General features: G+C 38.2%; 1 pseudogene; it reads right to left on the reverse strand.

Annotated features, from left to right (window-relative positions):
- Positions 1 to 23,441: 23,441 nt before the first annotated feature.
- On the reverse strand, positions 23,442 to 66,874 carry LOC127677644 (vomeronasal type-2 receptor 26-like; annotated as a pseudogene).
- Positions 66,875 to 142,919: the final 76,045 nt, after the last annotated feature.

The following is a 142,919-nucleotide window of genomic DNA, read 5'->3' on the forward strand; positions in this document are numbered from 1 at the left end:
AGTTGAGCATTTTTTAAGATGTTTCTCCGCCATCCGAAGTTCTTCAGGTGAGAATTCTTTGTTTAACTCTGTACCCCATTTTTTAATAGGGTTGTTTGGTTTTCTGGAGTCTAACTTCTTGAGTTCTTTATATATATTGGATATTAGCCCTCTATCTGATGTAGGATTGGTGAAGATCTTTTCCCAATTTGTTGGTTGTCGATTTGTCCTCTTGATGGTGTCCTTTGCCTTACAGAAACTTTGAAATTTTATGAGGTCCCATTTGTCAATTCTTGCTCTTAGAGCATACGCTATTGGTGTTCTGTTCAGAATCACAGCAGAATTTTCACCTGAGACTATGAAGGCTAGAAGGTCCTGGGCAGAACTCATGCAGACTCTAAGAGAACACAAATGCCAACCAAAACTACTATATCCAGCAAAACTCTCAATCACCATAGATGGAGAAATTAAGATATTTCATGACAAAACCAAGTTTACCCAATATCTATCCACAAACCCGGCCCTAAAAAGGATAATAGGAGGACAACACCAATACAAGGAGGGAAACTTCACCCTGGAAAAAGCAAGATAGTAACCTTTCATCAAACCCAAAAGAAGTTAAGCATTAAAATTTAAAAAATAACGTCAAAAATGATAGGAAGTAACAATCACTATTCCTTAATATCTCTTAACATCAATGGACTTAATGCCCCAATAAAAAGACACAGACTAACTGAATGGATACGTAAACAGGACCCTACATTTTGCTGCTTACAGGAAACACACCTCAGGGTCAAAGACAAACACTACCTTAGAGTAAAAGGCTGGAAGACAATTTTACGAGAAAACCATTTCTTGAGGAAGAACTTTCTAATGAAATTATTTTATTGTTTTTTTTTTTTAAGTTAGCTTATGCTCTTTTAAAGTTTGAAGTAAATGCTTTTATAATTATCAGGATCCACAAAGTAAAAAACCACCCTTTAAATCTGTAATAGTTTTGTATGTAGAAGGCAAGCCAAATTTTAATGTCTTCATAATTTCTACATAGCCCTAATAACCTTTCACAGATCTAAGTTTGAACTGTATTTTGAACCACATCTGTATGAATCTGTTAAAAATGTTCTCTTGGCCAGAAACTCTCTAGGAGAGGCCTGCAAGAAGAAAGCTGTATCTCTCAAGCCTCTGCTGAGGCAACTCTGAGCTTTTCATTAACTCAGATGTAAGTCTTCTGATCTGAGTCTATTATCTCTAAGGCCGGACCTACACCCACTGTTCCTGCAAGGAGTAGCCTGTAACCAGATCCCAGTGTTTGAAGGTCAAATAACAAAAGGAACCTGTGATATCAAAGCATAACTACAATTTTTGAAAGCAAAACCCAGTTTTAAACAATCTTTTCTCCTTAAAATTAATGGAAAACACATTACTTTCACATTGCAAAGTTTGTCCAAAATCTTGTATATTTGCATGCATGACAGTCTAATTTACTGAAGAGACATTATTTTAAATCTTATTTTTTATAAGTCTAATTTTTAGGATAAGAAAAACATAAAACATTATGCCAAATTAGAAATATCTTAGAGGTCTGTTTTTCTTGGGTTGTGTCATGTCACATGTTGCTTAAGATAGCTCTTGCCCTGAATTATCATTTTGAAACTGACCTTTTGTTACCACTATTGTATTTTATAAAATATGTCCAATAACTTGCGAGCCAATACGCTATAGTCAAGACATGTAAAATATTTATACCTTTAATACCAACTAGAAATAAAGATGAAGCGATCACATGAATCTCATAAATTTGAACCAAATACATTTTTCACCCAAGGGAGGAAAGCATTTTGAACCCAATCTTCACCATTGTAGAAAAAAATTTTCGGAGAAATATTTGTTAGTCCATTTATCTCAGAACTGCTGGCCCTTAAAAAAAGAGTTTTTTTCTCCAGCTGTGTTTGACTCCTAATTAAGAATGTGAGACACCTTAAATCAGCCCCCTCTGTCTAAACTGTGACTGGCAGGACTGCCAGCAGATAACATAATTTTTTTTTTACCATTTTTTACTTTTCAACATAAAAACATAAAAACAATAATTATTCAGCCAATGAAAACAATAGACAAACATAAATTGACACACATATGGACAGGTTTTGGTGCACCAAAGACAGACAACAGACAGAGAGGGAACTTGATATCCCAAAGAGATCCTAATATCTTAACCAGAACTAAGGATATCTCCAGTAGGATTCAGAGAGGAAACAGGATGTCTCTGTTTTCCTCTCCTCCCTGGGAGAGTATTGAAATAGCTTTTAACCATTTTTTCTTTTCTTGATACAAAGTCCTGCACATGGAAAAACTGCTTTTCTGAAATCTGCTTTTCTCTTGTTTAAGGTTTAACTCCTTATCTTCTTTTCCTTCTGGGAATTCTGCCAGAGAAGGGAGGGGAGGCACAGTGGCATCCAATGGTAGGTACTGATAGTTACTCCCCAGCGACCTGCTTTTTTAACGACTGTTGGGTTCATAAAAAGAAAAAGGTTTAGAGAATGTGAGGAAGGGGTTGCCTTGGTGGACACACACAGACATGGTATAGAATAAAGCTGGATAACTTCCTATTGTGTGATCCAGGTGGAAGATTTTAAGTGCCAAAGTAAAGGTAGCAGTCTGCCCATAGGCTGTGACTGTGGACTTTAATTTTTCTAAAATTTTAAAGTCAAAGGGCTTGTTTTGGCTCTGGCTTTTTCTAGGTATTTGTCTTTGAAATAAACCCTGAAGTTAGAGTGAGCATTTGTCCCTCTAAGTCTCATAGCTCCTTTAAGAGGGCTACTTGCTTCCTGTAGCAATCATTGGGCAAAGAGAAGAATTTTTTCAGTGGCTCTCCTGCTGGCAGCTTTCTCCTCCAAGTTGACCTTCTCCCCGGTCGATAGTGTCAGCACCTGAATTATGACTAGATTTCAGAGTTTGTAAAGAAGGTCTTTTTGAGAAATTAGGGAAACAGTCTTAAATTAGGGAGACCATTTTAAATGTCCCGCTTCGATAACTCTCAGAGGCAGGATGGATACGAGAGCACAGAGACAGTGTCCAGACAAGCACTTTTTCAGAGAACTAGATCCTGGAAGCAGGAAGAATTCTGAATAATGTCATTAATCAGAGACCAGTAGTTAAAGACAGTAATTGGAACTTTTTTCCCCGGACCAAAAGTTGCATAGTAATCTCTAAAACAATTACTTAATCTAGCCCATATTTTCTTATCTATGGCTCCTTACTCTGGGAACCAGGACAGTTTGTCTGACATAATACTTAAGACCCTAAGTAATTCTCAAAGAAGTACTTAAGATCTCATTTTCTTAACCCAGTCCCTTGTGTCTTGAGCCTTAAAACATGTCCCATGGAGTCTCAACTTCCAAGAGACATTGTTGCCATGGAGATTTTCCCCTGTCAAAGCGCATCATCAGATCAACCATGCTTCCAACAAATCTGCTCGTGGAACTGTACTCGAAGGGCCTTCTTTCCTACGGCATCCTTCTTAACTGTTCCATAGGTACTTCACTGTTGGACACCAGATTGTACCGACCCACAAGACAGTCAACAGGGTTTCTGGAACTATCTAAGAAAAAGGCGAGGGGGCAAGAGACATGAGACAATGAACAGCAAGTCTGATTCCGATCAAGCTGTCAATTTTTTTTTTTTTTTACACAAGCCAATATAAAGGGAAGCTTACATGGTTTGGTAAGGGGGGACAAGCTCAAGAGATTGGCATCATGTCTAAGAAACAGTTTCTTATCATTTCTGCATAAAGTTAGGTATTGCTGCTGGAATTTTGGCATGATAAGAGGGAGTCATGAGAAGGTGAAGTGGAAAGGGGTTGCTATAGTAATCTATCCAAAGATGAGCTTCAAAAGGAGGGGGTTTTGAGATCTATATAAGAATGGTTCCTGGCAAGAGGATATAAGTGAGGATGACTCCTGGAATCAAGATCTCCTGGCATTGAGATCTAGGTGAGGATGGCTCCTTGTATGGAGAGTTCTTGGCATTGAGATCAAAGTGAAGATGGTTCCTGGCAGTAGTCTTTTTCTTTAATACTGAGGGACTTTTCTTGTATGCAGGAAAATGGTAGAACCTGTTTATGTATCCAGTCTATGTTAGTCTATGACTTTTGTGTTAGTCTATGACTTTTTATTGAGGGACTGATTCCGTTGATGTTAAGACATATTAAGGAATAGTGATTTTTGCCTCTTGTTCGTTTAGAGCACTGTTATTTGGTTTTGTTTTTCTTTAGTTCCCTGGGCCATCTAGTCTCAGAAATTTGGTCACACAAGCAGTGTTAGGTATGGATTTCATCTTGGAGTGGAGACCTTAAATCAAATCTTTCTTAGTTAGTCACACCAACAAGTTTTGTTCCAATATTGCCCTTGCATATCTTACATGTAAGACACCACTGTAGAGTAAATGGGTTTGTGGCAAGTTTGGTTTCCCTTTGAGAATTTGACAAATAAGGTACTGCTTCCTGTAGGCACCTGATCATCTTCTCTGTGCTCAGTGAGTAGTGTGAGTGTGGTATGCTGTCAATGTTTGTGGAGAACAACCTACTGTCTGGGCAATAACAAAGGTTGTTTGGGAATTTGAGCTGCACCCTACACTGTAAACATGAAATGTTCTGTAACAAACACTCCAGAAAATATTCCTTAACTGCTTTGTAAAATACTAACTGCCTGGTCTTGCTTCTGTAAGTGGACTTACATGAAAGGATCTCCAACGATGTGGTATTGTCCAGTATAAAGGGAATAGAAAATGGCTCAAGGTTGGTCTCATGAATCATTCCTTGGGAGAGACAGCTCTGATGTGTACACAAATAAAGATTCTTTTTATTATCTATTTTATTTATTTACATTGCAAATATGGTCCCCCTTTATAGTTTCTCCCATTCATGAGCCCTACCACCTCATCCCTTGTACTTTTTGCCTCAAAGAGGATGTTTCCCCACCCATAATCCTACCTCATCCCTCTACCATTAATTTCTCTGGAGGCATCAAGCCTCTACAGGACTAGGTATATCCTGTCTCAGTGAGGCCTTACAAGTTAGTCCTTTGTTACATATGCTTCTGGAACAACAAACCTGACCAGGTAAAGCTTGGTTGGTGGCTTAGTCCCTGCCAGCTCTCAGCAGTCCAATTAGTTGACACTGTTGTTCTTCCTACACAATTGCAATCCCATTCAACCCCTTCAGTCCCTCCTCTAACTCATCTATTGGAATAATTGGGTTCAGTCCAATGGTTGGCTGTAAGTGTCTGTTTGTGTCTTAGGCAGCTGCTGTTAGAGCCCCTCACAGGACAGAAACACCAGGCTCAGACTACAAGCACATTTTGGCATCAGCAATAGTGTCTGGGTTTGGTGTCTGTGCTGGGATGGAACCCAGGGGAGAGTTGTGTCTAGTAGGTCTTTCCTCGGTCTCCTCCATTTTTTGTCCCTGCATTTCATGTAGAAAAAGAACAATTCTGGGTTAAAAATCTTGAAGATGGGTGGGTAGCCCCATCCCTCAACTGGTAACCATGTCTATCTATTGGAAGTAGTCTCTACAGGTACTCTTTCTGCTGTTGGGCATTTTGACTAAGGAAATCTCTATTGGGTCCTGGGAGCTTCCCTCATTTCTGGTGTCTGGTCTGTTCTAGTGTTTTCTCTCATTCCTCAGTCCATAATCCTACATATTTCTATTCAATCTCTTAGTGGTCTCGGATTCTCTACTGTCCCCCAACACACTCCATACCTGATCTGTCCTGTTCTGTTGCTTCTTCCTCTCCCTCCCACTAAGGTCCTTCCCTCCCTCTTCCTCTTGTGATTATTTGGTTCCCCCTTGAAAAATGGCATTGAAGCATCCAGACTTGTGTCTTCCTTCCTGTCAAGTTTCATGTGGTCTTTGATTTGTATCATGGGTATTCTGTACTTTTTGCCTAATACCCACTTATCAGAAAGTACATACTATGTATGTTCTATAAGCTATGGGTTACCTTACTCAGGTCTATTTTTTAAAGTTCCACCTATCGGCCTGCAAATTTTGTGATGTTCTCGTTTTTTAATAGCCAATTTATATTTAATTGTGTCAATGTACAATATTTTCTGTATCCAATCTTCTTTTGAGGAACATCTGGGTTGTGTCTAGCTTCTGCTTATTATAAATATTGCTAAGAATATAGAGGACCATGTGTCCTTGTCATATGTTATAGCACCTTTAGGGTATAAGCTCAGGTGTTACATTCCTAGATCTTCAGATTGAACTATTTTCGACTTTCTGAGAAACTGTCAGGTTGATTTACAAAATGGTTCTACCAGGTTTCAAACCTACCAGAAAAGGAAGAGTGTTTCTCTTGATCCACATACTCACTAGCATGAGGTTTTGATCTTAGAAATTATGATTGGTGTAAAATTGGATCTCAGCTTTGTTTTGATTTGAATTCACCTGATGACTAAAGGATGTTGAACATTGCTTTAGATGCTACTCAGCCATTCACAATTCATCAGTAGAAATTTTTCTATTTAGCTCTGTACCCCATTGTTAATTGGGTTATTTGGTTTTCTGAAGTCTAACATCTTGAGTTCTTGTATATTTTGCATATTACCCCTCTATCAGATGTAGGGTTAGTAAAGATCTTTGCCCAGTCTGTAGTTAGCATTTTGGTACTATTGACAGTGTCCTTTGCCTTAGAGATGCTTTTCAGATTCAAGAGGTCCCCTTTGTCATTTGTTGATCTTAGAGTCTGAGCCATTGGTGTTCTGTTCAGGAAAATTTCCCCTGCGGCTGTGTTTTTGAGGCTCTTACCCATCTTTTTCTATTAGTTTCAGTATATTTGTTTTTATGTGGCGGCCTTTGATCCACTTGGACTTGATCTTTCTACAAGGGTATAAAACTGGATCAATTTCCATTCTTTTTATATGAATACTGCCAGTAACACCAGCACTGTACACAGAAGAGGGGAAGGGTAGCAATAGAATAGGGGAAGGGTAGCAGTAGAAGAGGGAGAGAGTGAATAAAGATGGTGGGAAGGAGGGAGAGTGGGAGGGAAGAAGGAGGAATGAAGAGAGAGAAACAGACAATTTTTTTAGACACTAATCACCCACAATTTAGGAAGCCATGTCTCTTAGAGAATAGCCTTGCTAGACTCTTCCCTGCTTGCAGAAAAATATATCATTAACAATGTCAGGGATTAGTCTTTGCCCATGGGTTGGGTGTAAATATGGAATGATTAATATTTGGTCATTCCCTCAGTCTTTGCTTCATTCCCCTTGCCTGAATTTAATGTAGACAAGCTAAATTAAAGGTTTTTTGTGGATGGTTGGTGTCTTTATTGTTTCATTTTAAATCCTGCCTGGCTACAATAGGTAGCCTCTTCAGTTTCCATATCCTCAGTGTTGTTAATCAAGCCACCTTCACTACCATTGATTCTTGGGCACCTTTCTTATACCAGGAAATTCCCACCACCACCTCATCCATATCAGTCACATATTTTCACACAATTTTGTGGCCATCTAACCTTCTCTCCTGTCACTCCCCATACCTGTTCCTAAACATCCTCATTGTCCACCACATCCTGCTCCTTCCCATGCTCCTTGATTATCTGTCTCTCATGGCTATATTATTCACATTTCTAAAAAAGACTCATGCATCTTTTCTTATACCTTCTTATCATTTTAACTTCTTCAGGTTTATGAAATATTTTTAGTTGGAACACCAGGCCAGCACAGTTCCCATTCTTTAATATAAGGGAGAGAAGCAAAGAAGAGTAAAAAGAGAGCAAGTCTCTGTGTTTTATCTGGGCTATGACAGAGATGCCAGGTATAGGTGCAGACTACCATGCACACATGATGGGGTTGAATAGTGCCCAGGAAATGTGTGGCAGTTGCCATGGTAACAGACACAAGCTGGTCGTTGTCAACTGATTCTGAGGCTAACTGTAAACAGCTCCTGATGCCAACAAGTATAGCATGGTACCTGAATTTTATAGCTAATATCTACTTATAACTGAATACACACTGTGCATGTCTCATCCCATGGTTATTTGTTCCCCCTCTAAGAAGGACCAAAGTGTCCATACTTTGTTCTTCCTTCTTCTTGAGCCTCATTTGTTCTGTGATTTGTATCTTGGGAATTCTGAACTCCTGGGCTAATGTCCACTTATAAGTGAGTGTATACCATGTGTGCTATTTTGTCATTGGGTTACCTCACTCAGGATGATATTTCTATTTCCATCCATTTGCCTAAGAATTTCATGGATTCTATGTTTTTAATGAGTGAGTAGTATTTCATTGTGAATTAATTGTTTTTAATAGCTGAGTAGTTTTCCATTGTGTAAATGTACTACAGTTTCTGTATCTATTTCTCTGTTGAGGGACATCTGGGTTCTTTCCAGCTTCTGATTATTATAAATAAAGCTGCTATGAACATAGAAATTGGCAAAGAGCTTTGAACACATAGGAAGAGGGGAAAATTTCTTGAACAGAATATCAATAGCTTGTGCTCTAAAATCAAGAACTAGCAAATGGGACCTCAAAAACTCACAAAGCTTCTGTAAGGCAAATGACACTGTCAATAGGGCAAAAGAGCAACCAACATATCAAGAAAAGATCTGTACCAATGCTAACTCGGATCAAGGCCTAATATTCAGTATATATAAAGAATCCAAGAAGTTAGACTCCAGAGAACAAACTTACCCTATTAAAAATGGGGTAACAAAGAATTCTCAACTGAGAAATTAGGAATGGCTAAAAATTACCTAATGAAATGTTTAACATCATCTGGGAAATGCAAATCAAAACAACCCTGATATTCTAACTCACACGAGTCAGAATGACTAAGATCAAAAACTCAGGTGAAAGCAAGTGCTGGTAAGGATGTGGACAAAGAGGAACACTCCTCCATTCCTGCTGGGATTGCAAGCCAGAAAAACTGCTCTGGAAATCAGTTAGGTAATTGCCCCCAAAATTAAACAAAGTACTACCCAAACACCCAGCTATACCACTTCTGGGCATATACCCAGAATACACTGCAACAGGTAATAAGGACACATGTTCCACTATGTTCATAGCAACCTTCTTTATAATAATCATTTGGTGATTTTGAGTGAAAGCCATTACTGTTCTACTCAGATAACTGTCTACTATACCATTGCTTTAAGAGTATGTCACTTCTATCAAATTTCATTTACCCAGTTGTATGTGAAGATCCTTCATTCACTTGGGCTTGAGTTTTCTGAAGCATGATAAACCTGGATCTATTTTCATCCTCAACATGGAAACATTAAGTTAGAGCATTTGTTGAAGATGCCTTTTTTCCATTGTATGGTTTTGACTTTTTTTTTTATCAAAATTCATGTGTCCATATTTGTGTGGGTTTATTTCTTTTTTTTATTTTTATGTATTTTTTATTATAATTTTTTATTTTCTATATTCTATGTTCCAAATGATTTTCCCTTTCCTGGTTCCCCTCTCCCAATAAGTTCCCTAAGCCCTCTTCCTTTTCCCCATTCTCCCATCAGCCCCCTCATACTTCTCTGTCCTGGTACTTCCCTACAATGCTGGAACAAGCCTTTTCATGATATGGGACTTCTCCTTCCTTCTTCCTGGGCTTCATTTGACACGTGAATTGTGTCTTGTATATTCAGAGTTTCTGAGGTAATATCCACTTATCCGTGACTGTATTCCATTTGTTCTTTTCTGATTGGGTTACCTCACTTAAGATGATTTTTTCCAGATCCAACCATTTGCCTAAGAATTTCATGAATTCATTGTTTTTTATTGCTGAGTAGTAATCCATTGTGTAAATATACCACATTTTCTGAATCCATACCTCCACTGAGGGACATCTGGGTTCTTTCCAGCTTCTGGCTAATATAATCAGGGCTGCTATGAACATAGTGGAGCATGTGTACATATTACATGCCAGGGAATCCACTGGGTATATGCCCAGGAGTGGTATTGCAGGGTCCTCTGGAGGTGTTATGCCAAGTTGTCAGATGGATTTCCAGAGTGGTTGTACCAAATTTCATTGCCAACAGCAGTGGAGGAGTGTTCCCCTTTCTCCACATCCTGGCCAATACTTACTGTCTCCTGAATTTTTAATCTTAGCCATTCTAACTGGTGTAAGGTGAAATCTCTGGGTTGTTTTGATTTGCATTTCCCTAATGACTAATGATGTTGAACATTTTTTAAGGTACTTCTCATCCATTTGAAGTTCTTCATGTGAAAATTCTTTGTTTAGCTCTGTACCCCATTTTTAATAGGATTATTTGGTTCTCTGGCATCTAACTTCTTCAGTTCTTTGTATATATTGGATATTAGCCCTCTGTCAGATGTAGGGTTGGTGAAGATCCTTTCCCAATTTGTTGTTTGCTGTTTTGTCTACTTGACATTGTTATTCACCTTACAGAATCTTTGTAATTTTATGAGGTCCCATTTGTCAATTCTTAATCTTAGAGCATAACTCTTGGTGTTCTATTCAGGAAATTTTCCCCTGTGCCCATGTCCCCAATGGTCTTCCCCAGTTTCTTTTCTATTAATTTCAGTGTATCTTATTTTATGTGGAGGTCCTTGATCCACTTGGAGTTGAGCTTAGTACAAGGAGATAAGAATGGATCAATTCGCATTCTTCTGCAAGCTGACATCCAATTGAGCCAGCACCATCTGTTGAAAAGGCTATCTTTTTTCCACTGGAAAGTTTCAGGTCCTTTGTCAAAGATCAAGTGACCATAGGTGTGTGGGTTCATTTCTGGGTCTTCAATCCTATGCCAATGATCTACCTGCCTGTCACCGTACCAATACCATGCAGTTTTTAACACTATTGCTCTATAGTACTGCTTGAGGTCCTGTATCCTGAATCCCTGGGAAGTTCTTTTACTGTTGAGAATATTTTTTGCTCTCTTGGGTTTTTTGTTATTCCAGATGAATTTGGGAATTGCTCTTTTTAACTCGATGAAGAAATTAGTTGGGATTTTGATGGGGATTGCATTGAATCTGTAGATCTGTAGATTGGCCAAAAAAAGATGGCCATTTTTACTCGATTAATGTGCCAATTTCCTGCCAGGAGAATGGAAGATTTGTCCATTTTCTAGGTCTTCAATTTCCTTCTTCACAGACATGAAGTTCATCTCATACAGGTCTTTCACTTGCTTTGTTAGAGTCACCCCAAAATACTTTATATTGTTTGTGGCTATTGTGAAGGGTGTCATTTCCCTAATTTCTTTCTTAGCCTGCTTATCCTTTGAGTATAGGAAGCTACTGATTTGCTTGAGTTGATTTTATAACCAGCCACTTTGCTGAACTTATCAGCTATAGGAGTTCTCTGGTGCAGTTTTTTGGGTTGCATAAGTATACTGTCATATCATCTGCAAATAGTGATGGTTTGACTTCTTCCTTTCAAATTTGTATTCCTTTAACCTCCTTATGTTGTCTAAGTGCTCCAGCTAGAACTTCAAATGCTCTATTAAAAAGAAATGGAGAGGGGGGCAGCCTTGTCTAGTCCCTGATTTTAGTGGGATTGCTTCAATTTTCTCTCCATTTAGTTTGATGTTGGCTACCTGTTTGCTGTTTATTGCTTTTACTATGTTTAGATATGGGCCTTGAGTTCCTCTCCTTTCCAAGACTTTTAGCATGAAAGGATGCTGAATTTTGTCAAATGCTTTTTCAGCATCTAATGAAATGACCATGTATTTTTATCTTTGAGTTTGTTTATGTGGTGGATCACATTGATGGATTTCCGTATATTGAACCATCCCTGCATCCCTGGGATGAAGCCTACTTGATCATAGTGAATAATCGTTTTGATGTGTTCTTGGATTTGGTTGGCAAGAATTTTATTGAGTGTTTTTGCATCGATATTCATAAGGGATATTGGCCTGTAGTTTTCCTTCTTTGTTGGATCTTTGTGTGGTTTTGAGATTAACTTAATTTTGGCTTCATAGAACAAGTTGGGTAGTATTCTTTCTGTTTCTATTTTGTGGAATAATTTGAAGAGTATTGGTGTTATATCTTCTTTGAAGGTCTGATAGAATTCTACAATAAAGCCATCAGATCCTGTGCTTTTTTCATTGGAAGACTTTCTATGACCCCTTTTATTTATTTAGTGGTTATGGAACTGTTTTTAGTTGATGTATTTGATCCTGATTTAAGTTTGGTATTTGGTATCTGACTAGGAAATTAAGTACTTCCTCCAGATTTACCAGTTGTGTTGAGTATATACTTTTGAGGTAGGAACTGAAGATTTTTTGAATTTCCTCACTTTCTGTTGTTATATCCCCCTTTTCATTTCTAATTTTGTTAATTCGGATGCTGTCTCTGTGCCCTTTGGTTAGTCTGGCTAAGGGTTTATCTATCTTTTTGATTTTCTCAATGATCCAACTCCTGGTTTTGTTGATTCTTTGTGTGGTTCTTTTTGCTTCCACTTGATTGATTTCAGCCCTGAGTTTGATGATTTCCTGTCTTCTACTCGTCTTGGGTGAACTAGCTTCTTTTTGATTCAGGGCTTTCAGGTGTGCCGTTAAGCTGCTAGTGTATGCTTTCTCCAGTTTCTTTTTGCAGGCACTAAGAGCTATAAGTTTTCCTCTTAGCACTGCTTTCATTGTGTCCCATAAATGTGGGTATGTTGTACCTTCATTTTCATTAAATTATAAAAAGTTTTTGATTTCTTTCTTTATTTCTTCTTTGGTCAAGGTATCATTGAGTAGAGTGTTGGTCAGCCTCCATGGGTAAGTGGGTTTTCTCATGTTTTGTTGCTATTGAAGACTAGTCTTATTCCAGAGTGATCTGATAGGAGACATGGGATTATTTTGATCCTTTTATATTTGTTGACGTATGTCTTGTGACCAATTATATGGTCGATTTTGTATAAGGTATCATGAGGTGCTGAGAAAAAGGTATATTCTTTTGCTTTAGGTTGAAATTATATATATATGTTAAAGCTAATTGGTCCAATGCTTCAATTAGTTTCACTGTGTCCCTATTTAGTTTCTCTTTTCTTGCTCTATCCTTTGGGGAGTGTGGAGCATTGAAGTCACCCACAATTATTGTGGTAGAAGCAATGTGTGCTTTGAACTTTAGTAAAGTTCCTTTGACAAATGAGGGTACCCTGGCATTTGGAGCATAGATGTTCAGAATGGAGAGTTCTTCTTGGTGGATTTTTCCTTTGACCAGTAGAAAATGTCCTTCCCTGTCTGTTTTGATGACTTTAGGTTGAAAGTCAATTTTATCTAATATTAGAATGGCTACTCCGGCTTCTTTCCTGAGACCATTGGCTTGTAAAATTATTTTCCAGACTTTTACTCTAAGGTAGTGTTTGTCTTTGGCACTGAGGTGTGTTACATGTAAGCAGCAAAATGTAGGGTCCTGTTTATGTGTCCAGTCTATTAGTCTATGTCTTTTTATTGGGAAATTGAGTTCATTGATGTTAAGAGATATTAAAGAATAGTGATTATTACTTCCTGTTTTTTTTTAATGTTCTTTTTATATTTGAGTGGTCATCTTCTTTTGGCTTGATGAAAGAAGTTTACTATCTTGCTTTTTCCAGAGTGTAGTTTTCCTCCTTGTATTGGTGTTTTCCACCTTTTATCCTTTGGAGGGCTGGGTTTTTGGAAAGATGTTGTGTAAATTTGGTTTTATCATGGAATATCTTGTTTTCTCTATCTATGGTGATTGAGAGTTTTGCTGGGTATAGTAATCTTGGCTGGCATTTGTGTTCTCTTAGAGTCTGCATGAGATCTGCCCAGGATCTTCTAGCTTTCATGGGCTCTGGTAAGAAGTCTGGTATAATTCCAATCAATCTTACTTTATATGTTACTTGGCCGTTTTTTCTTACTTCTCTTCATATTCTTTCTTTGTTTAGTACATGTGGGGTTTTGATTATTATGTGACAGGAGACACTTCTGTTCTGGTTCATGCTGTTTGGAGTTCTGTAGGCTTCTTATATGTTCAGGGGCAACTCTCTCTTTAGATTGGGGAAGTTTTCTTCCATAATTTTGTTGAGGATAGTTGCTGGCCCTATTTGTAAATCTTCACTCTCATCTATAACTATAATCCTTAGGTTTGGCCTTCTCATTGTGTCCTGGATTTCCTGGAGTGTTTTGCGTTACAAGCTTTTTGCTTTTTGTATTTTCTTTCACAGTTGACTCAATGGTTTCTATGGTATCTTCCACATATGAGATTTTTCCATCTCTTGTATTCTGTTGATAATATTTGCATCTATGGCTCCTGATTTCTTCCCAAAGTTTTCTATCTCCAAAGTTGTCTCCCTTTATGATTTCTTAGTTGTTTCTACTTCTGTTTTTAGATCCTGCATGGCTTTGCTCAGTTCCTTCACTTGTTTGTGTTTTCCTGTAATTATTTAATATATTTTAGTGTTTCCCCTTTCATGACTTCTGCCTGTTGACTCAATTTCTCCTGAATTTCTTTAAGTGACTTTTGCATTTCCTCTATATTGGCTTCTGGCTGTTGAACCATATTCTTCTGAATTTCCTTAAGTGATTTTTGTGTTTCCATTGTAAGGGCTTCTAACTTATTCATGTTCCCCTGTATTTCTTTAAGAGATTTATTTATGTTCTCCTTGTGTTCCTCTAACATCATCATGATGAGTGATTTTAAATCCAAATCTTGTTTTTCTGGTGTGTTGGGGTATCTAGGACTTGCTGTTATTGAAGAATTGCATTCAGATGCTACCATATTACCTTGATTTATGTTAGTAACATTTCTGCATTTGCCTTTTGCCATCTGGATATCTCTGGTGTAAGTCCTGTTGTCACTGACTGGTGTTTGAACCTCCTGTGGGCCTGGTTGTGCTGCCTGCACCAAGATGGTAGCTAGAGACCTCAGAATGCAGGGCTCTGTCTAGCCACAGGAGTCCCTGCAGGTCAGGTGCTTCCCTGGCTGAGATCCTGGAGCCAAGATGGTGGCTAGTGTCCTTGGACAACGGGGCTCCATCAAACCACAGGACTTCCTGCAGGTCAGATGCTCCCTGCAGGATATGTGACCAGGCAGCTGTAGAGCTGCTCTGCTCCCTTGTGGGGAAGCAACCCAAGCAGGATGTGTCCTGGGCAATCCTTCACTCTGGTGCCCTCTGCATACCTGATTGAGCTGACTGTGCCAAGATGGTAGCTGGCAACTTCAGACCAGGAGTGCTCCTTCTAACCTCAGGACTCCCTGTAGGTCAGGCGCTTCCCTGGCTGAGCTCCTGTAGCCAAGATGGTGGCAGGCGACCTGCGGGTTTATTTCTTGAACTTTCATTCAATTCTATTGATCAACGTGTATTTTTCCATACCAATACCACTGTGGTTCTGTAGTACAACTTGAAATGACAGTTTGTAATTTCTCGTGAAAGTTTTTTCTTCCTCAGGATTGCTTCAGATTTAGTGAGTTTTTGATTGTTTCTTTCTCTCTTTCCTTGTATTGCTTTTGCATAAGAAATTGAGAATTCCTCCTTAAAGTTCTATAAAAAAAATTGTATTGGAATTTTAATAGGAGTTGTACTGAACCATTAGATGGCTTTGGTAAGATCGTCATTTCCACTATGTTATCCAACCTATACAGATGCACAAGAGATCTTTCTATCTTCTGATATATTCTCTGATTTTTTTCTAAAGGGATTGGAAGTTCTTGTCATACATATTTGTCACTTGCTTGGTTAGAGTTACAGAAGATATTTTATGTTATTTTTGACTGTTACAAATTGTTTTGTATTCCAGATTTTTTTCTCAACCAATTTATCATTTGTATAAAAAAAAGGCCAGCTATTTCTTAGACTTAACTTTTTTTCCACCCACTTTGCTGGAACTGTTTATCAGCTATATCTGTTCTCTCAGAGAATATTTGAAGACCCCATCTTATGGTATCACAACATGGAAATAGAGATATTTGACTTCTTTTACAATTTGCATCCCACTGTTGATTTTCTCATTACAGTTTATATTGGATTTTCCAGATGAGTATTTATATAATTTAATTACAGACATAATTCTGTATCTTCTTTCACAATTACTAGGCTTTTAGGTATTTTTATGATATTTTCATTTTATTTTTTGTATTAGATATTTAAAGAAGTATTTAAAGCTTCTAGGCATTTTCTTTCTTCATAATAAATGCCTTCAATCCCAACACTTGGCAGGCAGATGCAGGAAGGTATCTGTGAGTTTAAGGCCAGCTTGGTCTACATAGTGAGTTCCAGGCTAACCGAAGATACTCACTGTAGCAATACATTGTCTGAAAAATGTTTTTTCTCCTTTTAAAACTACACTGATGGGCTTTAAAGCAAGCAGTCTCCTCACTGGCATTGTTTGCTATGTAGCAGGGAATAAACTGAGAAAAATCTATGAGGAAAATGGAGGTGATTTCCAAATATTACACATTGAGTCATATGCAGCTTTAGCTGTCCTAGAACTCACTATGTAGACTAGGCTGGATACATATTCATAGAGATCCATGTATATCTTCTTCCCAAGTGCTGGGTTAAAACATATGTATCACTATGCCTTGATATTTTTTTCTTGATCTTAATTCAGTGTTTGTGTGTGTGTGTATGTGTGTGTGTGTGTGTGTGTGTGTGTGTGTGTGTGTGTGCATATGTTTTGCCTATCCCTTGTCCAGTTCCCACAGAGTTGAGAAGAGGGTGTCTGATCCCAAGGAACTGGAGTAAATGAACTCAAGCACAGAAATCCCACAATCAAATAATTAGATGAAAAAGGTTCTGATAAAATACAACATTCTTCAAACTTCAAAACATCTGAAGACACTCAAAAGAGAAGGAAAAAAATCTCAACAAAGAAAAGCGAAGAATAATGAACCCAAAGCCAGTCATCTATACATATTACTGAATGGGGGGAACTTCAAGCATTTCTTATAAAATAAAGAATAAAAAAAAGGGTGTCTGTCTTCTCTACTCCCACTGAATACAGAGCTTCATGAATAAGACAAGAGAAAGCAATAAAAAAAAATACAGATACATAAGTTAGAGGCCAGCATGTCTTTACTTTAAGCTGGCATGATTCTATTAATGCCAGATCCTAAAACTCTACCTCATAAATATTTTTGAAAAAGACTAGGAAAATAGAAGTAGAAAGAACACTAACCAACTCATTGAAGCCACAAGCACGCTGATACCAAAATCACCGAAACAGCCATCAACAAAAGATAACTCGAATTTCCCTCATGAATATTGATGCAAAATACTCAATAAAATTCTTGCCAACTGAATCCAAGAACACATTAAAATGATCATTAACCATAATCATGTAGGCTTCGTCTCAGGGATGCAGGGATGGTTCAATATATGGAAATCCATCAATGCAATCTACTACATAAAAAAAATTCAAAGAAAATAGCTCATGGTCATTTCATTCAATGCTGAAAAGGCTTTCGACAAAATTCAGCATCCTTTCATGCTAAAAGTCTTGGAAAGAACAGGAATTCAAGGCCCATATCTAAACATAGTAGAAGCAATGTACAACAAAGCAGTAGCCAACATCAAACTAAATGAAGAGAAGGTTGAAACAATCCCACTAAAATCAGTGACTAGACAAGGCTGACCCTGTCTCCATATCTTTTCAATAAAGTACTTCAAGTTCTAGCTAGAGCAATTAGAGAACATAAGGAGATCAAAGGGATAGAAATTGGAAAGGAAGAAGTGAAACTATCAGTATTCGCAGATGATATGATAGTATACTTAAGTGACCTAAAATGATTAAGCATTTAATATATTAGGCTATGGCTGGGGCTTTCTTTGTTTTTGTAGTTGCTTTTTTGTTTGTCTTTTGAGACAGAGTTTCTCTGTGTAGTCTTGGCTGTACTAGAATTCACTCCTTAGACCAGTCTGGCCTTGAACTCGGAGATTCACTTGCCTCTGCCTCCCAAATGCTGACATTAAAGGGGATTACCACCTCAGGCCAGCCAGCCATTCTTATTTAAACTACCACAGGCCACTCCTTGACTCCCACAGGCTTGTAGCTATATCTATATCATAATGAAAAAGTACATCCAGTCCAACTTCACAAGGTTCCATATGCTGTCCGCCAGAGAATTCTACCAGAGAACTCCTACATCTGATGAACAACTTCAGAAAAGCGGCTGGTAATAAAATCAACTCACGCAAATCCGTAGCCTTTCTAAAATCAAAAAATAAGCAGGCTGAGAAAGAAATTAGAGAAATGACACCTTTCAAAATAGCCAAGAACAATATAAAGTGTCTTGGTGCTACTCTAACAAAATAAGTGAAAGATCTGTATGAAGAGAACTTCAGGTCTCTGAAGAAGAAAAATTGGAGAACTCAGAAAATGGAAAAATCTTCTGTGCTCGTGGATTTGCAGGATTTATACAGTAAAAATGGTCAACTTGTCAAAAGCAATATACAGATTCAATGCAATCCCCATCAAAATTCCAGCTCATTTCTTTATAGATTTAGAAAGTGCAATTCTCTAATTCATCTGGAATAACAAAAAAACCCAGGACAGCTAAAACTATTCTCAACAGTAAAAGAATTTCTGGGGAAATCAGTATACAGGACCTCAAGCAGTACTACAGAGCAATAGTGTTAAAATCTGCATGGTATTGTTACAGTGACAGGCAGGTAGATCAATGGAATAGAATTGAAGACCCAGAAATGAACCCACAAACCTATGGTCGCTTGATCTTCAACAAAGGAGCTACAACCAGCCAGTGGAAAAAAAGATAGACTTTTCAACAAATGGTGCTGGTTCAACTGGAGATCAGCATGCAGAAGAATGCGAATGGATCCATCCTTAGCTCCTTGTACTAAGCTCAATTCCAAGTGGATAAAGGACCTCCATATAAAATCAGACACACTGAAACTAATAAAAAAGGAACTGTGGAAGACCCTTGAGGACATGGGCACAGGGGAAAAGTTCCTGAACAGAACACAAATAACTTATGCTCTAAGATCAAGAGTTGACAAATGGGACCTCATAAAATTACAAATGTTCTGTAAGGCAAAGAACACTGTGAAGCAGACAAAACAGCAACCAACAAATTAGAAAAAGATCTTCACAAACTCTATATCTGACAGAGGTCTAATATCCAACATATACAAAGAACTCAAGAAGTTAGACTCAAGAGACCAATTAAGCCTATTATAAAATGGGTACAAAGCTAAACAGAAAATTTTCACCTAAAGAATTTTGAATGGCTGAGAAGCACCTTAAGAAATGTTCAACATCATTAGTCATTAGGAAAAGGCAAATCAAAACAACCCTGAGATTTCACCTCACATCAGTCAGAATGGCTAAGATTACAAACTCAGGAGACAGCAGGTGTTGGAGAGGATGTGGTAAGAGGAAAACTCCTCCACTACTGGTGGGATTGCAAGCTGGTACAACCACTCTGTAAATCAGTCTGGTGGTTCCTCAGACAACTGAGCATGACATCTCTGGAATACCCTGTTATACCACTTCTGGGCATATACCCATCAGATTCCCCAGCATGCAATAAGGACACATGTTCCACTGTGGTCCTAGCAGCCTTATTTATAATAGCCAGAAGCTAGAAAGAAAAAAGATGTCCCTCAATGAAGGAATGGATATAGAAAATGTGGAATATTTACACAATGGAATACTACTCAACAATGAAAAACAATGAATTCATGAAATTTTTAGGCAAATGGTTTGAACTGGGAAATATCATCCTAAATGAGGTAACACAATCACAAAAGAATACACATGGAATGCAGTCACTGACAAGTGGATATTAGTTAGCCCAGAAGATCTAAATACTCAAGACACTATTAATATATCAAATGATTCCCAAAAAGAAGGAAGGAGAAGGCACTGGTCATAGCAAGGCTTGATGCAGCATTTTATGGGAGTATCACGACAGAAATGTGAGGGGGGTGATTGGGGAATGGGCAAAGGTAAGAGACCTTATGGGAATTATGGGGGTGGTGGTGGAACCAGGAAAAGGGAAATCATTGGGAATGTAGACAAAGAATATAGAAAAATAAGTCTAGAAAAGTGTCAAGATACAAACCTAATATTATAAGAATTGATATCATCTATAACCAATAACAAATACACTAAAATGTAAATCAGGAAAACATTCCTTAAAAATAAACTCCTAAAAACACATTTCTTGGAATGTACCTAGCCAAGAAAGTGGAAGAGTTCAATAATAAATACTTTAATGCATTGAAAAAATGAAATTAAAGAAGGCACCAGAATATGCAAAGACCTCTTATACTCATGTATTCAAGGAAACACTGTTGTAAAAAATTATTGTAGCAAAAGCAATCTACAGGGACAGAGTAACTCCATACAAATTCCAGTGGCATCCTGCTTACCATTAGAATAAGCATCATTAAAATTAAAGTATTATTAAAATACAGAAATTAGTATTGTATATAAATTAATAGTTTGGTAATCGTAAAACATAAATGGTGAAAGTAAAGTCATATCTGGCCAAAAAAAAAAAAAAAAACAACTAACGGACTGATGGGAGGAGAAAGTAAGATAGGATCAACATGGAGAAGGTACTTATTATATGTTGATGTAGGAAAAACAGAAGGGATGCAGTGGACCCTGTCTCTAATTCAGTGTTAAAAATCAATGGAAAGACAGAGCATATGTGCCCAGTACTTGAACTCTAACTGAAATTCATATGGCTTCCCACTAAAATAGAAGATGACATTTAAAAACACTATGTCATATTCTGCAAACACTTTTATTTGGACTCATTATACAAATGTATAAAGAAACTAGGAGGCTAACGTTATTCATAGAGATAATCATGCTCTTTCCCTCTAACAAAATATAAAGTATAATTTAAGAAACATTAAGCATTGAATAATACTATTTATTGTTATATCCTGTGAGGTAGGAGACAGAGAGAAAGGAAAAGAAAACATTGAAGGATGAAGTCAGAGAGCAGCCATGAAAAGAGAACACTATTTGAGATACTGAGGAAGCCCTGAAAATCATAGATGGGATGAATAAAGAAAACTATTTTTATATCATTGTGTACCTGTAGAATTTCCCAAAAAGTTATAAATTGCAATCTGATTGTTCACTGTTTCAGTATAAATTAAGACAAAATGCAACACCATTTTATAATCGCAATGTGAAGGAAGTTAACTATAACAATGACTAAGTAAGGATTACATCTTTTAAAGACTTTATTGAAGACTGAATTATTCAAATAAAATTTAGAAAACAATTTGGTAGGTGATGACAAATTAATATTTCCTAATTTAACAATGAATATAAAGTAAAATTCTAGATAATATGTATGGGTATATACCAATAGACTATTCCAGAAATAGAATAAACTTTACTTGTGATAGGAAAATGATAAAAGTTCCAATTTGTACCATAAAGAGTATCTGATGCTTATTGAAATAATTTTATGTACAGAGATTTAATACTCCTTAGTGGAAAAGACTGAATATAGCTACAATATAGATGATGACATGTGTAAACTCCTAAAGCTGTCTTAAGAAAAGCTGTAAATCAGAGAATACATGAAGTATGCCACATTTACATGAACTGAAAACTGACAATTGTACAATGTATAACATAGACATGAAAATAACTGGTAAAGGTACAACAAAGGAATCAACACAAATCTTACACTAAGACATCCCTCTAGAAAACTGCAAGTAAGGGAACATGCTTGAAGAAGGGAAAAAGTGGGCTCGAATCATTATAATATTTCTTATGGAAAGTGGTGCAAAATGATTGTTTATATAATGAAAATTCTCTAAAGAATTTATGAGATTTTAATCCATTATTCCTCCATGTACTTAAAAGTCAAAATCAAGCAGTAAATTTATATTGGTTTTAAGAATTTACTGGATGATGAGTAGTCTCCATTAACCATACAGTAATTGACACAATGTAACAATTTACAACATACTTGAATGTCTAAAGATTTAGTTAGCAACATATATTTGATGAAAAATTATATAATCTTTCAGATAACTTCAACCAGGATGTGAGATTCCTGCCATCCACTTGGAAATGTCCCTGGGCTGTGCTTGGCTTACAACACTATGGTACATGGATTCAAGAGAGGAAGTGGTTCTAGGAAACAGGGATTTCTTTACACTTATGGTGTCCATATGTCTAGCAGCTATTCAGAGTGGGATGTCTTCCTCTTTGAGGGAGTAAAACCCCATGAGTGAACAGTTTCAGACAATTTGAATCCAAGTATCTATGTCCATCAAGTAATATCTTGGAACAAATTTTACTATACCACTAACAAACAAGATTCCCATGGGATCTTCTGTATTGCTTTGATGGCCAAATAAAAGAAACTCAGTCTAGTATGACATAAGTTTGCCTAAGTTAAAGATAAGCAATAACTGAGAGAAAAGGTAGACTTGAAAGACCCTAAATGCTCCTTGATCTTAAGATCGTAATGTATCCAACATTACAGAGTAAAAACACACTCTTGATTTAAAAACTAAGGAAGACATAAATAAGCTTTGTTCCAAAACATAATGAAAACCACTTTGGCCAAGTAGTCTTTTCTGTGCTGGTTTTTGAGGAGGGTTGAGCAATAATCCCCTGCAGTGTTGCAAGGTACAACTTTAGTTTGAACTGGGCTTGGCCTGGTAATCATGTTTAAAACAAGTCCTTTGCTAGATAAAGGAAATTTCCTGAAAATTACATGGTCTAGGATATAAAATTCTATGAATCTCCAAGTCCTGTTGAATACCTGGCCTTATACCTCTTGTCCATGCCACCATGATATAGTCTATCCTTGATAGTAGATTCCAATGATTGTAAGTGATATCAGCTTTCACTCTGTGAAGACAATGTAAAACTCCTAACTCTGGAAGAGAAAATCACTTCCCATGGTGACTGTTAACTATCTCAGGAGACTCCATCCACTGATCTTTTGGATATCCTCATGATAAAACTCTCTGTGTTTCCACTGGGACTCTTCCTAATCGTGCATCGATGTTGTTTTACCTGAGCATAGAGAAGACATCAAAAACATCCCAAGATGGTGAAACTTACATGATAAACTGTGTTCTTTGTCAGGCCCTTCAGAACTGAGAAACAGCAACCATGAAATTTCTGTTATAGAACTCATGATTGCATTGAAATTAACCTCTATTGAATATAAAGAGTAAGCCTGCATGACTAACAGAGAAGAATAACATTTTAAAAAATCTGTTACTTTTATTCCACACAAATGATGTGCTCTCATTCTTAAAATTAACATTCCCAGTCCTGTTACATTGTTTAAAAAATTAAAAAAAAATGTGATATAAAGAAACATCTACTAAGCATACCTAAAGTCACCACTAGTAGGCAACTACCTAAACTTTGATGGCTGGCTTCATGGTGTCTAGTTGGCTCAAAGGATGGCAGGAACAGGTGAGTAAATTGGAGATGCCATTCTTTGATGAAATGCATGGGCTTCACACCACTCTTTGGATATTCTGACATGATTCATTTTACACAAATCACAATAAATTCCTTTGTGTAAAGAATTTATTTAAAGACCTTCTTTCTGAAATGGCTACCTGACCTCAGTAGGATCATATAGCATTTGGGAAGAAACATACATCCTAGTAAGCCAGCACTGGAGGCCAGAATTGAAAATATTTCCACAGCTACCATGGTTTTGCCTGTGGAGCTCAGGTAAGTAGGTATAAAAGAAATCCACACACTACAGAAAACCATCATGCTGAATGTGATTGTTTTTGCCTCATTGAAGGTGTCAGGTAGCCTTCTAGCCAGAAAAGCAATAAGCAAGCTGAGACTGGCCAGAAAGCCCAAGTACCCCAGAACACAATAGAAAGCAAGGGTGGAACCCTCATTACACAAGAGGATGATTTGCCCATACTCTGACTGCATGTCAACATCAGGGAAGGGAGGATATGTTCCCAGCCAGATTGCACAGATGCACACTTGAATGATGGAACCACAGCAGACTATAGCAGTTGAGACTCGGGTCACCATCCACATTTGTAAAGTGCTTCCTGGTTTGATGGTTTTGAAGGCCATTACCACAATGAAGGTCTTTGCCAAGATAGCAGAAACAGCAACAGAAAATACAACCCCAAAAATCATTTGTCTCAAGACACAAGTGACTGTTCTGGGTTGCCCAATGAATGTCAATGAGCAAAAGAAACAGAGCACTAAAGAAACAAGGAGGACATAACTGAGATTTCTGTTATTTGCTCTGAAAATGGGTGTGTCCCGATAGTGAATGAATAATCCTAAAATCATGGCTGAAAAGGCAGATAAACTAATGGCCACAGAGACCAAAACCACTCCCAGAGTATCTTCATGGGATAAAAATGCTATAATTTTAGGGAGACATTGATTCTTCTGCTTATTTGAATACTGATCTTCAGGACATTTGAAGCATTGATCCATACCTGAAAATGAGGCAGATTGTTTTATTACACTCAACCCTTAAATTTCCAAATATACCTTTAAGACCTATATTTTGCACAAAGAAATAGTTGAATTCTCTAGAAAATGTCTGTGTATATATTCACTGAAACATGATATTGAAAAACAATTAATGAATAAGTTATTTTTTTCTGAGAGAAAATACAGATATACTGTACACATAATATATTTAGAACATGAGTGGACATGAACAATATGAGAGAATGAGAAATGTTGAATTGATGTTGAGGGGAAATCAGACAATATGAAAATTATATTTGTTTATGAAAGAAAGTAAAAGTTGACTTTGAGAGTTTAATATTTTTCTCTTTGTTCCATTTGTTTAGTAAATATTGTTTATTACTTGAGAACATCATATATGCATATCATGTATTTTAATCAAATCTACCCCAATTACTTCCCCGGCAACTCCTCTCTGTCCCTCCAATAATGCTTTATCCTAACTTTATTTCTATTTTGTTTTTTTTCCCACTGAGCTTACTTCATGCTACCTGTATGCATATCAATATAGAGCCATCGACCATAACATGAGCAGGACCACATATTTGAAACAAACAAACAGCTGATGCTGATAGAGGATTTCAAGAAGGACATAAGTAACTCCATTAAAGAACTAGAGGAGAACATGAGTCAAATAACCCTATTAAAAATAGGGTACAAATCTAAACAAAGAATTTTCACCTGAAGAAATTCGAATGGCTGAGAAGCAACTTAAGAAATGTTCAAAATCATTAGTCTTCAGGGAAATGTAAATAAAAACAATCCTGAGATTTCACCTCACACCAGCCAGAATGGCTAAGGTTAAAAACTCAGGAGACAGCAGGTGTTGGCCAGGATGTGGAGAAAGAGGAACACTCCTCCACTGCTGATAGGATTGTAAGATGGTACAACCACTATGGAAATCAGTCTGGCGGTTCTTCAGAAAACTGGACATGACACTTCTGGAGCACCCTGCTACACCTCTCCTGGGCATATACCCAGAGAATTCCACAGCATGCAATAAGGACACATGCTCCATTATGTTCATAGCAGCCTTATTAATAATAGCCAGAAGCTGGAAAGAACCCAGGTGTCCCTCAGTGGAGGAATGGATACAGAAAATGTGATATATTTACACAATGAAATACTACTTAACAATTAAAAACAATGAATTCATGAAATTTTTATGCAAATGGTTGAAACTGGAAAATATTCTTCAGCATGCAATAAGGACACATGCTCCACTATGTTCATAGCAGCCCTATTTGTAGTAGCCAGAATCTGGAAAGAACCTAGGTGTCCTTCAACGGAGGAATGGATACAAAAAATGTGGTATTTTACACAATTGTGTACTATTCAGCCATTAGAAACAATGAATTCATGAAATTCTTAGACAAATGGATGGAGCTGGAGAACATCATACTAAGTGAGGTAACCCAGTCTCAAAAGATCAATCATGGTATGCACTCACTGATAAGTGGATATTAGCCTAGAAACTTTGAATACCCAGGACATAATCCACAAATTAAATGATGTCCAAAAAGAATGGAGGAGTGGCCCCTGAGAAAAGAAAAAAAAAAGGAAAGAAAAAACAAGAGAACATGAGTCAACAGGTAGAAGCCCTTTAAAAGGAAGCACAAAACCGCTTAAAGAAACACAAGAAAACATGGGTCAATAGCTAGAAGCCCATAAAGAGGAAATACAAAAATCACTTAAAGACATACAAGAGAACACAGGTCAACAGGCAGATGTCCTGATAGAGGAAACACAAAAATCCCTTAAAGAATTAGAGGAAAATGCAAACAAACAAATCAAGGAACTAAGAAAAACCATCCAGGATCTAAAAAGGAAGTAGAAACAACTAGAAAATGATAAAGGGAGACAACTTTAGAGATACAAAACCTTGGAAAAAATCAGGTATCATGGATGCAAACTTCAACAATAGAATACAAGAGAAAGAGGAAAGAATCTGAAGTGCTGAAGATCCCATAGAAAACATTGACTCCACAGTCAAAGAAAATGCAAAATGTAAAAAGCTTGTAACCCAAAACATCCAGGAAATCCAGGACACAATGAGAAGACAAAACCTAAGGATTATAGGTATAGAAGAGAGTGAGGATTTACAACTTTTTTTAATTTATTGATATATTTATTTACATTTCAAATGATTTAACCTTTTCTGGACCCCCACTCCCCGAAAGTCCCATCAGTCCCCTTCCCTCCCCCTGTTTTTCCACCCAACCCTTCCCACTTACCTGTTCTGATTTTGCTCTGTACTGCTTCACTGAGTCTTTTCAGAAAAAGGGGCCACTCCTCCGTTCTTCTTATACCTCATTTGGTTTGTGGATTATGTTATGGGTATTCCAGTTTTCTAGGTTAATATCCACTTATTAGTGAGTGCACACCATGATTCACCTTTTGAGTCTGGGTTACCTCACTTAGTATGATGCTCCCTAGCTCCATCCATTTGCCTAAGAATTTCATGAATTCATTGTTTCTAATGGCTGAATAGTACTCCATTGTGTAGATATACCACATTTTTTGCATCCACTCTTCTGTTGAGAGATACCTGGGTTCTTTCCAGCATCTGGCAATTATAAATAGGCTGCTATGAACATAGTAGAGCATGTATCCTTATTACATGGTGGGGAATCCTCTGGGTATAGGCCCAGGAGTGGTATAGCAGGATCTTCTGGAAGTGAGGTGCCCAGTTTTCGGAGGAACCGCCAGACTGATTTCCAGAGTGGTTGTACCAATTTGCAATCCCACCAGCAGTGGAGGAGTGTTCCTCTTTCTCCATATCCTCTCGAACACCTGCTATCTCGTGAATTTTTAATCTTAACCATTCTGACTGGTGTAAGGTGAAATCTCAGGGTTGTTTTGATTTGCATTTCCCTAATGACTAATGAAGTTGAACATTTTTTAAGGTGTTTCTCTGCCATCCGATGTTCTTCAGGTGAGAATTCTTTGTTTAACTCTGTACCCCATTTTTTAATAGGGTTGTTTGGTATTCTGGAGTCTAACTTCTTGAGTTCTTTAAATATATTGGATATTAGCCCTCTATCTGATGTAGGATTGGTGAAGATCTTTTCCCAATTTGTTGGTTGCCGATTTGTCCTTTTGATGGTGTCCTTTGCCGTACAGAAACTTTGAAATTTTATGAGGTCCCATTTGTCAATTCTTGCTCTTAGAGCATATGCTATTGGTGTTCTGTTCAGAAACTTTCTCCCTATACCGATGTCCTCAAGGGTCTTCCCCTATTTCTTTTCTATTAGCTTCAAAGTGTCTGGCTTTATGTGGAGGTCCTTGATCCATTTGGATTTGAGCTTAGTACAAGGAGACAAGGATGGATCAATTCCCATTCTTCTGCATGCTGACCTCCAGTTGAACCAGCTCCATTTGTTGAAAAGGCTATCTTTTTTCCATTGGATGTTTTCAGCCCCTTTGTCGAGGATCAAGTGGCCATAGGTGTGTGGGTTCATTTCTGGATCTTCAATCCTGTTCCAACTGATTTGCCTGCCAGTCACTGGACCAATACCATGCAGTTTTTAACACTATTGCTCTGTAGTATTGCTTGAGGTCAGGGATACTGATTGCCCCAGAATTTCTTTTGTTGCTGAGAATAGTTTTAGCTATCCTGGGTTTTTTGTTATTCCAGATGAATTTGAGAATTGCTCTTTCTAAAGGGTCAGTAAAAATCTTCAACAAAATTAAAGAACTCTTCCCTAATCTAAAGAAAGAGAAAACCATGGGCAGACAAGGAGCTTACAGAACTCAAAACAGTCTGCACCAGAACAGAAATACCTCCCATCACATAAAAATCAAAACCCCAAAAATGTACTAAACAAAGAAAGAATATTAAAAACAGTAAGAGAAAAAGGCCAAGTAGCATATAAAGGAAGACCTATTAGAATTACACCAGACTTCTCACCAGAGACCATGAAAACCAGAAGATCCTGAGCAGATCTCACACAGACTATAAAAGAACACAAATGCCAGCACAGACTACTACACCCAGCAAAACTCTCAATCACTATAGATGGAGAAACCAAGATATTCCATGATAAAACCAAATTTACACAATATCTTTCCACAAATCCAGCCCTAAAAAGGATAATAGATCAAAAATGCCCATACAAGGAGGCTAGCTAAACCCTACAAAAAGCAAGATAGTAATCTTCTTTCAACAAACCCTAAACAAGATAACCACACAAACATAAAAATAACATCAAAAATAACAGAAAGCAACAATCACTATTCCTTAATATCTCTTAAAAATCAATGGATTCAATTCCCCAATAAAAAGACATAGACTAAAAGACTGGGAAATTAAACAGGACCCCAAATTTTGTGGCATATAGAGAACCTAACATTTTGTCAAAGAAAAACACTACCTCAGAGTAGAAGGCTGGAAAATAATTTTCCAAGAAAATGGTCCAAGGAAATAAGCTTGAGTAGCCTTTCTAATACAAGATAAAATCAACTTTCAACCTAAAGTCATCATAAAAGACACTGAAGGACACTTTATATTCTTCAAAGAAAAAATCTAACAAGAAGAACTCTCAATTCTGAACATATATACTCAAAAGGGCACACTCACCCATAAAAGAAATTTTACTAAAGTCCAAAGCACATATTGCACCTCACACAATGATTGTGGGTGATTTTAACATTCCACTCTCCTCAATGGGCCAATCAGGGAACACAAACTAATCAGAGACACAGTGAAACAAATTGAAGTTTTGGACCAAATGGACTTAAGAGATATCTTTAGAACATTTCAACCTAAATCATAAGAATATATCTTCTTCTCACCACCTCATGGTATCTTCTTCAAAATCGATCATATAATTGGTCACAAAACAGACCTCAACAGATATGAGAAGATTGAAGTAGTTCCATGCCTCCTATCAGATAACTACAGATTAAGACTGGTCTTCAATAGCAACAAATATAACAGAAAGCCCATATAAACATGGAAGATGAACAATGCTCTACTCAATTATACCTTGGTCAATGAAGAAATAAGGTTAGATATTAAAGACTTTTCAGAATTTAATGAAAATGAAGGCACAATATTCCCAAACTTATGGGACACAATGAAAGCAGTGCTAAGAGGAAAACCTATAACCCTGAGTGCTTCCAAAAAGAAACTAGAGAATATACACTAGCTTCTTAATGGCACACCTGAAAACTCTGGAAAAGAAAGAAGCTAATACACTGAAGAAAGAGGAATAGAAGGCAGGAAATCATCAAACACAGGACCAAAATCAACCATGTTTAAACAAAAAGAACCATACAATGAATCAACAAATCTAGGAGCTGACTCTTTGAAAAAATCAGCAAAGATAGATAAATGGTAAGCCAGACTAATCAGAGGGCACAGAGACAGTATCCAAATTAACAAAGATCTTTACCAACCTTACATCAGACAGAGGGCTAATATCCAATATATACAAAGAACTCAAGATGTTAGTCCAGAGAACCAAATAATACTCATAAAAAATGGGGTAAAGAGATAAACAAAGAATTTTCAACTGAGGAATATTGTATGGCTGAGAAGCACCTAAATAAATGTTCAACATCCTTATTCATCAGGGAAATGCAAATCAAAACAGCATTGATATTTCACCTCACACTGGTCAGGATGGCTAAGATCAAAAACTAAGGGGACAGCAGATGCTGGAGAGGTTGTAGAGAAAAAGGAACACTCCTCCACTGCTGGTGGGATTGCAAGGTGGTATTACCACTCTGGAAATTAGTTTGGTGGTTACTCAATAAACTGGGCATAATACTACTGGCGTACTCTGCTATACCACTCTTGGGCATATACCCAGAGGATTCTACAGCATGTAATTAGAACACATGCTCCACTATGTTCATAGACGTCCTATTTATAATAGCCAGAAGCTGAAAAGAACAAAGCTGTCCCTCAACAGAGGAATGGATACAAAAAATGTGGTATATATACACAATGGAGTGCTACTCAGCCATTAAAAACAATGAATTCATGAAATTCTTAAACCAGTTGATGAAATTGGAAAATGTCATCCTTAGTGATGTAACCCAATCACAGAAGAATGCTCATGGTATGCATTCACTGATAAATGGATATTAGCCCAGAAGCTTGGAATACCCAAGACATATTTCACATATCAAATCATGCCCAAGAAGGAGGAAGAACAAAATATAGATTTCTGGGTTCTTTATAGAAAGAAGAAAACATACACACAGAAGGATATACAGAGACAAAAACTGGAGCAGAGTCTGAGGAAAAGACCATCCAGAGACTACCCCACCCAGGTATCCATCCTATATACACAACCAGACATTATTGTGGCTGCTCACAAGTGCTGGCTGAGGGAAAGACCATCTAGAGACTACCCCACCCAGGTATCCATCCTATATACACAACCGAAACATTATTGTGGCTGCCCACAAGTGCTGGCTGACCTGAGCAAGATATACCTATCACCTGGGAGGTTCTCCTAGTGCCTGACAAATGCAGAAAGGGAAACTCTCAGCCAGCCATTGAATTGAGCACAGGATCTACAAAGGGGGAGCTAGAGAAAGGACCCAAGACCTGAAGGTGTTTGTAGTGCCACAGGAGGAATAACAACATGAGTCATCCAGTATTCCCAGAGGAAACAGGGAGAAAACCATCAACCAAAGAATACAAATGGAGTTACCCACAACTCCAGATGTAGGCAGCAGAGGATGGTCTGGTTAGATACCAAAGGGAGGAGAGGCTCTTGGTCCTGGAAAGATTTAATGCAGTAGTGTAGAGGAATACCAGTACAAGGAAGCAGGGGAGGGTTGATTGGAGAAGAGGGCATGGTTTATGGGATTTTCAGGTGAGGGGGGAAACAGAAAAGGGGACAACATTTGAAATGAAAAGAATATATCTAATAAAAATTATGCATTTTAAATTTCAATGAACCTATAGTGCTAAAGACAGATAAAATATGGTGCATTTTAAAGGATACATATTTAAACAATCTCTCTTGTAAACTTCTTATTCAAAGGGAGATTTTTAATTTATGTTTGTACTTTAATGACCTTTTGTAAAAAAGGACTTGGTTGAAAAAATCATGTACTTTATTTGCCTAGAAATAGTGCAAAACTCTAGGAAGGACAATACTACATCAAAGCAGGAGGTGAGAACAGGATGGGAAGGAGAAGAGCACAGTAGAATAACTTAGAAATTATAAGTGAACTTAGAGATTAAAAAGGAATTTAGAAATGGGGAAGAAATGAGAGAGTTTTTGGAGTAGAGAATTATTTGGAGAGCTTGGAAATAAATATCAAAATCGCTTTTCAAAGTGTCCCTTTTTCTTCCAGAGACTTTCCTTAGCAGACTGTAAGTCTTAGCCTCCAAGTTCATGCAGAGACAAGAAGGAAGGCTACTTTACATAATCCCCAATTGTTTTATTATGAGGTAAGAAATGCCAGAGGCTATAGTTTCTGACCCCTAGAAGAACTGAGAGGCAGGCCAGGTACTATTGCAAAGTAACTTAAACTTAAGTCAGGTAAATATTTCATTATTGAAAAGCATCTATAAATATCTCACAAGACCAAGACTTGCTCTCCATCCACCACCACTCAACTCTTTACCACTTCAGCTACCTCCAAGAGATAATTAGACTGTCAAAGCAGGTCTCTAACAGGAACACCTAGAAAATAAAACTTTCTAGCATTTACTGACATCTATGTTTAGGAACAGTAATATTTTCTTTTGATTCTTTCATTTTGTTTATTATCCAAGGATGTATCATTGTTCAAGAAATAATGCTGAAGCCAATACATTTTAGGTGAATAGTTTTGCTTAGGGTAAAAAACTCTTGTTTTGGACAAGTTCCTTAATATCCTGGATTAAAATCTGATTAGAGATTATCAGGAGAAAAAATTTTATGGTGACAATGGCATGATCTCTGGATACAGTTGAGTCTAGGGCTGCATATAAGGCTTTAGGTTCTATTCCTAGCACAAAAATTTGTTAAAAATATGATGATGGTAGAAATATTATTCTCAGAAACTTTAGTAAACTAGAAACATATCACCCCATTAAAATCCTGGTTTTCAGTAAATGTATACTTGCAAATCACTCACAGTCCTCCCTGCACATCACTCACAGCCACACACATCACTCACAGCCCCACACATCACTCACAGCCCCACACATCATTCAGAGCCCCACACATCACTCACAACCCTGTACATCACTCACATCCCTGCACATCACTCAGGCCCCACACATCACTCACAGCCCTGCACATCACTCACAGCCCCACAAATCATTCATCCTCTGGGATCTCTCAGTGCTTGGTTACACTCTGGCCTGATAGTAGCTTACCATACCAAGGAATGCATAATAACAGCTCCCTCAAGAGTCAAAGTATTACAAAGGGAATTTTAGTTCATACAGGAAATACTTATTTAATCATAAACAAATAGTTATGGAGTTTCTACAATTCACCATAGGATGTAAACCCTCGGTCCCAGTTTCCCAGTATTCCAGTGTCCCAGGGTTCCAGAAAAGAACTGCTGTATCTGCCATCAATGTCACTCTGATGCATTCTTATTAGCAGTTGCTCTCATTTGACAAGTCTGTATTTTGTCTCAACCAACTCTAGGTTTTTTGAACTTATCACTTTATATGGTTTCTCGGAAGTCGTATTTCCATGTAAATAAAACATTGCTTATATTAATATTTATTGTAAGCATGACATAAGGTCATGCTCTATAATGTATCTCATACTTTAGGGTATACGGGGAGCACTAGCTGTTTATAGTATACACAGCACACTAACCTTACCCATTAATACTGATCTAGCTGTAATAGAACCAGTAGTGAAAAGCAGGGAAACAAAGAAATGAAACTTAAACACAAAGCAGATGTGCAGAAGACAAAGCTGGACCAGATACAGGAGAACACTCCTGTGGTCATAGTCACCCAGGAGGCTCAGCCTGGAGGATTGTTGGAACCCATGAGTTTGAGATCAATACACACAGCATAGCAAATAAAACAAACAGATAAATATATATCAGTAACAAAAATGACTAGGTTGAGATCAATGTTTTTGTTTTTTTGTTTTGTTTTGTTTTCCTTTTCTTTTTTTTATTTTTTTATTTGATATATTTTTTATTTGCATTTCAAATGATTTTCCCTTTTCTGGCCCTTACTCCCCGAAAGTCCCATAAGCCCTCTTCACTCTCCCTGTTCTCCCATCTACCCCATCCCACTTCCCTGTTCCGGTTTTGCCCTATACTGCTACACTGAGTGTTTCCAGAGGCAGGCCACTCCTGCGTTCTTCTTGTACATCATTTAATGTATGGATTATGTTTTGGGTATTCCAATTTTCCAGGCTAATATCCACTAATTAATGAGTGCATACCATGATTAATCTTTTGAGACTGGGTTACCTCACTTAGCATGATGTTCTCCAGCTCCAGCAATTTGTCTAAGAATTTCATGAATTCATTGCTTCTAATGGCTGAATAGTACTCCATTGTGTATATATACCACATTTCTTTGCATCCACTCTTCCATTGAGGGATACCTGGGTTCTTTCCAGGTTCTGGCTATTATAAATAGGGCTGCTATGAGCATAGTGGAGCACTTATCCTCATTACCTGCTGGGGAATCCTCTGGGTATATGTCCAGGAGTAGTATAGCAGGATCCTCTGGAAGTGATGTGCCCAGTTTTCTGAGGAACCACCAGACTGATTTCCAGAGTGGTTGTACCAATTTACAATGCCACCAGTAATGCACCAGCAAAATGGAACACCACCAGAGGATGTTCCTCTTTCTCCACATCCTTGCCAACACCTGCTATCTCCTGAATTTTTAATCTTAGCCATTCTGACTAGTATAAGGTGAAATCTCAGGGTTGTTTTGATTTGCATTTCCCTATGACTAATGAAGTTGAGCATTTTTTAGGATGCTTCTCAGATATCCGAAGTTCTTCCAGTGAAAATTCTTTGTTTAGCTCTGTACCCCATTTTTAATAGGGTTACTTGGCTTTTGGGGGACTAACTTCTTGAGTTCTTAGTATATATTGGATATTAACCCTCTATAAGATGTAGGGTTGGTGACGATCTTCTCCCAATTTATTGGTTCCTGATTTGTCCTTTTGACGCTGTCCTTTACCTTACAAAAACTGGAATTTCATGAGATCCCACTCAGGGATGAAATCAATCAAGTGGAAACATAGAGAACCATACAAAGAATCAATGAATCCAGGAGCTGGTTCTTTGAGAAAATCAACAAGATAGATCAACACTTAGCAAGATTGACCAAAGGGCACAGAGAAAGTATCCAAATTAACAAAATTAGAAATAAAAAGGGGGATGTAACAACAGAAACTGAGGAAATTAAAAAAAAATCATCAGATCCTACTACAAAAGCCTATACTCAACACAACTGGAGAATCTGGAGGAAATGGACAATTTCCTAGACAGATGCGAAATACCAAAATTAAATCAGGACCAAACAGGGTTAGTCCCATAACGCTTAAAGAAATAGAAGGGGTCATAGAAAGTCTTCTAACCAAAAAAAGCACAGGACCAGATGTTTTCAGTGCAGAATTCTATCAGACCTTCAAAGGAGACCTAACACCAATACTCTTCAAACTATTCCACAAAATAAAAATGGAAGAAACACTACCAAACTCCTTCTATGAAGCCACAATTATGCTGATACCGAAACCACACAAAGATCCAACAAAGAAAGAGAACCAATTTCCCTTATGAACATCGATGCAAAAATACTCACTAAAATTCTTGCCAACTGAATCCAAGAACACATAAAAAATGATCATCCACCATGATCAAGTAGGTTTTATCCCAGGGATGTAGGGATGGTTCAATATATGGAAATGCATCAATGCAATCTACTACATAAACAAACTCAAAGAAAAAAAACCACCTGGTCATTCCATTGGATGCTGAAAAAGCATTTGACAAAATTCAGAATCCTTTCATGCTTAAAGTCTTGGAATGAACAGGAATTCAAGGCCCGTACCTAAACAGTAAAAAGCAATATACAGCAAACTGGTAACCAACATCACACTAAATGAAGAGAAACTTAAACCAATTCCACTAAAATCAGGGACTAGACAAGGCTGCCCCCTCTCTCCTTATCTTTTCAATATTGTACTTGAGGTACTAGCTCGGGCAATTAGACAACATAAGAAGGTCAAGGGGATACAAATTGGAAAGGAAGAAGTCAAACTATCACCATTTGCAGATGATATGATAGTCTACCTAAGTGACTCAAAAAACTCCACTAGAGAATTCCTATAGCTGATAAACAACTTCAGCAAAGTGGCAGGTTATAAAATCAACTCAAGCAAATGAGTAGCCTTCCTATACTCAAAGGATAAGCAGGCTGAGAAAGAAATTGGGGAAATGACACCCTTCACAATAGCCACAAACAGTCTGAAGTACCTTGGTGTGACTTTGACCAAACAAGCGAAAGTTCTGTATCACAAGAACTTCAAGACTTTGAAGAAGGAAATGGAAGAAGACCACAGAAAATGGAAAAATCTCCAATGCTCATGTATTGGCAGGATTAATATAGCTAAAATGGCCATTTTGCCAAAAGCAATATACAGATTCAATGCAATATCCATCAAAATCACAACCCAGTTCTTCATAGAGCTAGTTAGAAAGAACAATTACCAAATTCACCTGGAATAACAAAAAACCCAGGATAGCTAAGACTATTCTCAACAACAAAAGAAATTCTAGGGGAATCAGTACCCCTGACCTCAACCAATACTACAGAGCAATAGTGTTAAAAACTACATGGTATTGGTACAGTGACAAGCAGGTGCATCAATGGAACAGGATTGAAGATCCAGAAATGAACCCACACACCTATGGTCACTTGATCCTCGACAAGGGAGCTGAAAACATACAGTGGAAAAAAGATAGCCTTTTCAACAAATGGTGCTGGTTCAACTGGAGGTCAGCATGCAGAAGAATATGAATTGATACATCCTTTTCTCCTTGTACTAAGCTCAACTCCAAATTGATCGAGGACCTCCACATAAAGCCAGACACTCTGAAGCTAATAGAAAAGAAACTGGGGAAGACCCTTGAGGACATTGGTACAGGGGGAAAGTTCCTGAACAGAACACCAATAGCTTATGCTCTAAGATCAAGACTTGTTTTGTTTTTCAAGACATGGTTTCTCTCTTCAGCGCTGGCTGTCATGGAACTCACTCTGTGGATCAGAATTGCCTTGAACTCAGATATCCACATACTGAGAGTTGGCATTTAGAACTTTGCCACCTCAACCCAGCATTAATTTGTTTTAAAGTATTAAAAGTCAGCTACATAAATATAACTCTGTCTTCAGGTGTTGTGTTTTCACCGCTATCTAGTGGTGCATTATTTCCACATTCAGAACCATTTCTAGAAATTTCCACATTGAGAATCATTTTATAAATACCTGTTTCATTTGCAATCTCTCCAGCTGGACATGGGACACAATGATAACAACAGAATGCATACAGACCATCTTGTGTTTTCCTAAATCCAAGAGGACAACTTTGTTTGCACAGAGAAAAAGGAATCAGTATAGGAGACATGAGAGGAGCAAAGGCAATCAGCTCATGACATTCAGTATTAGCATCGAGATGGTAAATTTCAGCAGGACATCTGTGTACTATAAGAAAGAAGTACCAGACTTTTAGAGAGTGTGAAGCCGAATTGCCTGTTTCTCCCTATCCCTAATTCTCTTTTTGAACTGTTGCTTTGTTTTATTTCATTGTTTGATTGATTTTCTTGCTTTCATTTATTTCATTTTATTTATTTCATATATTTTGATCATGTCCTTCCCTTCTCCCATCTCTGTTCAGGTCCTCCCCTTCTCTCAACCTGCCCAAATTTGAGTTCTTTCTCAAAAATCAGACTGAAGTCCCTAAAACTCAACTAAGCCTTCAACCTTGAAAATAAATACAACAGCACAAAAATCAAAAGAAATAAAAACAAAACTGTAACCAAATAAAAGATGGCTTCTGACTATTTAATTATCTCTATTCTGGTGGTAGGATCTGATGGCTTTGGACAATTAGCTTGGTTTTGTTTATCCTGGGCCAATAGCTGTTGTCTTCTTGCAGTTTACTCCTCCTGCAGCAGAAAAGAAAGAAAGAAAGAAAGAAAGAAAGAAAGAAAGAAAGAAAGAAAGAAAGAAAGAAAGAAAAAAGAAAGAAAGAAACAAAGAAAGAAACAAAGAAAGAAACAAAGAACAGACAGAGAGAGGGAAAGAGGGACTAAGGGAAGGAAGGAATGAAGGAAGAAAGGAAGGAAAAGGCAGGAAGGAAGGTAGGAAAGAATTGATGAAGGAAGGAAGAAAAGAATAGAAAAAAGGAAAGGAAGAAAAGAAAAGAAATTAAGAAAGTCAGAGTAAGTGCACAGAAAAACAAGTGCACATTGGGAGAAGCACAAAGAGGCTTCTCCAAGTCTTTATTATTGCTTTCAGTGTTTTTATAGGTTTTCTGTTACAAAAATCTATGTAAAAAGAAATTACCTCATACATAAAATGCTAAAAAAAGGAATTACAGCAGAAAGGATATAAATTCAAAGCAGTTTTTCTTTGTATCAGTTCATTATAAGTTGAAAGCAACAGTTTCATATGGCCTTGCCTTTCCACAGTGAACACCTATGGAATATTTCTTTAATCTATAATTGAATAAATGTTTTCTCATTGATCATTAATTTTTTCCAATCGTTTTTTTTTTCCGAGCACAATTAATTCAGGAAACATGACGTTATAAAGAGCTCTATTTGCAACTTTGATTTTATAGGGTGCTTGAGAATATTGTATGAATTTAGGAGCTCTTTAAAATCATGATCAGCAATTAGAAAATCATCAATTCATCAAAACAGCTTTATTACATCAAAGTATATCTTCATATTGATTCTGAAGGAAATGTGCCCAATAAAATGAATAAATATAGAGGAAATTAAGCTACATAATACTGTAAGGAAAGAGGAGCAATATCTAAGAAGGAGCCAAAAGATTAATACATATTGCCGAACTTAGTATGAAGCAAAGCAGATCAAATTCAGTCAGAAACTGAGAGAAGTCAGATTGAAGCAATCAGCTTGAAGAAGACATTGGGCCACAAAACCTGAGTTGAACCAGCCAGCCAGAACTCAGAAAGAGGTAGAGATGGGGAGCTTCTTCAGCTTTAAATCTCAAAGGTTGTAAATGTTCTAGAACTAGAATAGACCATAGGAGTCTAGAAGCATCCTGAAGTAGAATTAGGATAGCAGGTGGAGGCAGTAAGCCTCAGAGATGACAATTAACTTCATAAAATCAAAGTTATATTTATAAGTCCTTATTTGGGGAGACTGGTTTCATCCACATGTATTTATTTTATTTATTTACTGAAGACAGTTACTTCCACTAAAGCCTTGACCACTATGATCAATCCAAATGGCTGTCCAAGATTTTGTTTCTTTTTTCTTTTTTCTTATTTCATTCTAGGTAAGCCATGGGTGTATCTGATCATTACAAGAATGAAACCATCTGAAGAATTAATCCAAAATGAATCAGTAATTCTTACAATGACTCATAGGCAGAAAGTTGTGGTATTCACCATTATAAAGGACAAACTAAGGACACTTTCAGCCTGATGGCACTCGACATTCCCTTAACCCTGTTCTCTGAGGAATTCCACTCTGAGAACAACATACAGTGCTTGTGGGACAATGGTGTGTGTAGCTTGGTTGGGCAAGGCCACTCTGGAGACTCAACTCCATAATACTGTGGTCATCAGTCACATGTGGCATGCCCCACTCCCTAGTGTTCTGTTACCTGGCAAGGTAACCCTCCTTACTATAAATGGATACTTCCCACCCCCCTTAGTTCTCTTTTATCCTTCTCCTCTCTCTCTCTCTCTCTCTCTCTCTCTCTCTCTCTCTCATACACACACACACACACACACACACACACACACACACATCTCTCACACACACACACATCTCTCTCTCTCATTCTCTCTTTCACATGGTCATGTTTGTCCCTCATTACTCTTTCTTCTCTTCCTCATTTTCTCCTTTAAGTCTTTTAATAATAAAAGATAAAACTATGAACTGTCTCTTTTATTAAACCTGCTGTGTAAAAGCACAGAGCAAGCCTCAGCATTTCTAGCTGACATGGGAAAGGATCCAAGCCAGACTCCTCTCAGCCTGCTGAGCCCCATCACAGCTAAACAGCTTCACCTATAATAGGTATTCAAGGCTGTGCTAATGGCCCCACCGGTTAGGCCTGCAGCTCCAGTCCTGTGGGCCTTCAGTATGTTTGGTCCTGCTGGTGTTCCTATCCCCTCAGGATCTGCATTCCAGAGCTCTCCTATGAAGGACCTCCTGCCACCATCACAGGCACACTCTCCTCCTTTTTCCACACAAGTGCTGACTTTAAAGAAACTCACCTGATTGTTGTATACACCCAAATTTATGAGTTTGTCATTTAGGGAAAGATGCTGAACACCGTGAGATTCAAACAGAAACTCGCCAACTTTCACTTGAGCTTTGGTACCACTCTGCAGAGAATGGTAATTAAAGATGTCAATCTTGGTTGTTGAATCTTCCTGGGTCACAATGTTCTCCTCATTGATGTTTCTTCCATGTTTGCCCTTTTGTAAAAATGGATGGAGCTAAAAGAGAAAATAACTGTCAGAAATTGCAGTATAACTCACTAGGATGCAAATAAACCTGGTTACTATAATTGCCCTCTCTTTCACAAACTGTATGTTCCTGTGGCTTTAGCTTTTATTTCATTTATCAAATATTTATCATAAGGCTAGCACATGTATGACTATACCAAGACATTAACAAAGTTATATGCTTTTTAGCAAATCTATCACCACTATTCAGGTTTTATTTCTGAACTTTCCTCTGTCACTCAGTGATGACTCTGGCAGACAGATTCTAAATCTTGAGATTTACAATTTGAAAAATTATGAAAAATAAAAACGATTTGAATTAGGTTGTTTAAATTTGCATAAGAGGTTTTCAGAAAAGTCATAATTTTTCACCACCATACATAACTCAAGAAAGTTCAAATGAAATAAAATTTTCAGATTTTAAAATAAGGAATTTGCAAATAAGGAAGGACGCAAAATGTATAGGAACATTTGATGGAGACCTGCAAAGCTGGATCAGAGTCAGAGAGAATAGAGTAGGGTAAGTTAACCAAACCTGAAGATTATGAAGAAGTCATATATAGCTACAACTTTAAGCTAGTTACAAAGCAAAATGCAATTTAAAAAGAATTTAAACAGAGGTATTACAGTTTATTATATATAAAATATACTGGTGGCAGTTAAGAAGCCCCCAAAAGACCCCAAGATAATGAAGGTTACGATCCTTGCCTTTGGTTACACATACAAACCACATGGTCAGACCCTACTGCTCAAGACACCACACACTTTGCTTCAGGACACAGCAATGAGGCCAGAACTAATGAGAAAACTTTCACCCTGTTGTCTATTCTGCTTGTCTGTTTGGCACATTTCACTCTGGTAGAAGCTAAACTACAAACTGCTGAGGAAGTAAAGTCAGCAGAGGCTTTTCCCAACTGAAGACCTTGCATTCTATAATACCTACTTTCCAGGCATGATATGCATACTGGGGAAATACTGGTGCAACTGTTATGGGAATAAACAACTTCTTGCTCATGGTATTTGAGGATGTCCTTACAAGACAAACTCATTCCTGTTACAACAAACATATTTTAGATCAATATCTTGGGAGATCAGAAATCATATGGGTGTGCCTACTGCTTCTGTTTGGCTAAGAATATACATTATTGAATTTCCTCCTAAATATTTATATCCATAAAATCCTGCTATTGTGAGATTATATCAGATAATTTCTCTATGCCACGAATATTGATTGCTCATATTGAAACAGGACAGCCATGAGAGAATTTCCAAATCATAAAAACCATTGGGAAAGAGGGGATTGAGAGAATGAACAAATCAGATGCTGGTTAGGAGGTCCATGAACTAATTAATGTCTTTTATGTATGACATGGTCATGGCACTCAGGAGCTTATGATAGCAAAGTCTGCCTGTATAGAAACAGAACAAGATCGAGCCCATAAAAATGTTTAACTTCAGATGAGGGAGGAAGTTTATGGGGTCAAGCCCATCACATGAGCAATGTAAGAATTTAAAAGATTCTAAAGGAGAGGAAGTCATTGTCATTAGAAATACCAACATTTTTTAATTCCTTCTGCCTCATTGGATAACTGCATATTCATGCCCATATGGAAGGCCCTGTAAGTCATAAATCTAGTGGGTCATGAAAGAAAAAACAAATCAAAAGACATGAATATAGAATAGGGAGATAGTGGGAGACTGGAGGATCTGTGCGTATGCAGAGAACTAAGAAACTTAGAGAAATGGATGTGAAGAAAAGCATTTTCTATTTGTATGCTTGTTGTACCTGTCAAAGAATACATTATTTTAATAGACTATATAGTGTAGATACACAAATAATTATATCTGACCATATAATTTAAACTAAAAACAAACAAAAAACCCAATTCTCTGAAGAATTAAGTGAAAAATATCCCTTCCTTAGAGAGAAGAATGTTTTACTTTTAAGGTTGAATCAGAAAAATTCTTTCCTCTTAAAGTGAAGGGAAAATGAATATGATCTCATTTAAAAATACTCGGGAGTAAAATTTTATTCATGTTCCTGCCTTGTAGAAAAGTTAAAGGAAACTTTCACAGAAAAGGAAAATTTTGTTATCTAGAAAATGAAACTGACATACAGTCAAGAACAGCAAAGAAGCAGAATAACACAGTTAAATTGAGCATTGTATCTTCTTTATCTTTGTGCTAGGCTGTAATCTGCTCAAAACCACAAAGTGAATGCAATACCACCTGGGTATATCTTTAGATGAATGAAACACTTGACAAAACTGCTACAACAGATAGAAAAGAGAAATCAGAAGAGTTCCCAAATGTGTCAGCATTACTGATAAGCAGTACATGCTAATGTGTCTTGAACATGTTTGAAAACCACCAGAATAGTTTAAGTATAATTGATATTCTTAGAGAAAAATTCAAATGGAACATATTCAATTGAATCTACGAAGTCAGATAAAAAGATGAACAAAAGGGGTCAACTGCCCCATATAGAAAATTCTCACATGATAGACATTATTAAGAAGATTAATAGTGAATTTAAAGAAAGTACACTAAATGCATGAATTTAAAACAGAAACAAGACACAGCATCCTGTCTCCAGGCCTTGCAAGAGGCCAGCTGTGCACCAGGAGGCTGGGTGGGAAAAAGGAGTATGCTCTGGTGAGTCCGGCCCTGCAGAGCTGAGAATCCAGTCCTGAGGCCTCGGGCAGGAGCCTTCTGGTCTCTACCTTGGGATTGGGAACCACCTGGTCCACAGAACCCTGTCACCAGACCATGCCAGAGGCCAACTGTTCACCCAGAGGCGGGCTGGGAGGAAGCAGCATGCTCTGGTGTGTCTGCTCCTGCAGAGTAGTGGATCCAGTCCTGAGGACTCTGGCAGGATCCTTCCTGTCTCCACTTAGGGATCTGGAACAGCCTGGGCCACAGCACCCCATCTCTAGGCAATGCAGGGAGCAAGCTGTGCACTCAGAGGCCAGCTGGGAAGAGGAAGCTTGCACTAGTGAGTCCAGCATTGATAACAAGTCCAACTAACACCAGTGAGAACTAGATGGCAAAAGGCAAACGTAGAAATGTTCCTAACTGAAATCAAGGCAATATGGCAGCATCTGAAACCAACTCTCCATTAACAGCTTGTCCTGAATGCCCCAACACACCACAAAAACAGTATTTGGAATTAAAATCACTGGTCATGATGCTGTTACAGGATCCCATGAAGGACATAAATAAATCTCTTAAAGAAATTCAGGAGAAAATAGATCAAAAGTTAGAAGTCCTTACAAGGGAAACACAAAAATCATTGAAAGAAATTCAGGAGAATACAGAAGCCAATAAGGAGGAAATGCAAAAATCACTTAAAGAAATACAGGAGAACGTTGGTCAACAGGATGAGGTCATGAAAGAGGAAACATAAAAATCTCTTGAAGAATTACAGGAAAACACAGCCAAGCAAGTGAATGAGCTGAGCAAAACCATCCAGGATCTAAAAGCATAAGTAGAAACAACTAAGAAATCTCAAAGGGAGACAACGCTGGAGATAGAAAAGCTTGAGAAGAAATCAGAGGACATAGGTGAAAATATCAGCAACAGAATACAAGAGATAGAAGAAAGAATCTCAGATGCTGAAGATACCATAGAAACCATGGAATCAACAGTTAAAGAAAATGCAAAATGCAAAAAGCTGGTAACCCAAAACATACAGAAAATCCAGGACACAATGGGAAGACCAAACCTAAGGATTATGGGCATAGATGAGAGTGAAGATTTGCAACTTAAAGGACCAGGAAATATCTTCAATAAAATTATGGAAGAAAACTTCCCTAACCTAAAGAGAGAGATGCCCATGATTATACAAGAATCCTACAGAACTCCAAACAGACTGGACCAGAACAGAAATACCTCCTGTCACATAATAATCAAAACCCCAATGGTGCTAAACAAAGAAAGAATATTAAAAGCACTAAGAGAAAAAGGCCAAGTAACATATAAAGGAAGACCTATTAGAATCACACCAGACTTCTCATCAGAGACTATGAAAGCTAGAATATCCTGGGCAGATCTCATGCAGACTCCAAGAGAACACAAATGCCAGCCAAGATTACTACACCCAGCAAAACTCTCAATCACCATAGATGGAGAAACCAAGATATTCCATGATAAAACCAAGTTTACCCAATATCTTTCCACAAACCCAGCTCTACAAAGGATAATAGGAGGAAAACACCAATACAAGGAGGGAAACCTCATCCTGGAAAAAACAAGATAGTAACCTTCTTTCATCAAACACAAAAGAAGATAACCAATAAAATTTAATAAATAACAACAAAAAAGACAGGAAGTAAAAATCACTATTCCTTAATATCTCTTAACATCAATGGACTCAGTTCCCCAATAAAAAGACATAGACTAACAGAATGGATATGTAAAAAGGACCCTGCATTTTGCTGCATACAGGAAACACACCTCGGTGACAAAGACAAACACTACCTTAGAGTAAAAGGTTGGAAGACAATTTTACAAGCAAATGGTTTCAGGAAACAAGCCAGAGTAGCCATTCTAATATCAGATAAAATTGATTTTCAACCCGAAGACATCAAAAGAGACCCTTAGGGACACTTCTTGCTGGTCAAAGGAAAAATACACCAAGAATAACTCTCAAACCTGAACATCTATGCTCCAAATGCAAGGGCACCCTCCTTCATAAAGGAAACTTTACTAATGCTCAAAGCACATATTGCACCTAACACAATAATTGTGGGTGACTTCAACACTGCCATTTCCTCAATGGACCAATCAGGAAAACAAAAACTGAACAGGGACACAGTGAAACAAATTGAAGCTTTGGACCAATTAGACTTAACATATATATACATATATATATAACATTTTATCCTAAAGGTAAAGAATATACCTTTTTCTCAGTGCCTCATGGTACCGTCTCGAAAATCAATCATATAATTGTTCGCAAGACAGACCCCAACAAATATAAAAAGATCAAAATAATCCCATGCCTCCTATCAGATCACTATGGAGCAAAAGTGGTCTTCAATAGCAATTAAAAACAACAGAAAGCCCACATACACATGGAAACTGAACAGTATTCTACTCAATGATACCTTGGTGAAGGATGAAATAAAAAAAGAAATCAAAGACTTTTTAGAAGTTAATGAAAATGAGTATACAACATACCCAAATCTATGGGAAACAATGAAAGCTGTGGTGAGAGGAAAACTCATAGCCCTGAGTGCCTCCAAAAAAAAAAAAAAAAAATGGAGAGAGCATACACTAGCAGCTTAAGGACACACCTGAAAACCCTGGAACAAAAAGAAGCTATTTCACCAGGAGGAGTAGAAGGCAGGAAATCATCAAATTCAGGGCTGAAATCAACCAAGTAGAAACAAAGACAACCACACAAAGAATCAACAAAACCAGGTGCTGATTCTTTGAGAAAATCATCAAGATAAATAAACCCTTATCCAGACTAACCAAAGGGCACAGAGACAGTATCCAGATTAACAAAATTAGAAATGAAAAGGGAGATATAACAACAAAAACTGAAGAAATTAAAAAAAAATCATCAGATCTTACTACAAATGCCTATACTCAACACAACTGAAGAATCTGGAGGAAATGCACAGTTTCCTAGACAGATACCAAACACCAAAATTAAATCACGATGAAATAGATCATCTAAACAGTCCCATAACCCCTAAAGAAATAGAAGCAGTCATTGAAATTCTCCCAACCAAAAAAAAAGCACAGTACCAGATGGCTTCAGTACAGAATTCTATCAGACTTTCATAGAAGACCTAATCCCAATACTCTTCAAATTATTCCACAAAATAGAAAAAGAAGGAACACTACCCAATTCATTCTATGAAGCCACAATTACACTGATAACAAAACCACACAAAGATCCAACAAAAAAAGAAAACTTCAGGCCAATTTCCCTTATGAATATCGATGCAAAAATATTTAATGAAATTCTTGCCAACCGAATCCAAGAACCCTAAATCCAACAGAGGGCTAATATCTAATAGATACAAAGAACTCCAGAAGGTAGAACCTAGAGAACCAAATAACCCTATTAAAAAGTGGGGTACAGAGCTAAACAAAGAATTTTAACATGAAGAACTTCGGATGGCTGAGAAGCACCTTAAGAAATATTCAACATCATTAATCATTAGGGAAATGCAAATCAAAACAACCCTGAGATTTCACCTAACAACAGTCAGAATGGCTAAGGTCAAAAACTCAGGAGACAGCAGGTGTTGGCAAGGATGTGGAGAAAGAGGAACACTCCTCCACTCCTGGTGGGATTGCAAGATGGTGCAACCACTTTGGAAATCAGTCTGGTGGTGCCTCAGAAATCTGGGCATGACACTTCTGGAGGACCCTGCTATACCACTCCTGGGAATATACCCAGAGGATTCCCTGGCATGCACTAAGGACACATGCTCTATTATGTTCATAGCAGCCCTATTTGTAGTAGCCAGAAGCTTGAAAGAACCCAGTTGTCCCTCAAGGGAGTAATGGATACAAAAACTGTGGTATATTTACAAAATGGAATTCAGCCATTAGAAACAATGAATTCATGAAATTCTTAGACAAATGGATGGAGCTGGAGAACATCATACTAAGTGAGATAACCCAGTCTCAAAAGATCAATTCTGGTATTCACTCACTGATAAGTGGATGTTATCCTAGAAACTTTGAATACACAAGACATAATCCACATATTAAATTATGTCCAAGAAGAATGGAGGAGTGGACCCTGGTTGTGGAAAGACTCAGTGCAGCTGTATAGGGGAATACCAGAACAGGGAAGTGGGAAAGGGTAGACGGGGGGAGAGGGGGAGGGAAGAGGGCTTATGGGACTTTCGGGGAGTGGGGTGCCAGAAAATGGAAAATCATTTAAAATGTAAATAAAGGATATATCGAATAAAAAAAATAGTTAAAATGTCCACCTTGCCAAAAGCAATTACAGATTCAACGCAATCCCCATCAAAATCCCAATTCAGTTCTTCACAGAGTTAGAAAAAGGAATTCTCAAATTCACCTGGAATAACAAAAAACCCAGTATAGCTAAAACTATTTTCAACAGTAAAAGAACTTCTGGGGTATCAGTATCCCAGATCTCAAGCTATACTGTTAAAAACTGCATGGTATTGGCACAGTGACAGACAAGTAGACCAATGGAATAGAATTGAAGACCAAGAAATGAATCCACACACCTATGGTCACTTGTTCTTCGACAAAGGAGCAGAAAACATCTAGTGGAAAAAAGATAGCCTTTTCACCAAATGGTGCTGGTTCAACAGGAAGTCAGCATGCAGAAGAATGTGAATTGGTCCATTCTTATCTCCTTGTACTAAACTCAACTCCAAGTGGATCAGGGATCTCCACATAAAACCAGATGCACAGAAACTAATAGAAAAGAAACTGGGGAAACTCCTCAAGGACATGGGCACAGGGGAAATTTTCCTGAAGAGAACACCAAAAGCATATGCTCTAAGATCAAGAATTGACACATGGGACCTCATAAAATTACAAAGTTTCTGTTAGGTAAAGGACACTTTCAAAAGGACAAAATGACAACCAACAAATTGGAAAAAATTTTCACCCACCCTATATCTGATAGAGGGCTAATATCCAATATATACAAAGAACTCAAGAAGTTAGACCCCAGGGAACCAAATAACCCTATTAAAAATGGGGTACATATCTAAACAAAGAATTTTCACCTGAAGAAATTCAGATGGCTGAGAAGCACCTTAAGAAATGCTCAACATCACTAGTCATTAGGGAAATGCAAATCAAAACAACCCTGAGATTTCACCTCATACCAGTCAGAATGGCTAAGATTAAAAACTCAGGAGACAGCAGGTGTTGGCAAGGATGTAGAGAAAGAGGAACACTCCTCCACTGCTGGTGGTGTTGTAAGATGGTACAGCCAGTTTGGAAATCAGTCTGGCCTTTCCTCAGAAAACTGGGCATGACACTTTCTGGAGGACCCTGCTATACCTCTCCTAGGCATATACCAAAAAGATTCCCTAGCATGCAATAAAGACACATGCTCCATTATGTTTATAGCAGCCTTATTTATAATAGCCAGAAGCTGGAAAAAAACCAGATGTCTCTCAATGGAGGAATGGATACAGAAAATGTGGTATATTTATACAATGGAATACCACTCAGCAATTAAAAACAATGAATTAATGAAATTTTTAGGCAAATGGTTGAAACTGGAAAATATCATCCTAAATGAGGTAACCCAATCACAAAAGAATACACATGGAATGGAATCTCTGATAAGTGGATATTAATCAGTCCAGAAACTTTGAATACCCAAGGCACAATTAGCATATCAAATGACTCCCATGAAGAAGTTAGGAGAGGGCACTGTTACTGGAAAGGCTTTATCTAGCATTGGAGGGGAGTAGGAGGACAGAGAAAAAGGAGAGAGGTGATTTGACAAAGGGTGGAGAAAAGAAGGTTTATGGGACATATGGGGAGGGGGGAACTTGGAAAGGGGAAATCATTTGGAATGTAAACCAAGAATATAGAAAATAAAAATATATAATAAAAAAATCCTACAAAAAAAAAGAAACAAATTAGAGTAAAATACTACACTCAACCACACAAACCAAAAGCTGTCAAGACTTGACTGTGTGCTAGAAAAGAAATCCACAGGGAGAATAAGTGTCCCTGACACAGAACATGCAGGAATATGGGGCACTGAGAAAGAAGAAATTTAATAGAAATAAAAATCAAGATAATAGGAATAGAACAAGGAGAAGATCCTAGCTCGAAGACCGATATTTAATACACTCAAAAAAGAAAAATTACCTAACTCCTAAAAAAAAGAAAAAGGAAAAAAGAAAAATGCCTATAAATGTAGAAGAAGTATATAGAACATAAAATAGATTGGATCAGAAAATAAACTCACTTTTCTATACAATAATCAGAACACTGAACATATAGAAAATAGAATAATAAATGCTTCAAGGAGAAAAGGCCAAGTAACTTATACAGGCAGATGTATTCAAATTGCACAAACATCTCAGTGGAGACACTAAAACTAGAAACGCATAGGCAATTACATTGTAGACTCTAAGATACCACAGATGCCCAGATCGCTATACCCAGACAAACGTTCCATCACCATTGCTGGAGAAAACAATATTCTGTGATAAACACAAATTTAAACAATATCTGTCCACAAATTCATTGCTACAGATGGTGCTAAAATGAAAACTCCAACCCTAGAAGGTAAAGTATACCAATGAAAACATAAGAAATTCATAACCTCACAGCAGAAAAACCAAAAGAGGGAACTATGCAGAAAAACAAAGACACATACACTCATACTCAAACATATAACCACTTCTGGCACCCGATAAAAACAAGAAGCATCAATATCTCTCAATATCTCTCAATATCAATGGACTTAAATCCTCAATAAAAAGATATAGGCTAACAGAACGGATATGAAAACAAGATCCAACCTTTCAAAGCAAATATGAAACACATCTCAAAATCAGCATAGTAATTACATCAGATTAAAGTGTTGGGGAAAGGATTTCTAAGCAAATGGACCTAAAATTCAATGTACAATAGATATTCTAACATCTGATAAAATAGACTTCAAAACAAAATTACTCAAAAGAGAAGGGAAAGAACATTCATATTCATCAAAGTACAAATCTACCAATATGACATCCCAATTCTCAACAACTATACCACAAGCATAAAAACCCAAGGCTGTTAAAGGAACACCAGGAAATCTCAAAGCACACATCGATCTCACATATTGGTAGTGGAAGACTATAATACCCCACCCACTATCGATAATGCATGAGTCAATCTGATAAAAGCTCAATAAATAAGCTGAAGCTAAGAGATGTTATTAATAAATTGGACCTTACATAGTAAGTTAGCCAAAGAAGATCAAAGGATGCAGACAAGAAAATAAAAATTCAAGACATCATTATTATAAATAATGTGATAGTATACATAAGCAAACCCCAAAATTCTACAGGGAACTTATATGGCTGTGATCACTTTCAGCCGTATGCCTGGATACAAGACTAACTCAAAGAAATAATTGGTAGCCTTCCTATATACAAAGGACAGACTGAGATATAAATCAGGGAAACAACACTCTTCACAATAACCACAAAATATAAAGTTCTTTGGGGTAGCCAAATCAAGGAAGCAAAAGACTAGTATGAAAAAAGTTCAAGTCTTGGAAGGAAAACGAGGAACATATCAGAAGAAACAAAGAACTTCCAGGAAGAAAGGTGGCGGTGGCAGCGGCAGCAGCATCTTATCCAGCTGAAGGGCAATCAGCAGTGGAACCAAGGATACAGGGTCCTGGCAGGCCCTGTGTCCACTATCACTGACCATCACCAGAGAGAACCAAAAGCCCCGAGGTAAGTAGACTTAGCCTGAGGCCAACATCGCGGGAGTCTAAGTCCCACAGGTGTTGGCCTGCACCCAGGCTCTGGGCTATTCTGGGGCCATCGGTGAGCTAACCCAGCCATAAGGTTCTTTGCCTGGCAGTCTGTCCCGGCACATATGCTGCCATTTTGACTACAGGACACCAGAGAGTTCTAGGAGGCAAAGCCAGTTAACAGTCATAGCCCCAGGCTAACATAGCGGGCTATGCCCCTATGTCTGGGGTCTAAGCACCCCAGGCTTTGGATTGCACCCAGGCCCTGGGTTGTCTGGTGGGCCATCTGTGTGCCAACCCGGCCAGGAGGTTGTTTACTGGGCAGACTCTCCCAGGACTTTCAAGAAGCGCACATGCTGCCATCACGGCTACCAGACAGAACCAGTTCACAGTCATAGCCCAAGGCGAACATTGCTCAAGCCTAAGCCTGCCAGGCTTTTGCCTAGACTCAGGGCCTGAGCAACTAGGCTATTCTTGTGTGCACCACCCTGATTGGGGAGCGGCTGCCCAGCAATGATCAGCACTCTGCTGATTCCTGCAGAAAAGGTCCCCGAAGCATACACCATCAGCACTCCCTGAAGGAGTAAACAGGCACCACCTGGTTCACAGACACAATCTGGGGCAAGGCACATTAGGGTTCCAAGGGCACCCAAGAGGAGGGCAGCACATCAGCAATCTGTGACAGGAGAAACTCAGCCTCCCGTGTTGCTGAAATAGCCCTACAGCCTCACAGGAGGTTCAAACATCAGTCAGAGGCAAGACCAACTAACTTCAGAGATAACAAGATGGCAAAGGGCAAACGTAGGAACTCTACTAACAGAAATCTAGGCAATATGGCAGCGTCTGAACCAAACTCTCCAACATCAGCAAGTCATGGATACACCAACACTCCAGAAAAACAAGATTTGGATTTAAAATCACTGGTCATGATGCTCCGAGAAGAACACAAAAAGGACATTAATGAATCTCTTGAAGAAATACAGGGGAACATGAATAAGCTAGAAACCAGGATAATGGAAACACAAAAATCACTTAAAGAAATTCAGGAGAATAAGGCTCAAGAGATAGAAGGCAATAGAGAAGAAACACAAAAAAGACTTATAGAAATACAGGAGAAAGTGAGTCAAATGGCAGAAGTCATGAAAGAGGAAACACAAAAATCTCTTAAAGAATTAAAGGAAAACACAAACAAACAAATGAAGGAACTGAGCAAAACCATCCAGGATCTAAAAACAGAAGTAGAAACCACTAAGAAATCACAAAGGGAGACAACTTTGGACATAGAAAGCCTTGGGAAGAAATGAAAAGCTACAATATCCTGGGCAGATCTCATGCAGACTCTAAGAGAACACAAATGTCAGCCAAGACTACTATACACAGCAAAACTTTCAATCACCATAGATGGAGAACGCAAGATATTCCAGGACAAAACCAAATTTACACAATATCTTTCCACAAACCCAGCTCTACAAAGAATAATAAGAGGAAAACTCCAATACAAAGAGGGAAATAACACCCTGGAAAAAGCAAGATAGTAACCTTCTTTCATCAAACCCAAAAGAAGATAACTACTCAAATATAAAAATAACATAAAAAATGACAGGAATTAATAATCACTATTCCTTAATATCTCTTAACATCAATGGACTCAGTTCCCCAATAAAAAGACATAGACTAACAGACTGGACAAGGAAACAGGACCCTACATTTTGCTGCATACAGGAAACATCTCAGTGTCAAAGACAAAAACTACCTTAGAGTGAAAGCCTTGAAGACAATTTTACAAGCAAATGGTCTCAGGAAACAAGTCTGAATAGCCATTCCAATATCAGATAAAATTGACTTTCAACCTAAAGTCATCAAAAGAGAAACGGAAGGACACTTATTACTGGTCAAAGGAAAAATCCACCAAGAAGAACTTTGAATTCTGAACAACTATGTGCCAAATGCAAGAGCACCCTCATTCATAAAAGAAACTTTGCTAAAGATCAAAGCACACATTGCACCTAACACAATAATTGTGGGTGACTTCAACACTCCACTATCCTCAACAGAAGATTAGGAAAACAGAAACTAAGTAGGGACGCAGTAAAGCTAATTGAAGCTTTGGACTAATTGGATTTGACTGATATTTATAGAACATTTCACCCTAAAGCAAAAGAATATACCTTTTTTCTCAGCACTTCATGATACCTTCTCCAAAACTGACCATATAATTGGTCACAAGACAGACCTCAACAAATATAAGAAGATCGAACTAATCCCATGCCTCCTATCAGATCACTATGGAATAAGACTGGTCTTCAACAGCAACAAAAACAACAGAAATCACAGATACACATGGAGGCTGAACAATACTCTACTCAATGACAACTTGGCCAAAGAAGAAATAAGAAAGAAATCGGAGATTTTTTTTAGAATTTAATGAAAATGAAGGCACAACATACCCAAATCTTAGGGACACAAAGACAGCAGTGCTAAGAGGAAAACAAATAGCCATGAATGCCTCCAAAAAGAAATGGGAGAGAGCATACACTAGCAGCTTAATGGCACACGGAAAGCTCTGGAACAAAAAGAAGATACTTCACCCAGCAGGAGAAGAATACAGGAAATCATCAAACTCAGGGCTGAAATCAATCAAGTGGAAACAAAGAGATCCATACAAAAAAATCAACGAATCTAGGAACTGGTTCTTTGAGAAAAACAACAAGATAGATAAACACTTAGCCAGACTGACAAAGGGCACTGGGAATGTATTCAAATTAAGAAAATTAGAAATGAAAAGGGATATAACAACAGAAACTGAGGAAATTCAAAGAATCATGAGATCCTACTACAAAAGTCTATACTCAACACAACCGGAGAATCTGGAGGAAATGGACAATTTCCTAGACAGATACCAAATACCAAAATTAAATCAGGACCAAATAGATTATCTAAACACTCCCATAACTGCTAAAGTAATAGATGGAGTCATAGAAAGTCTTCCAACCAAAAAAAGCATAGGACCAGATGATTTCAGTGCAGAATTCTATCAGACCTTCAAAGAAGACGTAACATGAATACTCTTCAAACTATGCCATAAAATAGAAACAGAAGGAACACTACCCAACTCCTTCTATGAAGCCACATTTACGTTGATACCAAAATCACACAAAGATCCAACAAAGAAAGAGAACTTCAGACCAATTTCCCTTATGAACATCAATGCAAAAATACTCAATAAAATTCTTGCCAACCGAATCCAAGAACACATAAAAGCAATCATCCACCATGATCAAGTAGTTTATATCCCAGGGATGCAGGGATGGTTCAATATATAGAAATCCATCAATGCAATCCAGTACAAAAACAAACTCAAAGAAAAAAAAAAACACATGGTCATTCCGTTGGATGCTGAAAAAGCATTCGACAAAATTCAACATCCTTTCACGTTTAATGTCTCGGAATGAACAGGAATTCAAGGCCCATAGGTAAACATAGTAAAAGCTATATTCAGCAAACGGGTAGCCAACATCAAACTAAATGGAGAGAAACTTGAAACAATCCCACTAAAATCAGGGACTAGACAGGCTGCCCCCTTTCTCCTTATCTTTTCAATATTGTACTTGAGGTACTAGCTTGGGAAATTAGACAACATAAGGAGGTCAAGGGGATACAAATTGGAAAGGAAGAAGTCAAACTATCATTATTTGCAGATGATATGATAGTCTACCTAAGTGACCCAAAAACTCAATTAGAGAACTCCTACAGCTGATAAACAGCTTCAGCAAAGTGGCAGGAGAAAAAATCAACTCGTGCAAATCAGTAGCCTTCCTATACTCAAAGAATAAGCAGGCTGAGAAAGAAATTAGGGAAATGACACCCTTCACAATAGCCACAAGCAGTATAAAGTACCTTGGCATGACTCTGACCAATCATGTGAAAGATCTGTATGACAAGAACTTCAAGACTCTGAAGAAGGAAATGGAAAAAGACCTCAAAAAAATGGAAAAATCTCCCATGCTCATGGATCGGCAGGATTAATATAGTTAAAATGGCCATTTTACCAAAAGCAATATACAGATTCAACGCAATACCCATCAAGATCCCAACTCAGTTCTTCTTAGAGTTAGAAAGAGCAATTCTCAAATTCATCTGGAATAATAAAAAACCAAGGATAGCTAAATTTATTCTCAACAACAAAAGAAATTCTGGGGGAATCAGTATCCCTGACCTCAAGCAATACTACAGAGCAATAGTGTTAAAAACTGCATTGTTTTGGTACAGTGACCGGCAGGTGGATAAATGGAACAGGATTGAAGATCCAGAAATGAACCCACATACCTATCGCCACTTGATCCTCGACAAAAGAGCTGAAAACATCCAATGGAAAAAAGATATCCTTTTCAACAAATGGTGCTGGTTCAACTGGAGGTCAGCTTCCAGAAGAATGCGAAATGATCCATCCTTATCTCGTTGTACTAAGCTCAACTCCAAATGGATCAACGACCTCCTCATGAAGCCAGACACTCCGAAGCTAATAGAAAAGAAATTGGGGAAGACCCTTGAGGACATTGGTACAGGGGAAAATTCCTGAACAGAACACCAAGAGAGTATGCTCTAAGATCAAGAATTGACAAAAGGGACCTCATTAAATTACAAAGTTTCTGTAAGGCAAAGGACACCATCAAAAGGACAAATCGGCAACCAACAAATTGGGAAAAGATCTTCACCAGCCCTACATCAGATAGAGGGCTAATATCCAATATATACAAAGAATTCAAGAAGTTAGACCCCAGACAACTAAATAAACCTATTTAAAAATGGAGTACAGAGCTAAACAAAGAATTTTCACCTGAAGAACTTCGGATGGCTGAGAAGCATCTTAAAAAATGCTCAACTTCATTAGTCATTAGGTAAATGCAAATCAAAACAACCCTGAGATTTCACCTTACACCAGTCAGAATGGCTAAGATTAAAAATTCAGGAGACAGTATGTGTTGGTGAGGATGTGGAGAAAGAAGAACACACCTCCACTGCTGGTGGGGGTTGAAAACTGGTACAACCACTCTGGAAATCCGTCTGGTGGTTCCTCAGAAAACTGGGCACTTCACTTCCAGGGGATCCTGCTATACCACTCCGGGACATATACCCAGAGGATTCACTAGCATGTAATAAGAATACGTGCTCCACTATGTTCATAGCAGCCCTGTTTATAATAGCCAGAAGCTGGAAAGAACCCAGGTATCCCTCAACAGAAGAATGGACGCAAAAAATGTGGTAAATATACACAATGGAATACTATTCAGACATTAGAAGCAATGAATTCATGAAATTCTTAGACAAATGGATGCAGTTATAAAACATCATACTAAGTGAGGTTACCCAGTTTCAAAAGATCAATCATTTTATGGACTCACTAATAATTACACATTAGCCTAGAATATTGGAATATCCAAAACATAATCCACACATCAAATGAGGTACAAGAAGAACAGAGGAGTGGCCCCTGGTTCTGGAAAGACTCAGTGTAGCAGTATAGGGCAAAACCAGAACAGGGAAGTGGGAAGGGGTGGATGGGAGAACAGGGGGAGGGAAGGGGGCTTTTGTGTACTTTTGGGGAGTGGGAGGCAGCCGGAAAAGGGAAAAATCATTTGAAATGTAAATAAAAATATATCGAATAAAACAAGTAGTTTGAATATGTCTGGCCAATGGGAGTGGCACTATTAGAGGGTGTAGCCTTCTTGGAGTAGGTGTGTCACCGTGAGGGTAGGCTTTGAGGTCTCTATGCTCAGTTGTCTCCCAGTGTGGAATGAGAGCTTCATCCTGTTTGCCTGCAAAAGACAGTCTCCTGTAGCTGCCTTTGCATCAAGATGTAGAACTTTTGGCTCCTCCAGCACCATGTCTGTCTGGACAATGCCATGTTTTCAATCATGATGGCAATGGACTGAACCTCTGAAACTGTAAACCAGTCCTAATTAAATGTTTTCCCTTGTAATAAAAAAAAAAAAGAGCTCCTGCCCTCATGGATCAGGAGAATAACATAATAAATAGTAAAAGAACTTCCAGAGGTAACTCCATCCCTAATTTTTAAGTCTACCAAAGTGCTATAGTAATGAAAACCACAAAGCATTCTCATAAAAACAGACATGGGGAGCAATGGAATTGAATTGTAAATCCAGAAATAAATCCACACATGTATGGACACCTTATTTTTTAAAAAGGATCCATGAACACACAATAGGAAAAAAAAGATAGCATATTCGAAAACGGTGCTGATCTAACTGGCTATCTTCATGTTGGACAATACTCCTAGATCCATATTAGCCCTGTTCAAAAATCAAGATGAAATGATGATCACAACATTAAAACACACTTGATAGAACACTGAACTTTATGGAAGATAAATAGGGATTAGCATTGAAAAATATTTATAAATTCTTATAATATTAATGGTAATTGCGTTCCCAAAAAACCTCTTTAAATGAGAAAATTTACATGCACATAGCTGCTGGAAACCAACCTTTGATAGAAGAAAAAGTAGTGAACATGAAAACTCTGGATTATCAGAAGGAGGTGAATTAGCCAAATGTAGGTTAGCAAGTGGCCCAACCATTGAGCTGTTTAAAGCATATTAAATTATAAAGACTGAGTGTGTGTTTTTCATTTGAGAACCCAGATCTTTAAGGAACATAGTGTGGAATGTGTTGCGAAAATGTATTTAATTCTATACATCCTAGCACAGGAGAAACTTTCTAAACAGAACACAGATAGGACCTCATGACAGCAAAAAGTTTCTGAGAGGCAAAAGACATCAATAGGACAAAATGGCAGTCAACAGAATGGAAAAGGATTTTTTATTAACTCTAAATCTGACAGAGATATAATACACAAAATATATAAAGAAATGAAGACACAAGGCATCAACAAACCACAAATCTAATTTTTACAATTAGGTATGGAGTTAAATAGAAAATTCTCAATAGAGAAATCTCAAAGGGGTGAGAATCATACAAAAATAATATTCAACATCCTTATCCATTAGGGAAATGCAAATCAAACTAATTTGAGCTTCACTTGGACACATGTCATTATGGCTAAAATCAATGTTAAAAGTTACAGCTCATAATGGCAAGGAAATGGAGCAAGAGAAACACAATTACACTGATGAAGGAAGTACAAATTTGTACAGAAACGATAGAAATAATTATGAAGGGTCCTCAGAAAACCTATCTACCACATGACCCATCTCTACCACTCTTAAGCATATAACCAAAGAACACTACATCTTACCACAAGGACACTTACTCAATTAGTTCATAGCGTCTTTGTTTAAAATATCAGGAAACTAGAAGCAAAGTAGATGTTTCTCAATGGAAGAATGTATAAAAAGAATGTGGTACATTTACTTAATGGAATACTACTCCCGAGAGTATAAGTAACAAGTGAGTTCTTGGGGTTGGAGGTAGACTGGTCAAATGAATGTCCCTGGAAATGCAAAAGACTGGTTGGGTAGGCTAGAGGTATGTGGAGATAGGAACAAGAAGGGAAAAAAATGTGAAGGGCAGTATGCAGGGAGAGGGTATGGTCAGAGAGACACAAAGAGAGATGGAATACTAGGGCATTTTGAGTAGATATCAAACCTAGTGAAATGGAACTTCTTGGAACCTATGAAGGTCACCTTAGCAAGACCTTAGTAATGGAGGATATGGAACCTGAACTGGCCATCTTCTGTAACCAGGCAAGGCTTCCAGTGGTACATGTCTGACACCAACATATTCATCAAAACTTGGACTCACAATCTGTACTGACTACAAGATATACTGGGACAATGGTGGCTCAGAATGTGTGGGACTGATCAACCAATGAATGACTGGTTTAATTTGAGGCTCAGGACATGAGAGGCAACCTAGGAAAGACACATCCTGGATTGCAAGGAATATGAGGCTGTGTGGTGAGGACAACTAAGGTAGAACCAAGTACAATAGACCACAACAACAGCAACAAGAAAAGAAGTAGACTGGAGAACAGTCATGGATGATAATGTGTAGTCTCATAAAAGCTATGTCTTCTTCAAGGGTCTTTTTATCAAAACAATACAAACTTTTGGCATCAAATGTACCTAAAAGCCTTAAAATATGCCACATTTATATTTGTACAAATCTCCTCTGTTGTGTATTATCATTACTTCACAGAACATTAAAAGGAGTAATAAAAGATGTGAAAATTAAATAACTTAAATATTATTGTTTTAATTTGCTTAAACTAGGAATATCATTTTCTCAACAGCATGCACATATTGTTTCCTGATAGAAATGTTAGCTCAACTTTAAACATGATGACATGTTTTCTTCTATTTCTTTATCCTACTTTATGCTACAGAATAAACATGAATACTTTGGGAAGGAGATAGTAACATAAAGAAGCATGCTAGCATAAGAAATGTTTTTCTAACACTATGTCAGATCATGAATCAAAATGCAATAATTAAAAGCCAAGGCCCAATACTCTAGGAAAGCATAAACATAGCTATTGTTACCTTCCATGGGAGAGGAGCCTGGAGTCCACCTTGATCCAATGAGTCTCCATTTGCTCTGAGTGACAGCTCCTCATGGAGTGCCTGGGCAATGGCATACACAGCTGCATGGACTTTGTAGCTCAAGGGTGAGGTATTCATATCCCAAACATGCAGAGATCGTGTGCTCAGGCTGCCATTTTGCTCACATTGACTTAGTTTCTTGACTCCATGCTCATAGAAATGTGAACATTCAAATAAAATAGACCAAACATCCTGGATAAAGATATCATGAGAGTATTTTCTAGGGTGAACACTTCTTTGAAAAATCCTTGAATCCCAGAATTTCATCCTTGTGAACTGAAAATGATAATGCTCCACCAAAGTATGTATAAATTAGATTTTGTTTAAAGGGTAATATGGTAGTATACCAATCAGAAGTTGTGATCCAGACATTACCAAAAATAGCACCGGAAATGATGAGAGAGACAAGTGTCAGAAAATCATGAGTGTCACCAAAAGCAACAACAACACATGTGTATTTGAAACGTATCATTAATTGGTACCAGCCTATGTCACCAAAAAAAGGAAATACTGGAACCTTTTCTGCAAATGCAACACAAATTCCATGGTTGATCATCTCCTCTGTGATTTCCTTAATGAAGAGTTCTCCCCTCATATCAGCTGGAAGCACCAGACCAACACAGACCCAAGTGAAGTAGAGCAGCAGTTGAATAATTCGCTGGTACAGAGCTGCAGTATGAACAGGAAACTGGTAAGGAGACTGGAGCTGGACTCTGGTCCCAAGACTCGCATCAAAAGGAGCATAGCTGATCTGAACAGAAAGAAAGTTACTATATAAGCCATGACTATTAGATTTATTTACAAATGATTTGGTTTACCTCTTCTGCTTATGCACTCTAGGAAAAATTGAACAGTTAAATCACTTTACTAAGTAATAACAATTTGTTACCTATGTCATTTGCTCTTCACTGCATACACAAAATGTACCTTTTCCTTTGTCCTTTTATAGAACATATGAAAAAAGTCCACAGAGTGTCTATCTCCTGATCTCCACTCAGGTTATACCAGTCAAACACAACCAATTGCAAATCTCTCACTTCAAAATTTTATTCTTCCTGATAACAGAAGTGAAGAAACATTTACCCTAAAGGCCTGTTTACTTGATGTCACAAATCCAAAATAAAAATAAAACAAAACAAAACAAACAAACAAAAACTGGAATTTATGGAGCATCACAAAAGGGAATGTGGAGTGACAGCACCTCACAGAGTCTGCAGGAAAGTGAACAGGCCTGGATGAGTTTGCCTCAGAGGAAGGGGTCAAAATGAAAGGTCACAATGGCAATAAACTGAATAGTTAGGTAAGAAGAGGTTTGGCTCAGGTAGTTTATGGAGGGAAGATTTAGTTTACTGTTATGGTGTCTAGAAACTAAACTCAACATCAAATTATAACTGTAGAGTCCAGTAGGTCACAGCCAGGACTGAGAAGACTGAAGAACAATGTATAATACTATACATACATGAAGATGTTCTGACAAATCTGTGGCTCGGAGCACTGGATTTGAAGTGCTTGCTTTACAAGCAGAGGGCCTACAGTAGAATCTTCAGAATCCCCATAACAAGTCAGACATGGCTGTGTGTGCTTCTACCCTAACATAGCAGGGTGGAGACAGGTAAATCCCTAGATTTTTCTGGCCAATCAGCTCAAAATCTCAAGCTTCTGATTCAGTACTCTGGTTTCAAGCAACAGTGGAGAAACTGATGAAGAAAGAATATCAGTTGTCCTGATATGCCTACCTACACATTCCTGACATACATCATATGTGAGACACATACCACACAAACACACATACACTCATGTACACCCACAAGAGTATGCGCACACACACACACACAGACACACACACACACACACACATGGACAAACACAAGCAAGCACTCATGCATACATATATAACACACAGGCACACACACTGTAAAAGAGAGAGAGGGACAGACACTGAGATAGAGACAGAAAGGGGGAGAGGGAGACTCAGAGAGAGACAGAAAAAACAACTATGGCTCCTCCATCAGGTCATGATTCCTCAGTATTAGAAATCAAAGAGAATAAGGAAAATGGCATAAGTTACATATGCTGCATAGAGTTACCAATATTAACAAAAATCATAAACATTGAGCACATAAGCAGGGGCATGCAAAAAGAGAATCAATTCTGAATCTAAATAGAACAGGCATTAGGTGGAGAAATTTTAAAATGTGGAGAAAAAAAACTGAAAGTAAATATAGATAACTAAATAAACCTGCTGAAAATTACTATCCAAGTAAGTCAAATGAAAACCCACAACAGAACAACCTATGTAAATTTTCAACTCAAAAATGTGCTCTGAAAATGTGAAAATTAATCAAGGAAGAAAGATGTAAGACTCAGCATAGAGAGCACCAAAAACACAAGACTATTTGAGAACATACATACAGCACTTAGTCTGGAGAAGACAAGAAATTGCAAGAAGGAAAAAAGACCTAACTCCAATACTCTACAAACTATTTCACAAAATAGAAACAGAAGGAACACTACCCAATTCCTTCTATGAAGCCACAATTACGCTGATACCAAAACCATGCAAAGATCCAACAAAGAAAGAGAACCTCAGACCATTTCCCTTATGAACATCGATGCAAAAATACTCAATAAAATTCTTGCCAACCAAATCCAAGAACACATAAAAACGATCATCCACCATGATCAAGTAGGCTTTATTCCAGGAATGCAGGGTTGGTTCAAAATATGGAAATCCATCAATGCAATCCACTACATAAACAAACTCAAAGAAAAAAACCACATGCCATTTTATTTGGATGCTGAAAAAGCATTTGACAAAATTCAGCATCCTTTCAGGCTTAAAGTCTTGGAAAGAACAGGAATTCAAGGCCCATACCTAAACATAGTAAAAGCAATATACAACAAACCGGTAGCCAGCATCAAACTAAATGGAGAGAAACTTGAAGCAATCCCACTAAAATCAGGGACTAGACAGGGCTGCCCACTTTCTCCTTATCTTTTCAATATTGTACTTGAGGTACTAGCTCTTCACCAACCCTATATCAGAAAGTGGGCTAATATCCAATATATACAAAGAACTCAAGAAGTTAGACCCCAGAAAACCAAATAACCCTATTAAAAAATGGTGTAGAGAGTTAAACAAAGAATTCCCACCTGAAGAATTTCGGATGGTGGAGAAACATCTTAAAAAATGCTCAAATTCACTACTCATCAGGGAAATGCAAATCAAAACAATCCTGAGATTTCACCTTACACCATTCAGAATGGATAAGATTAAAAACTCAGGAGACAGCAGGTGTTGGTGAGGATGTGGTGAAAGAGGAACAATCTTCCACAGCTGGTGGCGTTGCAAATTAGTACAACCACTCTGAAAATCACTCTGGCGGTTCCTCAGAAAACTGGGCATGTCACTTCTGAAAGATCCTGCTATACCACTCCTGGGCATATACCCAGAGGATTCCCCAGCATGTAATAAGGATATATGCTCCACTATGTTCATAGAAGCCCTATTTATAATAGCCAGAATGCTGGAAAGAACCCAGGTATCCTTCAACAGAAGAATGGATGCAAAAAATGTGGTATATATACACAATGGAGTACTATTCAGCCTTTAGATACAATGAATTCATGAAATTCTTAGGCAAATGGATGGAGCTGGAGAACATCATACCAAGTGAGGTAACCCAGTCTCAAAAGATCAATCATGGTATGCATTAACTAATAAGTGGATATTAGCCTGGAAAACTGGAATAACCAAAACCTAATCCACACATCGAATGAGGTACAAGAAGAATGGAGGAGTGGCTGCTAGTTCTGGAAAGACTCAGTGTAGCAGTATAAGAGAAAACCAGAACAGGGAAGTGGGAAGGGATGGATGGGAAAACAGAGGGAGGGAAGGGGGCTTATGTGACTTTCGGGGAGTATGGGACCAGAAAAGGGGAAATCACTTGAAATGTAAATAAAAAAAATATATTGAATAAAATGTAAAAAAAAAAAAAAAAAAACAAATTGAAAGAAGGGATTATCTGTCACAGGTAAAGTTGGAATGATTTGCATATATTAGGGATTCATTTACATACACTACAGATGGTGTACTTATTCTACACAGAAAAATGATAACAAAAATGTCGGCATAATAAAACCAAAGAAACATGAATAGAATATGGTCTACAATACAGCACTGCCAGCTCCACAGTTCGTGCTTAAGAAGTGTGAGGGGATTACTAAAAGAAATGATAAAAATACTTCAGGACATTGTTAGTGTATTGAACTTGTGTTAGGTTATATGTGTAAGTTTCAGTAGCCACAGCCAGCCAGCTAGGCATAGGTGAAAGAGAAAAATTTGAATTTCAACTATTAAAAAGGAGGATAACATGAATTTCACAGGAAGATGGATAGAACTACAAAATATCACCCTGGTTGAGGCAACCCAAACCCAAGAGGACATACTCAAAAGGTATATACTCAGTGATAAGTAGATACTAGCCAAAAAGTACAGAATTCCTTTGAATTAGAATTAGCCAAAGAGACAAGGTCCCAAGTAGAGGGATGGCATCACTGAACTCTCCTCAAGCTAGTACAGATGTCCTCTGAGAGGTTCTGCCAGCACCTAGAGAAGACAGAGGCAGAATCTCACTGCCAACCATTGGATTGAACCTGGGGACCCCAGTGGAAGAGTTAGGGGAAGGACTGAAGGAGCTGAAAGGGATGGCAAAACCTTATGAAGAACAGTATCAACTAACTGTACACGACAGAGATCCTCTGGACACAGCTATATACATGGGTGTTTCCATGGCTCCTACTGTATATGTATCAGAGGAATGCCTTATCTGGCACCAATGGCAGGGGAGGCACTTGGTCCTGTGGAGGCTTATTGTCCCAGTAAAGGAGGAAGCTAGAGGAGTGAGGCCAGAATGGGTGGGTATTTGCAGAATTACCCTCTTAGAGTCAAAGGGGAAGGGGGGAGGGATGCAGGATTTGAGGAGGTTAGACTGAGAAAGGAGGCAACATTTAAAATGTAAATAAATAAAATGACAAATATTTTTAAAAATAAGTCATAAAATCTTATAAAAATACAAATTTAGTCAATCATGATAGAGTATGATTAAAATCCCAGCCCTGGGCAACAAAGGCATGAGGATCTCCATAATACTATCTTGGGCTGCAGAGGAAGTTCAAGACTGCGCAAATTTGCATAGTGAGAATGTGTGTTAAAATAAACCACTGGTTCAGGAAAGACTCAGTGTAGCAGTATAAGGCAAAACCAGAAGAGGAAAGTGGGAAGGGGTGGGTGGGAGAACAGGGGGAGGGAAGGGGATGTATGGGATTTTCGGGGAGTGGGGGGCCAGAAAAGGGGAAATCATTTGAAATTTAAATAAAAAAATATATTGAATAAAAAAATATGTTCAAAAAAACAAATAGGTAAAAACTGATAATAAATATGAAACAGCATGGCAACTTCATTCATTTTACTAAAATTTCAGTTACTTGACTGAGGTTAGAAGGAAACATTAAATACTGGATCCCTGTTATTTGCAAACTTTCTAAGTAAACCTTTCCAAGTTTATGACTAATTAATATGCAATTGTCTTATAAAGGCTACCTCTCTAGCATTGTTTATAAGAAATAATTACTGATCAACGGAAAGATTTTTAAACAAAGACAAAAGTAAACACTTTCTTTTCAACAGGAGAAAATTACAAACAGCCCAAATGTCCACCCAGAGTAAGTCTGACCCAGTAAGTATAATTGAATGTTATATGGCAATCTGAGCTGATACCACAGTAAAATAATCAGAAATATGTTCATAGTAGTTACTGTGTATGTATGTGCATAGAATGATTATAGCCCTCATGATTTGTGATGCACTAAACCTGGATACAAAAGAAAGACAGTATTAAAAATGGTAAATAGCAAAACAAATTTTCTTGGAGTGGAAAGAATTCAGGTTGTCATTACTTTTACTTATATTTTTTTCAATGTTAAAGATTGCCAAATTAAATTTATTTTACTAACATTTTATGTTAAGAAAATATTACACTTAAGAGGTAAAATTGATAACAAAATAGTAAATTATTAAGCAGTCCCATACCTCATCAATAATCAATAACTGGATTAATTAGCATTTATTACTATCTTACTATCTTTAACCTAGGAAGCAAGATGCTTTGTGTACCTGTGGGACATTGTAGAGACTTAGAACTCGGGAGATCTGAGCTGATATTCCTGTTGAAATGCCTCCTATTACTGAAACCAGCTTATCAGTCTTCTCAGGCCTGCAGCTGTAGTTAGGAATTGGGGGGCTCTCTCCTGAGAGCAAAGCCATAGAACTTTCCATGGCCTTTGTTTCAGAAAAGTCAACATTGAAGAGATAGAATTCCAAGGACATATTGAATAGAATATTTGGGTCCTTGTTGATTTTTTCCATAGCAAAAACCATTGCCAACATGTGCTGATAATTTTTGGTGAGATTCCTGGGAAGAAAAATTGGAAAGATCATTTTTTGTGTTATTTTTATATTAATTAATAATATATAATAGTTATTTTAAATATTTGTGTTTTATATTAATTTATAAAATACAATTATTTATATGAATTTAGATATTTAATATAATAAATAAAATATAATTACATTCTTTACCTCCCTCTCTTTTCTATATGTAGCTCCTCCCATTCTACCACTCAAATTCTGCATTTTTATTTATAAGAACTTAATTCATATAAAAATTGTACATGATATTCCAAGAAACAGGCAGTCTACTCAATATTAGAGTAGTACAACTTGTTATTAAATCAATTATTTTGCTTTTGAATTTTTTTGAGACAGCATCTCGCTTATTCAACCAAAGATTTATTTAAACACCTTATGTAGTCTAAGTTAAACTCAGGCTCACAAAGATCCACCTGCCTCTGCTTCTCAAGTTTTGGGATTAAATTTTGCACCACCACATATTATTAAATGTACAATTTTCAATATTTATTGTACAATTTGTGTCTGAGAAATATAATGGAAGACTAAAGCATGTGGGAAATAGCAAATATTAAAACTTAGTTTTCATGCAGACTTCAAAGATTAAGATAAACCTCAGGAAAATACACAGTACTTAATCACCAATACCAACTGAAAAAATAGCATCAAGTGTGAATTTAAACAGGAAAACTAAAATCTTCTCAATACTCTACACTACATAACTAAAAAGACAGATTGGTTTGGAGAGCAAAGTGCTTTCAAAACCTTCTTACATATTTAAGAGAATTCAGCATGTGTAGGGGAGAAACACACAGAGTCATGGCTGAGTAGCTATTGGCATTTGGTGGCTACTGAGGAAGGGACAGTCAGTTTCATTAGGAGGTTTGTGTAGTAGCTTGCCTAGACTCTAGATAATGCCCTATACTCCTGCAGTACTGGCATGCCTAAATGAACTCAATACATTAAAATTGGAGAGAGACTGGGAGAAAGACAGACAGACAGAGCATACCCATAAAGTTGAAGGCAGGAAACATTGCAAGGGAAACAGCAGAGTACAGTCAGATCAATATATCTTGTTTAAATTTATGAAATCCTGAAACCCTATTTTTTTTGAGAGAAGTCAAACACTTACACAATAACAGCTTCTGGTATAGCCATTGTATCATTAAAGCCAAATTTAATTCTATTGTCTCTAGCAGTCACTCTGAGGGAAAAGAGTCCTCCAATAACAAAATGCCCATCTTGATAGTAGCCAGGAGAAGCAGGTATACGTAAGGAAAAACAAGAAATTTGTTCCTGGTATTCAATGAGGATAATCAGGAGAGAGAAAGCAATGAATAATTTCATAACATTGATAAATAATTGATAAAACCCAGATATCTGTTCAGTTGAGAATCTTGGACTATTCATCCCTGGGAGCACATCAACAAACTGGTAAAAGATGTCTGGTTGATCCATGTGGATCAAGGTTATGAAGCATTGTTTTGTCCTGGTTCAGGCCCACCAGTATCCAAACACTACCTCAGTTCCCTGGAGTCCAATCTGATTTATACCTTTTTAGCCCTAGATTATGTCCCCTTCACAGAGTCACTGTGAGTCTCCAAGGGCTCAGAAATCTCTAACTTGGCACCTGGAAATCCTGATTCTCAGTAGGAAAACACACAATTAAGAAACTAAAACACCTGTGGGGTGTGTATACTCACTGAGCTGAGACTAACAAGTGGAAAAAACATTAAGTCATGAAGAGTCATCTGAAGGAGGCATCAAAGGACTCAGTGTTTGTTAGGCAAGAACTAGACTCTGAATTATTTAACATCAATATCATTTTAGAGTATTTCTGAAAGGAAAAGAAATAGTGTTACATTAGAAAATATTATTTCTGGTTACTATATTGGGTCAAATATCAACTCCTATTTTTTATTGGATATTTTATGTATTTACATTTCAAATGTTACCCCCTTTCCCAGATTCCTCTCCAGATCTCTCCTATCCTATTCCCTCACCCCATACTTCTATGAGTGTGCTACCCCACCCACCCACCTACTCCCACCTCACTGACCTGTCATTTTCCTACAGTGGGCAATCAAGCATTCATTGGTGTAGGCCGCCAGCGGCCACATATGAACTGGGTTACCTGGAAGAGAATTCTGAGGTTAACGGGAAGGAGGAGGCGAGAGAGAAATGAGTCAAGGCAACAATGCCGCTCAAGATTAACTTTAATTTTCTATGTCAAGATTTATAGTCTTAGGGGAATAAGCCAACCCCTCTCAGAGGTCAGTCACATCAAAGGACAGGCCGTGAAGTCTTCGGCTCCAGATCTCAGCGGGTCGCCTGCTTCCAGCCAGGTGAGGTCTCTGTTGGGTGTCAGGTGAAACCGCCTTGAGGCAATGACAGCGCCTTATTATTCCAAGGAACAAAGGCCGGAGGTAGCCCATCGGAAGAGTGGGGGTTGCCAGCCAGCTTAATGTTGTGGGGGGAAGAGACAATTCTCCCTTAATTATTAATTTTTAACAACTCAGTGGATATAAGTAAATTCATCCAATGGATGACGGGCTTCTAACCAGTGAGTGAAAGCAGAGGCCCAACCCCCTTAAACGTTAAGGACATCTTTTTCGGGGGGGGCGGGAAATAGACTGTCTTAATAATTTAAGGACAGTCTCTCAAAGTCAACCCCCATGTAGCTGGACGTGCTTTTCAGGGAAATTCGGAGACAGGATTTTTTCCTTTTCCCTTGTAGTGCCTCGCCTCGCACCTCAACTGATGCCCATGTTTGTTATATTAACAAACATGCATAGTTCCGAATACTATGCAGCCTCCTTTTTGAGGAATCTACTGGTAAAGTAAATGTTCTGCTGATAAGAGCTGGCTGGCTATAATCACCACCCATCTTCAACCTGGGGGCCATTGTTGGAGGAGCTTATCTTTTGAGTGTTATCTGTTTGAAATATAAAAGGAGATTAAGAGAAAAAACCTGTTTGGTCAGTATTGGAAGGCCCAAGACGTTTAGTTTGTTGAAAATTAGTGTCTTCAGACAAGAAGCCTGGCTTGTAACTTAATTTGCAAGAACACAAAGGAACCTTAATTCCCAAGTAAGTGGCTTAGGGAAGCCTTTTGAATTAATTATACTTACCAGCAGTTTTAGGGTGTGTTTACCTGTCGTACCAATCTCTCTAGCAGCCAGCGTGCACCATCTTCTTCCTGAGAGAAAATGCAGACGGACCCTCTCCCCCAGATTAAAATGGGGTCTGGTCTATTCTATGTATTAGTTAAAGGGTCCCGTTACTTAACCATGGCGTAGGAATTGGAAGTAGCTGGGTGCCAGTGTCGGTCTGCTGTAGACTGACCTTTAGCATCCGTTTGGAGAAAATTTAAAACAAATAAGACAAAGGCAAGATGTGATTTAGGGGATGTAGGAGGATATAGGTTCCCCTTCTTAGTTTTAAGAAGCCAGTTTTTAAGGGTGCGGTGAGCACGCTCTACGATTCCTTGTCCCATTGGATTATAAGGAATTCCAGTTTTAAGTTTTATATTAAATTCCTTGTAAAATGAGATAAAGTTCTTACCAGTATAGGCTGGTCTATTGTCTGTCTTAATGACTTTGGATAATCCCATGGTATTAAAGGCTTGTAAACAATGATCAATTACATTTTTAGAGGCTTCTCTCGAATGCAGGGAGGCAAAAATGAGTCCCTAGCACGTATCAATGTAAACATGTATAAATTTTAATTTCCCAAATTCTGTATAGTGAGTTACGTCTACTTGTCAAATTTGATTGGGCATAAGACCACGTGGATTAACCCCTAAGTGGGGCACTGGTGCTAAAGTGAGACAATTAGGGCATTGTTTTACAATCATTCTTGTTTGTTCTTTTGTGATCTTATGACAGAGTCTCAACGTATGGCTAGAAAATGAAATTTATCATGATCACGTTTTGCCAATTCTATAGGTGTAAGCACCAAAGCTTGACTAATGAGAGTTTTGTCAATGTACTCATTACCCTGAGCCAAAGGTCTAGGAAGTCCTGAGTGGGCTCGTATATGGCCAATATAAAAGGGATTTCTCTTAGCAAGAATGATATTTTGTAATTGTGAAAACAAGGATCTAGCTGGCGTATTAAAATTAAATGTGCCACAAATTTCTAATTGTGGTATAGAAAATGTAACATAAGCACTGTGAGTAAAGAGATTAAAGGTACTATTTACAGATTGAAAGACACACAACACCGCTGTCAGCTCTGATAACTGAGCAGAACGCCCAGGGGTCTCTAAGACCACCTGTTGATTATTAATATGATATCCGGCTCTTCCAAAGGAAGAGCCGTCTGTGAAAATTAAGAGAGCATTATGTAACAGCTGTAAAGATGTTATTTTAGGAAATACAACCTCATGTATATTTAAAAACCTTATCAATTTGTCTTGAGGATAATGGTTATCTATAGTCCCTTCAAAGCCTATTTGAGCAAGCAGCCAATCTGTGTTATGCTGTTTTAACCAATCATCTTGATTTACACTGTAAGGCTGTATAATAACATCTGGTTGTAAAGGAACCAAGACAAGCTGAGCAATTTTTTGGTTAGCAGGTATAGTTATGACACCATGAGGGGAAGCAGCCATAATTTTTATTTTTCTCTCATAGTCACTGTCTATGACACCTGGATAAATCTGTAGTCCCTTTACAGTAGAACTGCTTCGTCCTAGCAGTAATCTCTAAGTTCTTTCAGGTAATGGTCCAAAAACTCCTGTAGGCAGGATCTGGACGCCCATTTCTGGGGTTAATATGGCATGGAATATACTGTAGAGGTCTAGTCTAGCACTCTCTGGTGTTGTTCTGGCAAGCTCGAAGATAGATTTTCTTGGCTCGGCAGCAGCTGCGTTGTCCCATAGACTGTCTGTCTTGGATGAATCGGGGCCTGGGGCGGGCCCCTCCTCCCGTTTCCCGACACGGGTCTGTCTTGACTATTAGTTTTGGACTTGTATCTCTTAACCCAATGATTTTTTTTTCTACACTTAGGGCATGTTTTTGGTGAACAACCTGATTGTTTGTTTATAGTACCCCTGTTATCAGGGCAATCACTTTTAAAATGACCTAGACTGTCACATTTAAAACACCTTTTATTTCTTCGTCTCTGTGAAAGAATTCTCTGGATAGTGGTTCTCTGTCACGCTGTAGCCATTGTTAGAACCTGATTATACGAGGGGCCAATTTCAGAACAGAGTCGAATATAACCAGCTAAGTCTGTCTTCCCCCTATGAGGTCTGATCGCCTCCCGGCAGGCCGCATTAGCATTTTTGTAGGCTAGTTGAGTAACCAACGGATTTTCTGTCTGAGAATTTCTGAAAATTCTATTAGCTGTTTTTAGTAATCTATCTACGAAATCTTGAAAAAGCTCATCAGGAGCCTGTTTGACACCTGTTAGGTTCTCATTAGGATCTCTCTTTGATGGTAAAATATTCTAAGCACGCTGGGCAGCCACCGCAATCTGCGCATACACTGTGATGGGAAACCCAATCTGGTTAGTATTTTCTTTATATATACCTTCTCTCAGTAACATATCAGCATTTTATTCTGGATGGCCTGTCTGAGTATTAGTGGTGGCAGTTCTTTTGTTAGCCTCACACCATTCAGAACTCCAAAGCAAGAAATCTCCCCCTGACAACGTAGCCTTACACAGGGTTTTCTAATCCTGTGGAGTTAAATTCGACTCTATCACAGTATCTAATAACGCCTGTGTAAAAGGAGCTGTTGGGCCGTACTGGGCTACAGCTAGCTTTAATTCTTTTATCACTTTAAATTTTAAAGTTTGATATTGTCTAATCACATTTTCCTGGTCTTCAATCTCAAGGACTGGAAAAGCTAAGATTTCTGACGTATCCTGCCCTTCTCCATGAGCCTGGCTTATTACTCTTTCTAATGGCGATTGGCGGGTCTCAGATTTATTGTTCTCTCTAGTATTAGGCACCTTTTTTAGCTCCTGTAATTCATTAGTCAATATCTGTAATTTAATTTCAAACTCCAACTTTTGTAACTGTATGTCTCTCTGGATCTCGTCTCTTGTCATCAAGATCATAGGCGGAGCAGATGGGACTACAGGGGCCCATTCTTCCCCATGAGATTCAGTTGCTCTCTTTTTGGGATGAGCTGTCTTTTTTACAATTGGCTCATCAGCATTATCTCTGCGTTTATGTGACTTAGGGTGTGGAGGGTCTTCCTTTATAGAGGTCCTCTCTGGCAGGCTTTCTTCTTGAGATTCTTCAATTTCTTGAATAATATCTAATTCTTCTAAACCTCCTTCATCTATAATATCCTTTATAAGTGTCTAGAGGCAGAGAGTAATATTATCTGCCTTGGCTGCCTTTAGCGAATTACCAATTCTTTCCCAAGTTCTCTCGTTTAACGTTCGTTTTTCTTGGAACCAAGGACAGCAAGAATATATCTGTTCCAAGAAATCCTCTAATCTTCCTTCTTCAAACCCTATCCCTTTCGCCTGAAGCAACTCTTAAATGTTGCAGGCGCAAATTTCACGTGAAATTTCCTGTCCCATTTTTCCCTATCACTCAACCCAAGCGGCCACTGTGCCAGGCCAGCACAATTTTGCTTGTTAAACCTTATCCCTCTGCACTCACAACAATAGAATAAAATTTTACACTAGCACTAGCATTTGACTTCTATGTTGCTTACCGTGTGGCTACCATCTTCTTTTCACTTTTTCTGCGAAGCTTGCCAGATAGGGTCACCCCAGGAAATTCTCCCGTATCAGGTCTGCCCCACGTTGGGCGCCAATATGTAGGCCGCCAGTGGCCACATACGAACTGGGTTACCTGGAAGAGAATTCTGAGGTTAACAGGAAGGAGGAGGCGAGAGAGAAATGAGTCAAGGCGACAATGCCGCTCAAGACTAACTTTAATATTTCTATGTCAAGATTTATAGTCTTAGGGGAATAAGCCAACCCCTCTCAGAGGCCGGTCACATCAAAGGACAGGCCGTGAAGTCTTCGGCTCCAGATCTCAGCGGGTCGCCTGCTTCCAGCCTGGCGAGGTCTCTGTTGGGTGTCAGGTGAAACCGCCTTGAGGCAATGACGGCGCCTTATTGTTCCAAGGAACAAAGGCCGGAGGTAGCCCATCGGAAGAGTGGGGGTTGCCAGCCAGCTTAATGTTGTGGGGAGAAGAGACACATTGGACCAAGGGCCTTTTCCCCCATTGATGCCAGACAATGCCATCATCTGCTACATATGCAGCTGGAGCAATGAGTCCTTCCACATGTATTCTTTGCTGGATGGTTTTGTCCCTGAGATCTCTGGTAAGTCTGCTTGGTTTTTATTGTTGTTCTTCCTAAGGGATTGGAAACCCCTTTAGCTCCTTCAGTCCTTTCTCTAACTCCTCCATTAGGGACCCCATGATCAGTTCAATGGATAGCTGTGAGTATCCACCTCTGTACATGCCAGGCTCTGGCAGAGACTATCAGGAAACAGCTATATCAGGATCCTGTCAGCATGAACTTAATGGCAGCCACAATAGTGTCTGCATTTGGTGACCAATTGTTAATACTTGTTTTGATATATGTGGTGATAGTGTGTAGGTTTGTGTATGGGGTGTATGTGTTTCTCTCTCTGTGTGTGTGTGTGTGTGTGTGTGTGTGTGTGCACTTTCATGATTTTTCTGGCTTTGCTACCATGCAATGTTTTATTTCCTGCATTTCTGTGCATGTAGTTAAAGTCCTTGGATTAGAGTTTTTGTTCTTGTACACTGTTTAAGAATGGATTTGTGGAAGGATGTTTAGTTTTAGATTTCTCATGAAATATTTTCTTTTCTTCATCTATGGTGATTGAAAGTTATGCTGGGTATAAGAGCCTTGACTACCATCTTTGGTCTCTCAGAGACTCAATGACATTTGTCCAGGCCATTCTGTGTTTTAGAGTCACTGTAAAGATGAAAAGTATAATTCTAATAGGTTGGAATTTATAAGTTACATGATCATTTTCCTTTGTAGCTTTTAATATTGTTTCTTCTGTATATTTAATATTTTCATTATTAAGTGATAAAGAGATTTTAATTTCTGGCTCAAACTATTTAGTGTTCTGTTAGCTTCTTTTACCTTTTTAGGCAACTCTTTCTTTAGGAAAGCTGAATTTTCTTCCATGATTTTATTGTAAATATTTTCTGAACATTTTATCTGTGAATCTCTCCATGTTCTCTTCCTATTATTCTTAGGTTTTGTCTTTTCATTCTGTCCCAGTTTTCCTGGAAGTTTTGTGTGAGAAACATTTTATGTTCACCATTTTCTTTGACCAATGTACCATTTTTCTATCATATCTTCTATACTTCAGATTCTCTCTTTGGTTTGTTGAATTCTATTGGTGAGAATTGCATCTGTAATTCCTGTTTTCTTATAATATTTTCCATTTCAAGGATTCTTTCACTGCATGAGTTTTTTATTGTTTTATATCCATTTTCAGGTTTTGAAAAGTCTTACTAATTTCCTTCACCTATTAGTATTTTACTGGATATATTAAATGGATTTAATAATTTGCTGTTTAAGGTGTATAAGAAGACCATATGTTAGGAGGGCAGAGAGAGAGAGAGTAAAACAGAAAGTAAAAATGATGGGAGGGATATCTCTGAAACAAGCAAGAAATCAAGAGCAGTGGAAAATCCCAGGAATCAATGAGGGTGAGCCTGGCTAAGTCTCCTAGCAAGGGAGATATGAAGCCTAAACTGGACATCTCCTGTAACCAGACAAGCCTTCCAAAGGAGGGATTGGAACACCAACACAGTCACATGCATTTTGAACAACAATTTATCCTGCCTAAAAGATGGGTTGGGATAAGGGTAGCAGGGAAACTATGGGAGAGGTCAACCAATGAGTGGTCCAGGGTAAGACCTATGCCAAGAAAGTGAGCCCATTCCCGACACGTCTTAGAGAGATGGAATCTAGAAACTAAAGAGCCCAGAGACAAAAAATAAAAACAAATATAAATGACAAAAAAAACCCAACAACAAATCCAATAAATAAAAGAAACCCGAAGACAATAAAATGATTCCTAATGATAACTCACTATATATGTATATGGATAGATAGATAGATAGATAGATAGATAGATAGATAGATAGATAGAAGATAGAGATAAATAGATAGATAGATAGATAGATAGATAGATAGAAGATAGAGATAAATAGATAGATAGATAGATAGATAGATAGATAGATAGATAGATAGATAGACAGACAGACAGATAGATGTACATCTCATTTGTTATGGGAGAGGTTTTACCTTGCAACTAATGGAAACACATGCAGAGATCTACATCCAATGCCTAAAAGGAGCTTGGTGAATCCTGCAGAAGATGGGAAGGAAAGGTGGCAAGTTAGAGGGAACAAAAATACCATAATAAAAAACTCACAGAATAAACTAACATAGGTTCACAGAGACTGAACAATTAACTAAGCAACCTACATATGTTCCATTTCTGTAGTTTCATTATCCTTGGACTCCTAACATTGGAAGCAGGAGATGTCTCAGACTCTACAAATAGGACCCTTTCCTCTACTGAATTGTCTTGTGTAGCCTTAGTAAAAAAGGAGGTATCTATTCTTACTGTACATCATATGACATGACTTGTTAATAACCATGGAGTGCCTGCCATTTTCTAATAAAAATGAAGGAGTGGAGTCAGTTAGTGGTTGGAATAAATTCGAAGGAGACAAGAGATGAGAAATTGATGTAGAATATTTAATAAATTGATTAAACACAAAATCTACAGCTTTTTATTGCTTCTAGTACCTTTATAACAAAAATTTTGCCATGTTTATTTTGAAACAATTATGAGTAAATTTGTTTTCCTTACTTCTCTCTCAAATATTCTTATAGCTGAAAAGGTACTGATATGGATGCTGACTTAAGACCTTAATGGGTTATCAGACCTTAAAGGCTTTATTTTTTGTTTGTTTGTTTGCTTGTTAGTTTTTGTGGAAACTTAGGGTCTTTTTGATATGAGATAAAGCCATCTGCAAATAAAGATAGTTTGATTTTTCTTCCTAAGGCTAGGGCTTTCCTTTTTTCTTCAGCTCTATAACTCTCATTGAAAAGCATTGCAAACTGCCACTAGATGATGAAAGATGGCAAAAAAGGCCCTATCCAGATGCAAAAATCCCAATGCAAAAGCACCAATAAGGTGAGAATGACTTAGACAAAATTATATACCAGGAATGCTAAGAAAGGATTATAAGTGTGCCCAAAGAAATTAATAAGGGCAACAATAGGAAGCTGAAATAAATAATTAAATGAGTACAGAACATGAAAAGGAATACAATAAAGATAACTAGATGAAAAGAACATGGAATGTACCAGAATCTATAAGATACAATGAACATAATTTTGAAGAAGTTATAGTGACTGGAAATTGACCAGAGACCATCTAGGGCAAAGACTCAGGTGAGAATGTTCCACAACTCAAAGAGAATTCAGTGCTGATGCAGGATAGATGAGTCATGTGAGGGCACCTCCACAGTGTGAGGCAGAAGCCATGGCCGCAAGTAAGGAAAGGGTGCTGACCTAAGGTAAAGAAAGGAGGTGTCAGAGTTGGGGGATTCAGTAACACATGGCAGTAGTTACAAACCTAGGGAGGAGAAGTAAACTAAGCCAGAGTAAGGCATCTCGGTATGATGAGATTGAAATTGGTAGAAAAAGCAATGGACCCAGAGGATAATGAGTAGTTCAAGTGCGAATACTTCAGAGGTATGGTAAGGTCTACAATTCAATTGAGTGCAGAACCAGGGAGGAAAGTGAGGCTGTCTTGGAGAAGTACATATAGGGCTGTGGAGTTCTATAACATACAGCATAAATTGTGGACCCAAGGAGAAAGGAGAAGTTGACCCAGGTATAGGTCACAGATTCATGGTGATTCACAAATCAGAGCAGAGGCTGTGGACAATGGTGAAGATGAGAGCTGAAACAGCGGAGATACACAGGCATGAGGACACCCATAATTAATGTTAAAAACTATGAACCAGGGGTGAGGGTAGAACTGACACAAGAAAGTAGCTGACTTCAGAGAGAACTTAGGGGTAGAGTTTGGATCCTTAAATACAATTCCCAGGGAGGAAAAGGAAATCTCAATTTTAAAGGAACTCTCTGAACTTCCTGAACATTGTAAATGTCTGGCTGAAAACTAAAAAGTTGGTTTAAAGAATCACCAACAAAAATATTCTAGAGAAACTGCTCTCAATGAGAATAATTTGAAAGAATATAAACTAATATTTACAAGAATGATTAAAATTATGGGAGCATGTGGGACAATAAATCATGCCAGAAGTTTATTAAGGTAGAGCAGATCGGGGCTGGGAGACTCAGTGGGCACACATCTGAGACTTAGGTGACTCCCAGCCTCTGCCAGACTCTTGGCTTGTAACATGTGACATGGTTCTCACATAGAAAAAAGTGACCTATGGTCAGGTAGGCTCAAGATAGTGTTCTCCATGCTAATGAGTTACCTAAAGGCACAGAGGGCTTAGCCAATAAGTTTCCACTACCAGATATTCCTCCCTGCCACAAGTATTTAATCTCAGGCTCACCCTGAGAAGTCAGGTATGGTTTTATAAATGCATTTTCCACATGAGAATAAACTGATTAGAATCAGGAATTGTCTATTTTCACCAAGATCTGCTGTGGGAGACATGAAGACCTTTGCCTACAGATCAGCAGCCTAATCTCCATTAGAAGGCCTCTCTGCACTTCTAGCCACAAATAACCACCAAGCCTGTGTCTGCAAAGGTAAAAACAAAGCCTTCTACTAGGAATGAGAACCCCCTTTTCTCCCTCTGGCCATGGACTAGACACTTTCCCCAGATCTCAGTCTCCCCGCCCACACACCACACCACTGCACTCCCATTTCTATACTAATATAGAAAGAGGAGAGCTTTGTAACACAATTAAAACACCCAATCCGCATATTTTAGATGCAAAGAAGGAGAGCAATACCAAAACAAAAGGGTAGCAATAATTATCAATAATGTAATAGTTGAAAATTCCCAGAATCTACAGAATGAGATGTTCAATTACGTAGAAGAGGCTTACAGAAAACAGACAGGACCAGAAACGAAACTTCACATGACATACTATAACTAAAATACTTGAAATATAAAATAAAGAGCATTAAAAAGCTATAACAATTACACATAAAGTCACTTATAAAGACATGTTCATCTGAAAAACAACAGAGTATATATTAAGTAGAAACACTTAAAAGAGAAGAGTCTGGAAGATGAATTCCAAATTCTGAAAGATCACAACTGCCAACCTGAGTATTTTGCATAGTAAAGCTATGCCTTTTATTTGAAGGAAATGTACAAATATTCCATGATGAAAATAGCCAAGAATTTATATTACCTAAATATCTCTCTACAGGATTCCTGAAGTAAAGCTTAAATCTGAATGGAATGATTAGCATACATAATAGGCCTCCAAAGATAAATGAACACTATCAGCAGAGTTACTAATAAAAGGTCCAAGAAAACAATACGAAATAAAAAAAATGAAAAGAACATAAACTACTATGGACTACTATCACTAAAAGTTAAATGGTCTCAAATGTCCAACTAAAAAAAAAGGAGACTAGCAGGATGGTTTAGAAAACAGAATTTAGTGGGATTACTTCAAGTTTCTCTCCATTTAGTTTGATGCTGGCTACCAGTTTGCTGTATTTGCTTTTACTATGTTTAAGTATGGGCATTGAATTCCTGTTCTTTCCAAGACTTTAAGCATGAAAGGATGCTGAATTTTATCAAATGCCTTTTCAGCATCCAATAAAATGACCATGTGTTTTTTTTCTTTGAGTTTGTTTATGCAGTGGATTGCATTGATGGATTTCAGTATATTGAACCAACCCTGCATCCCTGGGATAAAGCCTACTTGATCATGGTGGATGATCGATTTTTATGTGTTCTTCGATTCGCTTAGCAAGAATTTTGTTGAGTATTTTTGCATCGATGTTCATAAGGGAAATTGGTCTGAAGTTCTCTTTCTTTGTTGGATCTTTGTGTGGTTTTGGTATCAGTGTAATTGTAGTTTTGTAGGAGGAATTTGGTAGTGTTCCTTTTGTTTCTATTATGTGGAATAGTTTTACGAGTATTGGTGTTAGGTCTTTAAAGATCTGATAGAATTCTGCTCTGAAACCATCTGGTCCTGTACCTTTTTTGTTTGGAAGACTTTCTATGACCCCTTCTATTTCATTAGGGGTTATGGGACAGTTTAGATGATCTATTTGGTCCTGATTTAATTTTGGTATTTGGTATCTGTCTAAGAAATTGTCCATTTTCTTCAGATTCCCCAGTTGTGTTGAGTATAGGCTTTTGTAGTGGGATCTGATGATTTTTTTAATTTCCTCAGTTTCTGTTGTTATATCCCCTTTTTCATTTCTAATTTTGTTAATTTGGATACTTTCTCTGTGCCCTTTGGTCAGTCTGGCTAAGGGTTTATCTCTCTTGTTGATTTTCTCAAAGAATCAGCTCCTGGACATGGTGATTCTTTGTATGGTTCTCTTTGTTTCCACTTGATTGATTTCAGTCCTGAATTTGATGATTTCCTGCTGCTAGTGTATGTTCTGTCCAGTTTCTTTTTTTTTTAATATTTTTATTTTCTATATTCTTTGTTTACATTCCAAATGTAATTTTATGAGGTCCCATTTCTTTTTTTTCTAGTTTTTTTTAATTCGATATAATTTATTTACATTTCAAATGATTTTCCCTTTTCTAGCCCCCTACTCCCCGAAAGTCCCTTAAGCCCCCTTTCTTCCCCTGTCCTCCCACCCACCCCTTCCCACTTCCCCGTTCTGTTTTTTTCTCTGTTTCACTGAGTCTTTCCAGAACCAGGGGCCACTCCTCCTTTCTTCTTGTACCTCATTTGATGTGCGGATTATGTTTTGGGTATTCCAGTTTTCTAGGTTAATAACCACTTATTAGTGAGTGCATACCATGATTCACCTTTTGAGTCTGGGTTACCTCACTTAGTATGATGTTCTCTAGCTCCATCCATTTGCCTAAGAATTTCATGAATTCATTGTTTCTAATGGCCGAATAGTACTCCATTGTGTAGATATACCACATTTTTTGCATCCACTCTTCTGTTGAGGGATACCTGGGTTCTTTCCAGCATCTGGCAATTATAAATAGGGCTGCTATGAACATAGTAGAACATGTATCCTTATTACATAGTGGGGAATCCTCTGGGTATATGTCCAGGAGTGGTATAGCAGGATCTTCTGGAAGTGAGGTGCCCAGTTTTCGGGGGAACCACCAGACTGATTTCCATAGTGGTTGTACCAATTTGCAACCCCACCAGCAGTGGAGGATTGTTCCTCTTTCTCCACACCCTCTCCAACACCTGCTGTCTCCTGAATTTTTAATCTTAGCCATTCTGACTGGTGTAAGATGAAATCTCAGGGTTGTTTTGATTTGCATTTCCCTAATGATTAATGAAGTTGAGCATTTTTTAAGATGCTTCTCATCCATCCGAATTTCTTCAGGTGAGAATTCCTTGTTTAACTCTGTACCCCATTTTTTAATAGGGTTGTTCAGTTTTCTGGAGTCTAACTTATTGAGTTCTTTATATATATTGGACATTAGCCCTCTATCTGATGTAGGATTGGTGAAGATCTTTTCCCAATTGGTTGGTTGCCGATTTGTCCTCTTGATGGTGTCCTTTGCCTTACAGAAACTTTGTAATTTTATGAGGTCCCATTTGTCAATTCTTGCTCTTAGAGCATACGCTATTGGTGTTCTGTTCAGAAACTTTCTCCCTGTACCGATGTCCTCAAGGGTCTTCCCCAGTTTCTTTTCTATTAGCTTCAGAGTGTCTGGCTTTATGTGGAGGTCCTTGATCCATTTGGATTTGAGCTTAGTACAAGGAGACACAGATGGATCAATTTGCATTCTTCTGCATGCTGACCTCCAGTTGAACCAGCACCATTTGTTGAAAAGGCTATCTTTTTTCCATTGGATGTTTTCAGCCTCTTTGTCGAGGATCAAGTGGCCATAGGTGTGTGGGTTCATTTCTGGATCTTCAATCCTGTTCCATTGATCCTCCTGCCTGTCACTGTACCAATACCATGCGGTTTTTAACACTATTACTTTGTTGTATTGCTTGAGGTCAGGGATACTGATTCCCCCAGATTTTCTTTTGTTGCTGAGAATAGTTTTAGCTATCCTGGGTTTTTTGTTGTTCCAGATGAATTTGATAATTGCTCTTTCTAACTCTGTGAAGAATTGAGTTGGGATTTTGATGGGTATTGCATTGAATCTGTATATTGCTTTTGGCAAAATGGCCATGTTAACTATATTGATTCTACCAATCCATGAGCATGGGAGGTTTTCCCATTTTTTGAGGTCTTCTTCCATTTTCTTCTTCAGAGTCTTGAAGTACTTGTCATAGAGATATTTCACGTGTTTGGTAAGAGTCACCCCTAGATACTTTATACTGTTTGTGGCTATTGTGAAGGGGGTCATTTCCTTAATTTCTTTCTCAGCCTGCTTATCCTTTGAGTATAGGAAGACCACTGATTTGCTTGAGTTGATTTTATAACCTGCCACTTTGCTGAAGTTGTTTATCAGCTGTAGGAGTTCTCTAGTGGAGTTTTTTGGGTCACTTAGGTAGACTATCATGTCGTCTGCAAATAATGATAGTTTGACTTCTTCCTTTCCAATTTGTATCCCTTTGACCTCCTTATGTTTTCGAATTGCCCGAGCTAGTACCTCAAGTACAATATTGAAAAGATAAGGAGAAAGGGGGCAGCCTTGTCTGGTCCCTGATTTCAGTGGGATTGCTTCAAGATTCTCTCCATTTAGTTTTATGCTGGCTACCGGTTTGCTGTATATTGCTTTTACTATGTTTAGGTATGGGCCTTGATTTCCTGTTCTATCCAATACTTTAAGCATGAAACGATGCTGAATTTTGTCAAATGCTTTTTCAGCATCCAATGAAATGACCATGTGGTTTTGTTCTTTGAGTTTGTTTATGTAGTGTATTTTATTGATGGATTTCCATATATTGAACCAACCCAGCATTCCCGGGATAAAGCCTACTTGATCATGGTGGATGATCGTTTTGATGTGTTCTTGGATTCGGTTGGCAAGAATTTTATTGAGTATTTTTGTATCGATGTTCATAAGGCAAATTGTTCTGAAGTTCTCTTTCTTTGTTGGATCTTTGTGTGGTTTTGGTATCAGCATAATTGTGGCTTCGTAGAAGGAATTGGGTACTGTTCTTTCTGTTTCTATTTTGTGGAATAGTTTGAAGAGTATTGGTGTTAACTCTTCTTTGAAGGTCTGATAGAATTCTGCACTGAAACCATCTGGTCCTGTGCTTTTTTTGGTTGGAAGACTTTCTATGTCTCCTTCTATTTCTTTAGGCATTATGGGACTGTTTAGACGGTCTAGTTGGTCCTGATTTAATTTTGGTATTTGGTATCTGTCAAGGAAATTGTTCATTTCCTCCAGATTCTCCAGTTGTGTTGAGTACAGTCTCTTGTAGTAGGATCTGATGATTATTTGGATTTCCTCAGTTTCCATTGTTATATCTCCCTTTTCATTTCTAAGTTTGTTAATTTGGATACTTTCTCTGTGCCCTTTGGTCAGTCTGGCTAAGGGTTTATCTATCTTGTTGATTTTCTCAAAGAACCAGCTCCTGGTTTTGTTGATTTTTTTGTATGGTTCTCTTTGTTTCTACTTGATTGATTTCGGCCCTGAGTTTGATGATTTCCTGCCTTCTACTCCTCCTGGGTGAAATAGCTTCTTTTTGTTCCAGGGCTTTCAGGTGTGTCATTAAGCTGGTAATGTATGCTCTCTCCATTTTCTTTTTGGAGGCACTCAGGGCTATGAGTTTTCTTCTTAGCACTGCTTTCATTGTGTCCCATAGATTTGGGTATGTTGTGTTTTCATTTTCATTGTGTTATAAAAAGTCTTTAATTTCTTTCTTTATTTCTTCCTTGACTAAGGTATCATTGAGTAGAGTATTGTTCGGTTTCCACGTGTATGTGGGTTTTCTGTTGTTGCTGTTGCTATTGAAGACCACTTTTACTCCATAGTGATCAGATAGGAGGCATGGGATTAGTTCGATCTTCTTATATTTGTTGAGGTCTGTCTTGTGAACAATTATATGGTCGATTTTGGAGAAGGTACCATGAGGTGCTGAGAAAAAGGTTTTAGGATAGAATGTTCTATATATATATATCTGTTAAATCTAATTGGTCCAAAGCTTCAATTAGTTTCATTGTGTCTCTGTTTAGATTCTGTTTTCCTGATCGGTCCATTGAGGAAAGTGCAGTGTTGAAGTCACCCACAATTATTGTGTTAGGTGCAATGTGTGCTTTGAGTTTTAATAAAGTTTCTTTTATGAAAGAGGGTGCCCTTGCATTTGGAGCATAGATGTTCAGGATTGAAAGTTCTTCTTGTTGTATTTTTCCTTTGACCAGCAAGAAGTGTCCCTCAGAGTCTCTTTTGATGACTTTGGGTTGAAAGTCAATTTTATCTGATATTAAAATGGCTACTCCAGCTTGTTTCCTGAGACCATTTGCTTGTAAAATTGTCTTCCAGCCTTTTACTCTAAGGTAGTGTTTGTCTTTGACCCTGAGGTGTGTTTCCTGTAAGCAGCAAAACGTAGGGTCCTGTTTACATATCCAGTCAGTTAGTCTGTGTCTTTTTATTGGGGCATTAAGTCCATTGATGTTAAGAGATATTAAGGAATAGTGATTGTTACTTCCTATCATTTTTGACAATATTTTTTAAATTTGATTGCTTAACTTCTTTTGGCTTTGATGAAAGGTTACTATCTTGCTTTTTCCAGGGTGAAGTTTCCCTCCTTGTATTGGTGTTGTCCTCCTATTATCCTTTGTAGGGCTGGGTTTGTGGATAGATATTGGGTAAACTTGGTTTTGTCATGAAATATCTTAGTTTCTCCATCTATGGTGATTGAGAGTTTTGATGGATATAGTAGTTTTGGTTGGCATTTGTGTTCTCTTAGAGTCTGCATGAGATCTGCCCAGGACCTTCTAGCCTTCATAGTCTCAGGTGAAAAGTCTGCTGTGATTCTGACAGGTCTTCTTTATATGTTACTTGGCCTTTTTCTCTTACTACGTTTAATATTCTTTCTTTGTTTAGAACATTTGGTGTTTTGATTATTATGTGACGGGAACTATTTCTGTTCTGGTCCAGTCTGTTTGGAGTCCTGTAGGCTTCTTGTATATTCATGGGCATCTCTCTCTTTAGGTTAGGGAAGTTTTCTTCCATAATTTTATTGAAGATATTTGCTGGCCCTTTAAGTTGTAAATCTTTACTCTCAACTATGCCTATAATCCTTAGGTTTGGTCTTCTCATTGTGTCCTGGATATTTTGGGTTACAAGCTTTTTACATTTTGCATTTTCTTTAACTGTTGAGTCCATGGTTTCTATGGAATCTTCAGCATCTGAGATTCTTTTTTCTATCTCTTGTATTCTGTTGTTGATATTTGCATCTCTGTCTTGTTTGTGTTTTCCTGTAATTCTTTAAGAGATTTTTGTGTTTCATCTTTCATGACCTCAGCCTGTTGACCAAAGTTCTCCTGTATTTCTTTAAGTGTTTTTTGTGTTTCCTCATTATTGGCTTTTGTATTCTCCTGGAATTCAAGGCCCATACCTAAACATAGTAAAAGCACTATACATCAAACCGGTAACCAGCATCAAACTAAATGGAGAGAAACTTGAAGCAATCCCTCTAAAATCAGGGAGGAGACAGTGCTGCCCCTTTCTCCTTATCTTTTCAATATTGTACTTGAGGTACGAGCTCGGGCAATTTGACAACATAAGGAAGTCAAAGGGATACAATTTGGAAAGGAATAAGTCAAACTATCATTATTTGCAGATGACATGATAGTCTACTTAAGTGACCTGAAAACCTCCACCAGATAATTCCTACAGCTGATAAACAACTTCAGCAAAGTGGCTGGTTATAAAATCAACTCAAGCAAATCAGTCGCCTTCCTATACTCACAGCATAAGCAGGCTGAGAAAGAAATTAGGGAAATGACCACCATCACTATAGCCACAAACAGTATAAAGTATCTTGGGGTGACTCTTACCAAACATGTGAAAGATCTGTATGACAAGAACTTCAAGACTCTGAAGAAGGAAATGGAAGAAGACCTAAAAAAATGGGAAAACCTCCCATGCTCATGGATAGGCAGGATCAATATAGTTAAAATGGCCATTTTACCAAAAGCAACATACAGATTCAATGCAATACCTATCAAAATCCCAACTCAATTCTTCACAGAGTTAGAAAGAGCAATTATCAAATTCATCTGGAATAACAAAAAAAACAGGATAGCTAAAACTATTCTCAGCAACAAAAGAAATTCTGGGGGATTCAGTATCCCTGACCTCAAGCAATACTACAGAGCAATAGTGTTAAAAACTGCATGGTATTTGTAGAGTGACAAGGAGGCAGATCAATGGAACAGGATTGAAGATCCAGAAATGAACCCACAACCCTATGGCAACTTGATCCTCGACAAAGGGGCTGAAAACATCCAATGGAAAAAAGATAGCCTTTTCAACAAATGGTGCTGGTTCAACTGGAGGTCAGCATGCAGAAGAATGCAAATTGATCCATCCTTGTCTCCTTGTACTAAGCTCAAATCCAAATGGATCAAGGGCCTCCACATAAAGCCAGATACTCTGAAGCGAACAGAAAAGAAACTGGTGAAGACCCTTGAGGACATCGGTACAGGGAAAAAGTTTCTGAACAGAACACCAATAGCATATGCTCTAAGATTAAGAATTGACAAATGGGACCTCAGAAAATTACAAAGTTTCTGTAAGGCAAAGGACACCATCAAAAGGACAGATCAGCAACCAACCAGTTGGGAAAAGATCTTCACCAATCCTACATCAGATAGAGGGCTAATATCCAATATATATAAATAACTCAAGAAGTTAGCCTCCAGAAAACCAAACAACCCTATTAAAAATGGGGTACAGAGTTAAACAAAGTATTTTCACCTGAAGAATTTCGGATGGTGGAGAAACATCTTAAAAAATGCTCAACTTCATTAGTCATTAGGGAAATGCAAATCAAAACAACCCTGAGATTTCACCTTACACCAGTCAGAATGGCTAAGATTAAAAATTCAGGAGACAGCAGGTGTTAGCGAGGACGTGGAGAAAGAGGAACATTCCTCCACTGCTGGTGGGGTTGCAAATTGGTACAACCACTCTGGAAATATGTCTGGCGGTTCCTCCGAAAACTGGGCGCCTCACTTCCAGAAGATCCTGCTATACCACTCCTGGGCATGTACCCAAAAGATTCCCCAGCATGTAATAAGGATACATATTCTACTATGGTCATAGCAGCCCTATTTATAATTGCCAGAAGTTGGAAAGAACCCAGGCATCCCTCAACAGAAGAGTGGATGCAAAAAAATGTAGTATATATACACAATGGAGTACTTTTCAGCCATTAGAAACAATGAGTTCTTGAAATTCTTAGGCAAATGGATGGAGCTGGAAAACATCATACTAAGTGAGGTAACCCAGACTCAAACGATGAATCATGGTATGCACTCACTAATAAATGGATATTAGCCTAGAAAACTGGAATACCCAAAACATAATCCACACATCAAATGAGGTACAAGAAGAACGGAGGAATGGCCCCTTGTTCTGAAAAGCCTCAGTGAAGCAGTATTGAACAAAATCAGAACAGGGAAGTGGGAAGGGTTGGGTGGAAAAACAGGGGGAGGGAAGGGGACTGATGGGACTTTCGGGGAGTGGGGGTCCAGAAAAGGGGAAATTATTTGAAATGTAAATAAATATATCAATAAATTAAAAACACAAAAAACAAAAAAATATAAAATAAATAAATAAATAAATAAACTTAGGGGACATTTGTTCCACTAGAGATCACACAAAGTCCCAGGCCAGATATTTGGGTTAATGAAAGTCCTGGCCAAGCGCCCTTTTGCCAACAGCTGCACTGTGGATCACGAGGATGGGGGAGGATCACCAAGAATTGCAATTCGTTCATAAAAGGGTGGTTGGAAATGGTAGCACAGTCAGCAATCTTCAACAAGTTCTTGGGAAGTTTCATTTAAGGTGAGAAAAGTCTGATTAACTAAAGAAAGTACAAGATTTTTACTGGGAGCTGGCCTTACAGGCTATGTAGTGGCTGATGGCTTAACTGGTGGCTGGAGGGGAAATACAAAAGGTAGCAAGGTGCCTTTAAGAGAGGGAGCACAGGTGGTGCCCTGGTCAATTCCTTTAGGAGGAACAGGGCAAGGTACCTAAGCAGGATTAGGCCCCATTAGGACTGGCTGGGCATTATATAAAGTCTCTTTAAGGAGCTTAATAGAGAAAATAATACCTGCATCAAAGCCAAGTACATAGAGGCGAGGACCCCATCATAGCATATTTGCCAATGTAGATTAGGTTATTTTGTATAGATGGTAAACTTAATTTGTAAAGGTGTGCACCATCCCTTTGTAGAGGGATTAGAGGCTTTGCAGGACTCATCATCTGTTAGAAAACTACCTGGGTTGTAACATTGTGTTTTACTTAGATGTAATCCCACAAGGAAAAGTCTAGAGGCTTTCCCAAGGTTCCCAAACATCCAAAGTAAATCCTGCGGATGTCTTAAAGAAGACAAATGTCAGGCCATATTCTATCTGGTCTACACTTGAAATCTGTAAAATTTAAATATATGGCCTTTTGACACCCTGAAGGGGGGCAATCAGCAGTAGCCAATATCTCCCCTTCTATCTGTATGTAATTTGTCCAATTTTTGGCTAAATCAAATTGCCATGCAAAGAGGGATGTTGAGTCTATAGATGTCCGTGGTGTCAGCATTAGTAGGAGGCATCCAAAGGTATTGAGGATTGTGGCCATTTTCAACAATTATAATCAGCATCATTCTTTGTCTCAGCATAAGCATACTCTGGCAGCTAGCATGTTCCTTCAGCATCCTGTAGAAAAAAACAAACAAACATGCCCACGTCTCCACACTCAGAGAGTTCCCTGGCATTAAAATTTTTAATTTTTTTTTGTGATATAGACATGTGATTTTCCACTCTTTTATTTATAAAAATATTGTTGTAAAGTTTTATGGGCCTGTTCCACAATATCTTGTCTTGGAGAATTATGAGGAATCTCAGTAATATGACTCATATCAAATTGTTAATAAAACATCTCAAATAACTGACCATAATAATGACTATAATAATCAGTTATAATATTTGTCTTAATATGATTTGGACCATTCAGTAATGAAAAACAACATATGTAATGACTAATTTTATTTTAATTTTTTTGTTTCTTATGTTAAAACAGTTATAACTAGAAAGCTTGAAAACCTGTTAATAGTCATATGCATATTTTTAATTAATTTTATTAAATTTTTTCGTATAAACTATTGTAAAATTTAAGAATTAGAATTTAGAAAAAAAATTTAAGCAATTGTAAGCTATAAGATATATATATATATATACATATGTATATATATATATATATATATAAATGAAAAGTTTGATTTTTAACATTTTAAAAAGAGCATCTACAGCACGCAATTCAATTATTTGTGCTGAAGCAAAGGGACTCTCAAAAGAATAAGTATGTGATCTAATTACACGAGCTTTACTCCCACAGTAGATGCATTTTTATAGGATGCATGTATAAATCAATAAAAAATATAAAAACCTGTATGGAGGCAAATTTTTAACAATTTATCTTTTAGATAACAATTATTAATCTTGTCAAAAAGGCTTGTCATGTAGTTAATTAACCATTAACAATAGCTAATTTAACTGCAGCTTGAAACAAGGAACAAACGTTTCATCAGGTTCTTAAAACATTCCTTTTAAAAATATTTTTATGATTTTATTTTGCAACACTTTATTATTACACCAAATCATTATTGGAGATGTTAAAACTTTATTTGTAGAGGTTTTACATTAATGTTCTCTTTGTCAAGTAATGGGAGAATATCATAAACTGTTGACAAATACTTATGGTAGCTTTCTCCAAGTTATGTATCTCAATATTTATTTTGCATCTATCTTGAGAACATCAGAGGCTTAAATCTTCTTATGGCAAGCTTAAAGCAGTGTCTTAGCCAAAAAATTCATCTTAACACATTTTGGCAATCATTTTCTTAAAAATTTTAAAAGCCCATTGTTAAGAGAAAGCCATTTCTTGAGGAAGAACTTTCTAATGAAATTATTTCATTGGATTTTAAAGTTAGCTTATGCTCTTTTAAAGTTAGAAGTAAATGCTTTTATAATTATCAGGATCCACAAAGCAAAAAACAACGCTTTAAATCTATAATAGATTTGTTTGTAGTAGTAAGGCAAATTTTTAATGCCTTCATAATTTCTACATAGCCTTATTAACCTTTCACAGCTTTAAGTTTGAACTGTATTTTGAACCACATCTGTATGAATCTGTTAAAAATGTTCTTTTGGCCAGAAACTCTCTAGGTGAGTCCTGCAAGAAGAAAGCTGTATCTCACAAGTCTCTGCTGAGACAACTCTGAGCTTTGCATTAACTCAGATGTAAGTCTTTTCATCTGAGTCTATTATCTCTAAGGCTGGACCTACACCCACTGGTCCTGGAAGGAGTAGCATGTAACAAGACCCCATTGTATGAAGGTCAAATAATAAAAGGAACCTGCAACATTAAAGCATAACTACAATTTTTAAATGCAAAACCCAATTTTAAACAATCTTTTCTTCTAAAATTAATGGCAAACACATTACTGTCACATTGCAAAGTTTGTCCAGCATCTTGTATGTTTGAATGCATGACAGTGTAACTTACTGAAGAGACATTATTTTAAATCTTATTTTTATAAGTCTAATTTTTAGGATAAGAACAACATAAAACATTATGCCAATTTAGAAATGTCTTAGATGTCTGTTTTTCTTGGGTTGTGTCATGTCACGTGCTGCTTAAGATAGCTGTAACTCTGAATTATCAGTTTGAAACTTACCTTTTGTTACCATCATTATATTTTTTAAATCATGTCCAATGACTTGTGAGCCAATACTCTATAGTCAAGACATGTAAAACATTTATACCTTTAAGACCAATTAGAAATAAAGATGAAGCGATCACACGAATCTCATAAATTTAAAACAAATACATTTTCCCCCAATGGAAGAAATTTTTGGAACCCAATCTTCACTGTTGTAGAAAAAAAAAAATTAGGAGAAATATCTGTTAGTCCATTTACCTCAGAACTGCTGGCCCTTTAAGAAGCAGTTTTTTTTCTCCAGCTGTGTTTGACTCCTAGTTAAGAATGTGAGGCACCTTAAATCAGCCCCCCCTGTGTAAACTGCAACTGGCAGGCCGGCCAGCAGATAACAATATTTTTTACCATTTTTTCCTTTTCAACATGAAACATAAAAACAATCATTTACCCAATGAAAACAATAGGCAAACATAAATTGACACACATATGGACAGGTTTTGGTGCACCAAAGGTGGACAACAGACAGAGAGGGAATGTGATGTCTCAAAGAGATCCAAATATCTTAACCAGAATTAAGGATATCTCCAGTAGGATTCAGAGAGGAACCAAGAAGTCTCACATTTTCCTCTCTTACCCGGGAAAGTTTTGGAATAGCTTTTAACAATTTTTTCTTTTTTTGATACCAAGTCCTGCAAATGGAAAAATTGCTTTTCTGAAATCTGTTTTATTCTCTTGTTTAAGGTTTAACTCCTTATCTTCTTTTTCTTCTGGGATTTCTGCCAGAGAAGGGAGGGGAAGCACAGTGGCATCCACTGGTAGTTCCTGATAGTTACACCTCAACGACCTGCTTTTTTAACCACTGTTGGGTTCATAAAAAGAGAAATGTTTAGAGAATGTGAGGAAGGGGTTGCCTAGGTAGACACACACAGACATGGTATAGAATAAAGCTGGATAAATTCCTCCGGTGTGAGCCAGCACTTGGAAGATTTTAAGTGCCAAAGGGAAGGGAGCACTCTGCCCATAGGCTGTGACTGTGGACTTTACTTTTTCTAAAATTTTAAAGGCAAGGGGCTTGTTTTGGCTCTGGATTTTTCTAGGTATTTGTCTTTGAAATAAATACTGAAGTTAGAGTGTCCATTTGTCCCTCTTAGTCTCATAGCTCCTTTAAGAGGGCTATTTGCTCCCTGCAGCAATCATTTGGCAAAGAGAAGAAATTTTTTCAGTGGCTCTCCTGCTGGCAGCTTTCTCCTCCAAGTTGGCTTCCTCCCGAGGAGATAGTGTCAGCACATGATTATGACTAGATTTCAGAGTTTGTAAAGAAGGATAGACTTTGGTCTTTTTGAGAAATTAGGGAAACGAGCAGACATAGACAGAGACCATTTTAAATATCCCTTCTCCATAACTATCAGAGGCAGGATGGATAAGAGAGCACAGAGACAGTGTCCAGATAAATGGTTTTTCAGAGACCTAGATCCTGAAAGTGGGAAAAATTCTGAACAATGTCATTAATCAGAGACCAGTAGTTAAAGACAGTAATTGGAACTTTTCCCCCCTCTCCCCCCCCCCCCCCCGGACCAAAAGTTGCATATTAATCTCCAAAACAATTACTTACTCTAGACCATGTTTTCTTATCTATGGTTCCTTCCTCTGGGAACCAGGACAACTTATCCAACATAATACTTAAGACCCTAAGTACTTCTCAAAGAAGTATATAAGATCTCTTTTTCTTAACCCTGTCCCTTGTGTCTTGAGCCTTAAAACAGGCTGAATAAATTCTTGTCCCATGGGGTCTCACCTTCCTAGAGACATTGTTGCCATGGAGATTTTCCCCTGGCCAAGCACATCAACAGGTCAACCATGCTCTGACCAAATCTGCTCCAGGAACTGTATGCGAAGGGCCCTCCTTTCCTATGGCATCCTTCTTCTTATTCGCATCATAGGTACCTAACTGTTGGGCACCAGATTGTACTGACCCGCAGGACAGTCAGCAGGTTTCCTCGAAGTACCTAAGAAGAAGGCGAGGGGGCAAGAGACACGAGACAACGGACAGCAAATCTGATTCTGATCAAGCTGTCAAATTTTTATTTTACACAAGTCAATATAAAGAGAAGCTTACAAGGTTTGGGAAAGGTAAAGGGGGAACAAGCTCAAGGGGTTGGCATCATGTCTAAGGAACAGTTTTTCATAATTTCTGGGTAAAGCTAGTTATTACTGCTGGAATTTTGGCATGATAAAAGGGTGTCATGAGGAGGTGAAGTGGAAAGGAGTTGCTTTGGTAATCTATCCACAGATGAACTTCAAAAGGACAGGGTTTTGAGATCTACATAAGAATGATTCCTGGCAAGAAGATATAAGTGAGAATGACTCCTCGTATCAAGATCTCCTGGCATTGAGATCTAGGTGAGGATGGCTACTGGGATGGAGAGCTCTTGGCACTGAGATCTAAGTGAGGATGCCTCCTGGCAGTAGTATTTGTCTTTAACACTGAGGGGCTTTTTCTGCAGGCAGAAAAATGCTGGAATCTGTTTATGTATCCAGTCTATGTTAGTCTATGACTTTTGTGTTAGTCTATGACTTTTTATTGGGGGACTGATTCTGTTGATGTTAAGAGACATTAAGGAATAGTGATTTTTGCCTCTTGTTTGTTTAGAGCACTGTTATTTGGTTTTGTTTTTCTTTAGTCCCCTGGGCCATCTAGTCTCAGAAATTTGGTCACACAAGCAGTGTTAGGTATGGATTTCATCTTGGAGTGGAGACCTTAAATCAAATCTTTCTTAGTCACACCAACAAGTTTTGTTCCAATATTGCCCTTACATATCTTACATGTAAGACACCACTGTAGAGTAAATGGGTTTGTGGCGAGTTTGGATTCCCTTTTGAGAATTTGCCAAAAAGGTACTGCTTTCTGTAGGCACCTGATTATCTTCTCTGTGCTCAATGAGTTGTGTGAGTGTGGTCTGCTGTCAATGTTTGTGGAGAGCAACCTACTATCTGGGCAATAACAAAGGTTGTTTGGGAATTTGAGCTGCACCCTACACTGTAAACATGAAATGTTCTGTAACAAACACTCCAGAAAATATTCCTTAACTGCTTTTTAAAATACTAACTGCCTGGTCTTGCTTCTGTAAGCGGACTTACATGAAAGGATCTCCAACGATGTGGTATTGCCCAATAAATATAAAGGGAATATAAAATGGCTCAAGGTTGGTCTCATGAATCGTTCCTTGGGAGAGACAGCTCTGATGTGTATACAAATATTCTTTTTATTATCTCTTTTATTTATTTACCTTGCAAATATTGTCCCCCTTCATAGTTTCTCCCATTCATGAGCCCTACCACCTAATCCCTTGTACTTTTCGCCTCAAAGAGGATGTTTCCCCACCCACAATCCTATCTCATCAGTCTACCATTCATTTCTCTGGAGGCATCAATCCTCTACAGGACTAAGTGTATCCCCTCCCAGTGAGGCCTTACAAGTCAGTCCTCTGTTACATATGCTTCTGGGACCACAGACCTGACCGGGTATAATACTTGGTTGGTGGCTTAGTCCCTGCCAGCTCTCAGCGGTCCAATTACTTGACACTGTTGTTCTTCCTACACAATTGCTATCCCCTTCAACCCCTTCAGTCCCTCCCCTAACTCCTCTATTAGAATAATTGAGTTCAGTACAATGGCTGGCTGTAAGTATCCGCTTGTGTCTTAGGCAGCTGCTGTTAGAGCCCCTCACAGGACAGAAATGCCAGGCTCAGACTGCAAGCACATTTTGGCATCTGCAATAGTGTCTGGGTTTGGTGTCTGTGCTGGGATGAAACAGTGTCTGTTCCAGTGGAAAGTTGTGTCTGGTTGGTCTTTCCTCGGTCTCTCCTCCATTTCTTGCCCCTGCATTTCACTTAGAAAAAGAACAGTTCTGGGTTAAAAATCTTGAAGATGAGTGGGTAGCCCCATCCCTCAACTGGTAGCCATGTTTATCTATTGGAAGTGGTCTCTACAGGTACTCTTTCTGCTGTTAGGCATTTTGGCTAAGGAAATCTCTACTGGGTCCTGGGAGCCTCCCTCATTCCTGATGTCTGGTGTGATCTAGTAGTTTCTCTCATTCCTCAGTCCATAATCCTACATATTTCTATTTAATCTCATGGTGTTCTGGGACTCTCTACTGTCCCCCAACACACTCCATACCTGATCTGTCCTTTTTTGTTGCTTCTTACTCTTCCTCCCACTAAGGTCCTTCTCTCCCTCTTCCTCTTGTGATTATTTGGTCCCCCCTTGAAAATGGCATTGAAACATCCAGACTTGTGTCTTCCTTCCTGTCAAGTTTCATGTGGTCTTTGATTTGTATCATGGGTATTCTGTACTTTTTGCCTAATAACCACTTATCAGAAAGTACATACCATGTATGTTCTATAAGCTATGGGTTACCTTACTCAGGTCTATTTTTTATAGTTCCACCTATCGGCCTGCAAATTTTGTGATGTGCTCGTTTTTTAATAGCCGATTTGTATTTCATTGTGTCAATGTACCATATTTCCTGTATCCAATCTTCTTTTGAGGAACATCTGGGTTGTGTCTAGCTTCTGCCTATTATAAATATTTCTAAGAATATAGAGGACCATGTGTCCTTGTCATATGTTATAGCACCTTTTGGGTATAAGCTCAGGTGTTACATTCCTAGGTCTTCAGGTTGAACTATTTTCAACTTTCTGAGAAACTGTCAGATTGATTTACAAAATGGTTCTACCAGGTTTCAAATCTACCAGAAAAGGAAGAGTGTTTCTCTTAATCCACATACTCACTAGCTTGAGTTTTTGATCGTAGAAATTATGATTGGTGTAAAATTGGATCTCAGCCTTGTTTTGATTTGAATTTACCTGATGACTAAAGGATGTTAAACATTGCTTTAGATGCTACTCAGCCATTCACAATGCATCAGTAGATATTTTTCTGTTTAGCTCTGTACCCCATTTTTAATTGGGTTATTTGGTTTTCTGAAGTCTAACATCTTGAGTTCTTGTATATTTTGGATATTACCCCTTTTTCAGATGTAGGGTTAGTAAAGATCTTTGCCCAATCTGTAGTTAGCCTTTTTGTCCTATTGACAGTGTCCTTTGCCTTAGAGATGCTTTTCAGATTCAAGAGGTCCCCTTTGTCATTTGTTGATCTTAGAGTCTGAGCCATTGATGTTCTGTTCAGGAAAATTTCCCCTGTGGCTGTGTTTTGAGGCTCTTACCCATTTTTTTCTATTAGTTTCAGTATATTTGTTTTTATGTGGAGGCCCTTGATCCACTTGGACTTGAGCTTTCTACAAGGGTATAAAACTGGATCAATTTCCATTCTTTTTACATGAATACTGCCAGTTACTCCAGCATTGTACACAGAAGAGGGGAAGTGTAGCAGTAGAAGAGGGGAAGGGTAGCAGTAGAAGAGGGAGGGAGGGAATAAAGGATGGTGGGAAGGAGGAAGAGTGGGAGGGAAGAAGGAGTAATGAAGAGAGAGAAACATAATTGTCTTAGACACTAATGACCCACAATTTAGGAAGCCATGTCTCTTAGAGGATAGCCTTACTAGACTCTTCCCTGAATGCAGAAAAGTGTTTCATTAACAATGTCAGGGATTAGTCTTTGCCCATGGCTTGGGTGTAAAGATGGAATGATTAATGTTTGATCATTCCATCAGGCTTTGCTTCATTCCCCATGCCTGAATTTAATGTAGACAGGCTAAATTAAAGGTTGAAAATTTTGTGGATGGTTGGTGTCTTTATTATTTCATTAGAAATCCTGCCTGGCTACAATAGGTAGCCTCTTCAGTTTCCATATTCTTAGTGTTGTTAATCAAAGGCAACTTCACTACCATTGATAGTTGGGCACCTTTCTTATACCAGTTCTATGTCATCACCAGAAAATTCCCACTACCACCTCATCCATATAAGTCACATATTTTCACACAGTTTTGTGGCCATCTAACCTTCTCTCCTGTCACTCCCCATACCTGTTCCTAAAGTTCCTCATTGTCCACCACATCCTGCTCCTTCCCATACTCGTTGATGATCTGTCTCTCATGACTATTATTCACATTTCTAAATGAAACTCATGCATATTTTCTTGTACCTTCTTATCATTTTAGCTTCTTCAAGTCTATGAAATATTTTTAGCTGGAGCACCAGGCCAGCACAATTCCCATTCTTTACCAAAAGGGAGAAGCAAAGAAGAGTAAAAAGAGAGCAAGTCTCTGTGTTTTATTTGGGCTGTGACATAGATATATGTCACAGGTATAGGTGCAGACTACCATACACCCATGATGGGGGTCAATAGTGCCCAGGAAAGAGAGGCAGTTGCCATGGTAACAGACACAACCCAGTCAATATCAACTGATTCTGAGGCTAATTGTAAACAGCTTCTGATGCAAACAAGTATAGCATGGTACCTGTATTTTATACCTAATATCTACTTATAACTGAATACACACTGTGCATGTCTCATCCCATGGGTATTTGTACCCACTCTAAGAAGGACCAAAGTATCCATAACTTTTTCTTCCTTTTTCTTGAGCCTCGTTTGGTCTTTCATTTGTAGCTTGGGAATTCTGAACTTCTGGGCTAGTGTCCACTTATTAGTGAGTGTATACCATGTGTGCTATTTTTTGATTGGGTTACTTCACTCAGGATGATATTTCTATTTCCATCCATTTGCCTAAGAATTTCATGGATTCAATGTTTTTAATAAGTGAGTAGTATTTCATTGTGAATTCATTGTTTTTAATAGCTGAGTAATATTCCATTGTGTAAATGTACTACAGTTTCTGTATCTATTTCTCTGTTGAGGGACATCTGAGTTCTTTCTAGCTTCTGATTATTATAAATAAAGCTGCAATGAACCTAGAAATTGGCAAAGAGCTTTGAACACATGGGAACAGGGGAAATTTTCTGGAACAGAATACCAATAGCTTGTGCTCTAAAATCAAGAACTAACAAATGGGACCTCAAAAAATCACAAAGCTTCTGTAAGGCAAATGACACTGTCAATAGGGCAAAACAGCAACCAACATATCACGAAAAGATATGTACCAATGCTAACTCGGATCAAGGTCTAATATTCAGTATATATAAAGAATCCAAGAAGTTAGACTCCAGAGAACAAACTTACCCTATTAAAAATGGGGTAAGAAGCATAACAAAGAATTCTCAACTGAGAAATTAGGAAAGGCTAAAAAGTACCTAATGAAATGTTTAAAATCATCTGGGAAATGCAAATCAAAACAACTCTGATATTCTAACTCACACCAGTCAGAATGACTAAGAACAAAAACTCAGGTGAAAGCAAGTGCTGGTAAGGATGTGGACAAAGAGTAACACTCCTCCATTGTTGGTGGGATTGCAAGCTGGAAAAAACTGCTCTGGAAATCAGTTTGGTAATTCCCCCAAAAATTAAACAAAGTACTACCCAAACACCCAGCTATACCACTTCTTGGCATATACCAAGAATACACTGCAACGGGTAATAAGGACACATGCTCCACTATGTTCATAGCAACCTTCTTATAATAGTCATTTGGTGATCTTAGAGCGAGAGTCATTAGTGTTCTACTCAAAAAATTGTCTACTGTACCATTGCTTTAAGGGTATATCACTTCTATCGAATTTCATTTACCCAGTTTTATGTGAAGATCCTTCATTCAATTGGACTTGAGTTTTCTGAAGCATGATAAACCTGGATCTATTTTCATCCTCAACATGGAAACATTAAGTTGGAGCATTTGTTCAAGATGCTTTTTTTTCCATTGTATGGTTTTGACATTTTTTTTTTTATCAAAACTCCTGTGTCCATATTTGTGACGGTTTATTTCTTTTTTTATTTTTATTTATTTTTATTATAATTTTTTATTTTCTATATTCTATGTTCCAAATGATTTTCCTTTTCCTGGTTCCCCCCTCCCAATAAGTTCCCTAAGCCCTCTTCCTTTCCCCCATTCTCACATCACCCCCTCCTACTTCTCTGTCCTGGTACTCCCCTACAATGCTGGAACAAGCCTTTTCATGATATGGGACTTTTCCTTCCTTCTTCTTGGGCATCATTTGACACTTGAATTGTGTCTTGGATATTCAGAATTTCTGAGCTAATATCCACTTATCCGTGACTGTATTCCATGTGTGTTTTCTGATTGGGTTACCTCACTTAAGATGATTTTTCCCAGATCCAACCATTTGCCTAAGAATTTCATGAATTCATTGCTTTTTAATGCTGAGTAGTAATCCATTGTGTAAATATACCACATTTACTGAATCCATACCTCCATTGAGGGACATCTGGGTTCTTTCCAGCTTCTGGGCTAATATAATCAGTGCTGCTACGAACATAGTGGAGCATGTGTACTTATTGCATGCCAGGGAATCCACTGGGTATATGCCCAGGAGTGGTAATGCAGGGTCCTCAGGAGGTGTTATGCCAAGTTTTCTGAGGAACAGTCAGACTGATTTCCAGAGTGGCTGTACCAAATTTCATTGCCAACAGCAGTGGAGGAGTGTTCCTCTTTCTCCACATCCAGCCCAACACCTACTGTCTCCTGAATTTTTAATGTTAGCCTTTCTGACTGGTGTAAGGTGAAATCTCTGGGTTGTTTTGATTTGTATTTCCCTAATGACTAATGATGTTGAACATTTTTTAAGGTACTTCTCATCCATTTGAAGTTCTTCATGTGAAAATTCTTTGTTTAGCTCTGTACCCCATTTTTAATACGGTTATTTGGTTCTCTGGCCTCTAACTTCTTCAGTTCTTTGTATATATTGGTTATTAGCCCTCTGTCACATGTAGGGTTGGTGAAGATCCTTTCCCAATTTGTTGGTTGCCGTTTTGTCTACTTGACAGTGTTATTCGCCTTACAGAAACTTTGTAATTTTATGAGGTCCCATTTGTCAATTCTTAATCTTAGAGCATAACTCTTGGTGTTCTATTCAGGAACTTTTCCCCTGTTCCCATGTCCCCGAGGGTCTTCCCCAGGTTCTTTTCCATTAGTTTCAGTGTATCTTATTTTATGTGGAGGTCCTTGATCCACTTGGAGTTGAGTGTAGTACGAGGAGATAAGAATGGATCAATTTACATTCTTCTGAAAGCTGACGTCCAATTGAGCCAGCACCATCTGTTGAAAAGGCTATCCTTTTTCCACTGGAAAGTTTCAGGTCCTTTGGCAAAGATCAAGTGACCATAGGTGTGTGGGTCCATTTCTGCATCTTCAATGCTATGGCAATGATCTACCTGCCTGTCACTGTACCAATACCATGCAATTTTTAACAATATTGCTCTATAGTACTGCTTGAGGTCCTGTATCCTGATTCCCTGGGAAGTTCTTTTACTGTTGAGAATAGTTTTTGCTATCCTTGGTTTTTTGTTATTACAGATGAATTTGGAAATTGCTCTTTTTAACTGGATGAAGAAATTAGTTGGGATTTTGATGGGGATAGCATTGAATCTGTAGATCTGTAGATTGGCCAAAAAAAAGATGGCCATTTTTACTATATTAATCCTGCCAATCTCCTGCAACGAGAATGGAAGATTTGTCCATTTTCTAGGTCTTCAATTTCCTTCTTCACAGACAGGAAATTCATCTCATACAGATCTTTCACTTGCTTTGTTAGAGTCACCCCAAAATACTTTATATTGTTTGTGGCTATTGGGAAGGGTGTCATTTCTTTCTTAGCCTGCTTATCCTTTGAGTATAGGAAGGCTACTGATTTGTTTGAGTTTATTTTATAACCAGCCACTTTGCTGAACTTATCAGCTGTAGGAGTTCTCTGGTGTAGTTTTTTGGGTTGTGTAAGTATACTATCATATCATCTGCAAATAGTGATGGTGTGACTTCTTCCTTTCCAATTTGTATCCCTTTAACCTCCTTATGTTGTTTAATTGCTCTAGCTAGAACTTCAAATACTCTATTAAAAAGATATGGAGAGAGGGGGCAGCCTTGTCTAGTCCCTGATTTTAGTGGGATTGCTTCAAGTTTCTCTCCATTTAGTTTGATGTTGGCTACCTGTTTGCTGTATATTGCTTTTACTATGTTTAGATATGGGCCTTGAATTCCTGTCCTTTCCAAGACTTTTAGCATGAAAGGATGCTGAATTTTGTCAAATGCTTTTTCAGCATCTAATGAACTGACCAGTTATTTTTTTTTCTTTGAGTTTGTTTATGTAGTGGATCACATTGATGGATTTCCATATATTGAACCATCCCTGCATCCCTGGGATGAAGCCTACTTGATCATAATGAATAATCATTTTGATGTGTTCTTAGATTTGATTGGCAAGAATTTTATTGAGTATTTTTGCATCGATATTCATAAGGGATATTGGCCTGTAGTTTTCCTTCTTTGTTGGATCTTTGTGTGGTTTTGAGATGAAATTATTTGTGGCTTCATAAAACAAGTTGGGTAGTGTTCTTTCTATTTCTATTTTGTGGAATAATTTGAAGAGTATTGGTGTTATATCTTCTTTGAAGACCTGATAGAATTCTGCACTAAAACCATCAGATACTGTGCTTTTTTTCATTGGAAGACTTTCTATGACCCCTTTTATTTCTTGAGGGGTTATGGAACTGTTTTTAGTTGATCTACTTGATCCTGATTTAAGTTTGGTATTTGGTATCTGTCTAGGAAATTAAGTATTTCCTCCAGATTTACCAGTTGTGTTGAGTATATACTTTTGAGGTAGGATCTGAGGATTTTTTGAATTTCCTCACTTTCTGTTGTTATTATCTTCCTTTTCATTTCTAATTTTGTTAATTCAGATGCTATCTTTGTGTCCTTTGGTTAGTCTGGATAAGAGTTTATCTATCTTGTTGATTTTCTCAATGAACCAGCTCCTGGTTTTGTTGATTCTTTGTATGGTTCTTTTTGCTTCCCCTTGATTGATTTAAGTCCCGAGTTGGATGATTTCCTGTCTTCTACTCCTCCTGGGTGACCTAGCTTCTTTTTGTTCCAGGGCTTTCAGGTGTGCCATTAAGCTGCTAGTGTATGCTCTCTCTAGATTCGTTTTGCCGGCACTCAGAGCTATAAACTTTCCTCTTAGCACTGCTTACATTGTGTCCCATAAATTTTGGTATGTTGTACCTTCATTTTCATTAAATTCTAAAAAGTTTTTGATTTCTTTCTTTATTTCTTCTTTGGTCAATGTATCATTGAGTAGAGTGTTGGTCAGCCTCCAACTGGGTATGGGTATGTGTGCTTTCTGATGTTCTTATTGCTATTGAAGAATACTCTTATTCCATAATGATCTGAAAGGAGACAAGGGAGTATTTTGATCCTTTTATATTTGTTCAGGTATGTCTTGTGACCAATTATATGGTCGATTTTGGAGAAGGTACCATGAGGTGCTGAGAAAAAGGTATATTCTTTTGCTTTAGGTTGAAATTAATATATATATATTTAACATATATATATATGTTAAAGCCAATTGGTCCAATGCTTCAATTAGTTTCACTGTGTCCCTGCTTAGTTTCTCTTTTCTTGATCTGTCCTTTGGGGAGAGTGGAGCATTGTAGTCACCCACAATTATTGTGGTAGAAGCAATGTGTGCTCTGAGCTTTAGTATAGTTCCTATGACAAATGAGGGTACACTTGCATTTGGAGCATAGATTTTCAGAATGGAGAGTTCTTCTTGGTGGATTTTTCCTTTGACCAATAGGAAATGTCCATCCCTGTCTCTTTTGATGACTTTAGGTTGAAAGCCAATGTTAGAATGGCTACTCCGGCTTGTTTCCTGAGACCATTGGCTTGTAAAATTGTTTTCCAGCCTTTTACTCTGAGGTAGTGTTTGTCTTTGGCCCTGAGGTGTGTTTCCTGTAAGCAGCAAAATGTAGGGTCCTGTTTACGTATCCAGTCAATTAGTCTTTATCTTTTTATTGGGGCATTCAGTCCATTGATATTAAGAGATATTAAGGAATAGTGATTGTTACTTCCTGTCATTTTTGACGTTTTTTTTTTTTTTTTTTTTTTTTTTTAATTTTATTGGTTAGCTTCTTTTGGGTTTGATGAAAGGATACTATCTTCCTTTTTCCAGGGTGAATTTCTCTACTTGTATTGGTGTTTTCCTCCTATTATCCTTTGTACGGCTGGGTTTGTGAATAGATATTGGGTAAACTTGGTTTTGTCATGGAATATCTTAGTTTCTCCATCTACGGTGATTGAGAGTTTTGGTGGATATAGTAGTTTTGGCTGGCATTTGTGCTCTCTTAGAGTCTGTATGAGATCTGCCCAGGATCTTCTAGCCTTCATAGTCTCAGGTGAAAAGTCTGCTGTGATTCTGATAGGTCTTCCTTTATATGTTACTTGGCCTTTTTCTCTTACTGCCTTTAATATTCTTTCTTTGTTTAGTACATTTGGTGTTTTGATTATCATGTGACGGGAAGTATTTCTGTTCTGGTCCAGTCTGTTTGAAGTTCTGTAGGCTTCTTGTATATTCATGGGCATCTCTCACTCTTTAGGTTAGGGAAGTTTTCTTCCATAATTTTATTGAAGATATTTGCTGGCCCTTTAAGTTGTAAATCTTCACTCTCATCTATGCCTATAATCCTTAGGTTTGGTCTCCTCATTGTGTCCCTGGATTTCCTGGATATTTTGGGTTACAAGCTTTTTGCATTTTGCATTTTCTTTAACTGTTGAGTCCATGGTTTCTATGGTATCTTCAGCATCTGAGATTCTTTCTTCTATCTCTTGTATTCTGTTGTTGATATTTGCATCTCTGTCCCCTGATTTCTTCCCAAGGCTTTCTATCTCCCAGTTGTCTCCCTTTGAGTTTTCTTAGTTGTTTCTACTTCTGATTTTAGATCCTGGATGGTTTTGCTTAGCTCCTTCACTTGCTTGTTTGTGCTTTCCTGTAATTCTTTAAGAGATTTTTGTGTTTCCTCTTTCATGACCTCAGCCTGTTGACCAAAGTTCTCCTGTATTTCTTTAAGTGTTTTTTGCATTTCCTCATTATTGGCTTTTGTATTCTCCTGGATTTCTTTCAATGATTTTTGTGTTTCCCTTGCAAGGGCTTCTAACTTTTGATCCATTTTCTCCTGAATTTCTTTAAGTATGTCCTTCATGTGTTCCTGTACCAGCATCATGACCAGTGATTTTAAATCCAAATCTTGTTTTACTGGTGTGATGGAGTATCCAGGACATGCTGGTAAAGGAGAATTGGGTTCAGATGTTGCCATATTGCCTTGATTTCTGTTAGTGACGTTCCTGCGTTTACCTTTTGCCATCTAGTTCTCACAGGAGTTAGTTGGTCTTGTCAATGCTGGACTCACCAGTGCAAGTTGCCCTTTCCCAGGTGGCCACTGGTGCACAGCTTACCTCCTGCACTGCCTGGAGACAGGGTGCTGTTGCCCAGGCTGTTCAGATCCTGAAGCAGACACCTGAAGGCTCCCACTGGGGCCTGATGGATTCACCACCGGAGCACACCGACTTCTCCCCGCTGGCCACCAGGAATCCCCTCTTGCCTCTTGTAGGACGTGGAGATGTGGTGTTGCTGCCCAGGCTGATCTGGATGCGGAAGCAGAGAGGTCTGAGGGCTACCACCAGAGGCCTCAGGACTAGAACCCAAGCTCCGCGCCACAGGAGCAAGCTGTGCTGTGAGCTCCCAGACTGCCTCTGGGTGCACACCAGGTCTCCCGCACTTCCTGGAGACCGAGTGCTGTGGCCCAGGCCTTTCAGATCCCAAAGCAGGCACCTGAAAGCTCCTGCTGGGGCCTGCTGGATTCACCGGAGCACACCTACTTCTCCCCGATGACTGCCCAGACGCCCCTCTTGCCTCTTGCAGGACCTTGAGATGTGGTGTTGCCGCCCAGGCTGATGTGGATCTGGAAGCAGATAGGTCTGAGGGCTACTGCCAGAGGCCTCTGGACTCGGGGTTTTGATTATTATGTGACAGGAGGCATTTCTTTTCTGGTCCATGCTCTTTGGAGTTCTGTAGGCTTCTTGTATGTTCATGGGCAACTCTCTCTTTAGGTTAGGGAAGTTTTCTTCCATAATTTTGTTGAGGATAATTGCTGGCCCTATTATTTGTAAATCTTCACTCTCATCTATACCTATAATCCTTAGGTTTGGCCTTCTCTTGTGTCCTGGATTTTCTGGAATGTTTTGGATTACAAGCTTTTTGCTTTTTGTATTTTCTTTCACAGTTGACTCAATGGTTTCTATGGTATCTTCCACATCTGAGATTTTTCCATCTCTTGTATTCTGTTGTTAATATTTGCATCTATGGCCCCTGATTTCTTCCCAAGGTTTTCTATCTCCAAAGTTGTCTCCCTTTGTGATTTCTTAGTCGTTTCTACTTCTGTTTTTAGATCCTACATGGTTTTGCTCAGTTCCTTCACTTGTTTGTGTTTTCCTGTAATTCTTTAATATATTTTAGTGTTTCCCCTTTCATGACTTCTGCCTGTTGACTCAATTTATCCTGAATTTCTTTAAGTGACTTTTGCATTTCCTCTATATTGGCTTCTGGCTGTTGAACCATATTCTTCTGAATCTCCTTAAGTGATTTTTCTGTTTCCATTGTAAGGGCTTCTAACTTATTCATGTTCCCCTGTATTTTTTTAAGAGATTTATTTATGTTCTCCTTGTGTTCCTCTAACATCATCATGATGAGTGATTTTAAATCCAAATCTTGTTTTTCTGGTGTGTTGGGGTATCTAGGACTTGCTGTTGTTGAAGAATTGGGTTCAGATGCTACCATATTGCCTTGATTTCTGTTAGTAACATTCCTGCATTAGCATTTTGGCATCTGGTTATCATCTCTGGTGTTAGTCCTGTTGTCCCTGTCTGGTGTTTGAACCTCCTGTGGGCCTGGTTGTGCTGCCTGCACCAAGATGTTAGCTGAAGACCTCAGAATGCAGGGCTCCATCTAACCACAGGGGTTCCTGCAGGTCAGGTGCTTCCCTGGCTCAGCTCCCAGAGCCAAGATGGTAGCTAGTGTCCTTGAACCACGGGGCTCCATCTAACCACAGGACTTCCTGGAAGTCAGATGCTCCCTGCAGGATATGTACCCAGGCAGATGTAGAGCTGCCCTGCGCCCTGGTGGGGAAACAACCCAAGCAGGATGTGTCCTGGGCAATCCTTCACTCTGGTGCCCTCTGTATACCTGGTTGAGCTGTCTGTGCCAAGATGGTAGCTGGCAACTTCAGACCAGGAGGGCTCCTTCTATCCTCAAGACTCCATGCAAGTCAGGCACTTCCCTGGCTGAGCTCCTGTAGCCAATATGGTGGCAGGCAACCTGTGGGCTTATTTCTTGAACTTTCATGCAATTCTATTGATCAAGGTGAATTTTTCCATACCAATGCCACTGTGGTTCTGTAGTACAACTTGAGATGACAGTTTGTAATTTCTCCTGAAATTTTTTCTTCCTCGGGATTGCTTCAGATTTAGTGAGTTTTTGTTTGTTTTTTCTTTCTCTCTTTCTTTGTATTGCTTTTGCATAAGAAATTGAGAATTCCTCCTTAAAGTTCTATAAAAAAATTGTATTGGAATTTTAATAGGAGTTGTACTGAATCATTAGATGGCTTTGGTAAGATGGTCATTTCCACTATGTTATCAAACCTATACAGATGCGCAAGAGATCTTTCTATCTTCTGATATATTCTCTGATTTCTTTCTAAAGGGATTGGAATTTCTTGTCATATATATTTTTCACTTGCTTTGCTAGAGTTACAGAAGATATTTTATGTTATTTTTGACTGTTACAAATTGTGTTGTATTACAGATTTTTTTCTCAACCAATTTATCATTTGTATAAAAAAAAGGCCAGCTATTTCTTAGGCTTAACTTTTTTCCACCCACTTTGCTGGAACTGTTTATCAGCTATATCTGTTCTCTCAGAGAATATTTGAAGACCCCATCTTATGCTATCATAACATGTGGAAATAGAGATATTGACTTCTTTTACAATTTGCATCCCATTGTTGATTTTCTTATCACAGTTTATATTGGCTTTTCCAGATGAATATTTATATAATTTAATAACAGACATAATTCTGTATCTTCTTTCACAATTACTAGGCTTTTAGGTATTTTTATGATAATTTCATTTTATTCTTTGTATTAGATATTTAAAGCAGTATAAAGTTTCTAGGCATTTCTTTCTTCATAAAAATGCCTCCAATCCCAACACTTGGAAGGCAGAGGCAGAAATGTATCTGTGAGTTTAAGGCGAGCTTGGTCTACATAGTGAGTTCCAGGCTAGCCGAAGATACTATTGCAATACACTGTCTGAAAAATGTTTTTTCTCCTTTTAAAACTACAATGATGAGCTTTAAAAGAAACAGTCTCCACACTGGCATTGTTTGCTATGTAGCAGGGAATAAACTGAGAAAAATCTATGAGGAAAATGTAGGTGATTTCCAAATATTACACATTAACTCCTATGCAGCTTTGGCTGTCCTAGAACTCACTATGTAGACTAGGCTGGATACATGTTCATAGAGATCCATATATATCTTCTTCCCAAGTGCTGGGGTAAAAAATATGTATCACTATGCCTTGATATTTTTTTCTTGATCTTAATTCAGTGTGTGTGTGTGTGTGTGTGTGTGTGTGTCTGTGTCTGTGTGTCTGTGTGTGTGTGCGCACGCGCGCATATATTTTGCCTATCCCTTGTCCAGTTCCCACAGAGTTGAGAAGAGGGTGTCTGATCCCAAGGAACTGGAGTAAATGAACTCAAGCATAGAAATCCCACAATCAAATAATTAGATGAAAAGGGTTCTGATAAAAATACAACATTCTTCAAACTAAAACATCTGAAGACACTCAAAAAAGAAGGAAAAATTCTCAACAAAGAAAAGCTAAGAATAATGAACCCAAAGCTAATCATCTATACATCATACTGAATGGGGGAAACTTCAAGCATTTCTTATAAAATCAAGAATTAAAAAAATGGGTGTCTGTTTTCTCTACTCCCACTGAATACAGAGCTTCATGAATAAGACAAGAGAAAGCAATAAAAATAATACAGATACGTAAGTTAGAGGCCAGCATGTCTTTACTTTAAGCTGGCATGATTATCTTAATGCCAGATCCTAAAACTCTACCTCATAAATATTTTCGAAAGTTTAGGAAAATAGAAACAGAAAGAACACTAACCAACTCATTGAAGCCACAAGCACACTGATACCAAAAGAAGTCAAACTATCACTATTTGCAGATGATATGATCATATACTTAAGTGACCCTAAAAACTCTACTAGAGAACTCCTACAGCTGATAAACAACTTCAGCAAAGTGGCTGGCTATGAAATCAATGCAAGCAAATCAGTAGCCTTTATATATTCAAAGGATAAGCAGACTGAGAAAGAAATTAGGGAAATGACCCCCTTCACAATAGCTACAAACAGCATAAAGTATCTTTGGGTGACTCTAACCAAACAAGAGAAAGACCTATATGACAAGAACTTCAGATCTCTGAAGAAGGAAATCGAAGAAGATCTCAGAAAATGGAAATACCTTCCATGCTCGTGGATTCGCAGGATTATTATAGTTAAAATGGCCATCTTGCCAAAGGCAATCTACAGATTCAACGCTATTCCCATAAAAATCCCAACCCAGTTCTTCATAGAGCTAGAAAGAGCAATTCTCAATTTCATCTGGAATAACAAAAAACCCAGGATAGCTAAAACTATTCTCAACAGTAAAAGAACTTCAGGGGGATTCAATATCCCAGACTTTAAACTCTACTACAGAGCAATAGTGATAAAAACTGCATGGTATTGGTACAATATCAGGCAAGCGGATCAATGGAATAGGGTTGAAGACCCAGAAATGAACTCACATACCTATGGTCACTTGGTCTTCGACAAAGGAGCTGAAAGCATCCAGTGGAAAAAAGATAGTCTTTTCAACAAACGGTGCTGGTTCAATTGGAGGTCAGCATGCAGAAGTATGTGCATCGATCCATTCTTATCTCCTTGTACCAAACTCAATTCCAAATGGATCAAGGACCTCCACATAAAACCTGACACAATGAAACTAATTGAAAAGAAACTGGGGAAGACCCTGGAGTACATGGGCACAGGGGAAAAGTTCCTGAATAGAACACCAATATCTTACGCTCTAAGATCAAGAATTGACAAATGGGACCTCATAAAACTACAAAGTTTCTGTAAGGCAAAGGACACCGTCAAAAGGACAAAACGTCAACCAATAGACTGGGAAAGGATCTTCACCAACCCTAAATCCGACAGAGGGCTAATATCTAATATATACAATGAACTCAAGAAAGTAGAACCCAGAGAACCAAATAACCCCATGAAAAAGTGGGGTACGGAGCTAAACAAAGAATTTTCATATGAAGAACTTCGGAGAGCTGAGAAACACCTTAAGAAATGTTCAACATCATTAATCATTAGGGAAATGCAAATCAAAACAACCCTGGGATTTCACCTCACACCAGTCAGAATGGCTAAGGTCAAAAACTCAGGAGACAGCAGTTGTTGGCAAGGATGTGGAGAAAGAGGAACACTCCTCCACTGCTGGTTGGATTGCAAGATGTTATAATCACTTTGAAAATCAGTCTGGCGGTTCCTCAGAAAACTGGGCATGTCACTTCCTGAGGACCCTGTTATACCACTACTGGGCATATATCCAGAGGATTCTTCAGCATGCAATAAGGACACATGCTCCACTATGTTCCTAGAAGCCCTATTTGTAGTAGCCAGAAGCTGGAAAGAACCTAGATGTCCTTCAACGGAGGAATGGATACAGAAAATGTGGTATATTTACACAATGGAATACTACTCAGCAATTAAAAACAATGAATTCATGAAATTTGTATGGCAAATGTTTGGAACTAGAAAATATCAACCTAAGTGAGGTAACCCAATCACCAAAGAATACACATGCAATGCAATCAAGTGGATATTAATTAGCCCAGAAGTTCTGAATTCCCAAGACACAATTAGCATATAAAATGACACCCATGAAGAAGTAAGTAGAGGGCCCTGATCCTGGAAAGGCTTGATCCAGCATTGTAGGGGAGTACCAGGACAGAGAAAAAGGAGGAAGGTGATTGGAGAAAGAATGGAGAGAAGAGGGCTTATGGGGCATATGGGGAGAGGGGAACCAGGAAAGGGGAAAGCATTTTGAATGTAAACAAAGAATTTAGAAAAAAAAAAAAAGAATTTCCATATGACCCAGCTAAGCCAGTTCTGAGCATATACCTAAAGTACTCTATATCCTACCAGATAGTTATACATCCATGTTAATTATTTTATACACAGTGACAACTAATGGATAAGCCTATCTACAGAAGAATGGGCAATGAAAGCACTTGTTGAAAATACTGTCTTTTTTCCACTTGATGGTTTTAGCTCCTTTGTCAAAGATCAAGTGACCATAGGTGTGTAGGCTCATTTCTGGGTCTTCAATTCTCTTCCAATGATCTATCTGCCCATCTCTGTACCAATACCATGTAGTTTTCTATCACTATTGCTCTGTAATACAGTTTGAGGTCAGGGATGGTGATTCCCCCAAAAGTTCATTTTTTTATTATTAAACTAATAGAATTTATTTTAAAATACACAACACAATGATGACATTTTTAAGTTATAAAAATAAGTTATAGTGTTTAAATGCCTCTTAATTATATATGATATCTTCTGAATCTAAAGGCAATATGCACTCAACCCGTTTTAAAAATCTATTTGGTATATTAAATATGATAGAAATAGAAAAAAAACTTACCAAATTCTGTATGAAAGGAAATTGTGACTAGTACCAATTAGATTAGATATAAACCATTACATTTCAAGGGGAGAATATATAGCATACTTATGGCTTCATAGAATGAATTAGGTAGTATTCCTTCTGTTTCTATATCATGAAATAATTTGAAGAATATTGGTATTAAGTCTTCTTTGAAGGTCTGATAAAATTCTGCACTAAACCCATCTGGTCCTGGGCCTTTTTTTGTGGGAGGGGGATTTTAATGACTGCTTCTATTTTTTTAGGGGTAATGGGACTATTTCGCTGGTTTATCTGATCATAATTTATCTTTGGTACTTGGTATATGTCTAGAAAATTGTTCATTTCCTATAGACTTTTCAGTTCTCCTGAAGTTTTTTTTTTTTTTTTTTTTTTTTAATTTCTTCAGGTTCTGTTGTTATGCTTCTCCTTTTGGTTTCTGATTTTGTTAATTTGTATATTGTCTCTTGCCCTGTGGTTAGTATGGCTAAGGGTTCATCTATCTTGTTGATTTTCTCAAAGAACTAATTCCTGGTTTTGTTGATTCTTTGTATACTTCTTTTTATTTCTATTTTGTTGATTTCAGCCCTGAGTTTGGTTATTTCCTGCCATATACTCCCCTTGGGTATATTTGCTTCTTTCTGGGGTAGATCTTTCAGATGTGCTGTCAAGCTGTTGGTGTATGCTCTCTAAAGCTTCTATTTTGGAGGCACTGAGACCTATGAGAGTTCCTTGTAGCACTGCCTTCATTGTGTCCCAATAGTTTGGGTTTGTTGTGTCTTCATTTTCATTGAACCATAAAAATCTTTAATTTCTTTCTTTTTTCTTTCTTTCTTCCTTCCTTCCTTCCTTCCTTCCTTCCTTCCTTCCTTCCTTCCTTCCTTCCTTCCTTTCTTTCTTTCTTTCTTTCTTTCTTTCTTTCTTTCTTTCTTTCTTTCTTTCTTTCTTTCTTTCTTTCTTTCTTTCTTTCTTTCTTTCTTCCATGAATAAGTTATCATTGAGTAGAATGTTATTCAGTTTCCATGTGCATGTGGACTTTCTGTTGTTTTTCTTGCTATTGAAGAGCAGCCTTAGTCTGCTGTTGTTCTGCTGGGGTGCATGGAATTTCTTCAATCTTCCTCTATCTGCTGATGTCTGTTTGTGACTGAGTATATGGTCAGTTTTGAGAAGGTACCATGAGGTGCTAAGAAGAAGGTATATTCTTTCATTTTAGTATACAATGTTCTATAGATATCTGTTAAATCCATTCTGTTCATAAGTTCTGCTAGCTTCAGTGTTTCTCTGTTTAGTTTCTCTTTCCCTGATCTGTCAATTGATGAGACTGGGATATTGAAGTCTCCCATTATAATTGTGAAGGGTGCAATGTGTACTTTGAGCTTTAGTAAAGCCTTTTTTTTTTTTTTTTTTTTTTTTTTTTTTTTTTTTTTTATGAATGAGGTTGCCCTGGCATTGGAGTATAGATTTTCAGAACTAAGTGTTCTTTTTGGTAGATTTTTCCTTTGATGAGTATGAAGTGTTCTTCCTTATCTTTTTTGATTACTTTAGGTTGAAAGTCTATTTTATTCGATATTAGAATGGCTACACCAGCTTGTTTCTTGGGATCCTTTGCTTGGAAAAGTTTCCCTGCCTTTTCCTCAGAGGTAGTGTCTGTCTTAGTGCCTAAGATGAGTTTCCTGTATTCAACACAATGTTGGGTCCTTCTTATGTGTCCAGTCTGTTAGTCTATGTGTTTTTTATTGGAGAATTGAGTCCTTTGATATTAAGAGATATTAAGGAGAGGTGATTGTTGTTTCCTGTTATTTTTTTGTTAGAGGTAGAGTTATGTTTGTGTGTCTCTCTTCTTTTTGGTTTGTTAAAAGAAGATTAATTTCTTGCTTTTTCTAGTGTGTAGTTTCCCTCTTTTTGTTGGGATTTTTCAATCATAATCCTTTGAAGGGCTGGATTTGGAGAAAGATACTGTGTAAATATGTTTTTGTCATAGAACACCTTGTGTTCTTTTCTCCATTTATAGTAATTGAGAGTTTTGCTGGGTATAGTAGCCTGGGCTGACATTTGTTTTCCCTTAGGGTCTGGTTTCTGGCTTACATAGTCTCTGGCAAGAAGTCTGGTGTGATTCTGATAGGACGGCCTTTATATGTTACTTGACGTTTTCCCTTACTGATTTTAATATTCTTTATTTTTTAGTGCATTTTGTGTTTTAATTATTATGTAACAGGAAAGAATTTTTGTATTTGTCCAGTCTGTATGGAGTTCTGTAGGCTTCTTGTATGTTCATGTGCATCTCATTCTTTAGGTTCAGGAAGTATTCTTCTATAATGTTGTTGAAGATATTTACTGGCCCTTTAGATTAGGAATCTTCACTCTCTTCTATACCTATAACCCTTAGGTTTGGTATTCTCAATTTTTTCCCTGGATTTCTTGGATATTTTGGGTTAGGTGCTTATTGCATTTTTTCATTCTCTTTAACTATTGTTTCAATGCTTTCTAGGGTATCTTCTTCATCTGAGATTCTCTCTTCTATCTCTTTTATTCTGTTGTTGATGCATGCATACATGACTCCTGACTTTTTCTTAGGTTTTCTATGTCCAGAGTTGTTTCCCTTTGTGATTTCTTTATTGTTTCTTCCTCCATTTGTAGATCCTGGATGGCTTTGTTCAATTCATTCAACTATTTTGTTGTGCTTTCCTGTAGTTCTTTAAGGGCTTCTAACTGTTTACCTGAGATCTCCTGTATTTCTTAAAGGAGTTATTTATATCCTTCTTGAAACCCTCTATCTGCATCTTTAGCTGTGATTTTAAATACAAATCTATAGTAAGCCACCTTTTGTTCATTTCTATTACAAGATGGCGCTGGCCACATGTAGCTCCCTGGTAGTAAATTACTTTAGTACATGTGCAGTGTGCTATATTCCTTATCACACTTACATGCTAATGAAGAACTGACTTAGTTCACCAATGAGGAAATGGCTGGCTATCTCCCTTGGCAGACGGGGCTGAGTAGGCTATATAAGGTCAGGCTGGGAGAGAGCCCAGGGCCGCCAAAAGAAGAAATAAGCTTAATTCAAGGTTTCCCGAATAAACCATAAGAAGGAAGAAACTCCCTGGTGTTGCGTCCTCTTTGTTGGCGAGGGTGAACATGACATTTTGGTGGCCTGATACGGAGTGTTCAGAACCTTTTTATGGTCGGGGGTAGTGCACTGGTAAGTTCCCAGTAAGTGGGGCTAATTAAATTGAAAATTCCTGGAATATGGGATGTATTAAGATCCCCGGTAATGGGGCAAGACAGCTCTTGGTATTAAGAGGCTATAAAGATCCTGGTAATGAATGGGACAAGACAGCTCTCGGTATTAAGAGGCTATGAAGTTCCAGGTATTTGGGGCAAGTTTTAAGTTATAAAAGAAAAATTAATTGGTAAAAGAGGCCACAAAGTCGCCAGTCTGAAGTACAGACAATGGAGAGTATGGCTAGTTAGCCCCCGCCCTGCAGATTAAGGCAGAGTGGGGTGGGGGGGTGGGGGGCTGGGGGGTGGGGGGGTGGGGGGGGAAGTTTGCAGCGGAACAAAAGGAAAGAGGATTTACATAGTAATGAACTAAAAACAAACTCCGCAGTTAAGAACAGTGGAAATTACAAGAACTTATTAGGATGGGGACTTCCCAGTCACACCCAAGTTTTCTGGCTCTTCAGTGAGCTATCTTAGAGACAGAAGATTCTGAAAGTGAAGGAGAGATTCAGGCTCTCGTGAGCCAGTTTAGAGACAGGTGGTCATAAAAAGAAGAAGCAAAATTTAGAACAAAAGACAGAGCCCGCCAAGGTGTTAAATTTCCACTCTGTTCTGCCAGCTCCGCCTCCTTACCAGGAGGGCGTTTCGTTGGTGCAGTCGCCTCCCCCCCCCCCCCCCCCGCACTTTCTGGGCGTTGCTTTTGCCCAGAAGTCTTGGGGCGGGTCCGTGCCGGCCCCTCTCTCCGGGCGAAACCATTACTCTCCCCAGGGCTCTGGCAGGGAGCGAGAGCTTGCTATAAGTATAGCCCTCTTAAAGGAGCTCCACAGAGGGCTGGCTCACACCTGAGGAATTTATGCAGCTTACCCAAGCTAAATTCTCTGGGGGAGAATTTATTCTTTAAAAATCAGAGGAGAAATTAAAAGTAAAAAACCACTCAGGCAGAGTGTAAGTCTTAAATTACAAAGAAATTCCTGGGCTCACCTCCCCTCCTACCTCTCTCCACATGGTCATGGCCAGGATACTGTGTTTGTGTGTTTGCTTAGGCGCCCCCTTCCTCACATTTTTTAAACCTCTTTCTCTTTTTATGAACCTAATATGGGTTAAAAAAGCAGGACACTATAGAATAACTATCAGTGGTTGCCACTATGTCTTCCCTCCCTTCTCTGGCAGAACTCCCAGAAGAAAAAGAAGATAAGGAGTTAACTTTTAAACAAGAGAAAAGACAGGTTTCTGAAAAGCAGTTTTTCCATGTACAGGACATGGTATCAAAAGGTATAATAATAATAATAATAATAATAATGGTTAAAAGCTAATTTTAAAACTCTCCAAGAAAGAGAAGAAAATGGGAGATGTCCTATTTTCTCTCTAAATCCTACTGGAGATATACTTCGTTCTGGTTAAGGTATTTGCATCTTTTTGGAAGATCAAGTTCCATTTCTGTCTGTTGCCTATCTTTGGTGCACCAAACGTGTCTATATGTGTGTCAATTCATGTTGTCTATTGTTTGAGTGGCTGAATGATTGTTGTGTTTATGTTATATGTTGAAAAGAAAAAATAAAATGGTTAAAAAAAAAAGGCGTTATCTACTGGCAGTCCTTCCAGTCTACAATTTACACAGAAGAAGATGATTAAAGGTACTTCACATTCTTAACTAGGAGTTAAACACAGCTGGAGAAAAAGCTATTTTTAAGAGGCCAGCAGCCTCAAACTCAATGGTTAATTCTCCTGGAAAAATTTCTACCATGGTGATGGTTGGGTTCAAGGTGTTTTATTCCCCTGAAATTACAGCTGGAAAAATATATATGTATTTGGTTTAAATTAATGAGATTTGTGTAATCGTTTCATCTTTATTTCAAATTGGTCTTAAAGGTATAAATGTTTTACATGCTTTGACTATAGAGTATTGGCTCCTAAGTTATTGGACATGATTTAAAAAATATAATGAGGGTAACAAAAGGTAAGTTTAAAACTGACAATTTAGGGCTAAAACTATCTTAAGCAACACGTGGCATGACAGAAGCCAAGAAATACAGGTCTCTAAGGTATTTCTAAATTGACATAATGTTTTATGTGGTTCTTATACTAGAACTCAGACTTATAAAAAATAAGACTTAAAGTAATGTCTCTTCAATAAGTTACACTGTCATACAATCAAACACACAAGCTGATAGACAAACTTTGCCATATGAAAATAATGAGTTTGCTATTATTTTAAGGAGAAAGATTGTTTAAAACTGGGTTTTGCTTTCAAAAAATTGTAGTTATGCTTTGATATTACAGGTTCCTTTTGTTATTTGACCTTCATACAATGGGGCCTGGTTACAGGCTACTCCTTGCAAGACCGATGGGTGTAGGTCTGGCCTTATCTTACAGGCTTCACCTAGAGAGTGCTGGCCAAAAGAACATTTTTAACAAATTCACTCAGATGTGGTTCAAAATAAAGTTTTAAACTTAGATTTATAAAACATTAACAAGGCTATATAGAAATTATAAAGGCATTAAAATTTGGCCTTGGATTCACCCCAAAAATTAACACAGGAGGCTAGAGTAGCCCTCAAGAGAGTAGAACAAGGGTTGCAAGACACAGTATTGTTTCGCTACAAAGAAGGAGAGAAAATTGCTTTATGCATTTTGTCTACGTTTTTGCTGCCTACAGGCCTGCTATGGCAGGAAGGTCCCCTGTTGTGGGTGCATCCTAGAGCCTCACCAGCAATATCTATTGATCATTACCCTACTGTGGTTGCTAAATTGGCCCTTCTAGAGATACGACAATGTATACAGTTTTTTGAGAAGAATCCTACATCACTGATCATTCCCTATACTGCTTCTCAGGTGCAGGTTTTGTGTGGGATGATTGACTGGGTCATATTGCTCTGCTGTTTTGATGGATCAATAGATAATCATTATCCCAGACCTCCTTTGCTTTCATTTTTTAAGGAACATCCTGTGGTGTTTCCAAAAGTAACTGCACAAGCACCCTTGCCGGGTGCCCTCAATATATTTACAGATGGATCAAAAACAGGCTGTGGAGCTTATATGATTGAACATAATGAGCCCGTTTTGTCCCAATATCAGCCTGGCTCCCCACAGGTGGTTGAGTTGCAAATTGTGTTAGAAGTTTTCAAAAAAAAAATGCTCCTTTCCATTTAATTTACTTTCGGATTCATCTGATGTGGTAAATGCTGTTAGGATATTATGAAATAGCTGGCTTCATAAAACCTACTAGTATGATGAGTCATCTTATAAAGGAATTATAGAAAATTATCTGGTCCAGGGATTCAAAAATTTTTATACAACATATTAGAGCCCATTCTGGTCTGCTAGGCCCGCTGAGTAAGGGCAATGACCTTGTTGATCGATGCACCAGACTGGAATATGCCTTCCTGGCCTCATCCCTGGAAGCTGCATGAAAATTTCATCAGCAATTTCATGTTTCAGCTAGGACATTACAAAAAAATTCCATCTTTCCCGTGCAGATGCACGACAGATCGTGCTGGAGTGCCAACAATGTATAGTTTTTCACCACCCCCCCAGGTCTAGGAGTTAATCCAAAGGGCCTATTGCCCCTAAAATTATGGCAGATGGATGTGACTCATATATCTGAGTTTGGAACCTTAAAGTATGTTCATGTCTCTGTGGATACATGCTCTGGCATTATCCATGCTACTGCCATGAGTGGAGAGGAGGCTCGCAATATGATTGGACATTGCCTTGAAGCATGGGCTGCCTGGGGGCAACCTTGTCAGTTAAAAACAGATAATGGTCCAGCTTATACTGCCCAGTCGTTCCTGTCTTTCTGCAAACAAATGAACTTACAGTTAAATCATGGCCTTCCCTGTAATCTCCAAGGTCAGGGCATTGTGGAGCGTGCCCAGCGCACCTTGAAGGAATGTTTAATAAAACAAAAAGGAGGAATAGGGGAAGGAAAAACACCAAAGAACGACTCTTATTAGCTCTCTTCACTTTAAATTTTTTAAATCTGCACTCAAAAAATCTGTCTGCAGCTGAGTGACATTCGCTTCACTGCCCTCAATCGACTGAAATGGTAAAATGTAAAGATGTGCTTACTGGTCTGTGGAATGGCCCAGACGCAGTCTTAGCATGGGCGAGGAGTTCTGTTTGCGTGTTTCCTCAAGATCAACAAGACCCAGTGTGGATTCCTGAGAGATTGATCCAGAAGTGCAACAAAAATAAAGATCCTATTGTTGCTACTGATCCTTAACAGGAGCCAGATGATGAAGCAGAGATGGAGAGTATTCTCCGTGTTTCCCAAACCCATGCCGATACGCCATGATGCCAAATTGTTTCCCAGTCTTTTTAGTGCTAACAAAACTTTTGATATTCTCTATTTACCTTTAGATAAAGAAATAGCCAAAATAGGCGAAAATAGAAATATGACCTTGTCTGGTAGCCTATGCTTTGCATTTGGAGATAATACATTACCTGATGGCTCATGCCCCAAATAATCTGTCATCTAGCGTTGCTCATGCAATTGATGTGCAAGTGAGCCTTTATGGCCAACTGAAAGGAGGCTTAATGGTTATAAACCAAAGAATTGATTTAGTTCAAGAACATATTGAGACCTTGTGGCAGCTAGCCCAATTGGGATATCAGTGGAAGTATTCTAGTTTATGCATTACCAACATTCAGTATGAAAATTTTACAAGAACGGCGAATTTGTCTAAACAAATGTCTAAGTATCTTTTAGGAAATAGGACTGGTGAATTTGTCGCCCTGATGAACCAACTCCATATGGCTATCGTGACCGTGAATTCCACTCGAGTGGATGTGTCTTTGGCTGAAGGACTGTCATCATGGATCAGCTTGGCAGTGAATCATCTGAAGGAGTGGGCGGGACTTAGAGTCCTTGCTGTTCTCATGATTTTAATAGCATTTGCTTGCCTGTGGTGTATCTGTAGGATAGGTTTGTCCAACAGAGACAGGCCGCAATGATAGTGCAGGCACTTACAGCTATTAAAGCTGGACAGTTCCCCCAGGCCTGATTGACAGCTTTAAATACTCTCGCCTGATAGCGAGTTTTAAAATAAAAAAGGGGGAACAAACGGGAGTGCCGAATGCATGGCCATGGTATGATTGGATCGTGTCAAATTCCCAAAATGCTTTTACCTTACTAGCTCCTCTTGATCACATAAAGGGAGAAGAATTTTTTCTTTATAATATATTTGCTGTTAGGAACATTAACAGAAGGGCAGTCAGACTTCTTAATATAACCATAAACTAACTTTTGCAAAACATAAGTTATTCCTCTGCCCCGGTTTGCCTCAAACCACCTTTTTTTCTTCTTTATTAGTACCGATGTGTCTAATGATCACCTAGATTGTAACAGTACTCATACACTATGCTATCTATCAGAATGTTGGGATAGCGTCAATGATACTGCCTTGGTAGTTCACCTACACATGTTTGTGCCCATTCCAGTTATAGAAAACCCAGACACTTTTCCTGTAGGACAATTGTTTCATATCAAGAGAGATTTTGGTATTACTGCTGCCATTATTACAGCCATTACTGTATCTGCAGTAGCTGCTGCTACTGCTGCAGTTGCCATGGCATCTCAAGTGCAGACTGCAGAGGTAGTGAATAGTATAGTTGACCTGTCTGCCCGAGTCTTACAGACCGAAAATCAATATAATTCCCATTTAGAAGCTGGAATACGACTTGAATCAGAGAGTAGATATTCTACAAGAAGAAATTGATGCACTTGTAACAATGGTGCAGGTTTCTTGCGTGAAACATACCCCAGGGTTGTGTATTACTCCCCTCTAAGTGAATATGACAGCTCTAAAAGAAAGTCAGTACAATATCAGTGAATTCCTCAAAGGAAATTGGTCTCTTGCGAGAGAATTATTAACCAAACAGCTTTTATGTCAGATAGCTTTGCTTAATGCCACAAGACTCAAGCCAATCACCATGGAGGACCTGACCTCGTGGATCTCCAGTGCTTTTGTTGGATCAAAGAGTGGGCTGGGTTGTTAGCTATAGCCGCCCTTATGTGCTTAGCAGCTTTCTTCTGCCTTTGGTGCTTCTGCCGTATTAGACGAGATCATGCAGTTCATAGAGCTGTATTTTATCAGGCTCTTGCAGCTATGGACGCCCAAGAAGACGTCTCTGTGTGGCTGGCCTCTCTATATCTTAGAAGCCTTCGCTCCAGGATACACTGAGCATATAGTACTGTACATACTATACTGTCTGGAATCCAATGATACCCAGAGACGGGCAACTTCTTGGCGCTTGGGTCAACATATGACCTGGGGCCTGGTGAGCGATAGGGTAACCCTCTGACAGGTATGACCAAGTCGTGGCAGAGATGACCTAAGTTAGGGGTCATTGGTCAGCAGGATGCCAGTGACCCGATTAGCCCTGACCTGGGATGGCTTCTATTAAAACAAAAAACGGTGATATGAAGTAAGCCATCTTTTATTCATCTCTATTACAGGATGGCACTGGCCACATGAAGCTCCCTGGTAGTAAATTACTTTAGTACATGCGCAGTGTGCTGTATTCCTTATCACACTTACATGCTAATGAAGAACTCACTTAGTTCACCAATGAGGAAACGGCTGACTATCTCCCTTGGCTGACAGGGCTGGGTATGCTATATAACATCAGGCTGGGAGAGAGCCCGGGACCGCCAAAAGAAGAAATAGCTTAATTCAAGGTTTCACGAATAAACCATAAGTAGGAAGAAACACCCTGGTGCTGCGATCTCGTTGCTGGTGAGGGTGGACGTGACACAAATCTTGTTTTTCCAGTGCTTTGAGGTATCCAGAACTTGCTGTTGTGTGAGATTAGGTTCAGATGGTGGCATGTTGCCTTGGTTTCTGTTGGTAATGTTCCTATGCTTGACTTTCACGATCTGTTTATCACTGGTTTTAGTTGGTCCTGCTGTCCCTCCTGTGGGCCTGCAAATCTGTCTCAGCACCACTGCATGACTGACTCTCCCGTGGCACCGAGTTCTCTGGCACTGCCCAGCTCCTGGGTACAGTTGGATCTCAAACTGACTCTGTCCCAGCTGCTCTGCCACTCCTGTATTCTCTGCATTCCTGGCTGAACACACCTGCTCCATTGCTGGAGAGAAGATGGAGGCCTCACGTCCAAAGCCAGGAGCCAAAATACTCCCTGCCAAGCAGTTTTTGTCCCTGGTCAGATCAGTGCACAGATGACTGCGGCACTGCCCAGCTCCTGGGTTCAGGTGGAGCGGGATGAATGCTGGCCCAGCTGCTCTGATGCTCCTGTGATCCTTGTGCACCTGGCTCTACCCATCTGCTCAGTCACTGGAGAGAAGATCCTTAATTTCTCAGAAAATGCACAGGCATACAGAATGGGTATGAAAAAAAGGATTGATCATTCTGCTGCATACAAGAAACACACTTCAGCAATAAATGTAGATGTTATCTAAGAGTCAAGGGCTACAAGAATGTTTTCCAAACAAATGGACCCAAGAAGCAAGCTGGAGTAGCCATTTTAATGTCTAACAAAAGAGAATTTAAAGAAGTATTAATCAAAAGAGACACAGAAGGACACTTAACACTCATGAGAGAAAAATATTACCAAGACGACATCTTAATTCTGAACATCTAATCCCTAAACACAACAGCACCCAAATTTTTAAAGAAACATTGCTAAAGCTTTAATTGCACATTGAACTCCCCACTTTGATAGTGGGAACTTCAATACCCCATCCTCACCAATTGATAGGTCATCTAGACAAAAATTAAACAGAGAAATAACTAAACTAACAGACATTATAATGTATATGGACCTAACAGACACCTATAGAAAATTTCACAAACACACCAAAGAATATGCATTCTTCTCAGCACCTCAGGGATCCTTCTCCAAAGCTAACCTTATAGTTAGTAACAAAGCAAGCCTCAACAGATATAAGAAAATTGAAATAATGCCTTGTATCTTATCAGACAATCATGGATTAAAGCTGCTCTTTGACAAGAACAAAAACACCTGCCTACACATACAACTCTCTACTGAGTATCTCATCTTGAGGTGAAAAATAAAGAAATTAAAGACTTTCTAGAATTCAAGAAAATGAAGGCACAATACTGGAGAGTCCCAGACACGAGGGAATTGAGAGGCTCCAAGGACCCAACAAGATGACTTTATCGAAAATGTGCAGCAAAGGCAAGAGTGGGCCTGTAGATACCACCTCCAGTACGTAGACATTGCTCCTGGTCAAGAGATGGGGCTGTCCAAACATCTCATAATTTTTAACCCAGAAATGTTCCCATCCAATGGAAAGATAGGGACAAAAATGGAGCAGAGACTGGAGGAACAGCCATCCAGGGACTACCCCACCAGAGATATATCATGTCTGCAGACAACAAACCTTGACACTGGTGCTGTTACCAAGTGGTGTTTTAAGACAGGAAGCTGGCAAGGCTATTCCTTGGAAGGTTCTGCCAGCAACTCTCCAATGCAGGTGTGAATGCTTGGAGCCAACCTTCAAACTCAGCTCTGGGACTCTGGTGGGGGAGCTGGCAGAAGGACTATAGGAAAGGGAGATTGCAATCCCATAGAAAGAAGAATATTGGCTGACGAGGACACCCAGTGCTCCCAGGGATTAGACCGTTAACCAAGGATTGAACAGGGACGAATCCAGGGATCCAGATAAATATATATATATATATATTTATATAGAGGCCCTTGGTTCCTTGGAGGTTTGATGCCCCATAATAGGTGGTGGATATTGGAGCAGTGAGGTGCAAGTGGGTGGATGAGTCATGGAACACCCTCATAGAGAGAAAGTATAGGTGGGAAAAGCAGAGATGTAGGATGGGAGATTTGTGTAGGGGTAACCCGGAAGTAGGATATCCCTTGAGATGTTAACAAATAGAGTGACTAATAAAAAACACAAAGGAAAAATTAAAATTAAAATTAAAAATCTTAAAAAATCAAATGAAGGCACAATATAACTAAATTAATGGGAAAAAAGGAAAGCAGTGCTAAGCAGAAAATTCATAGCACCTGTAAAACAACCCCAAGAAGAAATTGCAAGTTCACATATGAGCAGTTTAAAAGTATACCTGAAAGCTCTAGAAAAATGCAGTTAGGATACCGAATGGGAGTAGAAGCCAGGAAATAATCAAATAATCAAAATCAATTAATTAGAAACAAAGGAAACAAGATAAAGAATCAAGGAACCAAGAGCTTATTCTTTGAGAAAATCAACATTAACTAAAATAACCAAGAGACAGAGCATCAACATCCAAACAAACAAAGGATGGAAGGAAAATGGAGACATAACAATAGATACTTCAGAAATTTAAAGAAACATTAAGTCTTATTTCAAAAGCTTGTACTCCAGAAATTGGAAAACTCTTAATGAAATGGATAATTTTCTAGACAAACACTATTCACTGAAATTAAATCTAGATCAGGTAAAGTAGTTAAATCTTCCTACAACTACTAAAGTACTAGAAGCAGTCATTAAAAGTCTCCCAAATGCAGGGTAGTGGTGGCACACCCCTTTAATCCCAGCACTTGGGAGGCAGAGGCAGGTGGACTTCTGAGTTTGATTCCTGTCTGGTCTACAGAGTGAGTTCTAAGATAACCAGGGCTACATAGAGAAACCCAGTCTCCAAAAACACCAAAAAAAAAAAACAAAAACAAAAACAAAAACAAAAACAAAAAAAAACAAAAAAAAAGCAAAAACAAAAACAAAAACAAAAACAAAAACAAAAAACAACAGAAAAAAAACCACAAAACAAAAAAGAAGAAAAAAGACAAAAGTAAAAAAGAGAAAAGTAAAAGAAACCATGGGGAGAGATGATTTTAACACAGAATTCTACTAGACTTTTAAAGAAAGGTTAATTCAAGTTCTCCTCAAATTATTTCATCCATGGATACAAACAGAAGGAACACTGCTGAACAAATTGTATGAAGCCTTATTCACCCAAATACTTAAACCCACACAAAGATTCAACAAGGAAAGAGAACATCAAACCAATTTTACTTATGAACATTAATGGGAAAATATTCTATAAAATACTAGCAAATCAAAACCAGGAATATGCAAAAAAAAAAAAATCATTCATCATGATCAACTAAGTTTCATTCCAGGAATGTAGGGATTATCCAATATATGAAATTCCATGGATAAAACATCATATAAACAAAGCGAAAGGAAAAATTACAAGATCATCTCATTAGATGCTAAAAGAACCATTGACAAATATCAACACCCCTTTATGTTAAAAGTATCAGAGACATCAGGGATACAAGGTCCATATCCAACCATAATGAGAGTAATATCAAGCCAATAACAAAAATCAAACAAAATGGAGAGAAACGTAAAGGAATTCCTCTAAGATCTGGGAAAAGACAAGGCCTCCCATTTTCTTCCTGTCTATTAAATACAGTACTTGATGTTCTACCCAGAGCACTAAGACAATGAAAAGAGATGAAGTGGGTAGAAATTGTAAAAGAATAAATCAAAGAATTACTATTTGTGGATGATAGAAAAGTATAATAAGTGACCCACAAAATTCTACCTGAGATCACCTATAGCTTATAAACAGTAACAGCAAAGTGGCTAGATATAAAATTAACTCAAAGAAAGCAATAACCCTCATTTATGCAAATTTTAAAGTGGTGAGAAAGAAATTAGGGAACAACACTCTTTACAATAGCCATGAATAATATAAAATATCTTGGTGTAACCCCAACCATACACATGATTAATCTGTATGAAAAGAACTTTAAGTTGCTGACAAAATAATGAAGGATATATCAGAAGATGGAAAGATGTCCCTTGATCATGTATAAGTAGGATAAAGAGTGAAAATGGCCATCTTACCAAAAGCAATCTCCAGATTCAATGCAATCCCCATCAAAATGGAAACCCAAATTTTATTGAAGCCCAATTTTTATAGACCTTGCAAGAGCAATTATAAGTGTAATTTGGAAAAATAAAAACCATGAAAGCCAAAACATTCTTGAACAATAAAAGATTTTCAAGAGAAATTACAATCTCAGACTTCAAGCTGTAGTTCAGTGTAATAGTGATAAAACAGCAACTTAAATACAAACAAACAGACAATACTGCCTGGTACTAAGACAGAAACAGACACATTGATCGATGGAATCAAATCAAAGACCCAAAAAACTCCTACAAACCTATCACACTTGATTTTTTATGAAGAAGTTCAAACCATACAGTGGAAAGCAGAAAGCATCTTAAATAAATGGCCCAGGTCTAACTGTACATCTACACTTTGAAGAATGAAAGTAGATTCATACTTACCATCCTGAACAAAGCCCACATCAAAATGAATGAAAGACTTCAACATAAAAGTGGATACACTAAATCTCATAGAAGAGAAATTAGGAAATAACCTTGATTGAATGCATTAGTACAGGCTACAATTTCCTGAACAGAATACTGATAGTTCAGGGTCTAAGATCACAAATTGATAAATGGAAACTAATGAAACTTCAAAATTCTAAAAGGCAAAGAACAATGTCAGTAGGACAAAATGGTAGCCTACAGATGAGGAAACTATCTTTACCGCTCCTACATCTGACAGAGAGCTAATGTCCAAAATTTACAAAGAATTTAAGAAGGTAAACAATCCAAATAACCCAACTGAAAATGGGACATAACCCACAACAGAAGAATCGCAGGTGGCTAAGAAAAATTTAAAGAACCCTTCAAAATCCTTAGTTATCAGGGAAATGCAAATTAAAACAACTCTGAGATTCTATCTTACATTGGTCATATTAGCTAAGATTAAAAACTAAAATGACAACACATACTGCTGAGGATGTACATACAGAGAACACTCCTTCATTGCTGGTTGGAGCAACAATTTGTACAGCCACTTTGGAAATCAACTTGGCAATTTCTCAAAAAGCTGGCAATAGTTCTACCTCAAGAGCCAGCTATACCACTCATGGGCATATACCCAAAATATGTTCCACAATCTCTCATCCACTTGCTTAGCAATATTTATAATAACCAGAAACTTGAAATAAATTAAATGTCCCTCAACTGAAGAATGGATTTTTAAATAAAATGTGATACATCTACACAGTGAACTATTATTCATCAATTAAAAACAAGGAAATCATGAATTCTGCAGGCAGATGGATAGATATTGAGAATATCATCTAGAGTAAGGAAACCCAGTCCCAAATGACACACATGTATGTATTCACATATAAATGGATATTAACCATAAAATAATGATGTCTATGCTACACACCACAGACCCACCCAAAGAGACTAGACAGGAAGGAGGGTACAAGTAAGTATGTATGTGGCTCACTTGGAATCAGGAAAGGAATTATAGTGGAAAATAGAGGGCAGGAGTGACTGGGTGGGACAGGAGATATGCAGAAGAGTTGGGTGGTTTGGAGGCAGATATGAGGAGGGGCAGAGTGGATGTCAAGAGGGCAATGAAAATGAATGAAATTTTGCAAGAGATGGAGTGGGGCATGGAGTGCATCTCCAGGAAGTGACCTGAGATAGGGGAGGCACCAAAGGAGAAGTAGGCAGTGTCTTTGGCTGCTACTCATAGCATTAGGCATATAAAGTCTGGGAGGCTGACTCCTGTGGTCAGGCAGGAACACTAGTGGAGTGATAGAGACACCAACCTACCCACAAATATCTACACCAAAATTTATCCTGTCTACAAGACATGCAGGGATTCTTGATGGTGCAGAGACTGATGGACAAACATTAACACAATTTGAGATCCATCCTAAGGGCAAGCACTATTTCCTTACAATATTAATGATACTCTGTTCTGATAGCAGATGTGAGTCTAGTATGGGTGTTCTATGAGAAGCCCCACCTACCAACTGACTCAGATAGGTGCAGACACCCGCAGACAAACAGTGGATGGAGCTTTGGGACTCTTAAGGAAGAATAGAATGAAAGATTGGGGCCCCGACAGGAAAAGAAACTCCAGAGGAAGACTAACAGAGTCAACTGACCTGAACCTTTGGGCTCTCAAATTCTTAACCACAACCAAAAAGCATATAGGAGCTGTACCTAGGCCTTCCTGCATATATTTAACAGATATGCAGCTTGGTCTTCTTCTGGACCCCAAACAAATGGAGTGGGAGCTATCCCAATCACTGTGGCCTGCCTCTTGAATATGTTCTTATACCTGGGCCTCCATGGAAGAAGATACACCTAGTCCCTCAGAGACTTGAAATGCCACGGGGGCCCACACTTTGAAAAAATAGGGGAAAAGGAGAGAGGGGAAAGGGGTAACCCTAAGGAGGGCACTGAGCATGATATAAAGTGAATAAGTTAAAAAATTCGTTAAAAAATTACCTATGTGGCACAGTGGAAAATCAGAAACTAGCAACACGGAGGGAGGGGGAGGGGAGAGACATGCTGACTCCTTCCAGCCTTTCTTCCCTAAATGAAGACCCACCCCATCATCCAATCTAGACTCTCAATATTCAAGGGCTCTACCCCTGAAAGACGACTGCAAAGGCCTCATAAGTTACCCTACTCTATTACCAGAATAGAAAATTTCAAAGTAAACTTCTTTCATCTCAAAGGGTATAAGAAATCATTTATTATGACAAATATGAGTGACTGTACCCTAATAACATGAATTTGTGTTAGCCTCAAATAATGTATTTCTGCATGGAAGAGAGGATAAGAACTTTTACAGTTATATAACAACAACATAGAGAAAGGTAATTTTCAAGTGTATTTCTAGGAATACATTGTAGACCTATTAGAATGAAAGACTTGAAATTCAAGGACAGATTTCAAATGTTATTTGATGACATTCTTAGCTTTAGGGGATGTTAGAACCAGTGGTCTGTGATTAAGATTTTACCTGATTGAGAGAAAATTGGGTAGGTGGTAGCAGTGGTGGCAGCAGCAGCTGGTCCAGCTGAAGAGCCCTCAGCAGTGGAACCAAGGTGACAGGGTACCGGCAGGCCCTGTGCCCACAACCACTGGCCATCGCTGGCCAGCCGGGCTGCAAGCAGCAGCAGATTTACAGTGCCTTTCACCGCACAGAAGCCACTTCAGAACTCTGCCTCCCACCGGTCAGTTACGAGAGACTCCATCTTGGTTCTTGGGTGCCAGAGAGATCAGACAGACTGAGGTACGCAAATATAACCCAAGGCCAACATCGTAGATGTCTAAGCCCAACGGGTTTTGGCCTGCACACAGGCCCTGGGCTGTTTGGGGGGGGGGCATCAGGGTGCCAACCCGGACAGGAGGGTTTTTGTCCATCCTGGCGCACTTGCGCCGCCATTTTGCCTACAGAACACCAGAGAGTTCTAGCAGGCAAGCCAGCTAACAAACATAGCCTGAGGCTAACATAGCTGGGTCTAGGCCCCTAGCCCAAGGCTAACATAGCAGGGGTCTAGGCCCCAACAGACCCTGGGCTGACCCCAAGATCTGGGCTGATTGGTGGGCCATCTGTGTGCCAACCCGGCCAGGAGGTTGTTAGCTCAGCAGACGCCCCCATCACTTTCAGGGAGTGCTCGCACACCCGCCATCCTGGCAACCTTACAGAACCAATTAACAGTCATAGTCCGAGGGGAACTTTGCTCGGACCTTGGCCTGCCAGGCTTTTGCCTAGACTCAGGGCCTAAGCAGCTAGGCTAGCCTTGTGTGCACCAACCCGGTTGGGAGTTCCACTGCCCAGTGGAAAAGGTCCCACAGCATATACCCTCAGCAAACCCTGAAGGAGCAAACGGGCACCATCTGGTTCACAGACACAATCTGGGGCAAAGCATACTAGGGCTGCAAGGGTACCCAAGAAGAGGACAGAACATCAGGAATCTGTGACAGGAGAAACCCAGCCATCTAGTGTTGCAGAAATAGCCACAGAGCCTCTCAGGAGGCTCAAACACCAGCCAGAGACAAGACCAACTAACTCCAGAGAACAAGATGGCAAAGGGGAAATGCAGGAACGCTACTAACAGAAATCTAGGCAATATGGCAGCATATGAACCAAACTCTACAACATCAGCAAGTCCTGGTTATACCAACACACCAGAGAAACAAGATTTGGATTTAAAATCACTGGTCATGATGCTGCTAGAAGAACACAAAAAGGGCATTAATGAATCCCTTGAAGAAATACAGGGGAACTTGAATAAGCTAGAAACCCGTATAATGGAAACACAAAAATCACTTAAAGAAATGGAGGAGAATAAGGCTCAAGATATAGAAGCCAATAAAGAAGAAATGCAAAAAAAAAAAAAAAAAAAAAAAAAAAAAAAAAAAAAACTTAAAGAAATGGAGGAGAACTTGAGTCAAGAGGCAGAAGTCATGAAAGAGGAAACACAAAAATCTCTTAAAGAATTACAGGAAAACACAAACAAACAAATGATGGAACTGAGCAACACCATCCTGGATCTAAAAACAGAAGTATAAACAAGTAGGAAATCACAAAGGGAGACAACTTTGGAGATAGAAAACCTTGAGAAGAAATCAGAGGCCATAGATGCAAATATAAACAACAGAATACAAGAGATGGAAGAAAGAATCTCAGATGCAGAAGTTACCATAGAAACCATTGACTCAACAGTCAAAGAAAATGCAAAATGGAAAAAGCTTGTATCCCAGAACATCCAGGAAATACAGGATACAATGAGAAGACCAAACCTAAGGATTATGGGTATAGATGAGAGTGAAGATTTACAACTGAAAGGGCCAGCAAATATCTTCAACAAAATTATGGAAGAAAACTTTCCCAACTTAAAGAGAAAGATGCCTATGAATATACAAGAGGCCTACAGAACTCCAAACAGACTGGATCTGAGCAGAAATACCTCTCGCCACATATCAATCAAAACCCCAAATGCACTAAAGAAAGAAAGAATATTAAAGGCAGTAAGAAAAAAAAGGCCAAGTAACATATAAAGGAAGACCTATCAGAATCACACCAGCCTTCTCACCAGAGACCATGAAAGTTAGAAGATCCTGGGCAGATCTCATGCATACTCTAAGAGAACACAAATGTCAGTCAAGACTATTATACCCAGCAAAACCTTCAATCACCATAGATGGAGAAAGCAAGATATTCCATGACAAAACCAAATTTACACAATATCTTTCTACAAATCCAGCTCTGCAAAGAATAATAGAAGAAAAACTCCAATACAAGGAGGGAAACTACACCCTGGAAAAAGCAAGATAGTTACCTTCCTTCATCAAACCCAAAAGAAGATAACCACTCAAATATAAAAATAACATCAAAAATGACAGGAAGTAATAATCACTACTCCTTAATTTCTCTTAACATCAATGGACTCAATTCCCCGATAAAAAGACATAGACTGACAGACTGGATAAGGAAAGAGGACCCTACATTTTGCTGCATACAGGAGACACAACTCAGTGTCAAAGACAAAAACTACCTTAGAGTAAAAGGCTGGAAGAAAATTTTACAAGCCAATGGTCTCGGGAAACGAGCCGGAGTAGCCATTCTAATATCAGATAAAATTGACTTTCAACCTAAAGTCATCAAAAGAGACAGAGAGGACACTTCTTGCTGGTCAAAGGAAAAATCCACCAAAAAGAACTTTCAATTCTGAACATCTATGCACCAAATGCAAGGGCACCCTCATTCGTAAAAGAAACTTTACTAAAGCTAAAAGCACACATTACACCTAACACAATAGTTGTGGGGGACTTCAACACGCCACACTTCTCAATGGACAGATCAGGAAAAGAGAAACTAAACAAGGACACATTAAAATTAATTGAAGCTTTGGACTAATCGGATTTGACTGATATTTATAGAACATTTCACCCTAAAGCAAATATATATATATACCTTTCTCTCAGCACCTCATTGTACCCTCTCCAAAATCGACCATATAATTGGTCACAAGACAGACATCAACAAAAATAAGAAGATTGAACTAATCCCATGCCTCCTATCAGATCACTATGGTATAAGAGAGGTTTTCAATAGCAACAAAAACAACGGAAAGCCCACATACACATAGAGGCTGAACAATACTCAATGACACCTTGGCCAAGGAAGAAATAAAGAAAGAAATCAGAGACTTTTTAGAATTTAATGAAAATGAAGGCACAACAAACCCAAATCTTTGGGACACAATGAAAGCAGTTGTAAGAGGAAAACTCATAAGCCTGGGTGCCTCCAAAAAGATAATGGAGAGAGCATACACTAGTAGCTTAATGACACACCTGAAAGCCCTGGAACAAAAAGAAGCCAATTACCCCAGGAGGAGTAGAAGACAGGAAATCATCAAACTCAGGGCTGAAATCAATCAAGTGGAAACAAAGAGAACCACACAAAGAATCAACAAATCCAGGAGCTGGTTCTTTGAGAAAATCAACAAGATTGATAAACCCTTAGCCAGACTGACCAAAGGGCACAGAGAAAGTTTCCAATTTAACAAAATTAGAAGTAAAAAGGGGGATATAACAACAGAAACTGAGGAAATCCAAAAAATCATCAGATCCTACTACAAAAGCCTATACTCAACACAACTGGAGAATCTGGAGGAAATGGACAATTTCTTTGACAGATACCAAATACCAAAATTAAATCAGGACTAAATAGATCATCTAAACAGTCCCAAAACCCCTGAAGAAATAGAAGGGGTCATAGAAAGCCTCCCAACCAAAAAAAGCATGTGACGAGATGGCTTCAGTGCAGAATTCTGTCAGACCTTCAAATAGACCTAAACACCAATACTCTTCAAACTATTCCACAAAATAGAAACAGAAGGAACACTACCCAACTCCTTCTACGAAGGCACAATTATGCTGATACCAAAACCACACAAAGATCCAACAAAGAAAGAGAACTTCAGACCAATTTCCCCTATGAACATCAATGCAAAAATACTCAATAAAATTCTTGCCAACCGAATCCAAGAACATATCAAAACGATCATCCACCATGATCAAGTAGGCTTTATCCCAGGGATGCAGGGTTGGTTCAATATACGGAAATCCATCAGTGCAATCCACTACATAAACAAATTCAAAGAAAAAAACCACATGGTCATTTCATTGGATGCTGAAAAAGCATTTGACAAAATTTCGCATCCTTTCATGCTTAAAGTCTTGGAAAGAACAGGAATTCAAGGCCCATAGCTAAACATACTAAAAGCAATATACACAAACCCGTAGCCAGCATCGAACTAAATGGAGAGAAACTTGAAGCAATCCCACTAAAATGAGAGACTAGACAGGGCTGCCCCCTTTCTCCTTATCTTTTCAATATTGTACTTGAGGTGCTAGCTCAGGCAATTAGACAACATAAGGAGGTCAAAGGGATACAAATTGGAAAGGAAGAAGTCAAACTATTATTATTTGCAGATGCTATGATTGTCTACCTCAGTGACCTAAAAAACTCCACTAGAGAACTCCTACAGCTGATAAACAACTTCAGCAAAGTGGCATGTTATAAAATCAACTCAAGCAAATCAGTAGCCTTCCTATACTCAAAGGATAAGCAGGCTGAGAAAGAAATGAGGGAAATGACACCCTTCACAATAACCACAAACTGTACAAAGTACCTTGTGGTGACACGTACCAAACATGTGAAAGATTTGTATGACAAGAACTTCAAGACTCTGAAGAAGGAAATGGAAGAAAACCTCAAAAAATGGAAAAACCTCCTATGCTCATGGATCGGCAGGATTAATATAGTTTTAAGATGGCCATTTTGCCAAAAGCAATATATAGATTTAACACAATACTCATCAAAATCCCAACTCAATTCTTCACAGAGTTAGAAAGAGCAATTCTCAAATTCATCTGGAATAATAAAAAACCCAGAATAGCCAAAGTTTTGTGATAGTTTGTGATCTTAGCCACTATGATGAGTGTGAGGTAAGAGATATTTAGGAGTAGTGATTGTTGCTTCTTGTTATTTTTTGCTGTTGTTCTTAGACACGGAATTATATTTGTGTGGCTGTCTTCTTTTGGGTTTCTTTAAATAAGATTTCTTTCATGCTTTATTTAGGGTATAGTTTCCCTTCTTGTGTTAAAGTGTTCGATTCACTTCCTTTGTAAGACTGGATTTGTGGAAAGATAATGGATATATTTGTTCTGTCACAGAGTATCTTGGTTTCCACATCTATAGTAATTGAGAGTTTTGCTGGGTATTGTAGCCTGGGATAGCATTTGTTTCCACTTTGGGTCTGTATAACATGTGCTCAAGGTCTCCTTTTTATAGTCTCTTTTTGAAATGTTTGATATAACTCTGATAGGTCTGCCTTTATATGTTATTTGACATTTTGCCCTTTCTGATTTTAATATTCTTTGTTTTGTGCACTTGATGTTTTGACCAGTATATGATGAGAGGTATTTCTTTTCTGGTTCAGTCTATTTGTAGTTCTGTAGGAATCTATGTTTATGGGCATCTCTTTCCTTAGGTTAGGAATATTTTCTTCTATAATTTTGTTGAAGATATCTACTGGCCCTTTAAGTTGGGAAATCTTTGTTCTCTTCTATACCTATTATCCTTAGGTTTGGTCTTCACATTGTGTCCTGGATCCTGCATGTTTTGGCTTAGGATTTTTTTTTTGTATTTTGCATATTTTTTTATTGTTGTGTCAGTGTTTTCTCTGGTATCTCGGGCACCTGAGATTCTCTTTTCTATCTCTTGTATTCTGTTCATCTGTGGCTCCTGATCTCTTACCTAGATTTTCAAACTCCAGAATTTTCTCACTTTGTGATTTCATTATTGTTTCTATTTCCATTTTTAGAACTTTTTTGTTTTAATTAATTCCTTCACCTGTTTGGATGTGTTTTCCTATAAGTATTTAAGGGATTTTTTGTGTTTCCTCTTTAAGAGCTTCTACATGTCTACCTGTGTTCTCCTGTAATTTTTTAATGGAGTATTTCTGTCCTTATTTAACTCCTCTATCATCATTATGAGGTGTGATTTTAAATTAGAGTCTTTCTTTTCCAGTGTGTTGGGGTATCTATGGTTTGCTGTGGTGGGAGAACTGGGTTCTGATGATGCAAAGAAGACTTTTCTGTAGCTCATGTTGTTACCCTTGCCATTGCCATCCGGTTAACTCTAGTGTTAGCTCGTCTTATGACTCTGACAATAACTTGTCCCTCCAGTAATTCTGTGTGTCACCCTTCCTGGTAGACATGTTCTTTCTGGGAGGAATTTGGGTATGGAGAGCTGGGGCACATGATCAGCTCTGGGGCACAGAAGGAAACCATATGGATCCTGACCCTGCCTGTTCTTAAAGCTTAGGAATTGATGCATAGAGGAATCAGAAAGATTGTGAAAGCTGAAGGTGAGGGATGGTTCTGAGTAAAAAAATATGCTTTCCACTGAACTCATGCACACGAATAAACTCACGGTGCCAACATGTATAAAACCATTATAGGTTAAATCCAGCAAAGACCCAGCATGGAGAGGAGGAAGTGAACACTCAGTTCTACCCCATAATTGAGACGACAATTGCAATTGATACATGTAGGCCAAGGGAAAATCAGTTTTTTTTTTCAATTAAAAATCAGAAGCTACAGAGCTGAATAAGGGTACAGGTGGTGCTTCGGTATTATGTGACCTTCTGATAGACAACACATCTAGATTTGAGGCTGACTGTGACTCCGGCTGAGTCTGCTGGCTTTGTTTCCTAGTGTCCTGTGCTTTAAAGTGGGGTGTACTGACAGGCAGATTGGTCAGTACAGCCTTCCTGGAAATCCTGCCAAGGGGCAAGCCTTCCAAATAGAGAATGTCCTGGGTCTGTCTGTTCTCCTATTCTGAGATAAAAGGAGAACATAGATTCACATCACCTGACTTTTTCTGATACACTTTACTCACGATATTCCACTATAGAGCCTATATAGTCCTTAGTGACCACCTATGGCAAGAATAGTTAACAACCAAAACAGCTGTAGAATAGGACTACAGTCTCACTTCCCACCTAACAAAGCTGTGAAAAGAGCCTGGAAAGATTCTGTGATAGGTTGGTGACTGAGTGTTTGCCTGGCTTGCCCAGGGCCTGGATCCTATCTATAGTGATGAAAACACAAAATAAAACAAAAAGTACTTTACTGTCTAAAAAGACATTTAACTTCCTTTTCACCCTGCTCAGAATAGTCTGTACTATACAGAACAAAAATTGCCTCTTGGTAGGTGATAAAATAAAATAAACATCCAAGGATTTGGTAAGGACACAGTTGTGCAGGGACAGAGATGGAACAGAGATGGCGGTAATGGCCAACCACTGACTGCCCCAAGCTGAGACACATCTCCTGGGGAAGAACCAATCCTTGACACTATTAATGGTAGTCCTTTAGAACTGCAGACAGGAACCTAACATGACTGTCTTCTCAGAGGCTTCATCCAGCAAACACTTGAAAGAGATTCAGAAACAGCATAACATAAAGTGGGTCTCTGGGAATCTTATGGAAGACTTGGGAGAAAGATAGATGAACCCAAATAGGATAGGTCTCCAGAGGAAGAACAAGAGAGTAATTAACCTGGAGCATTGGAGAGCCACCAGCCTGAATCACCAAACAGAAGGAGCATTGGCTGGACCTAGGTTCCCTGTACATATGTAGCAGATGAGCAACTTGGTCTTCAACACCTGAAGTAGGACTGCCCCTGAGTCTGTTACCTTCCATCCTGCCTCTGGATCCTATGCCCCTAATCTGTACTTTTTTTTACCTTAATGGGAAAATATGTGCCTAGTTCCAGAGGGAAGTCAGGGGACTTCTTGGGATGTATTGACACACAAAGGGTGGCTTAACATTATGAAAGGAGAAGGACAAGATTGAATGGAGAAAGGACTTGTGTGAGGCAGAACTGGGAGGACAAGAGGGCCTTATATTGGGATGTAAAGTGAATAAATAAATACATTTAATAAATATCATCTTAAGTAGTTATGTGCTTTATACCTATACATACATACATACATATATACCTATATACTTATCTCCTACTTAACAGAAATATCAGAATTAATTTCTGTCATTTATATAAATCTCTTAGAATCTATTAATCAACTTACAGAGATGTTATGTTCTGAGATCTTCTTGACTTCATGCATGTGAACCCACTGAAAGAGATGATGGAGATCCGCCAGGGGGTAACACACTGCCTTCAAGTCATTAACAACACTCAAACAAGGTCTGCACCCGTGCATGTGTAGAGTAGACCTGCATATATCAATATCTTCCTCAAATATCTTATCTTTCACATCCTCAAATATCTTATCTTTCACATCAGTTTATCCCCAGAAGAATGTTACCTACGTTAATACTTGTTAGTGAATAAAAAATGTTTAGTGTTTATCACATCTCACAATTTTCATATAAATTTCAGGTTGACCTTATGAAGGAGAGGCTAAATACACACACACACACACACACACACACACACACACACACACACACCATTTTCCTTGTTTCTCACTTTGTAGCAATGATGTCCTTCCATCCTCCTCATTAAACGTATTCAGCGTCATATAGCACCATTTTACTTTTCTGGGTGTTGTAGTGACTCCAGGTTATAAACTCACAACTACAGATTCAGAGATGATATGCACAAGGAAGAGAGAGAAATCTTGTTGCTTTGGCCTCTTGACTCTTGATTTCCTTGCTCAATATAATGTTTTTTATTTCCATACATTTATTGGCATTTGTTTTCTTTCTATTGTCTCTCAACTATACCAATTCCTCTCTGAAGTCCAGTATTTTCTGTAGAGTACTTTTGGTGGATATTAATTTTTCCCCTGATACTACTGTGGAAAGTTTTTTTTATTTTTTCTCCTTCAACTATGGCAGACAGTTCGTTGGGTATTTTAATCTAGTTTGGCACGCATAGTTCCTTTATTCAAAAACTTTAGATATTCTCCCCCATGTAAAACTTCCTGACCACAGCTTCAGCTAACTCTATTCCTCCCAGTACCCCTCTCATGTTTGAATGCATGACAGTCTAATTTACTGAAGAGACATTATTTTAAATCTTATTTTTTATAAGTCTAATTTTTAGGATAAGAACAACATAAAATGTTATGCCAATTTAGAAATATCTTAGAGGTCTGTTTTTCTTGGGTTGTGTCATGTCACGTGTTGCTTAAGATAGGTCTTACCCGGAATTATCATTTTGAAACTGACATTTTGTTACCACTATTGTATTTTATAAAATATGTCCAATAACTTGTGAACCAATACTCTATATTGAAGACATGTAAAATATTTATATCTTTAATACCAACTAAAAATAAAGATGAAGCGATCACAAGAATCTCATAAATTTGAATCAAATACACTTTTCCCCCAAGGGAGGAAAGCATTTTGAACCCAATCTTCACCGTTGTAGAAAAAAATTTTAGGAGAAATATCTGTTAGTCCATTTATCTCAGAACTGCTGGCCCTTAAAGAAACAGTTTTTTTCTCCAGCTGTGTTCGGCTCCTAGTTGAGAATGTGAGGCACCTTAAATCAGGCCCTTCTGTTTAAACTGTGACTGGCTGGACTGCCAGCAGATAACATAATTTTTTTTTTTTACCATTTTTTACTTTTCAACACAAAGCATAAAACCAACAATCATTCAGCCAATGAAAACAATAGGCAAACATGAATTGACACACATATGGACAGGTTTTGGTGCACCAAAGACAGACAACAGACAGAAAGGGAACTTGATGTCCCAAAGAGATCCAAATATCTTAAACAGAACTAAGGATATCTCCAGTAGGATTCAGAGCAGAAACAGGATGTCTCCGTTTTCCTCTCCTCCCTGGGAGAGTATTGAAATAGCTTTTAATTTTTTTTTTGATACCAAGTCCTGCACATGGAAAAACTGATTTTCTGAAATCTGCTTTTCTCTTGTTTGAAGTTTAACTCCTTATCTTCTTTTCCTTCTGGGAATTCTGCCAGAGAAGTGAGGGGAGGCACAGTGGCATCCAATGGTAGCTACGGATAGTTACTCCCCAGCGACCTGCTTTTGTAACCACTCTTGGGTTCATAAAAAAAAAAAAGGTTTAGAGAATGTGAGGAAGGGGTTGCCTAGGTGGACACACACAGACATGGTATAGAAAAAAGCTGGATAAATTCCTCAGGTGTGAGTCAGACCTTGGTGGAAGATTTTAAGTGCCAAAGTAAAGGGAGCAGTCTGCCCATAGGCTGTGACTGTGGACTTAAATTTTTCTAAAATTTTAAAGTCAAGGGGCTTGTTTTGGCTCTGGCTTTTTCTAGGTATTTATCTTTGAAAGAAATCCTGAAGTTAGAGTGACCATTTGTCCCTCTAAGTCTCATAGCTCCTTTAAGACGGCTACTTGCTCCCTGAAGCTATCATTTGGCAAAGAGAAGAATTTTTTCAGTGACTCTCCTGCTGGCAGCTTTCTCCTCCAAGTTGACTTCCTCCCCGGGAGATAGTGCCAGCACCTGAATTATGACTAGATTTCAGAGTTTGTAAAGAAGGTCTTTTTGAGAAATTAGGGAAATCGTTTTAAATTAGGGAGACCATTTTAAATGTCCCTCCTCCATAACTATCAGAGGCAGGATGGATAAGAGAGCACAGAGACAGTGTCCAGACAAGCACTTTTTCAGAGATCTAGATCCTGGAAGCAGGAAAAATTCTGAATAATGTCATTAATCAGAGACCAGTAGTTAAAGACAGTAATTGGAACTTTTTTCCCGGACCAAAAGTTGCATAGTAATCTCTAAAACAATTACTCTAGCCCATATTTTCTTATCTATGGCTCTTTACTCTGGGACCCAGGACAATTTGTCTGACATAAACTTAAGACCCTAAGTAATTCTCAAAGAAGTACTTAAGATGTCATTTTCTTAACCGAGTCCCTCATGTCTTGAGCCTTAAAACAGGTTGAATAAATTCTTGTCCCATGGGGTCTGACCTTCTAAGAGACATTGTTGCCATGGAAATTTTCCCCTGGCCAAGTGCATCATCAGATCAACCATGCTTCGAACAAATCTGCTCTTGAAACTGTACTCGAAGGGCCTTCTTTCCTATGGCATCCTTCTTAACTGCTCCATAGGTACCTCACTGTTGGACACCAGATTGTACCGACCCACAAGACAGTCAACAGGGTTCCTGGAACTATCTAAGAAGAAGGCGAGGGGGCAAGAGACAAGGATGGCATATTTAAAGACTTTATTGAGGACCGAATTATTCAAATACAATTTAGAAATAATTTGGTAGGTGATGACAAATTAATGTTTCTTACTACAACAATGATAATAAAGTAAAATTCTAGATAATCTGTATAGGTATATACCAATAGACTAATCGAGAAATAGAATAAACTTTACTTGTGATGGGAAATGATAAAAGTTCCAATTTCTATCATGAAGAGTATCTGATGCTTTTTGAAATATTTTTATGTACAGAGATTTACTGGTCCTCTGTGTAAAAGCCTGAATATAGCTACATTATAGATGATGACATGCGTAAACTCCTAAAGCTGTCTTAAGAAAAGCTGTAAATCAGAGAATACATAAAGTATCCCATATTCAGAGAATATTTACATGAACTGAAAACTGACAATTATACAATGTATAACGTAGACATGAAAATAACTGCTTAAGGCACAACAAAGGAATCAACACAAAGCTTGCACTGAAGCTTCCCTCTCGAGAACTACAAGTAAGGGTATATGCTTGAAGATGGGGAAAACTGGACTGGAATCATTATAATATTTCTTTTTTTTTCTTTTTTTTTATTCAATATAATTTATTTACATTTTAAATGACTTCCCCTTTTCTAGCCCCCCCACTCCCCAAAAGTCCCGTAAGCCCCCTTCTCTTCCCCTGTCCTCCCACCCACCCCTTCCCACTTCCCCGTTCTGGTTTTGCTGAGTACTGTTTCACTGAGTCTTTCCAGAACCAGGGGCCACTCCTCCTTTCTTCTTGTACCTCATTTGATGTGTGGATTATGTTTTGGGTGTTCCAGTTTTCTAGGTTAATATCCACTTAATAGTGAGTGCATACCATGATTCACCTTTTGAGTCTGGGTTACCTCACTTAGTATGATATTCTCTAGCTCCATCCATTTGCCTAAGAATTTCATGAATTCATTGTTTCTAATGGCTGAATAGTACTCCATTGTGTAGATATACCACATTTTTTGCATCCACTCTTCTGTTGAGGGATACCTGGGTTCTTTCCAGCATCTGGCAATTATAAATAGGGCTGCTATGAACATAGTAGAACATGTATCCTTATTACATGGTGGGGAGTCTTCTGGGTATATGCCCAGGAGTGGTATAGCAGGATCTTCTGGAAGTGAGGTGCCCAGTTTTCGGAGGAACCGCCAGACTGATTTCCAGAGTGGTTGTACCAATTTGCAACCCCACCAGCAGTGGAGGAGTGTTCCTCTTTCTCCACACCCTCTCCAACACCTGCTGTCTCCTGAATTTTTAATCTAGCAATTCTGACTGGTGTAAGATGAAATCTTAGGGTTGTTTTGATTTGCATTTCCCTAATGACTAATGAAGTTGAGCATTTTTTAAGATGCTTCTCCGCCATCCGAAGTTCTTCAGGTGAGAATTCTTTGTTTAACTCTGTACCCCATTTTTAATAGGGTTGTTTGGTTTTCTGGAGTCTAACTTCTTGAGTTCTTTATATATATTGGATATTAGCCCTCTATCTGATGTAGGATTGGTGAAGATCTTTTCCCAATTTGTTGGTTGCCGATTTGTCCTCTTGATGGTATCCTTTGCCTTACAGAAACTTTGTAATTTTATGAGGTCCCATTTGTCAATTCTTGCTCTTAGAGCATACGCTATTGGTGTTCTGTTCAGAAACTTTCTCCCTGTACCGATGTCCTCAAGGGTCTTCGCCAGTTTCTTTTCTATTAGCTTCAGAGTGTCTGGCTTTATGTGGAGGTCCTTGATCCATTTGGATTTGAGCTTAGTACAAGGAGACAAGGATGGATTAATTCACATTCTTCTGCATGCTGACCTCCAGTTGAACCAGCACCATTTGTTGAACAGGCTATCTTTTTTCCATTGGATGTTTTCAGCCTCTTTGTTGAGGATCAAGTGGCCATAGGTATGTGGGTTCATTTCTGGATCTTCAATCCTGTTCCATTGATCCTCCTGCCTGTCACTGTACCAATACCATGCAGTTTTTAACACTATTGCTCTGTACTATTGCTTGAGGTCAGGGATACCGATTCCCCCAGATTTTCTTTTGTTGCTGAGAATAGTTTTAGCTATCCTGGGTTTTTTGTTGTACCAGATGAATTTGATAATTGCTCTTTCTAACTCTGTGAAGAATTGAGTTGGGATTTTGATGGGTATTGCATTGAATTTGTATAGTGCTTTAGGCAAAATGGCCATTTTAACTATATTGATTCTACCGATCCATGAGCATGGGAGGTTTTCCCATTTTTTGAGGTCTTCTTCCATTTCCTTCTTCAGAGTCTTGAAGTTCTTGTCATACAGATCTTTCACATGTTTGGTAAGATTCACCCCAAGATACTTTATACTGTTTGTGGCTATTGTGAAGGGGGTCATTTCCCTAATTTCTTTCTCAGCCTCCTTATCCTTTGAGTATAGGAAGGCCACTGATTTGCTGGAGTTGATTTTATAACCTGCCACTTTGCTGAAGTTGTTTATCAGCTGTAGGAGCTCTCTAGTGGAGTTCTTTGGGTCACTTAGGTAGACGATCATGTCGTCTGCAAATAATGATAGTTTGACTTCTTACTTTCCAATTTGTATCCCTTTAACCTCCTTATGTTGTCGAATTGCCCGAGCTAGTACCTCAAGTACAATATTGAAAAGATAAGGAGAAAGGGGGCAGCCTTGTCTGGTCCCTGATTTCAGTGGGATTGCTTCAAGTTTGCTGTATATTGCTTTTACTATGTTTAGGTATGGGACTTGAATTCCTGTTCTCTCCAAGACTTTAAGCATGAAGGGATGCTGAATTTTGTCAAATGCTTTTTCAGCATCCAATGAAATGACCATGTGGTTTTGTTCTTTGAGTTTGTTTATGTAGTGGATTGTATTGATGGATTTCCGTATATTGAACCAACCCTGCATTCCCGGGATAAAGCCTACTTGATCATGGTGGATGATCGTTTTGATGTGTTCTTGGATTCGGTTGGCAAGAATTTTATTGAGTATTTTTGCATCGATGTTCATAAGGGAAATTGGTCTGAAGTTCTGTTTCTTTGTTGGATCTTTTTGTGTCTTTGGTATCAGCGTAATTGTGGATTAGTAGAAGGAATTGGGTAGTGTTCCTTCTGTTTCTATTTTGTGGAACAGTTTGAAGAGTATTGGTGTTAACTTTTCTTTGAAGGTCTGGTAGAATTCTGCACTGAAGTCATCTGGTCCTGTGCTTTTTTTGGTTGGAAGACTTTCTATGACTCCTTCTATTTCTTTAGGCATTATGGGACTGTTTAGATGGTCTAGTTGGTCCTGATTTAATTTTGGTATTTGGTATCTGTCAAGGAAATTGTCCATTTCCTCCAGATTCTCCAGTTGTGTTGAGTACAGGCTCTTGTAGTAGGATCTGATGATTTTTTGGATTTCCTCAGTATCCGTTGTTATATCTCCCTTTTCATTTCTAAGTTTGTTAATTTGGATACTTTCTCTGTGCCCTTTGGTCAGTCTGGCTAAGGGTTTATCTATCTTGTTGATTTTCTCAAAGAACCAGCTCCTGGTTTTGTTGATTCTTTGTATGGTTCTCTTTGTTTCTACTTGATTGATTTCGGCCCTGAGTTTGATGATTTCCTGCCTTCTACTCCTCCTGGGCGAAATAGCTTCTTTTTGTTCTAGGGCTTTCAGGTGTGTCATTAAGCTGGTAATGTATGCTCTCTCCATTTTCTTTTTGGAGGCACTCAGGGCTATGAGTTTTCCTCTTAGCACTGCTTTCATTGTGTCCCATAGATTTGGGTATGTTGTGTTTTCATTTTCATTATGTTCTAAAAAGTCTTTAATTTCTTTCTTTATTTCTTCCTTGACCAAGGTATCATTGAGTAGAGTATTGTTCAGTTTCCACGTGTATGTGGGTTTTCTGTTGTTTCTGTTGCTATTGAAGACCACTTTTACTCCATAGTGATCAGATAGGAGGCATGGAATTAGTTCTATTTTCTTATATTTGTTGAGGTCTGTCTTGTGACCAATTATATGGTCGATTTTGGAGAAGGTACCATGAGGTGCTGAGAAAAAGGTATATTCTTTTGTTTTAGGATAGAATGTTCTATATATATCTGTTAAATCTAATTGGTCCAAAGCTTCAATTAGTTTCATTGTGTCCCTGTTTAGTTTCTGTTTTCCTGATCGGTCCATTGAGGAAAGTGCAGTGTTGAAGTCACCCACAATTATTGTGTTAGGTGCAATGTGTGCTTTTAGTTTTAATAAAGTTTCTTTTATGAAAGAGGGTGTCCTTGCATTTGGGGCATAGATGTTCAGGATTGACAGTTCTTCTTTTTGTATTTTTCCTTTGACCAGCATGAAGTGTCCCTCAGGGTCCCTTTTGATGACTTTGGGTTGAAAGTCAATTTTATCTGATATGAAAATGGCTACTCCAGCTTGTTTCCTGAGACCATTTGCTTGTAAAATTGTCTTCCAGCCTTTTACTCTGAGGTAGTGTTTGTCTTTGACCCTGAGGTGTGTTTCCTGTAAGCAGCAAAATGTAGGGTCCTGTTTACGTATCCAGTCAGTTAGTCTGTGTCTTTTTATTGGGGCATTAAGTCCATTGATGTTAAGAGATATTAAGGAATAATGATTGTTACTTCCTATCATTTTTGACGTTATTTTTTAAATTTGAATGCTTAACTTCTTTTGGGTTTGATGAAAGGTTACTATCTTGCTTTTTCCAGGGTGAAGTTTCCCTCCTTGTATTGGTGTTGTCCTCCTATTATCCTTTTTAGGGCCGGGTTTGTGGATAGATATTGGGTAAACTTTGTTTTGTCATGAAATATCTTAGTCTCTCCATCTATGGTGATTGAGAGTTTTGCTGGATATAGTAGTTTTGGTTGGCATTTGTGTTCTCTTAGAGTCTGCATGAGATCTGCCCAGGACCTTCTAGCCTTCATAGTCTCAGGTGAAAAGTCTGCTGTGATTCTGATAGGTCTTCCTTTATATGTTACTTGGCCTTTTTCTCTTACTGCCTTTAGTATTCTTTCTTTGTTTAGAACATTTGGTGTTTTGACTATTATGTGACGGGAAGTATTTCTGTTCTGGTCTAGTCTTTTTGGAGTTCTGTAGGCTTCTTGTATATTCATGGGCATCTCTCTCTTTAGGTTAGGGAAGTTTTCTTCCATAATTTTATTGAAGATATTTTCTGGCCCTTTAAGTTGTAAATCTTCACTCTCATCTATGCCTATAATCCTTAGGTTTGGTCTTCTCATTGTGTCCTGGATTTCCTGGATATTTTGGGTTACAAGCTTTTTGCATTTTGCATTTTCTTTAACTGTTGAGTCCATGGTTTCTATGGAATCTTCAGCGTCTGAGATTCTTTCTTCCATCTCTTGTATTCTGTTGTTGATATTTGCATCTCTGTCCCCCGATTTCTTCCCAAGGCTTTCTATCTCCAAAGTTGTCTCC

The sequence above is a fragment of the Apodemus sylvaticus genome, chromosome 2 (genome assembly GCF_947179515.1).
Source record: "Apodemus sylvaticus chromosome 2, mApoSyl1.1, whole genome shotgun sequence".
NCBI classification, from domain to species: domain Eukaryota; kingdom Metazoa; phylum Chordata; class Mammalia; order Rodentia; family Muridae; genus Apodemus; species Apodemus sylvaticus.